General features: G+C 42.1%; 6 protein-coding genes, 1 long non-coding RNA gene and 1 gene segment (V, D, J or C); 6 read left to right on the plus strand and 2 right to left on the minus strand.

Annotated features, from left to right (window-relative positions):
* The first annotated feature begins 2,797 nt into the window (after positions 1 to 2,797).
* Positions 2,798 to 14,246, plus strand: LOC134460232 (mucin-2). Its single transcript, XM_063212681.1, has 20 exons — positions 2,798 to 2,876; positions 4,351 to 4,389; positions 4,532 to 4,613; positions 7,014 to 7,076; positions 7,268 to 7,303; positions 7,451 to 7,501; positions 7,729 to 7,797; positions 7,944 to 8,000; positions 8,232 to 8,312; positions 8,625 to 8,705; positions 9,809 to 9,877; positions 10,908 to 10,991; positions 11,111 to 11,191; positions 11,572 to 11,619; positions 12,069 to 12,179; positions 12,295 to 12,378; positions 12,721 to 12,792; positions 13,157 to 13,268; positions 13,517 to 13,619; positions 13,907 to 14,246. Exons 2-20 carry the CDS (start codon positions 4,374 to 4,376, stop codon positions 13,927 to 13,929), a joined length of 1,323 nt encoding a protein of 440 aa, XP_063068751.1. The 5' UTR covers positions 2,798 to 2,876; positions 4,351 to 4,373; the 3' UTR covers positions 13,930 to 14,246.
* A 547-nt stretch (positions 14,247 to 14,793) lies between these two features.
* LOC134460233 (SLAIN motif-containing protein 1-like) lies at positions 14,794 to 43,914 on the plus strand. 3 transcript variants are annotated; one of them, XM_063212682.1, is made up of 9 exons: positions 14,794 to 15,462; positions 17,027 to 17,163; positions 27,188 to 27,349; positions 28,240 to 28,362; positions 29,202 to 29,357; positions 31,444 to 31,848; positions 35,669 to 35,818; positions 38,087 to 38,429; positions 42,184 to 43,914. In XM_063212682.1, exons 1-9 carry the CDS (start codon positions 15,014 to 15,016, stop codon positions 42,257 to 42,259), a joined length of 2,001 nt encoding a protein of 666 aa, XP_063068752.1. In that variant the 5' UTR covers positions 14,794 to 15,013; the 3' UTR covers positions 42,260 to 43,914. The 3 variants fall into 3 exon arrangements, with proteins under 3 accessions (XP_063068752.1, XP_063068753.1, XP_063068755.1); XM_063212683.1 differs by lacking the exon at positions 28,240 to 28,362; XM_063212685.1 differs by lacking the exons at positions 27,188 to 27,349; positions 28,240 to 28,362.
* Positions 43,915 to 50,833: 6,919 nt separating this feature from the next.
* wbp4 (WW domain binding protein 4) lies at positions 50,834 to 63,807 on the plus strand. Its single transcript, XM_063212118.1, has 10 exons — positions 50,834 to 50,940; positions 51,178 to 51,250; positions 51,334 to 51,396; positions 54,229 to 54,352; positions 56,913 to 57,080; positions 58,184 to 58,245; positions 58,384 to 58,453; positions 59,115 to 59,347; positions 62,108 to 62,340; positions 62,743 to 63,807. Coding segments are annotated over exons 1-10 (1,236 nt in total). The 5' UTR covers positions 50,834 to 50,938; the 3' UTR covers positions 62,951 to 63,807.
* Positions 63,808 to 64,671: 864 nt separating this feature from the next.
* mtrf1 (mitochondrial translational release factor 1) lies at positions 64,672 to 73,907 on the minus strand. Its single transcript, XM_063212117.1, has 9 exons — positions 73,286 to 73,907; positions 72,686 to 72,783; positions 72,503 to 72,584; positions 71,937 to 72,044; positions 71,216 to 71,388; positions 67,948 to 68,065; positions 67,529 to 67,665; positions 66,959 to 67,057; positions 64,672 to 66,405 (listed from the first exon to the last, which is right to left on the minus strand). The coding sequence occupies exons 1-9, from the start codon at positions 73,647 to 73,649 to the stop codon at positions 66,244 to 66,246; spliced, it is 1,341 nt and encodes a 446-aa protein (XP_063068187.1). The 5' UTR covers positions 73,650 to 73,907; the 3' UTR covers positions 64,672 to 66,243.
* A 7,937-nt stretch (positions 73,908 to 81,844) lies between these two features.
* LOC134459531 (uncharacterized) lies at positions 81,845 to 89,270 on the plus strand. Its single transcript, XM_063211893.1, has 4 exons — positions 81,845 to 82,093; positions 84,028 to 84,172; positions 87,169 to 87,461; positions 88,957 to 89,270. The coding sequence occupies exons 1-4, from the start codon at positions 81,950 to 81,952 to the stop codon at positions 89,266 to 89,268; spliced, it is 894 nt and encodes a 297-aa protein (XP_063067963.1). The 5' UTR covers positions 81,845 to 81,949; the 3' UTR covers positions 89,269 to 89,270.
* A 5,851-nt stretch (positions 89,271 to 95,121) lies between these two features.
* Positions 95,122 to 104,502, minus strand: LOC134459532 (immunoglobulin kappa light chain-like). The gene is made up of 4 exons (XM_063211894.1): positions 104,400 to 104,502; positions 103,935 to 104,261; positions 97,068 to 97,100; positions 95,122 to 95,662 (listed from the first exon to the last, which is right to left on the minus strand). The coding sequence occupies exons 1-4, from the start codon at positions 104,500 to 104,502 to the stop codon at positions 95,349 to 95,351; spliced, it is 777 nt and encodes a 258-aa protein (XP_063067964.1). The 3' UTR covers positions 95,122 to 95,348.
* A 912-nt stretch (positions 104,503 to 105,414) lies between these two features.
* On the plus strand, positions 105,415 to 105,958 carry LOC134459724 (Ig kappa-b4 chain C region-like). The segment is given in 1 exon segment: positions 105,415 to 105,958. A coding segment is annotated over 1 exon segment (333 nt).
* A 4,249-nt stretch (positions 105,959 to 110,207) lies between these two features.
* LOC134460235 (uncharacterized) lies at positions 110,208 to 113,153 on the plus strand. Its single transcript, XR_010037028.1, has 3 exons — positions 110,208 to 110,337; positions 111,051 to 111,328; positions 112,659 to 113,153. It is a non-coding gene; the product is annotated as an uncharacterized LOC134460235 (long non-coding RNA).
* Positions 113,154 to 116,290: the final 3,137 nt, after the last annotated feature.

Below are 116,290 nucleotides of genomic sequence, written 5' to 3' on the forward strand. Positions count from 1 at the left end.
TCGGATTTCATTCAAACCATTTGTAGTTTGAAGAAACGTAGGACTGCGTAGGCCTACAGACTGCTGCTTACCTTTGGCGTAACTCTTCAACCAGCCTGAGCCTACACATGTCCCATCTCTTACTAGTGAGACTGAATATAAATAATTAGGCAATTCATTATTTGTAAAGGTCCGATGTGCAATATTTCCTTTCCATTCTTCAAAGCTTTGAAGCCTTCGAGAAGTGGTAATAGCCTACAGTATAATAGGTCTATGTCGCGAGTTTATCATACTATGTTAAAAGATTTAGAAGTAGGCCTATGTCCGTGTGATCCCCACCACCACCCTCACAATTATGTATGTATTTATTTAAAACCAATGTTAGTAATGTTAGATGTTAGATAGTAAAGATTCTAGAAAAGATACAGGTTTGTAAGAGGCACTGCACTTTAATTTAGCCTAAATCTCGCATCGGTACAGCAGTCATGGGTAAGCGGTTATGGCGTCAGGTTGGTGGGGGGTGTAATTAACCCCTTAAGACACGGCATTATAAATTAACTGTTACCAGAATGGCAATGACCAAGTCTTAATGTGTTACTAAAGGCCCTGTGCACTATCATAGTAGTGTAGTACTATAGTAGTTAACTTTCAATGTCTATTACAGCGTGCCACAGGAGGTACGGCGTGCATTAAGGGGCTACCCAGTGCTCTCCCCCATCCTCCTCCATGACTGAGGTACCCTGAGCATGGTACCGTCCCGCTGCACTGCTCCCTTTCGAGCGCCATTGGGGGCTGCCCCTTTGCACGGGTGAGGCATAAATGCAATTTTGTTGTGTGCAGTGTGCAGTGTTCTCTTGTGTGCTGTAGAGTGCCGTGTCACAATGGGAGTTAGAGTTTCCCACTTGGGCTTTAAAAAAAGTAGTGTAGCCCAGTGATTTTCAAACTATGGGCCGGGGCCCATTGGTGGGCCCTGAAGGTACTCCAAGTGGGCATTGAAATCATTTTCTACAAATTATAATCATATTTTGGTGTGTGTTGCTATTGATTTATTTGAGTTGTAATCTTTATTGGGTCAGAGGTGGGTGCCGAACATTTGTGACCAATTCGACTGGGCCCCAAGTTGGAAAAGGTTGCGAACCCCTGGTGCAGCCGATCTGTGACTCTGCCTGGGGACTGATGGAATTTTTCCGATGGCCACATGGATAGGGCTGGGCCTGAAGATCAGACATCACTAAGCTCCCCGGGTGTGGTGTACAGGGTAGGCCTTATTCAACAAAGCATTTTTCAGGGAGGTGTCATACTGTTCACTCCTTAGCAATTAGCTGATGTGGCAGTTTGTGTTAATGTTTTGTTGTTGTTGATGATGATGATGCCTTTGAGGCACTACACTTGCATTGCACTATTACTGTTAGCACACTTTTTTCCCCATTCCAATTTTCCTTGTAATGTTGTCAAACTTGTATTATTCTACCAATTGTATATGTGCCAGTATACAAGTAGGACTATAGCCTATGCCACATGCATGTACTACTGTATCTAATTAGCCCTACTCAAAATAGACCAAAGTGGCCTGACAAAAAAAACGATCATTCATCTGAGGCTGGCCCAGCTAACGATATGTTATGGCCTTTTATGAGTTTATTATTGGAGATAGTTCAGTGAATTAGATGTACAACACGAGAGAGACATGGGGTGGGGTTGGGACACACCCCAGGCTGGAGGTGAACCTTTGTCCCCATGGTCAAGTTAGCCCGGTGCAGTAGCTCGACGCACCACGGCAATCCCCAGTATTTGCACGTCTGTCTCAGGTTCTCTCTCACAGATTGATGTGATATCAACATATTCTTTTTTTTTTCAAAGCAAGTATAGTTGCTTCATTGCACAGTATATTATATTATATTATGTTATATTATATTGTATTATATTATATCAAATTAGTGCTTTTTTATTCTTTATCCAAAGCAACTTACAAAAATAAACAAACATCAACCCTAAACCACATAACATAAACCACAACATACAAAATGTGTGAACATATAAAGTTAGTCTGCACATGCGTTGACTATCAGATGATCAAATCCATTCTTCATCAATGTAGTGTCCTTGTAAAGCAGGGGTGGGGAACCGTTTACGTCCCTTGAGGCTGTTTTATCCAGCCCCCGATATAGTTTTAATGTTATGGAGAACTCACATCAAATTTTGTAAAGGAATCTTAGAAATTACATTTGTACTGTAATACAATTAAGTTATATTCAGCCCCATCTCTCTCTCCCACTCGCTTCCTGTCACCATCTCCAACTGTCCTATCAAATAAAGGCAAAAAAGTTGTTAAAAAAAGTTATATTCAGAGGAACTAGAGAGGGTGGGGTCTGTTTTAAAAGTTGGCTGCCTTCAATATAGGCCTAAAGTGCAGGGGGAAAACCCTGTTTTTTGTTCATAGTACGACCCTTGGAAGACTTTTACAGCCCTTGGAGGAATTTGAACTGGCCCCTCGAATGAAAAAGGTTCCCCACCCCTGTTGTGAAGGGATGCTTTGGGGCGCTTACATTTTTAAAAAAATCTATAATACGTCAGCATACGGTACACCAACCTAGGGTTCCCAATTCAATTTCAATTGCGCATGAAAACAGCCAAAATACGCTAAGTATTTGTTGTTGACGTATAAGCCAGAAAGTACTCCTGTCAATCTCATGCCATGATGATTTGCTGTTGCCTGGGGAAAACTCACCTTTCTGGTTGGAGGTGTGGGCATGTGAACAGTATGCTGAAACACACCTACCTACCTGCTGGGTGGAGTGATTGCATTGAGAGGAGAGTCAAAGCTCTCCTGTCGACCTGTCAACCCTCATCAGAGCTGAAGGAGCAGCTGGGAGTGTATATGTACTGTTGAGATCAAGGTAAGGCTTCATTCTTCATACAGTACACATTGTTGGGCTGGGAATAGTACCTCGATTCCTAAATGACACTGATTCACTTTGGTATCTGAATGGTATAGTCAGTGAGTTATAGGTTAGTTTTACACATTTTTATAGCTCAGACAGTATTGGTGTGTGTGTGTGTGTGTGTGTGTGTGTGTGTGTGTGTGTGTGTGTGTGTGTGTGTGTGTGTGTGTGTGTGTGTGTGTGTGTGTGTGTGTGTGTGTGTGGTGTAGTGTGTGTGTGTGCTTGTTTGTTTAGATCAGCATGTGACACATTGGTTACAGGAATCTGAACCATTCTCTAACAACTGTTTTGGCATTTCACAAAGTTAACGGCATGTCAACTAAAAACAAGTGTGTCACTGGAACAGACAGCTTTAGGTGATGTCGTAGCACCAGAGTGCCTGGTGAAGACTAAAATGTTCACTGTTAACAACAGCTACTACAAGTCCTAGCTTTTCCTTGAAGGTCTCTGACAAGGCTTTCTATATTTGTGCTTTTCGTAAAAGTGCAAACACCAGCGCTGATTTCCCAAAACGAGAGTGATAAGTGGAGACAAAAGCAACAGCCTGTGGACAGTTGGTTTAGTGAGAGGAAAAAGTTAAGAGAAGAATGAGAGGCAAACAATGGCTTAACTGGCACACACTGAGGCAAACAGTTGGGGAAAGCTTTAATGTTTGATCAGTGGTGCGCAATGCACGCAGGCACGCTAAATGGCGAGGATAATAACTTTTACCGGTCTCACACCCAGCCCGGCATGGCACGATAGTCACTCACAGAGACTCGTTTTCCCTCCGCCTGGTTAATCAGGATAGGTGGCTTTGGGTCACACCCCGAGACTCAGGGTGTGAACTCAGGGAGGGGGAAAAATCCTTGCTGCTGACTGAAATATGTGTGGCATCACACCCAGGACATAAACCACACCAGCACGCGCACACAGACAAGCACGCACGCACGCACACACGCACATGCGTGCACACACGATTTGTGGATACAAAGGGGAAAGAACACACACACACACACACACACACACACACACACACACACACACACACACACACACACACACACACACACACACACACACACACACACACACACACACACACACACAGAGGGAGCCAGGGAGAGTTGGTCAATTGTCGTCGTTTTCAAAATACTTCTCATTCCTGATTTTGATTGTTATCATTGTGTGCCACACCTGTTCAGTCTGTTTATGTAGCTAATGTCAATAACACTTGACGTGATTAAAAAAAAGAATCTCCAAAAGCAACTGTCAAAAACACCCCTGCAGATAATTGTCATAAATACCTATTTTCATTTCCTCTCTCTCTCTATCTATCTCTCTCTCTATTTCTTTTCTCTCTCTCTCTCTCTCTCTCTCTCTCTCTCTCTCTCTCTCTCTCTCTCTCTCTCTCTCTCTCTCTCTCTCTGCCTCTCTGTCTCTCTCACAGCCGACTCGGACGACCTGTCAACTATGTCCTACAAAACTGGTCAGTGAGACAAGTCATGCACTGCGATTAGCCACCCTATTCACTCTGGCATATTGCATTACATCTACTAAGCATATGCATGTGTGTGTTTTTTCCTCATATTATATCTCCTCCTGCATTTGTCTGACACTCTCTCCTGCAGGCATGAGCCCCGTTCCAGGGTCCAAGAAAAGGGTTTTGAAGGACAGCAGCTGGATAAAAAAGGACTCTGATGACGACGTGTTGTAAGTAGCAACGTAGTCTCTTACTGCAGATGGGGTCGCCGGCGGGCCGATTCACTATTTGCTGAAAATACTCAACTACATCATAACAACATTGTTATGACAGTGTCGAGAGCCTTAAGTAACTGATTGAGACATAGACATTACAATTTTGGTGACAGAAAGGTTATAACGTAGGTGCTGCGCTAAGGGGTTAATTTAAGTGCCAAACCTAAAGTAGGCCTGACTTAATTTCGCCCGTGCGATCAATAAATCTTGCTCTTGACGGCAATGCACTGACTCACCATATTAATTTCTAAGGACATTTGCTAATGTGATCAAAGGACAGACAACTAGTGGATACAGAGAGGAACACACACACACACACACACACACACACACACACACACACACACACACACACACACACACACACACACACACACACACACACACACATGGACACACACGGACACACACGGACACACACGGACACAAAGAAGCTCCAGTTCTATTCACACACTGTTTAACCCTTATGTTGTGTTCGGGTCATTTTTGACCCGTTTTCAAGTTTTAGTGTGAAAAAAACACACTTTCCTTTATTTTCTTGGAATAAGGCTTCATCTAATCCTCAGTCACAATCATTTCAACACAAAAAAAATATGTTTTATCATTTTAGCAAATTTTAAAGGTCCAAAAAAAAAAAAGTTACATCTGTGGTGTTCGGGGGTCAAAATTGACCCGGTATAGATTTTTGGTTGTTTTATGCATTTCGGAAAAGCTGTTGGTTGCCCTTTGTCTTCAATTTGGTGATTTATGGTGAGGAAAATATATTTCTTGCCTGAACTTTTTTTTGCCAGCTTTTTGATACTACAAATCCAATATGGCCGCCGGACAGTCCCATACACTACAATATGTCATATCTCCTGTTGTGAAAGGAGTACAGATGTATTTCTGGTGTCTACTCATATGTTTTCATGGTCAGGGAATCCATTTCTGCATTATATAATGAGATTTTTTGCACATTTGTTTGCAAAATACATTTTTGCACATTATTTTTTCCAAAAAACTTATCAAAAATTCATAATGGCACCCAAACCTGTAGAACTGGTCTTATACTTTCCATAAAGTTGATGTGGCAATGACATAATGGTCCATGTTCATGGCATAGGGGATTCAGATGAATAGTGTGACTTTTTTCAAGTTCATTGAGGTGTTCATTTCCAATACCTTTGCAATAGATTGGCGGAATAGCTGTGACTCTGACAGAATTGTTATTTTGTATATTTACCACACTAAAATCATATAAATATTGAAAAACACCAAGTCAACATATTTAAGCTTTCATTTCATGCACTGAAAAACGAATTGAGTTGACATTTTGTCTTTATCCTGCTATAAATCTTTGGTTTGGTTTGGACCCGAACACTACATGTTACACTATTGATGATATTTTCTAATTAGAGAAAAACTAATAAAATAAATGTGGGGATTGTTGTACTCTCATATCAGCTGTAATACATGGACAACATAATCACTAATTGTATCACTTTGGAAGGTATTAATAGTGAATTTATGCAGATTTTGATAGTTTTGGTCATCAAAAACGATTTGCATAATGTAAGATAAAAGATCTTTAAAGTCAAAAATATGAATACATCAAGTAATATTTCCATGGATATGAATACATACCAAGTTAGCCATGAGATGAAAAACAATATTTGATGACAACTAGTGTTTTTAGGTATTTTATAGCTGAGTTCTTGTTATCACGGGTCAAAAATGACCCGAACACCACAGGTGTATGCAGCCTGTGAACACAACACAAGGGTTAACTCCTGCAAAGCTTTACCAATTAAATCTTTATGAGAGCTATATTGAGGTGTACCTATATATTTCCCCTTTTCTTAACATATTGTCCCAACATTTGAACTTCATTGACCTACTCCCTGTAGCCTATTGAACTATCAAGAGTGAGAGTGCTGTGTTTTCTTTGTAAAACACGTGAGTTGTAAAATACCACAACCCAGAAGGATGTTGAGCAAGTGAGCCTTCGAGTGTCGTCTCCGTTTTGTTGTTTAGCATACTGCTGCATAAGGTATCATAGGATCAGTGAAGCCGACAAAGGGGTCAGTTATCCCGGGCCCAGGGAAAGGGGGACAGAGAATTGGGTCCCCATTATATTGCATGTATTGAGTGGGGGGCTATCAAATTACTTTGTCCTGGGCCCTGTATAGGTTACCTTACATGTTATGCAATTAGACATCACTAGTTCTTTACACCATGGTCGGACCCTAGGCTATATGAAATATCTGCAACATTGTACTTGATACTTGAGCAGGTGTGTACCAATGTGTAATGCCTACACGCTTAATATGCTGTGTCCTGTTTCATCAATGTCTTTCTGTCATTCTGTTTTTGTAGTGGGGGAGATGAGGACAAGGGCCTTGGGTACAAGACTGGATCTGTCAGCAATCTCACTAAACGGTAACTCAAGGCAACTTTTGGCTTATTTTGTCAGTCAGCTGTTGAAACAGCAATTTGATTTTTTAAATATGTTATTAATACTTTGGGAAAAGGTATTTTATTACAGCGCTGACATTCCCACATCTAAACAAAAGTAACTGAATAATGGTGAATTCCCAATAACAACATACTTCTGATGTATTCCTTCACAGATTTGGAGGGAGCCAAGATCTCCTTGACAAAACCAGGTAGGTCAGTTTCCATTTTGCTCATGATGTCACATTGGATTATTGCAATAACATGCAGTGGCTCAGTACCATGTGTTTGTAACTAATTCAGAAGATTGGTCTTGACTGTGCATACTGAGTGACCATTTGTTGTATTTTCTGTCACAGTAAACCAACGTCACCCGGGACAAAAACTTCGACCACAACGTCAACGTCCAGGTAATGAATGGGACACAATATACGTACTATGCATGTCATGACAGGGGCCTATACTAAGATGGTTCAGGAGTGAACCAGATTAAGTTAAGAGGTAAATCACCTAATAGAAGAGCCTGGAGTTCTCATGTTCTTAAGACAATGAGGACTCCGGGCTCTTCTATTAGATGATTTACCTCCTGATTCCACAATTGCCCTATCACAACATCCTGTTCAATGCCATTTTCCAGTGTCACGAAAACGACAACTGAGACCAAAACGTCCTCCTCTGGAACCAGCAAACCAGTTCTCCCTTCTAAGTAAGTTACAGAAATACATTCAATATTGTTTTCATTACGCTTTTGCATTGTTGAAAAGCTATGAATAAGGACTCTTTTTTTTCTTCTTCTTTTTTTTGGAACTTTATTTATTTATTTATTATTATTTTTTGTCTGGTTTCTGACAGACCCTCAAGTCCAGGCGGGACCAGCTTCACAGACAGAGTATTCTCTGCAAACAAACCGTAAGTCATTCACCTAAGCTGAAGGGAATTTGCTACATAAATGGTTTAGACAAATTATCTCACACCCTTCCATTTATATTAAACCCTTCACCAAAAAAGGCTAAGTCAGGCAAAGGGTGCAACTATAATGTTTGCAAATGTTTTCATTCTCTCAATTATACTCATTGAACTGAAACTTGGTATTCTGTAAGACGAAATTCAAAGATAACACTCATTTCTACCACACCACAGGAGTTACCAAAGATACTCATCTCCTGCTAAAGTGACTACACCCACCACACCCACCACACCCACCAAGGACACAACCAATGGGTAAGTTGTGAATCAGATCTGTTGATATCACCCCATGATTGACGCCAATATAAGCCTACATGATATCTTAAACTGATATTATTCATTTTGATGCACCAGTTGAAAAAATGTATTTGGAATTTCTTGTTTTACATTAAAGTCAGTGCAATGAATGTACACACACGTGCCAACACACATACACACACTCGTACATGCAGACATGCACGGACGTAGGTGTTTGCTATGCCTTAGTTTGTCTGGTTGGTTCTGAGGTGAATAATCTGCCACTATTCAAATACTCTATTCAAAAACTAATTTCTCTCTCCCATGCAGTTTCCAAAAGCACTCAACCACCACTACCACTAAAACTACTACAGTGGTAGAGACCTCACCCAACAAGGAGACGACCACCAAGTAAGCACTGATACATTACATTGCATTGCCGCCTTTATGCAAAGCGACTATTACAAATGGTTACCGTTACCATCCCTGGAGCAATGTGGTATTATGGTTTCAGTCCTCCAGTCCACTACTGAATATGATGTTAACATAATGAACATCCAAAGAGGCTTGATCATTGACAAATGAATTAAGGGAAAGCAAAAAAATATCTCCTAAAAACAGATCAAATGTATTGCAGTTAAATTTGTTAAAACATTTTTTACAATACACTAGATCAGGGGTGAGTTTCTCAAAAGAGAAGTTGTTAGCCTGTTAGCAACTTCGGTAGTTGCCAATGGGAAAATGCATTGAAAACAGCAAAGTAGCTAATGTAGTAAGCAACTTTGGTTTTGAGAAATTCACCCCAGAATAGAACACCATAGCCTAACCAGAGAGTGCTGCGGAAGGGAGAGTCTAAAATCTTTTTTTTTTTTTCTTGGCCCACAATACAATACGATACGATACAATACAATACAACACAATAATAGGGTGAAGCGCATGTAGCTGCCACAGCCGTAAAGACTCATTAGTCATTTAACATGAGGCAACCATGAGAAGCATGCTGCCAACAGGCCCCATGGCTTCAGGGCTTAAGTCTACCACGTGTCTGGAGTTTCCATGCCTGAGAGCATGGGAGCCCTTGAGTGCAGTAGAACAACATACCGTCACTTCTAAGGCCCACTCTGTAAGAGTTCCCTTTCCCTACCTAAGACTTGACAGGGCTGGAGTGACAATATGATACCCAGGGAAGCCAACAGGTGGGGACAAAGGGGTCACTTTACCCAGGCCCTGGGAGAGAGGGGGCCCAGAATTTGGATCCTCATTACATTGAATGTATTGGGTTTGGGGCCCGTTCAGATGTCAGCGGCCCTGCTGTTACTCTGTGAGTTAATCATGCAAGCAAAAAACTAACCCTGGTTAGGCAACATTCACATAACCAAAGGAAACACAGTTCGAGATGGCAAATAACAGTACACTCTACTGGAATCTAATCTGAGGGAACTGGAGTTTCTCTCAGTATCATCAACATGTCTCTGTCTTTTTTCTTTTCTCACTACTCTGCTTGTTTCCAACAGGACCCGTTCCACAACATCATACAGCTTGGAGGATCCCCCATCCTCCCGGCTTCGGATCAACAAATCAAGGTAGGTCTCTTGCACAACAGAGACTCTTAAAACACACACACTCATACATACACTCACAAGCATGCACATGCACACACACACACACACACACACACACACACACACGCACGCACGCACGCACGCACACACGCATGCACACACGCACGCACGCAGTGAAAGTAAACATGCACACATTACATATACTGTACAACTTACAGGGAAAGAAGTTTCATATTTCAATGATCGATTATCGATCGGAGGGCATCAACACTGTGCAAGAGCACATATAGAATTATGTGCCTGACAAAAAAAATTATTCTAGCAGTTTTCCAACAGTGATGTCAGATGTCTATCAACGCGGCTCAACTGATGATCCCACAGGTTTCAAGTAAAAATGTTCAAGTAAAAACACCCGGTTAGTCAAATCAATCTCAATAGAACTCAAAAGTCATCCAATAACTCACAAGAATAAACAATTATCAATATTAATTGCTACATAGCCTATATTAGCAGTACAGATACTATGTACAAACTACAAAGGCCTATGCATTAATCCAGTACTACATGACCACATGTCTACACAATTCTGGGCACAAGACATCTCCTACAGGCAGATGACACATGACAACAACAAATACTTGAGAGTCAGACACTTGATTGCAACAGTGCGTAACAATAACACGAAAGAAAAAAAAGAGAAGACAGAAGAATTGTGTCTCAGCGAGCCTCAGTGTTGCTTGCATAAGGGGTTGGATCAACGCTGGCAGGGAAGCCAGACAAAGGGGTTATTTGTCCTGGGCCCAGGGATAGAGGGGGCCCAAGTTCGGTTTTCATGACATTGTTGGATGGGAGACCCCTTCAGATTACTGGGCCTGGCAAAAGCTGTCAGGCGCTCTGACCTAAAACAGTGCTCACCATTATATGCTGACTGTATTCAGAAAATCCCTAAGAATGCAAGTGTAAGCATCTGGGAATTCAAAGCATTCTCGCCAGGTTACAGGACATACAGTAATCTGTGAACTAGTGCTGAGTGTTTGTTTTTGTGTTTCAGCACTCTGGACAACCTTGCGGACACGCTGATCGATACGCCCACCAAACCGGCAGTATCCTCTCCTGAAAGAGCAACAACGAAAAGGTTAGATTTGCAACAAAAAATGGCGGGGGAAAAAATTGCCAAACAATTTCCCCAACATTCAGTAACATACCCTGTACCCTTCATGTACACTATGTTTTCTGACGTGAATTTTCCTACAGCAACACTTTGGACAACCTCTCTGACACGCTCCTGCCTACCAAATACCAGAAAGAAATGAGTGTGGACTCAAACCCTAGGAGGTAACACTTACATTAATGAAATTATTATCGATGAAGACACTTACTATTGTTATGTATTTCTATTCAGTTCAGAGTTTAGTAGAATAGAGTGTACTTTATTGTCCCCAGGGGGAAATTTTTCTTGGCCTTCAAACAATCACTGCATTATATATAGTACTCACATACACAGCATACAACATAACATAAAAACATTAAAAACATAGAACACGTAAAAAACATAAAACTGTGCACTGCATGTGCATAGCATGTCTATCTGTCATTAAAGTGACGGTTGAGTTAAATGATTAAGTTTTACCTTTCTCCTGTACTTCCTGAGTACGGCACTGCAAAGGTTACCTCCAAGCTAGCAGTTAACATTGAATCCTATTTATTCCTTACAGTACTTACAGTAAGACCTTGGAAACCAGCGTGGACTCACCTGCAGAGAGGTAAAACTTGATTGTAAAACTTTTCAGTGTTGTTTCAACACTGGCAATGTTGGTCATACTCTCTGCATGTTGAATTAACACCCCGAAATGTACTTTGTATAGGGGTGTCACAGTATGAAAATTTAACCTCACAGTTGTTGTGACCAAAATTATCACAGTTTTTGGTATTATTGTGGTAATTTTGAAAAGTTGTATTGGATATGTTTAGAATGCATTGATAGTCCTACTCAAACTGAAATAGTTCCAATAAGGTGCAAGGAGTGCTCACAATATCTAAAAATGAGGGCAACCATCTCTCTCTCCAACTCGTTTCCTGTCCCCCTCTTCACTGTCCTGTCTAAATAAAGTTGGAAAATATATTTCTAAAAAGTTATTGGTAAAATGGCAGTTGAGTGCGTGAACTTACTGAGAAGGACGGAAAATGTCTTACTACATTATTTGCTTTTTAGGAACACCTTGGACAGCCTTGCTGACACTCTCAACCCTTTCGGAACTCGAACCCCAACTCCTCCTCCTCCCTCTCCTCCTCCTCCTCCTGCTCCTGCGAAATCCCTTGCCAGGTATGAGCAAAATCACAACCATTCTCCAAAAATGTCTCTGATTCAGTGTGTTACTTAGAGGGATGACTTAGTTTTCACTTTCTATGATTTTATTTCTTTTTCTTGTCTTCCGCAGTCCATTGGACAACCTGTCTGATTCGCTTCTGTACAGCCCACCTAAGTACACCAAGGACTCATCTGACTTTTCCTACTCAGACAGGTCTGTATTATACTGTATAACTCTGCATTTGAAAACATTTTCTTAGACGGGGAAATTAATTGAAGGGGCATTTTTGTGACTCTTAAAAAATCTACCCCAATCTTTGTAGCCATCATATTGCACTATTCCTCGTTTTGTGTTTTAAATCAGTTTGGAGGCATCTTGCCAAGTTCCCCAATGCAGTCATTAAAAGGCATTCGGACAGACGGACAGGAATAGAAGTTTGATTTGTGTCTAGAACAAAAACAACCATTTTGTGTCACACTTTCCCTTTAAAATACCTAACCACAACACAGATATGAATTAAAAAGTAAACATTTTTTACTGTGACTCTCTCCACAGCTCCTTATACAGCCCTAAAGACACCTACATTTCATCTCGCACATCTCAGAGTGTGAATTCACCGTCGAGGAGGTATGACTAAATTCTGCAACATCCATTGTGTCACTGTACAAAGATGTATAATACATCATGTTTAATGTTAATATGTAATGTTTTCATTATCTTGACTGTTTTCTTCTGTTGTAAAGCAACTTTACAGTTATTTTTCATTTGTCTGTTAGCCTCACAGTGCAAAGGGAGGGGGCGAGGGGCACCAGTCTATTTTATTGTTTAATACTAAAGGGGCATTGAGAGTCTTATGATAAGGTCAAGGGGTGTTGGGAAGCTTATGATGAGGTCAAGGGGGCGTTTGTTAAAAAAAAAAGATTGAGATCCATTACCCTACATCCTATATCCTACATCTTATAACTTTTTTTATATCCTTATTTCTCTCCAGAAAATCTGTGTCTGACAAACACCTCTGCTCCTACTGCCACCAACCGATTGCAGATGACACCAGGATGGTGGTGGACGAGCTGCACATCTCCAGTCACGCAGACTGCTTTAAGGTAACCTGTCCCAGGCAGGCCAGAGCCAGAGGTCACCCTGGATGGATTAAGCCGACTTTAACTCCGTGGGAAACAATGACGCAACTCTGTTTAGCTCTTCAGGCCAACATCCCTCACATAGACAAACTGAGAAACTGTTGGTAGATAATAGAGTAGTTATGTGTTAAGATTTCTGTCAAGGAAAACATTTAATTTACATTTTCCTAATCATCATCTGTATTTTTCCCCATGTTTCTTCATGTTTCCAGTGTGCCGTGTGTCACCGTAACCTGGGCAACCTGGAGGCAGGGGACAGCCTGTGGGTTTACAGGGAGACTGTCAACTGCGAGAACTGCTACAGCAAGCAGAAAGGTGTGTGCACTGAGCAGGCCCTCCGATAGGGGGGGAAATGGGCCATTTGTCCCAGCCAGGCCGAGGGAAAGGGGGTCTCAGGATTGGGTACCCGATTACGTTGTATGGATTGGGGTTTGAGTTTTGTTGGGCATTCAGCTGAGTTTGACCTGAGTGTGTGTATGGACCTGGAAGAGTTGGACATTGGATAGGGTAAATGCCAGAAGAAAATCAGTCATTGTACAGGGTTTCACAGTATTTGTTTGTTTGTCTAGATTTACTAACTAAAAGCAATTTGGTTTTTGCAGATCGCTGGTTTCACGGCATATGAAATCTGGATGAAGGAAACATGAAGGAAACATGAAGGAAAACTTTCAGAGTGAAGGACTACAGAGAACTGCTATCCAACTGCACATCCTTTAGTAATACTGTGGAGAAGGGCTTAATCATTTTACATTATACAATTAATCTGTTGCATTCTATGCCTGTATATTCTGAATATTGTATCACTAATTCTGCTGTTTCAAATCTGCCAGAGAGAAATTGTGAAAAATATTGGGCTATCTATCATACACAACACTAAACAAAAATCTATTTTGTCATTTTATGACTATGCTCAATAAATGTTTTGAAAATTGTGGTTGTGGACACATTTGTTTGCTAATGGTGCCTTATCTGTCTCATTCTATTGGTCTCAAGTTTGCAGAAAGGTTTTGATGAATGTGTTTTAGTACAGGCAAACATAAATCCCCCTTGTTTTACTTTTATGAGCAAACAGGCTCATTGCTCATAATTTCACATCATTTGAAAATCTTGTCTTGTATTCAAAGTTCACCTAAATTCATTAGCACATTGATTGCAACATCCGCATACAGCTTGGGAAATGCAGAACACCAGAGCAGAAAGATCAGTGAAAGTTGGAATAGGTCATCAATTGGCAGCAAGACTTTTGTTGCTCACCCTAAAAAAACGGGTGGTCTGAAAAAAAAAACCCAATAAGGCCCAGCACTGTCTGCGAATTGAACAGGAGTAGGTCTACTTTTTTTGATGTTCTACATTTTCAAAAGCAAACGATTGCTGTATTTCGACAGCTGTGGCGATGATAATTAATTATGGTACCACCTGCTGCTGATTCCTATCAGACTATTCGACCGTGCTGGTGGTGTGTGTAGTCGCGTAGCGGAGGCGCTCCAACGTCGAGGGAGGAGACTCTCGGCTTCTCCTCCGTCTCTCATTGGCGCGAGACAGCACGGTGCAGTGCATGGGCAGTGGACATAGGTGCAGGGGGGAACTTACCATCAAAAATCTCAGTCAGGGCGGCGAATGAGGGGAGGATAGCGGAGCCTACCTTGTCCTCCATTTTCAGGGCAAAGTAGTCTGGAATTTTACGACTGTTTTGGATACCAGCTGGTCCAATGGAGGCCGCGGTCCTAAACCTACAAATGATGACGGATGTCAACTGCAACAACAGTGCCATGAACGCGGAGCTGGAGGTGAAAAAGCTGCAGGAGCTTGTCAGAAAGCTGGAAATGCAAAACGAGCAGCTACGGACTCGGGCAAATGCGAACGGGCGCACAAGTCCACACATCTTGGCGTCCTCGCCGCTTTGCTTACTAGGGAATTCCATTGCTAGTAGTAACTACTGTATTCCGAGTCCGCCGCCAGCCCTGTCATGCCCCGCATCCTTAGGACTTTACAACGAAGAGCCTTTCCCATATTTTCAACCTCACAACCACGACGATGCTGCATCGGATACAGATTACGCGTCCAGTGGCGATTCCTCGGAACCTACTGTTTTGGATGATGTTGAGCTATTGAACCTTGATTCTCTATTGCCTTGTGATGAGGATTCAGAGGAGACCTGGTATGGCAACATGATCTAGTGGTCTGTCTGTCCTGTTTTTGTGCAGAAGCAAACCCTTCCTGTCCTCATTGCAAGACACAACAATGCATTTAGCCTCATGGCATAACAAGCCCAACAGGTCTTAGGAAGGACACAACATATCATGTCTGTTAATGTTAAGATTTATGTGGATGTGACACTAATGACCATGTAATTACACCAGTTTCACTACCATGGTATCGATTGACGCGGTTGTCCAAATTCATGCCATTTTACGCACGGTATTTTGGGTCGTTTGGCACCTCCGAGCACGTATCAGAGACAACTGGGATAGACAGAGGGTGCTCTCTTCTTGCAGAATTTTAAAAGTGGTAGCAAAAATGTCTGAACAAGATTTTACTCTGCAGTCGACGAGGTGGAAGATTTAACATACATTCAGTAACCGCCCCTCTATACGTTCCATTGTGCTCTGTAGCGGTCCGTGTCATTGTGTACACAACCAGTGCATTTATTTTACTGTAGGCTAAGTGTAATACGATATAAATGGCTGAAGCTATTTCATGGCTTGACTGGTGTTATCATCGTCCATAGCTAATGTGCTAATGCTTTCCCCGACCTACAACTGTCATCCAGCATCTCTCTCTCCCAACGGCGAACACCGTTATTGCAGTCTCCATCCTTGAGTGGACGCTTTGTTCCAAAACCACGTTTCATTTTACTCTCCACCAAAAAAACAAGGGCTGGATAACGGTCGCCGCTTTTGTCAGCGCGGAGTGGAATCGTTGGGCCTTTGTTTAGATGTTTAAATCACTTGGCGTAGCGCTGGGGGCATGGACACAAAACCTCTTGCTACTACATGAGAGAACAGGACATGGGAAGGCATGTTAATAAGTGGAGTGAACTGATAGTGATCCAGTGGCTTTAGAACTTTAGTGCACAGATGTGGTAGTATGACCAAGAGGGACACCTAAGCCTTTGTTTACATAAAACCCCTACTCCTCATGCATGTCTGACATATCCAATTTTAGTACTGTAGGTGCCTACTGCCTAGCGTGAAGGAGAAAACATCCCAGGAAATAGCAGATCAGTGGGCATCATAGTATGATCACTCATTGACCTGAATTCAGAGTTGAAGAAGTTTTTTTTTTTTCTCACAAGGCAATTACAGGAGGCTACTGAAGTCTAGTGTACTTGAATTTTTTTTTTTGCATTTTCCCTGGACAGCATTTGGCAGTGATTTGGTATTGATCTTGTGGCATTCTCCGTTAGCCGTGTCTGCTTTTTGTCTGAAAGAATGACTGACATTACATTATCACATTACACTCACCAGGCATTTTTTTTTACCCAATGGAGGAAAATAAAAGTCAGGCTCAAGCAACAAAGGGCAAATAGGGCCTCATGTCAACAACATCGTCTTGACTTTTGCCCACTATCCTCTCTTACTTTTAGGTTGTATGCCTTGGACTTTTACCCAAAGTGACTTGCAGTGGAGGGAAACAAAAAGTCACGCTCAGGTAACATAAGGCCGAGATGTCCACAACATTCTCTTGACCTTTGTCCTTGGCCCCTATCCTCTTGCTTGTAGGTTGTACGTGTCCTCGAAGGCTTGTGTGTGGGTCGCCGGGGGACAGACGCCGCTGCAGTGGTGCCGGCAGGTTCTGGACAACCCACGGCCCGAGGTGGAGGCGGCCAAGCGCTCCCTTTGTCACCGGCTCGACTCAGGTACAGTATGTCAGAATTTTTTTTAAAAAAGGTTATTGTGGCCCTGCTGTGGCCTAACGGTAGGGCACTTGTCTACTATGCGGCCATCGTAGGTTCAATTCCTGGCCAGGGTCCTTTGCCGCCCCTTCCCCATCTCTCTCTCCCCATTCGCTTCCTGTCACCATCTTCACTATACTATAATGAATAAAGTCAAAAAGACCAAAACATATTTGTTTAGAAAAAGGTATTGTTTGGGCTTCTGCACCTTTACAGTGACAGGACAGTGAAGGTGTAACAGGAAAGTAGGAGAGAGGGAGAGATGGGATAGGGCCGGGACACAACACAGGCCAGCAGAGACAGCTAACCGAAGTGCTGGACAAGCAGATAAAAAGGGCTTGGGGACACCATAAACACATAGACAACATGTTGTGAGGACACCATAAAAACACAGATAGCACTTGACAACAAATGACAAACAGCAGCAGTCATTATGGAAATGATATGAGGTGAGTTGGTGTGAAACATCCTCTTGTACTTCTATTCACTTTAGCTTTTGTATACACTGTGACTCAGCAACAAAATGAGCTACTACAGTCATGATGGTGGTGATGTGTGGGGAAGCCAGGTGAAACAGCCCTGCTTACTTCACTTTCACTTCTTGCATACAGAGGGGCTGGCTAATGCATTCTATTGACAAGGTTTTTCATGCAGAATCTGACAAAAAGCACAGCAAAAGTGGTGATGATGTGATTTTGAGTTGGCCTACAATTTTTAGTTTGCAACTTTTGTGAGGCAAGATTCTGTCTGAGATGGTCATGGTGGACTATGCCCTATGGTCAGTGGACTGTGCCCTATAGTCAGTGGACTATGTCCTATGGTCAGTGGACTATGCCCCATCCTTGCCTCTGGTCTCTTGCCTTTGTGTCCAGTGCAGTCTCATACCACGATACATGGTGTGATTCTTTAATGCCGTTTGACAAGGTGGCAATGTTGGTCACAGACGCCATACCCGTCGCATGTCATGGTGACGCTGTCACGCAGACCTGTACCGTGCCCTAAAGCTAACCGTCAGTGAAGTCATGGTGGTTGGGAGGATGTGGTTTTGATTGGAGTGGCAGTCGGAGTCAAAAAGTGACAGGTCGCAATGATGCTATGTTTCAGTGTCACCCTTCCTCTGGGGAGAAAATAATAATGTGTTGCAGCAGAGCAGAGAACATTTTTGTTGGGTTTCAGTATCTCAAGTGGAAATGACAATGGCTTCTGAATTATAATTTTGCAAGATCTTGAATAAATACTTTGTGCATCGATGATGCCTAGCCTCGCAGCACAAGGCCAGGGAGACAGAGGAAAGTGCGGGAGTCACAAGAACAACTGGCATGTGCGTCAAAGGCTTCATTTTATGTTTTTATATGTCAGCTAAGTGAACTTAGTGTACTATTGTAATTTAGTGGAATTAGTGTAATGCAGTTTTAAGTACAGTGTTTTTCAATTAGGGCAGGCCAATAATGTGTGTTTTTTTCTGCACTGTGAAGTGCTTTTGAAATGAGTTTCCCACTGCAAGTGTCACAATTATGCTTTTTGGATCGGAAAGTGTGAGAGAGTGAAGGGAGAAAAGTGTAGGAGAGACATGGGGAAGAATTGGGGAAAGGACCTCTGGTTGATGGGTCCCCTAGCCTGATCGACGCTCAAATCTCTTCGAGCCAAAGGGCCTGGCTATGGGTCCCCAGTATTATGGGCGCCTTAGCCCACTGAGATACAGTGCTCCCTTTTAACTTGGGGGGGGGGTCTTTGTGTCTATATTATGACAAGCTTGTGAATATGTGACAACAAAGTAGTGTTCTACGCGTCGCGGTGCACCACAGCACCCCACACCCTGGTGGTGCGTTTTAAGTTTCCATGCAACAGCTGGTGTTATAATCTATAATCTAATCTCAGCCTGCGGCGTATCACACCCCGTGAGGGTATCCCACAACAACCGCACTCCTTCTCCTGTTATTTTGCTTAACTTTAAATCTGCAATACTTTACACATTCTGTAGAAGGGCATTGTATTCCATGAGCTGCCCAGAGGGTAATGATGTGGTGCTCTTGGTGACATTTTGTGAAGAGCTGTCTTCTGTAGTTGCTCTCTCTGCTGCCTCTGCTGCATCAGTTTCAGTAGTCTAGCTCCACTATGAGTAATTTATTATATGAATATATAATTCATGAGAGTTTTTCCTCCATACAGCAATCGAAGGCAATTCATTTCTGATTTAATTTTCTGGTCGTGTGCCAATTTTTGTACTACTCTGCACTACTCTCTTTTATGAGGTATTTGCAAAGATAGAGTGGCATGTTGAAAAATCACTTGCTGAAAATATTAGCATTTTAATCACCTTCATAGGACCTGCAATGTGACAATGAGCGTGGTTACACGCAAGGGAAAATTCCAGTTTGATTTAAATTAAATGCTGGCCCTATTCGATATGCGCACAAAGCCATGTAAACTCTTTATTCATTCCGAATGTTGAATGCTGTTCCACGCACGTAAATGGACTACTGTGGAACTTGTTTTAAACCTAATTCTGATGATATTGGATGGAGATGAAAATGGAGATGAAAATGTCCTGCATTATAACTCACGCTGACTGCTATGGAGTGGTTAATTAGCGTGGGTTAGTTTCTGAGATAGAAGTTTCATAGTCTGTGTCAGAGAGATGTGAGGAGATGCCTCAGTGATCTGCTCTCTCTTGCTGAGAGCTTTGCTGCCACCGTGCCAGCGTGCCCTATTTAAGACCGCCAACGCATCCAAAGTAGTAGAGAAGGCAGAGAATACACACACACACACACACACACACACACACACACACACACACACACACACGCACGCGCACACACACAGAGTTCCCAAGTCTTTTCACAGAAAGTCCACGTACAAACGCACAGATTAGGTATTTAACCGCATACAGTCATTGCCGCGGACTAATTGCCATACAATTGTGCCTGGACTGATACTTAACACAGGTCCATATACCCATTTTAAAATGATACTAACACAGGTAGTTTTATTGAATGCACCGCAAAATGCTACACCGGCTAACATTGTCAAAAAGTGCTGTTTGGAGCAGTAACTTGGAAATAAAAATGTAGGTTAAGTGTTGTTCGGATGTGGATCTGTATCTTTTTTATGTTGGCATATCCATGCTTCTTTATTTTTTTCAATGTATCATCACAAACATACTGCAGTTATAGTATAGTAGTGCAAGCTAAATGAAAGTAAAAAAAAAAACAGATCCAATGCTTCTTTTGTAAAGGTTGGCGCACGTTTGCACCGTCTTGCATCACATTGCGCAGAGTAAATTTGCCAGTGCTAATTGAACACTTGGGTAGTTGAATGGAACACTCATAGTGTTGCAGTCTTCTCTCTAAGTATTGATATAGCAAAACAATATGTGCTGTGCGTGCACTCTTCCTGGCTTTCCGCAGTTAGATTGCAACACACTCCTGCGAAGCCTGCAGGCCCAGGGCCCTCACTTGCCTCCAGTGTTGGTTTGGTTTGAATCCCTTATTAGCATTCACATCATGCCAGGGCTCTGTCTGGGAAGGCATCACGTGACCCCCTCTCTGCTCTCCCATTGGTGGGCAGGCTGGGCAACATGGTACAGACGCTACTGTGAAGGAAGATGGATGGGTGCTTACCCGTGTTTGTTGACAAAGGGGTGGGCCATATGTTTGGGTTTTCCAGGGATAGTCTCCGTTTTTTGTTGTTGTTGTTGTTTTTGGTGGTGGTGGTCTTTTCCTGCTAAGACAGCAGAGGGGAAATTGCTGTTTCTGATGGTAAAGCTTTGCTCAAGTTCTACGAAAAGCAAGATTATATACACAGAGAAGGATTGCTTATTTTTTCGGAGAAGGAGTTCATGCCATTCTAACCTCAAGCCGCATTCTAACATACAGCATCATTGTTTGGGAGAAACATTTAGCCTCAGCACTTAATGGCTTATCTTCATTAGCTCCATGATCCTATTGAGATTATGGCATGATCCAGTCTTGTCTGCAAGATTGTTTTCGATGGCTTTGGCCGTGGCCCAAACGGCTAAGGGACCATATTATTACGTCAGGGACCCAAGTCTGATTCCGGCCCGCGGTCATTTCCCGATCTTCCCCCATCTGTCTCTTTCTCCCACTCGCTTCCTGTCATCTCACACTGTCCTATCAATTGAAGATATAAAAGCCCCAACATTTTTTACACATGCACAGTAATTCCCCTCAGGATCTACACAGGCACCTGACGCCGTTAGTCACCGAATTTTACGACGATTTTATTACTGATGGTGACTGGGAAGGTCCCTATCCTCACCGAAAAAAAATTACCCAAACTGTTTAAGAGTGCACATTTCAGTCTCTGTGATCTGTTGGTCACCCTGCCTGGCAATGACTAACAGTATTAGGTGAAGGAGAGGCTGGGAAGAAGAGAGAGGGAGATGGGGGGGAGAGTCATGCGTGTGTAAATGTGAATGGTTGCGACAGCTCCTTAAGGCGCCTGGGAAGAGAGTAAAAGCATTAATAGGGCTTAGAGGGGTAAGCCTTTAATAAGACACTGAAGCACTCCTGTTACTTCATATGGATGTCCCTGTGTGGACTTTCCTCACCTCAGTCTGACTTGTACACACAGACAAACAAAGGTACTGATGCATTGTACACAGGGGGTACCGTACAATAGTATACTGGCACTTCCCTGGCCAAGAACAAAACGGTGCCTTTCAGTTTTTTTATGGGTCTAAAGGGGTACAAGAATGACCCTTTATGGCACCGTATCGCCCAGCTCAGGAGTGCGTTTCTCAAAAGCATAGTTGTTAGCCAGTTAGCAACTTTGGTAGTTGCCAATGGGAAATTGCATTGCAAACAACAAAGTAGCTAATGTAGTTAGCAACTATGGTTTCGAGAAATGCACCACAGACTGCCATCTACACACAGGGAAATGAAGTACTGTCCAATTGCTGTTGCACACAGAGGGTACAATTTTATACTCCTCCCTGGCTAGGATCAGAGCTGGTCCTTTCAGTTGTTATGGACCTTTTATGTGCCTAAAAGGGGAGAGGATTGATGCTTAGTCAGTGATACTTTAGAAAGTAAATTTATAAAGGGTTGTGTGCTTTTTTAAAGGCAAATAATGTAGGGCCTACTTTAGAAGGTACAGTACATATGTGGGGTTGACACCTGTGGATGACCCAAAAAGCCTGTACATTTCAATAATAATTGATATTTTTGCTTGTAACCAATGGCTCCCTGCATTCAGCGTACAGGTAAAAAGCGTTTTCCCCAGGACAGACCACTAAAAAGCAGGGGAAATCTGGGAAAACTGGAACAAGTGCCAACACTATCCATAAAAGGCTCTTTCCCAGCAACAAACAGTTGTGCCCACTTAGGTACACACAGTGGCACTTCCATCTCGAGAGATCCCTCATGTGTAAGTGGTTTTAAGGTCTGTGTAGCCATGTACAGTAGGCTATATCCGTGTCATGAGTTCATGCACTATGTGTATTTGTTTCTGTGCTATAGTTGGTGAAATAGCAGCACACAGTTGTACTTTCATCTCTAGGTCTAAGGTCTGTGTAGCTGTGTACAGCAATTCGTAAATCCATATGCACGTTTGCTCCTTTTGCTACAGTTTCTGAAAATGCAGTGTAGAAAATCAGGAGAGCTGCAAGTGAGGCATACATACGATATGAGCCCTGCTATATAGACAGGATGATCACAAACCAGGGCAACCAGGCCGGTAACCATGGAAACTGTGTTTACATGAAAGGGCTTGAGTTCTTGATGCCAAGTGGCTCATACACTGCTCTTCCCTGTATGAAACCTCCATATATGTCTTAAGATCGGCACAGCAAGAGATATATTGATGTATTCTTGTCTCTGCAGAGTTTGTGTGTGTGTCTGTGTGTGTGTCTGTGTGTGTGTGTCTGTGCGGGTGTGCACACATGCGTCACAGGCTTCATTTTATGTTTTTCTATGTCGGTTAAGTGAACTTAGTGTACCATTGTAATTTAGGGGAATTAGTGTAATGCAGTTTTAAGTACTGTGTTTTTCAATTAGGGCAGGCCAATAATGTGTGTTTTCGGCACTGTGAAGTGCTTTTGAAATGAGTTTCCCACTGCAAATGGCAATACAAGAGCAATGATTATTACAACAGTAATGCTGCCTCGTGCTGAACTACAGTATATTCATAAATTGGAGCTGTGCAGAGATTGGTTGTTATTTTACAGATTTTGAGAATAAATATTATGCTCGTAAATGGGACGTTGCTTATTCTGTGACGTTGTCGACATTGGTCTAATGCATCGCGGTGGGAACGTCTATTATGTTGTGCCATGGGCAGGATTATAAGGCCACTGCTATTGCCATTGAAAAGATTAACAACTTTAGGTCACTGTTGGCAAACATTGTATCTTATTACATAAACATATTACGTAAGCTTAAACGTACAGTTTGAGCATGTGTGTTGACATATCCTACAAAAGATGGAGGCTTTGTTACGTTTTAACCTTTTCATGTCACCTTGAATAAGACTTTTTTTAGCCTGACTTTAGTCTGTAAGAATAACAATGATTGTGCAGGTAATTTACAATGCAAGGGAATGTGTGTGTATCGGCATGAAGTTCTGAGCCTCAGCTCTTGAAAGTGACGTGGCTAACCACTTAGCAACTTAGTCAGTCGCCAATGGGGAGTTGCATTGCAACCAAGCAAGTTGTGACGCTGTCTAATTGCACCTCTTGAGTATGTAACTCATGTGAGTTTGTGTGTAAGTGTGTGCTTGTGCTCGTGTTTGTTGGGTGCTCACTGCCTGCTTTCTCTCTCTCTCTCTCTCTCTCTCTCTCTCTCTCTCTCTCTCTCTCTCTCTCTCTCTCTCTCTCTCTCTCTCTCTCTCTCTCTCTCTCTCTCTGTGTGCATGCATACGTGTATGTTTTGTGTTTGTGAAGGTGTTGGCTGCCTTCTGTGGTCGTTGTGTTTGTGTGTGTGTTTATGTTTATGTGTGTACTTTCTGCACCAGGCCCGCCCGCACACTGAAAGGCCTGCATTCAGTCACACACGCATACGCCCCCCTCGCTGGGCGGGCACCCCCTAAATGGTCCCCTTTGTGTGGGGGGCTCCGGGGAAGCAGATGTGTGCCCAGGCGGCCGGTGACTGGCAGTTTTTGTGCCCGACTGATGCCACCACCACGCCACACCAGGGTCTGCCCTGCCGCATGTGAAGAGGGGGCCCTTTCTCTGTTCCACTTACATAACTTCAAGCATAGGCCCGTGATTGTTTCAGATCTGGCCCCTCCGAACAGAATGTTCCCCCAAAGGGGGCCATGAACGGATACCTCTTCCATTGGTTAAAAGTGAGGATTTTTAAAGCAATATGAAGACGTGTTTTTCGTGTTGACCCCCAAAGGGGGCCATGAGTGGAGATCTCTTCCATTGGTTAAAAGAGAGGATTTTTTGTAAAGCAATATCAAGACGTTTTGATGTTTTGGTTGGCATGCTACAGGTTGGAAGGAGATGTGACTCTCATGCACAGTACGTTTTGTAGTGTTAATCCAACACTATTCTGAGCATATATTTTCCTATTTGATATGTTGTTCACTCTTTACATGTGGAATATACACTGCAAAATGCAGCGGTTCAGTTTTGCAGTGTTAATTCAACACTTAGAGGGGTGAATTTAACAGTATTCTAGAGCATATGTGGTCCCATTTGATATTGCGTTAAATGAACACTGCAAACACAACTTGCTTAATGAGGATATTGACTATGGCGGGTTGCAACGTGAATTCAGAACTGCTTTTCACCCTCTTGATGAACCACTGAAATTGTTCTGGAAACATTATTTGAATGGTCGTAACAACCACTTAGTCTTACATTAAGTTGCCAATGCTTGGTTGCCGAAACTACAAGTAGACAGATGTGTGCTTTTCACTCTTCACTGTTAGAGGTTTTCCTCTTATGGGCCCTGTCGTGCCGAAAAAGCGAGTCCCTGCCAGAACACGAGTGCCTTCATTGAAACCAATGGAAACCAATGACCAATTTTTTAAATATATTTTTTACCCATTTTTGCAGACAAATCCGACACAATTTAAGATGGAAAGCCCATCAATAAAGCATCTACATTCCTTCTGGAAGTATTACTAAGAGCTGGTTACAATTTCAGTATTATTTCCATAAAAGAATCGAAGAATTGTCATAACAAATGTTACGATTTCATTCAAATAGCTCATATTAAGTGGAGGACGATTACTGTTTCATAAGTATATTTTTTGTTCATAAATTATGTAATTCTTTCTGCAAAAATGAGTATAATTTTCTCTCAAAAAATGTCATTGGTTTCAATGAGGGCACTCGTGTTCTGGCAGGGACTCGCTTTTCGGCACGACAGCCCCTCTAAAGCGCATTCAGATTCTGATGTGCTAGAGTGGTCATGTGACAGTCAGACACTTGTTGCAGAAACGCTCACCTGCACACTACATTGGTAGCAAGACAATGCAACTCATTGCCAAGTGCCACCCACTGCAGGGCACTATATAGGGAACTAGTGAATATTTTGGGACTCGCTCTATATCAGTAGACGTCCTCTGTCACTGGTCATGTTATTTTGGCTGTGTAGCAGGGAGAGCCGTGCAGTGATGTTCCTCGTGAGCTGCTGTCCCGATTTCTAATCCACTACCCACAATGCCCTTCTTTAAGTTCCATTGTACCTTGTTCTATTTTTGGCTGAGGCACATGCACAGGTTTTGCTTGCATAAGCGTTTTGCACGATACTACTGTACGACCATGATACCGTGGTTGGTGATGACTGCACTTTAATCCTGTGTTGATGTAGGGATGGGGTTTTATTTTGCACTGTTTGCAAAGAAGCATGTTATGAGTCCGCAACATGCAACTCAGGGGTTAAGGATTTGAGTTAAAGCAATAGTGCAAGGAGTCCAAGTATTTGACTGTTTCGTGATAAATTCAGTTATCAAAAAACTAAATCCATAGCCCTGAAAATAGGCTATGTGAATGAAATGAAAATGTATGCTGCTAGAATGGTGTTTCGGATTTTTCAAAAGATGGTGGCGTGGCACACTGAAACCTTGTGTTTGTTGTGATTAAACAATAGTTTCCTAACTATGTTCTCATTACCTGTATATGTATACTGTATGTTATGTATTACGACCAGCACCTGTTGCAAGTTTTTTTTAAATTGTAGACATACCAGCTTTTCTGCCTAACAGTACTGTATAGGGATGGCTTGGTAGAAGTAGCAGCTTTTGACACTCTCTTCCTCCACCCTTTTCTTCCTCCTCTCTTCCTTCCTTCTCCTCCATTCTACTCCTCTCTCCTCTTCCTCTCTCCTCTTCCACCTGCCCCCTGTCTTCCCATTTGTCCTTCTCCACCATCTCCCTATTCCTCCGCCTCTCTTCTCCTATGGACTCCTCCTTCTCCTCCACCGACCTCCTCTCTTCTCTTCTACCCCATTTTCCATCTCCCTCTCTCCACTCTCCTCTACTCCACTATCCTCCTCACTGCTCCTCCTTCTCTTCCATCCTTCTCCTCTACCCTCCTCATCTATTCTCTTCTATCCTTCCACCCTCCATCTCCCTCTTCCTCTTCTCTTCCTCCACTGCTGCTCTTTCTCCTCCTCTCCTCTTCTGCCCTCTTTCTCCTCTCTCCCCCATCTCCCTCTTGCTCCCCACTCTCCTCCTGCTGCTGCTGCTTCCTGCTCTTCCTCTCTTCATCCCCTCCTCCTCTTCTCTGCCTTCACTCTTCCCCCTCTTGTCCTCCTCTCCTCTTAATCTGCTTCCTGCTTCTCCTCCCCCTATTCCTCTTCCTCCGCTCCTCTTCCTCCTCCTCCTTCTCTTCTCCCCTTCCTTTCTCCCTCCTCTTCTCCTCCTCTCCTCTTAATCTGCTTCCTGCTTCTCCTCCCCCTCCTCATCTTCTTCCTTTACCTCCTCTTGCCGCTGCTCCCTTCCTCCCCTCCCCTCTTCCTCCTCCTCTTTCTTTCTCTCTCTCCTCCTGCTGCTGCTGCTCCCTGCTCCTCTGTAGCCCAGCGATGGAGAGGCGTCTTCTCCTCCCCCACCTCCCCTGCGTTCCCTCCGAGTCGCGTAGCTGGAGTGCCCCCTCTCTGCGCCTCCACGCCCACCTCCTCCAAGTCCTGCTCCACTCCTCTTCCCAGCATGAGCAGCACGCCTGCCTCTGAGAGACAAGGTAACCCGTACACGTGCAGCACACAGCTCCCCTACCGCACAGTACACTTTGTAGTGTCGATTCAACACTCAAAATTTAGAACCAACACTGTGAGTGTTCAGTTTGAACTGAATTAACATTGCACATATTACTGTGCTGCTCTGTCTCTGTCCCTCTATCCCCCCCCTCTCTCTCCCTCTCTCTCTCTCTCTCTCTCTCTCTCTCTCTCTCTCTCTCTCTCTCTCTCTCTCTCTCTCTCTTTCTCTCTCCTTGTGTAACTTTTTGTCACAAACACATATGCGCACACACACAGTACATGCAATGCATTCACCCATGTACCGTCAAACCTACAGACACAGTGACATTCAGTTAATGGCACACTGCCACACACCTGAAACAGAATTTGTTAGTAATTCCTTGAAATCATGTTAAAGTGTGTTTTAATCAATATAATTTCATAATAATGTATTTTGACTTTGGTAGAGAGTGTGCGAAAGCCTTGAGCAGGTCAGGACTTCAACAGCACAATGTTCATTTGACCTGAATGAAGAGTCTGTACTTCACTCAGTGTGCCCCCCCCCCCCCTTTTTTTTTCTATCTTTCTGTCATATTCCTGCTTCTGTCTCATCTGATCTGTATCTGATTCTGTCTCTCCCACTCTCTTTCTTTTTCTCCTTCCCTCTTTATACCTCTCTTCCTCCCTCTCTCTCCCACTTCCTCTGTTCTTTTCCCTCTCTTCCCCATCTTACCCTCTTCTGTCTCCCACTCCCTCTTTATCTTCCTCTCTTCCTCCATCTCCCCCTCCTCTCTCCTTCCTCCGTCTGTATCTACCGCTCTCTTCCACTCTCTTTCTTCCACTCTCTCCCTCCCGTCTTCTCTCTCTCTCTCTCTCTGTATCTCCCTCTCTCCAGCCTCATTCCTCTCATCCTCCCACCTCTCGCTCTCGCTCTCCCTGGTCGCCCCACCCGGGAAGGACCGCTCTCCCCTAGCCGAGAGAACGCCCACCTTCCTCCTCCATCACCCAGCCAATCGCAGTAAGCCTCACAGAGCCCAGCGCCATCCCATAGTAACACCACTCCTCCACCACCACCGCCTCCTCCACCGCTCCATGGCAACCGCCTCTCGTGCCATCATCTTCGTCTTCTTCTTCTTCTACTTCTTCCTCATCTTCTTCCGCCACCATCATGCAGTCATTCGTCATCATGTCACAGCAACAGCACAGCAGTTGGGAGCAGTGTTTGTGAACGTATGATTCAGCGGTCGACATAACGCTCTGAAACACGGCACACTAATGCAGCTAATGTACTTGGCTTGTCTGTCTATCTGTCGGTGATCGATCAGATCGAATGCTTGCTTAACGCCACATCGATTTGATCCGTCGTCTGTCTTCTCTGTCTGTGCATAATCTCCATGGCTTGAAAACTTTTTTTTAATGTACATCGTCGCGAGTTGATCTCTTGAGAGTAGTGTTATTGAGTGATTTCTTATGGAATTGTAGGATAGTACTAACCTTCCATGTATTTACAGCTGTGCTTGGTATACGTATTTGATTGTTTTTTTCATTTTTTAATTGTTTTTTGTTACAGTCATTTATTATTTAAATTGCTTATATTGTACTGTTTAGGTGTAGTTTCTTTCAATACAACTGCTTGACACAAACATTGCTTCCAAAGTTATTGTGGATAATGATGCAAAATTATTGCAGCTTATTTGTTTTACTTGTGTTAGGAACTACAACACCCAAAACTAAGTACACCCAAATTCAAGTACAGTTAAGTTCTGAATTCGAAACTTCTATTCCAAATTCTCTGTCTTCTCTGTTTTTCTTGTCTCTTCTTTTCTTTGTTTAATATGTATATCTGTCTGTTTGAAGCCCGGAGCCTTACCTGTAGGAGGAGCACCTTCAGTGCCCAGTCGTCTCTGGACAGTGAGCTGAGCACCTCGGAGTTGGAGGATGACTCCATCGCTCTGGGCTACAAACTCCAAGACCTCACCGACGTGCAGGTGATGGCCAGGCTACAGGAAGAGAGTGAGTATTACTATTCACTTAAAGGTAGAATGTGCAGGACATGGTCAAAAAAAGGTACTGCAATCTGCTGCTCATTGAAACTGGGCTGCATATTGCCAAATTTGATCTTTTCATGAAAGGTTATAAACTAAGTAAACTAATAAAGAAAGTAATAAACTAATATCTTCTAGTGTGGCCCAAGTACAGTCATTTGCAGCTAAAATGTCTATTTCTGGAAATTCAAATTGGCGGACATTGGAGAAGATCCCCCTTTTCATGTATGAAAAGTGCCATTTTCCCAGTCATAATAAAAACATAGAATTTGATGGTGATGGTAAGTGTTCATGAAAAAGGTAGCATTAGTGAATGGGTAGCATGAATTCTGGAAATAAACAACTCTCATTCTTTATTTATCATTTACCACCATGTCCACCAGCAGACATGTTTCAACCCTTAACCCATCAACAGTGTTTTTGTAGGTTTTTTTTTTTTGCGCCCCCAAAGTTGATTTTACCCTAGAAGTTGAGCGCCCCCACTGCTACACTTGAATATTACTATTATTACAACTACTTACTTAGGGCAGTCATGGGGTAAGCTGTTAGGGCGTCGGACTTGTAGCCCAAAGGTTACCGGTTCGACTCCCGACCCGCCAGTTTGGTGGGGGGAGTAATTAACCAGTGCTCTCCTCCATCCTCCTCCATGACTGAGGTACCCTGAGCATGGTACCGTCCCGCCACACTGCTGTCTTGGGGCGCCATTGAGGGTTGCCCCCTAGCACGGGCGAAGCATGAATGCAATTTCGTTGTGTACAGTTTCCCAGTTGGGCTTTCACTTCACTTCACTTCACTTCACTTCACTTCACTTCACTTCACTTCACTTCACTTCACTGCACTTTACTATTATTTTATTACTACTGCTTATTACTACTGTTAATGAGGTAAGACACATTTATAATGCACTCCATTTAGCTGACAATTGCGTACAAAGCGTCTTAAAAAAAAGTGGCTTACAAAAGTCTCCACTCGGATCAAACAGATAGGAAGGGCAACGAGGAGGGAGGAGGCAGGAGGGAGGGAGGGAGGAGGGAGGAGGAAGGAGGAGGTTCATCGGGTAACAGAATCAGGAGCAGCAATGAAGTACTTCAGGGTTGTTTCCCCAGACGTGGATTATCCCTAGTCCTCCGTCCGGGAATAGATTTTTCCCCATGAAAGATCTTTGGTTTAGGCCTGGTAAGAGCAGAACATTAGTCAGGTGAATGAAATCTATAATATTCTATTTTACATACAGTGGTGCTCATATGTTTACATACCCCAGCAGAATATACGCTTTCTCTGCGATTTCTCACAAAATATGAAGGATTACACAAAACTGTTATTAGCTTCAGAAAGAATAAAATGAAGTTTTTGAGCGACCATCTCACTCTCCTGATCTCAACATCATTGAGCCATTCAGTGGAAACCTCAAATGTGAGGTTCCAGCAAGACACCCAAAAACATTATAGGAAACAACCATTCTGCCAGGAAGAATGTGCTGTTTTGTCATCTGAGAAAATTAAGAGCCTTATCCACAACTACCACAAACAATTCAGAGCGGTCCCTGATGTTAAACAGGGCCATATTCAGCATCAGAAACTAGGGTATGTAAACATTTGAACAGGGTCATTTGGGTAGTTTGGGTTATGATCATGCTTTTGAAAGAGTAAACACAGAAGATTGCTAATAAATATCTTAAGCCAGTCACTAGCAATGAGTGAAAAAAAGGTTTTGTGTAATCTTTCACAATATTTTGTGAAAAATTGCCAAGAAAGCGTATATTCTGCTGGGGTATGTAAACATATGAGCACCACTGTAGATAAATTCATATAGAATCCGAAGGTTTGCTTTTTAATACTTATGTTTCCAAATCAAAGAAAATGCTAATCACAGCCAGACAGTATGTATGATGAATTGATTTGACTAAAAAATATGACGTCAATGTGAATGAATGAAAATAAAATGACAGAGTAAAACATGACGTTAATATACAGTATATGAGCTAATTATTGTTATTTAATTAATTATTGTATTATTATGAGTGTGTGCGTGTGCTCTCCCATCCCTCCCCACAGGTCTTCGCCAGGACTATGCCAGTGCCACCACCTCGGCCTCGACCACCCGCCGCAGCTCCAGCTTCAGTTTCCATCTGGGCCAGCGGGGGGCAGCGGCGGACTCCCACCTGCGGGAAGAGGAGGAGGACGACGAAGAGGAGGAGGAAGACTACGGCCAGCTGCCTCCTCCGCAGCCCCGGCTGACGCGGCCAGGAACCCTGCAGCCTCCTCGCGGCCTCTCCCACTCCCACACCTTCAGCAGCATCCGCGACTGGAGACGGAGCACCTCCACCCCCTCCACGCCCTCCAGCCCGCACTACGCTACGCCCGCCTTCGTCCCCTACCAGCCCAGCCTGCCCAGCCCCACGCCGGGCTACGGCAGCCCTGGGCCCGAGCACCACCACCAGGGGCCTCGGCCCACATCAGGTGAGCGCTACAATATGCCGAGAACAACTAATGGGGATGGTATTGTGATAGGCGTGGGATAGTGTTCTCCCTTTGAAGTCCACCACACTAGGAGAACTGTAGGTCTACTGGAAGCTCAGGGAAGTGCAGATGCTCCGCAAGATGCTCCGTTCCTCCAAAATGTTGTGTAATGCGTTTTTCTAGTCAATGAAGGGTGGCAAAGCAAATACACGGGTGCCTGTCACCCCACTACAACTTACTTGAGAAAACGGCAAATGGTTTGAAAACAGGATATTAAAAACACTGTTTGGAAAAACTACTTGGGAGTTCATTTTATGTTAACATGTGCATCCAATCAGCACAGGACACAGTAACAAATCTAGTAGTAGCTATACAATGCGCTTTGTAGTGCAAAATGTGGCCGAAGCCATCAACATGACTGATCAAATCACAGTAAAGCGGTTAAGTTAAGCAGCTTTGCCATATCAATGACCCTTGTGATTTTTCAATTCATCTGTGATCTCACACTTACATTTGAGGACGATATTATTAGCCCCCCTCCTGAAATTAGACATATCTCTTCATTGATTATTGAGAATGATCATTATTAATAAATGTATGTTATTCTGGAAACGAATACACCATGGAGATAGTATCCAATAAGTTAAATTTGGACTTTTCCATTTTCACAATGAGTTTAAACAAAAAAGTGTAAAAATGGCAAGGACAAAATTATTAGCCCCCTTATCATTAATACTCAATACAGTTCCATTTATTAACAAAAATTGACACCAGGCACTTTGATTAGTTGTTAACTATGTTGGCACATGTCCTACCAGGGTTTTTTTTACCCAGTTTTTTCATTGCAAATAGTTAAGCTGGTCCAAATTGCATGGATGTTGAGGATGGACATTAATTTTCAGCACTCTTCAAATACTATCGAAAGGATTGAGGTCTGAACCACTCCATGACCATGGTTTTAGTATCCTTGAAGAACATTTGAACTATTTTGGATGCAAGTTTTGGGTTATTATCTTATTGAAAGATCCAGTGAAGATCTTAACTCCCTCTATGAGCATATTTTTGCAAGGTCACTTTCCACATTCTATCATAATTTTCTGTTTTTATGGTGCCGTACACCCAAACAAGGTTTCCTGTGGCTGAGGCTGCCACAGAATGATGCATCCACCACCATGTTTAATTGTGGAAACCATCTTATAACGATTCAAGGCCTATCCCTTTCTTCACCTGACAGAAGCAGAATTCATGCATCAAAGCAGGTGCAATTGAATATCATCAGATGAAAGCAGAGACGTTCAAAACTCATTTTTTACTTTCAAATGTTCACAGGCAAAGCTCAATAACACTCTGATATGCACTGCCTTTAGTAAAGGGGTTCTTCTGTGATGATGACCCCAAAGCCCAATATGATGACAAGCCCTAACAACTGTCTTTCTTGGGGGGGGGGGGACCCCAGGTGAGGCCAGGTCAATAACAATCATCTAGGCAGGTGTCCAATGCTTCTTTGGTCTAATGAGGCTAAGCAGTTTCCACAGTTACACATAGTGGAAGGGCATCAAGTTTAGTCTGTTATTCAGCCTCACACACAGGGAGTCTGGGTCTGAATCTGGATTGTTGGGTCTTCCAACAACATTGTAACCCAAAGCATACATTTAGATTAGTTCAGAAGTTCTTCAAGGACACTAAAACCATGATATTGGAATCACCCGCTCATAGTCCAGTCCTCAATCCCACAGAGAGTCTGTGGTTAATGTCTATGCTCAGCATCGGTGCAATTTGGACCAGCTAGAACACTTTGCAGTGAAGAAATGGGCCAACATCCCTAGTGGGGCACGAACCAACCTAGGTAGCAACTTATCAGAGCCTGTTGTCAGTTTTGGTTAATAAATGGCGCCATATTGACTATTAATGATCAGGGGGCTAATAATTTTGTCCTTGTCATTTTTGCCATTTTTTGTTTAAACTCATCGTAACAATAGAAAAATCCAAATTCAACTCATTGAACATTATCTCCATCAGTGTAATTGTTTCCAGAATAACAGAAACGGTGAATAATGGTAATTCTTACTGAGAAATCAAGAGAAATGTCTAATTTCAGGAGGGGGGCTAACAATATCGTCCTCAACTGTAAACTTTTGAACGCCCTACAATAATTCAAAATCCTAAATGCATCTAAAACACAGTTAGGCCTGTTTAATATGGTAAGGTTTTAGTTATACATTTCCATCAGAAATGTTAGAGAAATTATCAATTTTATTGATGAAGAAATCAATAATTAATTTACAATAGATAATAAATGCATGTAAGACTCTTTGTGATTTAACATATTCTGATGCATAATGTGATGTCTGATAATCATTTTTGAAATAAAAACAAATAATAACACAATGATCCACACCCAGGGCTTAATATTTATTGTCAATACTGACAGTTAACACATATTCAGTAAATGTTGATATTTATTTATTAATTTATACAAAGACATTTAATTTACTTTATATACACATTTGTTTTTATGTGACTCAAAACCTGTGGATCATCTGTTTTGGAACCCAGTCGAGTTTGACAGTAAGTTGAATGAATAGATAATGCTTGGCATCGTCTGTGTCAGTCTTACCATGTGTCTCTGTGGTGAAAAAAGTCTTGTATGTGCTGCAAATACTATAAGAATTTCTTTCAGCTCTATCGCCTCTCACCACTGTTAATTAGTGTTGCACCGATACCATTTTTTGGCCCCGACATCAATACCCGATACCCGACTGTGCAGTATCGGCCAATATCGATACCATACCGATACTACTTTGTTTGAAATTTATATACAGTATATAGATGAAGAGCTGCATAGTCTACTACTTGGATGTAACATCATCGTTATCATGGCTTTGTCAGATTGCTGCCTACCTTTGTGAAACAGGAAAAAGACTAATACTGTACAAAGTGAATCCAGTATCCAGAATCCTTTTCTACTTTTTAAATACCTCTGATATAAAATAATTAAGTTCAGGGCTGCGTTCAAGTGTCATACGAGCATCTGTAAATGGTATCGGTGCCCTATTTGTTGGTTCTCGCCGATACCGATACCGATACCGATACCACCATTTTAGTGCAGTATCGGGGCCCCGGACAATACTGGTATCGGTATCGGTGCAACACTACTGTTAATATAATGAATCCAAGTGATTCGCTATCAATACGTAAACAGATGGTGCAAAATGGGTGATCAGTCTTATTTTTGAACCACTGTTCATACGTACTGTAAATCCTACCGTAATTCTTGGCTTGCCTTATTTACAACTCCAGCCTTATTAATTGTGGTGTTTTGTCCTGATTTTTTAGCTCCTTGGTTTTCATGCTATGCTTGCCATCTTCTTTAGTGTAAAAGAGTACATGTCTGTGTATGTGTATGTTTGTTTGTTTCAGAGAGGGAAGTAGTGGGCTATGTGTTGTGAATGTGTGTGTGGTTTTGTCTGCGGTGCGTTTTTTTCAATCCATTCGTTGTATGTGTATTGTGTGGGATGGGGATAGGGTGGTGGTTGAGCTTTTGCTTTGATTGATTGGATGGGTAAAAGCATGACGTGTGTGTGTGCGTGTGTGTGTGCGTGTGTGTGTGTGCGCGGTGGAGTGGGAGCTTCTGTTTTCTGTTGGAAACGGGGGGTTGCCAAAAGCATGAGATTTGAGTGTGTGTGGGTGTTATTGGCATTTGAGGTGAATGCTGTGTGGGAGGGTTGTGTTGGCTATTCATACAGTGTGCATTAGATAGAGTGGGTGAGTTACGAGTTGTGCCCACTCTCTGCCCTCTTCATTACCTCCCACCCCCCAGATAAGCTGCGGAGGAGCATGCCCAATCTGGTGAGAGCTCCCAGCATGCCCAGCGTGCCCATACCAACCAATCACGTGGGCTCTCCAGCCTCCATCCGGAACAGTCAGAGCTTCGACTCGTCCAATGCCTTGGCCAGGTTACAGTCAGCAAGTAAGACACATGGCTCTCTTTTTTCCCCCACAACAAACTGTGCTGATTTAAGATGCTGTTGATGTTGTTGAACAGATCACTTGTTTTCACAGTTGGTAGATTTCATGATTGATGCAATCACCTGCGTTAAGTGCAAAATATGAAGGAAAAAAGAATTTACTTTCTGAATCCTGGATTGACACAGAAAATTATCAGTTCTATCTTTGGCTTAAAGGCCAACTTCCGATAAAAAACAGTTTTAATGAAGAAAGACTGGGCTACTTCTCAGTGACTAGACCCAGAGATGACCGGAGCACACAACATACTATTCGAGGTTTTTTATTTTTTGGTGCACAAAGTGACTGACGTTTCGACGAACCTGCGTCTTCCTCAGACGCACCTGCGCCTTCTTCTTCTTCTTTTTGACTCTGAAGAAGACACAGGTGCGTCGAAAGGTCAGTCACTTTCTGCACCAAAAAATAAAAAACCTCGAATAGTATGTTGTGTGCTCCGGTCATCTCTGGGTCTAGTCACTGAGAAGTAGCCCAGTCTTTCTTCATTCTACGGTCTGGACTGTGAGCACCACAGGCTGAAGCGCAAGACATCCTTCCTTTAAAAAACAGTTTTACTCGGTCCTTTTGAAAATTGGACGGTCACCCCAAGTCAAACTCACATGCAAGGCTTCATAGTGGTGCGTCACCTCGCCTGGCTGTTTTTCCCCATTGACATAAACAATACAGAGCCACGAGCGAATCACGAAAGCCTGTCTGTGTTGCGTCACATCGAAAGAAGGCGTTGCCCACATGGGTTTATGTCGACCCATTTTTCTAAAAACATGTGGAGTAATTTTTTTTCTGCTTGTTTTCAAAACAAGCAACGCCTGATGGCCCGAAACCTAGCCTAGCCTAGCTATTAGCTGGTTGCTACTCTCAGATACACACAGAGCTCACCGCCAGTTCACATACAGCTTCCCCACTCTAGACGTCCCATGCCTGCAGTTCGCCTAGTGGTCGCTGTCGAGAGAGCACAGCACTGAATGGAGCCTACACGCCTCCGTGGCGCCCCCATAGTGCAGTACCACCTGGGGAAGTGGCGAGTCTATAACCTTTAGAATCTCTCTGCAGAGCAGGAGGAGGGAGCCAATCAGAGACGGATATCCACGAGAAACCCAGAAAACCTTCTTGTTTGTCCACAAGCCACCTTGCTAGCTTGCAAAAATGGCTTGAAACAAAGCAACCAGAACCCATTTGCCCATTTGATCTCAAGTGGGTCGGGTCGCTAACGTAATTGCGAATTACACACATATTTCAGCTTCATATCGGAATCATATTACTGGTCATTTTGAGGTGGATGACAGTGGGTAAATCAGGAGCATTGACTATAAATGGTGAGGAAAGAAGGCAAATTTGTTCTCTATTGAAAACCTGAAAACCTGAAATCTCAGACACATCCAGCAACTTTGTAATGGGCTACATATTTACTTCTTTTTTTGACATACTAATTTTCCCTACAAGTCTGGGGCCTGAGTGACCCATCTGATGGGCCGCATCCAGTCCCCGGGCCTTGTGCTTGTCACCCCTGACCTACACTGCCCTAAAATTTCAGAACGCAGTATCTCTCCTTACTGGTAAACTGAGAAAAAAGGCTTTAAAGTTTTCTTTCTGGCCACGCAACTGTGTTGGAGGTAAAGTGGTGATGACACTTCCATATAATACTTTTTTATGGTGGAAATTTATGCACACAAGAAAAAAACAAAAAAAACAACATTCTCATGACGTTTTAGCTGAAAGATACTGCGTTCTGTTGTGGTATTACTGTCTACACCCAAACCACGGTTTCAATGGAGAAGTGCAGTATCTTGCGTGATATACTGCGTTCTTGGCTGGTACGACGTAACCTCTTAAAACAACAAAAACGCAGTATAATCGTTTTTTTCTTAAACGGGACAAAGTTGGACCAAATTTTTTTAACACAAGAAAAAGAAGGTATTTTAAAGCCAATTTCCGGTCTAAACTCATTTTCGACCATTTTCAAGATACTGCGTTCTGAAATTGTAGGGCAGTACAGTGGGTCATGTAGACCCTGCCAGAAACCTTAGCAGTCACTGAAGTCATGTTGCTGCGAGAGCATGATATTGAGTGCAGCAGCAGTTTTACATGCCAAATGCATACTCTTCGGCGTCCAATATTGCCGCCTGGTCAATAAGTATAAAAGTAACGCGTCAGAATGATACTGTAACGTAGAATGTTGCTAATGGTGTAATTTCTTTTTGTCATGACTCATTCAAAGTTCCATCGCCGGGTCAGCTCCAGAGCCGCGTCCAGAGCGTGGGCAACTTCTCTGCGTCACCGCGGCAACCTCTGAAAGCCACGGCCTACGTGAGCCCCACGGTCAAGGGCCAGGCCCCTATGGTCAGCACCTCCACCAGTCTACAGTCCCTCAGCAGCAGCGGCAGCAGCGGCAGCAGCGGGAACGGCAGTGGCATCCCCCTGCCCAGCAAACCCAGCAGTAACCAGGCAACCGGAGGAGGAGGAGGAGGAGGAGGAGGGGGGAGGAGTGGCCTGCCTCGCCCTGCATCCTTCATAGCAACAGGCTCCGTCTCTCGCAGCAAGATCGCCCAGCCCAACCGCAGGTGAGAATTGGGGGAGTGTCTTTGAAAACATTGACAGAAAAGTTACTACTGAGAGAGATTTCCTAAGATATTTGGACAGTGACATATCAGTGGGAGAGAGTGGGCACATACTTCTGACATCCTTCACCATGCACAGTCTGAGATGGTAACATGGCCCTCAGTGATGCATAGGGACTAGGGCTGTCCTAAACAATTATTTTTCTCCCGATTAATCCATCAACTATTTTTTTTCGAATAGTCGATTAGTCAAACGATTATTTTTTCAAGTACTTTAGCACTTTAATCTTCAAGGAAATTGGGGAAAAAAGAAAGAAACCATTAAAATTAGGTCTCTGAGCTCACAATGAGCTTTAAATCATGATAGTAGCTTATTTACTCAAAGATACAACATCCAATTCATACCTACTGGGCAGTTTTAGGTTTCAATTAAGTAATAAAGCATTAGTAAAGTAAGTAAAAAAGCATTGAATTAAATGAAACGATTAGTCGACTATGAAAATTCTTGTCGACTATTTTTTATAGTCGATTAGTCACGATTAGTCGATTAATCGTCCCAGCCCTAATAGGGACACATCACATCAAATTACCGGTATAACGAAAGTTTGGCAGAATGTTTCCATTCCCTGTATTAGTCGACAAACCAAATCAAGCCATTAATGAAGGAGTTGATGACAAATCAATGGGGCGGACATACACCCTAACAGACAGACAGCCGAGGTCATTGCAATTCCAATCTCCTCTAGGTCGGAGGTAAAAACTGAACGTCTTACATTAAATACTGCACTTAACCTTGTTTATTATTATAGTGGTATTTGATTTGGAGAGAGGCATGTATTGTTTACGCTGTGTTGATTAAATTATCTTTTAAGAGATGAAGCATGCCCATAACCAGCATTGGGCATCTCATGACTCAAGACTCCCACCTCCCATCCAGGGGGTGTTTCGGCAGCATACAGACTAAAAAGTAGCAGGTTCAAGGAATATCCTTTTTCTGAGCCACCAAATTGAACATCATTAAATCCATGTTATAGTAAAAAAAATGTATTGTATCTTAAGTTACTTGCATTGTAACTAGTATACATATATTTCAGCTTTTTTACCCTGTAATGCCTTACATTAAAAAATACAAAAAGAAATGCATAACAGTAATGATTTACTTTTGTAATGTGTTACTCTCAACATTGCCCATAACCACGAGAGAGGCTCGCGTGAGTTATGTGTTGCTGTGGGTAAGCCCTAGGATGGTGTGAAGTTTGTGCCCAAGTGATCTTTTTTTAGTAAGATAGCCTCCTTTTGTAGGGCTACAGAAATACACAGGCTGGTTTCATGGGAAAAGTGTTATATCTAGGTCACACAAACATTGTACATTTTCCCTCACTGCTCTGCTGGTCAGTCTCTGTATGTTGAAATACATGCCCCTTGGTGTGCCAGGTTTTTTGTTGTTGGGGTTGTTGTTACATTAAGACTGTGTTTAGGCCTTAGTTTGTATGGGACATACAGAGGCAGCCGTCGCCTAATTCAGTGTTCCCCAACTTTTATAATAATAATAATAATAATAATAATAATAATAATAATAATAATAATAATAATAATAATAATTGTATTTGTATAGCACTGTATCATACAAGGCATGCAACTCAAAGTGCTTAACAAATGGGAAAAAACATCAATGTTAGAGATGGATTTAAAAGGAGAAGTAGAGAGGAGAGACAGAAACAAGAGAGAATAGCAAGAAGACAGAAGAAGAAGACATAGATAAAGATTGTAGAGCCATAAGGTCCACATAGGTTGGGCCCAGGATTCTTAGAGGCATAACGTCCACAGTGGCTGGGTCCAGCATAAGTCATAGATAGTCACACTGAATTTGGGCGCTCAGATGTGGCCCCTGGTGGCATCAGGGGTGAGGAAAAACTCCCTTTTCACTTGATTCATAGTTTATAGGGGGAAAAGCTCAATGAGGTCTGAGAAAGAAAAAACACATAGTCAGGAAGAAACCTCAGGCAGAGACCAGCAGCAACTGTATGTCTTGAGTACCCCCTAAGTCTTTTTATGATAATCATGAGTACCCCCTCATTCATGTTATGCAACTATGCTCCATACATTTGTTGTCATTTAAATGTTCCACATGCCCCTTGCAGTGTGCTTGCATGCCCCTAGTGGTACGCAATGCATGTACTGTACCTCCGTTTGGGAATCACTGGGCTAATGCTTTGAGAATTGGTCTTGTGATTGAAAGGTTGCCCGACGACCAGTAGGAACAATGTGGTTGCTCTCAGCTGCCTTCACCCATCGCTGTAGTGCCCTTGAGTAAAGGCACCTAATCCCACATTGCTGCAGAGACTGTAGCCATTACCCTGTAATCACTTTGGATGAAGTGGTCAGCTAAGTCCAATGTGTAATGTAAGGATGCAAAGTCACCAAGGACTTCTTTGCACCAAGCGTTGCACTAAGCACTTCATTATAAACTCCACAGTGAAATATGTCATTACTTTCAAAACAGACTTCCTTTTCAGCCACTCATTGCATTGCTGTCAAGTTGTTGGACAAAATATTGTACAGTACATTCTGACCGGAGTTTACGTTCAACTTGGCAAGCAGTACAGACTAACCCCCGCTTGGCTCCTTTCAAAGATCACATTGATTGACGATATTGCAAATATTTCTCAGAAAGTAACACGACAGTAAAATGATAAACAAATGATACAAACTTTAAATATCATCATAAATATTGTTTATCAATGCTCCTCAGACACACAGAGGAAGGAAAAAGGCTAAATGTGTCTGTGGAGCCAATAAAAGTTGTTAATGCATAGTAGACCTTTCTCCTTGTTACTTTGGTAAGCAAAGAGAATGAAAAACCGTTTGGCTGAAAGATGTTCCAACCCTTATGAACTTTTATCCCTGATCATCAGCATGTAACGACAGTGTCAGCACATAGTCCTGCTGCATTGCACGTCAATGGATTACTAGACATGTGCATGTATAGGCCATTCTAATAAAGTGCTGTGTGGCAGATTAGTGTACTCCATTAGTCTATTAGGACACTATTTGACATGACAATAAAATATCTTGTATCTTGTATCTTGTATTTCTGTACAAGTATAGATTAGATGTGTGCTTGGTGGAACATGTTTGAAAAATAACATTTAGTAACAACATACTGTAGACTTGTGTGCATCGGTACAGTTGTTACCTCTGCTACGGAGGTCATGTTTTCGGTCACGTTGGTTTGTCTGGCTGTTTGTTTGTTTGTTTGTCTGTCAGCAGTATAACTCAAAAAGTAGATTTGGATGAAACTTTGTGGAGTTGTTGGAAATGACCAAAGGAACAAGTGATTAAATTTTGGTGGTGATCAGGATCACGATCCAAACCCAGGATTTTAAAAAAGATTCTTCACCATTGCGGGATAGAGCAAATTTTGACATTCCAGTTTCTAATTCCACAAAAAGACTTTTTTTTTTTTTTTTTAAAGAAGGGTGTAACATAGTCAGATGTTCTATCAAACTACTTCCTTGGCGGAGGTCTTCACTCTCCGAGTGCATTTCTAGTTTACAAATGTATTTTATATTCCATTGTGCTTACATTAGTACACACTTAACGTGTGTGTGTGTGTGTGCGTGTGTGTGTGTGTGTGTGTGTGTGTGTGTGTGTGTGTGTGTGTGTGTGTGTGTGTGTGTGTGTGTGTGTGTGTGTGTGTGTGTGTGTGTGCGTGTGTGTGTGTGTGTGTGTGTGTGTGTGTGTGTTTTGCCCCCAGCTTACTAACGCCTCCAAAGAGCTTGGCAACCCTGAGTGCACTGCGCGATGGCAGTTGGAAAGATGGCTGCTACTAGCCTGCCGTTGGCGTTGGAAGATGCTCGATTTTGGCACTACGGCACAGCGAGGAGCACCGCCAATGGAAAGTGGTGATCTGGTGATCTGTGGCGACCTGGTGACGTGCCACTACCCTGCTGGTTGGGGTGGTTGTTTGGTTGTTTGTACTACTAGAGAAAAAAAAATTGTGATCTCTGAATTAAGTGTTGGGTAATCCGGCTTCAGAAGTTGTAATCCTGAACCCACTGTTTGCTCCAGTCATTCACTGCACCATGTAAATTGGTGGAATCACCTGTTTTGAGAGCACAACTAAAGGGCCTAGGAACAGGTGATCGCACTAATGAACTGATACAGCCAGTGAATGGAGGGAATTAATGTTGTGTCTCAAACGGTGCCTCAGTGTTCATGTTTCAGTGCGTACTGTATGGCGTATTAATTCCGCACTGAAACATAGTGCCCGAAGTGCACAAGTGCACCATCTGAGCCATAGCAAATGAGTGGGTGCCGGATTGTAACCTCTGAAGCCCGATTACGCAACACTGTCTGAATGTGACCAAGAGTGACTATTATATTGTATACGTCACGCTGTGTATAGGGCTCCCGTGTACTGCACGGAGGAGTGCTTCCTTACTGTTAGGAAAGAGGGTCCTGTTTTGCATCTGTTTATTATGCAAAAAATTTAATTATCAATGAAAATAAATAACATTTTAATCTAAAGCTGCCCATTCTCCCAGTGATAACATTTTTTAGTCACCATGAACCCTCCCCCTGCTTTTCTGGATGCACTGACCATGGATTTATAACTCTTTGTGGAGTCACTGCCCTGTAAAGCTTGATTTTAATTCATTTTTAAGTCGTTTTTTGTTTATTTGCGTTTTTCCTTAAGGCGGAAAACCAAACATGCTGCTAATCATTAATCTGCTGGTTTTCCGCGAGTTGATTTTTGTAACAACTAGAGGTAGACGTGAGGGTGAAAAGGAAGAAAATGTGATTATTGCACGAACTGGTTCAAGGAACTGGACTGTTCTTCTAATCTGTATTGACATTCTCTCTTTTTTATATAACGAAAAACTTTAACCAAATTTGACCAGCTTGAAAAGTGTTTACATCCAGATGATATGAAATGAAACATCAACAGACAGCTAACACTGATACACCATTTACAATGTTTTTTTTAACCCCACAAAGAAAGACACAGACACACACACCTGGACACTCATACACACACACACACATACACACACACTTGCGTTCACACACCTTCGATCATGGACACATACACACACGCACACTAATGTTCAAGTGAAGGAACATGGAGATGAAATGGGGAATTCTTTGTTATTGTTGCACCTATTGTTAATGTATATGAGTCGATGAAGTGTTTTGGTACTGCACTTTCACTGTTAAATTATTTCTTTAATAATATCGTTTGTTTTAGAGAAAACACTGTATAGAGTCACGTTTATGGCAAATGTAGCACTGAAATAAACAGGTCCTAACAGGTTAAGATTTTAATGTGTTCAAAAAGCGTAACTAAAAAAATAATAATATTCACAATTGCACTTAAAGGACAGGTATGAATTTTTGTTGTTGTTCTTTGGTTTGTATTTTTAAGCACTGTCGATGGAAAACGTTTGTGTGTTTCATTTAAAATAAAGGCTTTTTAAACTTCCAAGTTGCTTTGTTTTATGCCAGCTGGACTTGGGGCTGTCTACAAAAACTGGAGTGAGTTATGGACATACAGTATATCACGAAAGTGAATACACCCCTCACAGTTTTGCAGATTTTTGAGTATATCTTTTCATAGGAAAGCATTACAGAAATGTCACTTTGACACAATGATTAGTGACCTTTTAACAACATATTTAACCGCTTAAATTTCTTGTTCACTCAGAAAAAAACAAAATACAGCCATTAATGTTTGAACATGTACTCACAAAAGTGAGTACACCCCAGATTAAAATCCGGTAGAGAAGGGGCTATGTTGGCTCGAATCGTCTCGAAATGAAAAGGGATGACAAGGGAGGTCATCAGTGTGCGTTTCAACCTTTCTTTGCATTGAACTTTTAAATTTTGAGTCTGCATCTGGCTTAAATAGATTGGTGTGAGATTTGAATGCAATCCTATGGAGAATATCATGATCTGCTTCAGTAGTCACAGTGCATGTTGACATGTATGTTTCTTTTAGGTGTATTTCAGATTGCCAATGTTGACAGCATTCATGCATCCCCAAACCATGTCAGTCCCACTACCATGCTTGGCTTATGAGAGGATACACCTTTTTTGTAAAACTCACTTGTTTACCACCACACATGCTTGACACCATCTAAAGCAAATTTGTTTATCTTGGTCTCAAGAGAGATGAACAGACCAAGGATATGGATCACTGGAACCATGTCGTGTGATCTGAAGAGACCAAGATAAACAAATTTGCTTTAGATGGTGTCAAGCATGTGTGGTGGTAAACAAGTGAGTTTTACAAAAAAAGGTGTATCCTCTCATAAGCCAAGCATGGTAGTGGGACTGACATGGTTTGGGGATGCATGAATGCTGTCAACATTGGCAATCTGAAATACACCTAAAAGAAACATGCATGTCAACATGCACTGTGACTACTGAAGCAGATCATGATATTCTCCATAGGATTGCATTCAAATCTCACACCAATCTATTTAAGCCAGATTCAGACTCAAAATGTAAAAGTTCAATGCAAAGAAAGGTTGAAACGCACACTGATGACCTCCCTTGTCATCCCTTTTCATTTCGTTTCATTTCGAGACGATTCGAGCCAACATAGCCCCTTCTCTACCGGATTTTAATCTGGGGTGTACTCACTTTTGTGAGTACATGTTCAAACATTAATGGCTGTATTTTGTTTTTTTCTGAGTGAACAAGAAATTTAAGCGGTTAAATATGTTGTTAAAAGGTCACTAATCATTGTGTCAAAGTTACATTTCTGTAATGCTTTCCTATGAAAAGATATACTCAAAAATCTGCAAAACTGTGAGGGGTGTATTCACTTTCGTGATATACTGTATGGATGGTGCAAATTGTCAATAGATAATTAAATACAAGGGGGATTTCTGCAGTATAAATTACATTACATTACATAGAAAATAAAGCCTCAAAGAAGAAGTGGTGATATCAAAACCAGAAGGGGGGATATCTCTGGGTCCCAGGTGTAACAGTTAAAACGTGTGAGCCACGGCTGGGTCTAGCCTAGTGTTTCTCAACGGGGGCGGTACAGTGTTGGAAAAAGGTTGAGAACCACTCGTCTAGCCCATCAACATTTTAAATGGGACAGTAGGCTAAATAGCATTGGAAGCCCATGTGGGAAACTCCTGTTGTCCTTGTGACACAGCCCTCTACAGCACCAAGTGCTCACTGCACACAAAGAAATTGCATTTATGCCTCCAATGGCGTCCCAAGGGAGCAGTGCAGTGGGACACCATGCTTAGGGCACCTCAGTCATAGAACATGAATAAAATAATTCAGAATTTGGATTTGCTTTCATAGGTCAAGGGCCTACTTCATGAGAGAAACAGCCAGTTACTGGCCTGTCAGTGGGGGGAAAGCCAGGGAAGCCAAAGGGCTATGCAATACCTGCAGTGCTTGTGGATATGTTGCAGCTTGTATACGCATTATTAACCTGCTGCTATGTCATATGGGCCCTACCATACACATGTACAGTGGCCATGCCTACTGGGCAATCATCAGAGAATGTCTTTCAACATGGCAGCCCTGTATGCTTAACATAAACAGGGCCTACGACACGTGTTTCTAAAATGTATACTTACTATTGTGTATTTTTCAACAACAGAATTAAAAGTAGGCAATTTATTGATGTTGATAATGATGATGATGATCTTGATCTTTCATGGACTGTTGCATTTGGCAGTTACTCTGATGGTTGCTATTTACCTTTGTGATGTCACTGATGAATGTAGCCAAAGTTATTGTAGTATCATTGAGTGCAACCAATGAGTGCAACAAATTCACAAGCAGCTATTAGTAAATAATAATATTTATTGTTTAGAGTGCAATATCACCATACATCATGGTCTCAAAAGGCTTATGAAATAAAAAATAAAATGAAAAAAGAAGATAAAATAATTATAGAACTATAAAAGAAAATAATGAGAAAAATAAATCTGACAGGGAAATTAATCAAAAAGTAAGGCTTAATGAAGTGAGATTAATTGTAAAATAATACAGCAAAAAATAAAACTGGGAAAATAAAATATTAAGGAACCTATAGGAACCTTTTCTTTGAGTTAGAATTCTTGCTGCAGCATTTTGGATTAGTTGCATCTGCCTGAGTGAACTTTGAGTGAGACCTATGAGTAGGGTATTGCAATAAATAGTTATCTCTCTACTTTCTATGCTTTCTACTTTCTATAACATTTTTGTAATGTACTATAATTGATGAAGAGAGTGAAAGGAAGTGGGTTCCACTAGTTTGACGCCCTCTCGTGACTTCACATGGTAATCAAACATTTCAAACAAGCGATTTAAGGTTAGGGTTAGGTTTAGGGTTAAGGTTAGGTTTAGGGTTAAGGTTAGGGTTCGGGTTAGGTTTAGAGTCGTATGACGTAAGCGGTAAGTACCGAAAGGGCGTCGAAGTGAGTCCCGAAAGGAAGTGGTGCACTAACTGTTGTAATATCAGCCATAGAGGAGGGCGGTTATGGTTGATGGTTATTTATGCTGATGATCTAAAATAGAATGTTACATGGCTGTTACTTTGATGGTTGCTAATGTTTACCTTTGTGACGTCACTGATGACATAATGGAATGGAATGTGAATGTAGCCAAAGTAGTAGTGCAACATATTCAGAACACATTAGAATTTTGTAGTTCATTTTATAGTTCATGAAGTATCTTTATGTTGAAGATGAAGAAAGGTCAGTATATCTTTTATGTAGTATATTCTATTGACATTAAGATTATTTACATAATCTTATTGAGACTGTTTTAAACTTATTTTTATTCTTTTTGTAATAATTTATTTATTGTACATTCAAAAACTTGCAGTAAACATCAAAAGAAAATTACAATTAAATTGAAAATACTAAATGATTAAACATGTCAAACGTGCCAAAAGAATATACAATAACAATCTGAGTTAAGAGAGGACAGAAGTAAGATTTTTGTGAGTTTTAGATCCGAATATAGATCCGATATATTCTGACACATTTTCAGATCCAGAAGATCCTATTGAACATAAGCCTGCTGATGAGGACTGCATATTCAGCTTTAGGCCTACTGAGGAGTGAGTTGTGCTTCCTAGATGCTTCCCCAGTCAGAATTGTATTTTACGATTATGCTGCTGATGGTTATGCTGGGGGTTTTTTTTCCATATATTTTTAGGGGCTTTTATGCCTTTATTTGATAGGACAGTCTGAGATGGTGACAGGAAGCGAGATGGACTGAGTGACGGGGTGGGATTGGGAAATGACCCCGGCCGGACTCAAACCGGGGTCCCCATGCCCAAATGTGGGGGGCTTAATGCTATGTTTTATTTTATGATTATATGCAACATGTTGATGGTTATGTTACAATCTGCCTAAATGTTGCTTTTAATGTTAAACATTAAACTTAGCCTATGTCTGAAATATCTTTATGGAGACAGGGAGTGAGCTTCTTCTAAAATGTCATTAATAATATGTATTTTTGTGAAAGGGAGTTGAAAGATTTCAGCAGCGTTATGGATTGTCAAGTGAGTACAGTATTACTGTTTCACATTGTGATGCACATTTCTCACGTTGATTATCTAATTGAAGTTTCATAAGAAAACTTTTTTTTTTTTCCAGATCCCAAGGAGCGAGTCTGTGGATGTGATCCCATCGGCGTTGAAAGTTCTGGGCTGTAGCTGCATGTATTGCCTTCTTCCAATGTTTGTGCATCTGGAGAGAGAGTTCCACTGCTCCTCAGACACATACTCAAGGTAAAAATAAGGAAGTCACATATTACTTTTGAGAATCCCTACTACTTTTGGTCGAAGCCCTTTCTTCCAAGAAATATTTAGAAATGATACATTACTTGTCAACATTGTTCATATTAAAGGAACAGACCACCCTTTTTTGATTTTCACATATTTGCAGTATTTCCCAGCATTATTCATGAATGTGCATATCATTTTCTTCTATGTGTTTCCATTGCCCCGTTTCACAGTATGGCCAAATTAAGAATAGCAATGCAAGTCTATGGTACAAAATAAAACATCATCAAAGGTTCTTGTAAACCATTTTAAAATGAATGTAAAAATCACCAGAGTTTAAAACGGCAATTTAATTCCGTCCAGTGATCACTCGTGGCTTGATGCTAAAGATACCAGTTACTTCCAGTGATTATGCTAAGCTACGCTAATAATTCTGATCCAATAAATCTTAGCACTGAAAACACTGAGAGGAAAATGATATGCACATTCATGAATAATGCTGGGAAATACTGCAAATGTGTAAAAATAAAAAAAGGGTGGTCTGTTCCTTTAAGAACAGGACATGTTATGAACAACATTAAGGATTTATATAGAATTTTCAAGAATGAATGCATGTGGTATGAAGCAGCATTCAAAAATTAAACACAGGGCAGTTTCTTGGACAATTTGATTATACTCATCTCCCTCACTTTCCCCAATATCACTCATCATTTTAAATGCATCATAATTTATATTTGTGCCATTTTGACGTGCCCATGTGGTGATAGGATTTGTGAGGAATGCATGGCAATATAGACCTATAGTGCAGATAAGAGCCCGTTGGGTCTTTTTTGACCCTATTTGCCTGTGTGTGTGTGTGTTAGCCTGTAATATCTACTCGAAAATAGATAATAGATAAATAAATGAATGAATGAATAAATAAATAAAATAACTGGGATATTTTGGAGCCTTATTCCTGTGCCTTCCTAATGTGCTCCCTACAAGACAGGAAAGTTGCCAATCATGTCTACATAGCCTAACCTATAATTCTCTACAATTTGGATAGATAGATAGATAGGCCTAGGTTTTGCATATAGACCTAGGCTACTTGAAATCATTGTTCTCATGATTTGTATAGGCTATGAAAATGTAAGTAATATCTTCCCTATTTTATGTCCAAACAGCGTGAAACTTGGTGCTGCAACTCGCAATACCACTGCAAAGTCACCTTCCAAATTTAAATATGGGATCATTTGGTGCAGTGCTGCGGGAGTTATGCGTAGAACAGACAGATCTGGTGGACAGACAGACGTTTCTTGAAATATTAGATAGATATATTATTATATTATATTATAGTATATGTTTACTTGTTTATGTTTTCAATTTGATTTGATTGAAAATAGATTTAGGCTATGAACTGCGTTTAAATGGCTTTTATTGTGTTTTGCAAAAGAAAGCTTCATAGTACAGTTTGCAAATATCACAAAAGTGAGTATGAAGGCTTTTAATCTTTTGCCTGTATGTTTGAATGACAGTGAGAGTGCAGGTTCCTCCACCCCAACCCTGAGTAGCCCATGTCCGGGTCACAGCTGCCCTGAAGTCACAGCAAAGAACATGGACACAGCATCTCCCAACAGCAAGGACAAAAGCACTAGATCTGCCAGCTGTGAGTCAGACATGCCCCAGCACTCTGCATCCATTCCAGCTCCTGCTTCCATTGCAGCTACAGGTGGACAAAAAGCCGGAAGGTTCTCAGGATTTAGACTGAAGGTAAGAAAAGACTGTCAACCATGCAAAGTTAGTTTGACTCAATACAGTCAAATACAGTCAATAGCCTACATCTTGTGAATTTCAGTTCTCCATTTCGACAACAGGGTGACATAAGGGTTATGAGCAACGTTCTCTCCCTTGTCCTAGGTTCCAAAGAGACGCGGCACAAAAGTGTCCCCAATGAATGCCATTTCTGACATGGGTAAGGTTGATTATAACGATCACTCCAGTGGTTTCCTCTGCTTCTGTTGTTTTATTCATTTAATGTGTACTGTCTTTTTTTCACCCACCGCAGCTGCAGAGTCACCTGGTCCCTGTGCTACTCCTGAGGTTATTTCTAACGCACCTGTTGACGGACCAAAGGCCACGTCATCAATGTTCGGCTGCTGCCTCCAAAGCCCAACTCAAGCTTGAACAATCCCCCACCTTCCCAACTTCCCAAAACTCTACAAAACTCCCCACCTCCCATAATATGTCCTATAGCCTACCTTTATTACATTTCCAACACCCCGGCGCAAAGCATTTAATTGAGAGCCATTTAGACAATAAGCCTGTGACACCCTTTTTAGACATCTATGAGCTATTTTGACCACAACAGCCAAAATGAATATTTAAATGTGACTCAAAAAAGTCAGGTGTAGCGGCATGAGGACGGACACCACTACATTGAGGGGAGCAGACCAAAATCATCAAGTCCACTGCGCAAATGCCCTGTATGCCTTATGGCCGGATTCAGCCATGCACCCCATAGTAACACCTAGGTCTAATTTATGAGGAGAGTTGGACGGACCATTATTTGTCCTGTTGTAATATCAGCTATGTCCAGCAGAGGGCGAAGAAACTCCAGACCTGTGCGCCAGGCCGCCAACCGTGACGTCAATTCTAGGCGACAACGAGGGAAGAAATCTGTCCACGGTGTAATGTGATGGCTTGTGTTTTGTTGTGGTCTTTTCTCCTACAGTTTTGGTAAATTCTTTCAACTTCGTTGCATCACTGTCCAGGATATATCAAAATGTAAGTAACAATGCTGGTGAATATTACATGATGGTTTTAAATGTCGACCAGCTCGGAAGTGCCTTGGTACTCCCCTCGTGTTTTGTTTATTTACATACGTGTTGGTCTCAAACAATTCGGCTGCTGTCTCCCGATTGTAATAATGTGTTGCATGTTTATGTGTTGTTAATCGTATACCTGCATGATCCTGCATCTTGTGGCAATCAACCCCCAACTTGTTTCTCATTCTCTTCTCAGGGCTGACTACTGGAAGTCACAGCCCAAGAAATTTTGCCAGTACTGTAAATGTTGGATTGCAGACAACAAACCGGTGCGTACACAGACTTTTTTTTACTTTGCTGTGCTCAGTTTGTGCCTGACTTCAGTGCTGATTTTGTACATTTCACTCCACAGAGTGTAGAGTTTCACGAAAGGGGGAAGAATCACAAGCAAAATGTGGCCGATAAAATTGAGGAGGTAAGGACTGGTGGACATATTGTGATCTGAATGTTTATGTTTTCCAGCAGATCGTTAAGAGATAACGGTTACTGCGCTCACGCAGATAAAATGTCACATGTAAAAAAGCATATTTAAATAAATAAAATTAAGATAAAAAGCATATTTTTCCAAAATCATAACAGACAACCAGCATAATGCGAAAGTTCTTTTTTCCACTATTGACCACCTGCTTAATCCAACACATAGCAATAACAACCTAAATGCAGCATCACATGCCAAGTGCGAGGAATTTGCTAGATTTTTTAATAAAAAGATTGCCGACATTAGAGAAGGCATCCAAGGTGGAAACGCAGCAACCTCTGTCGCCCACTCAGGCGATACACCGAGGGGAGGGTTAAACCCCCCTAGGAGACCTGAGAGCTTCCAAAAGTTTTGTCCAATTACAGAGGACGACCTCTGTAAAATAGTCAGAGAAAGTAAGCAGTCTACCTGCAGCCTTGACGCGATCCCCACATATCTGCTAAAAAACGTACTTGGTTGCTTAGCAGCACCTTTACTGCAAATTGTTAACACCTCTATGCTTACAGGCATTTTTCCAAGCTCATTCAAAACAGCCATGGTAAAGCCACTCCTAAAAAAGACAAATTTAGATCAGAATTCTTTAAACAACTACCGACCTATATCAAACCTCCCCTTTATAAGCAAGGTACTAGAAAAAGTTGTATTTAAACAGCTTAATCAACATCTGGCTGGGAATGAGATCTTGGAAAAATTCCAATCAGGCTTTAGAGCCAACCATAGCACCGAAACAGCACTAACCAAAATAATAAGTGATCTTAGGCTCAACACTGCCGCAAACAAAGTTTCAGCACTTATCCTCCCTCGACCTCAGTGCCGCCTTTTGACACGAAGACCACAACATACTAATTGACCGCCTTGAATCTTGGGTAGGCTTGTCCGTCACGTCTTAGAGTGGTTCAAAACATATATTACAGGGAAGACAGTTTTTTTTGTCACCATCGGAGAATACGTCTCCAACAAGTATGATGTGCCTTTTGGAGTCGCTCAGGGTAGTTGCCTTGGGCCCTCTCCTCTTTGCTCTCTATATGTTTCCCCTGGGCTCCATCATCAAGAGAGCACAATGTTGATTTTCATAGCTATGCCGATGACACTCAACTATATAGCCTCTGTCGAGCCTAGCCAAACCACTGCCATTCATGCCTTGACTAAATGCATGTCTGCCATTACAGATTGGATGAACAGTTAACTTCCTAAAATTAAATGAGGATAAAACTGAAGTGTTTGCTCATTGGGCCTAAGAAAAAACGTGCAAAACTCCACTCAAGCCTAGGTGACCTAAGCATACACATTAAAGATAAGGTTTACTAGCCTAGGTGTGGTCATAGACTCGGATTGAGCTTTGAGCCTCACATCAACAAGATAACAAAATCTGCTTTTTTTTTTCCATCTTAGAAATGTCAACAAAGTGCGCGGCTTGGCCCCCCGACAAGACGCTGAGAAACTTATTCATGCCTTTGTCACCAGTAGGATAGACTACTGCAATGCTTCTTTTCTCTGGTCTCCCCAAAAAAATTAATTGACAAATTGCAACTCATTCAAAATTCTGCGGCAAGAATCCTAACAAGAACCAGAATGAGAGAGCACATCTCTCCTGTCTTGGCAGACCTGCACTGGTTACCTGTCTCATACAGAATCGACTTTAAAGATTCTGCTCACAGTATTTAAAGCATTAAATGGACTTGCCCCTAGCTATATCTCAGACATGCTCTCCTTTTTATGCCCCTGCTCGAGCTCTCAGTCCACTGATGCCAAGCTGCTAAGGACCCCCACCCCCCCCGCAGAAGAAGATCGGCGACGCCGCGTTTGCCTGCTATGCGCCCAAGAGATGGAACACCCTCCCCATCGAGATCCGATCAGCCACCTCCGCCGACTCCTTTAAGAAGCAGCTGAAGACCCACCTCTTCATCCTTGCCAACTCCTAGCTGCCAAGACGTCATAGTGTCCCAGCCGCCGCAGCGCCCTTACTACTCGCAATCCAGCCCTGGCAGGGGGCTCCCCTAGGTGGCCGCTGGTCTCTGCCTGAGGTTTCTTCCTGACTACAGGGGGTCTTTTTTCTCAGACCTCAATGAGCTTTTTTTCCCCCTCACAAACTATGAATCAAGCGAAAGGGAGTTTTTCCTCACCCCTGATGCCACCAGGGCCGCACCTGAGCGCCCAATCTCTGTGTGACTATCTATGACTTATGATAGGCCCAGCCACTATGGACCGTACACATCTAAGAATCCTGGTCCTAACCTACGTTGACCTTATGACTCTACATTCTCTGTCTATCTCTTCTTCCTCTGCCTTCCTGCTTTTTCTGCCTCTCCTCTATACCTCTCCTTTTAAATCTATCTCTCCTCTCCTTTTAAATCTATCTCTAACAATGTTTTTTCCCATTTGTTAAGCACTTTGAGTTACATGCCTTGTATGACACAGTGCTATACAAATACAATTATTATTATTATTATTATTACATGTTGCATTTTTAGATCGAAACCCACAACCACTCTCACTGCCTACCTTTTGAAGTTAACTTGTTATAACTCATATGGACCAGTAGATGGTGCTGTGTATTCTGGGGGAAAAAAACCCCGCTATTCTGCCAGAAGGAAATAAAAGACATGACTTATGTGGACCCTCCTGGCAACTAGACCACTGCCCTGACTTTGTGGAGAGATAAGCGTTGGCAGTGACGATATTGCACGTAATATTGTTGGTGCATGACTGACACCCCTGTGACCCCTCCCTCACCCCCCTGACCCCCTGCCCTGTCCTGTCATGCTACAGATTAAGAAGAAGAGCATCGACAAGGCCAAGAAGGACGATAAGCAGTCGAAAGAGTTTGCAGCCATGGAGGAGGCAGCCATGAGAGCATACGAGGAGGATATGAGGAGGCTGCAAGCAGAATCAGGTGAGCTAATTGAAAACTTTTTGAGGTAACTGTATAGAATACGGTTCACATTTTAGCCACTAATACCCAACTACTCTCTGTATAGATGACTTATAAGACATGTATAACATGTTAAGCAAAACCAAGGGCCTACAAAGTCCCATAAAGAAAATTGTGAATACCCACCTAACAACATAAGTTAATGGATTCTGCTTCACACACACATTTCTGCTACACAGGCATGTTACACAGGCATGCATTAGTGGTTAACAAGCGAGCCTGTTCCAAAGTGTTGCCCTGTGTCAGAGGAGGTCCACAGGTCACGACTTGACGAAACGAGCTCCCAAAAAAAGACAACACGGGTCATTCCATGTCAATTTGGGTATTTTGCATCGCCATTAAGAGCTTTCAATGTTGCAAGGGTGTGACTTAACCCATTGACGCCTAAGGCACCTGCAAAAAAGGGTGCTGAATGCCTGATCCTTTTTAAGAAAAGCTGCCCTCAGCCTATAAAAACCTAAATATCTCAGCTTCTGAAGCACATGCACTAAGACCCTCAACTTTCATTAGAATGTGTTCATTCATCTCAAACAAACAGAGCTTTTTAATAAAGTTGTCTCAAATCTCATGAGCCTGAATGTTGCGTAATGCAGCTCCAGGCCCCAGGCCAATGTTGTGCGACGCAACATCAGGCATCAATGGGTTAAATGTACTATGTGAATGAATAGAGGATGAATGCATGGTGTGCCGCCCATCTAATTCAGACCCTCTAGCCTGTTTGTACCTAAATATTGGGGTCAGATGCTACATGCCAAATACAGTTCTGGGGTCCTACCTGGTCTCTATAAAGGAATATTGATAACAAGTTTCATTTAGATGAATTACACCACACTGAAAATTAAAAGGTGGCAAACAGAAAACAAAAACTGTTAAAGGGGCACAATGTAGGGTGACATTGTTTGTGCGGTGCCCGTGGGAAGCCTGTCTCAAAATCTACACGGTCATGAAAAAATGCTGTTTAAATAAACTAGCTGTGAGAATGTTTTTCATCAAGGAATGCCAGCAGTTGAAACAAATCTGAGTGAAAATGGTATGTAAAGCGATTTTTATTATGAGAAGTCTTTCTCACGACACTTGTAGCGGATTTAGGGTTTTCTGACCGCAGACCTTGGAAGTGGTCGCGAGCGTCATCGTTCACTTTACTAATGACTCAAATAATCATCGGCTGACTCCGGGCAGTGTGACTAATTAAACTTTTAATGCTACCTAGAGCCACTTAAACATAGTTGAAAACAAGTTTTCCCCAGCACTTTATTGATTAGGTCACTTTGGCAACAAACTCCTACGCCTTTGACTAAGTCATCCTTAAAAAAAATAAAGATTCTATGTTGTGAATGTAATTTCTAAAGCTGCTTCGCCAAAAAAGTATACTTTTGGAAGATTTCATACACTGTAGGCCATGTGAAACTGCTCAACATAGCCTTTTCAGTGATGATGTCTCTGATACTGGCTAACCCCCACCACCCTGACTAATGACAATTCTGCGGTGAACGCTGGTGTTGTAAAAAAAATTAAAATCGGAATGTGCTAACCAGCAGTATCCCTCTTCTGTGTACTTTATTACAGCGTTTCCCAAACTTTTTTACTTGCGCACCCCCTTGTACATTTCAATGTGGTTCGTGCACCCCCTAATCGAATGTTTTGGTGTACTTATGGGAACTCAAATATGGCTTCACTGTACATTATGCAGAGTCCTTTAGGGAATCCTCATTTTCCAATAGACATCAATATTCCTAAAGCATACAATTCACCATACAATTAAAAACTACTTCATTTTCTTTAAATCTGTATAGAAACACATATCCGCCATTGCTCAATTCAGCTCGCGCACCCCCTTGTGGCAGGCCACGCACCCCCAGGGGTGCACGCACCCCAGTTTGGGAAACCCTGCTTTATTAGATGCTGGAGGTTGCAATTGGTATGTTGCCATTACGATTTGGATGATGTGACCTTTCATAGCAGCTAATAGTGACACATTTCCCTTCTTGTCTCCACTTTTGTTTTTTGGGTTTTTTTTTTCATTTGATGACCATGCAGTACCAATATGTGCATACTGTAGGTAGGGAGGTAAATTGGGATCGAGTCACAAGGGCCCCAGGTATGTAGGGGTCCACATGGAAATGGATCTAAGGTGGAAATGTGAGTTGGGAGGTTCCATTGAAGCTGGTTGTGCATAGAGCCCAGCATGTGCTGCTACACCCCTCAACATGTGGCAGCAGGAAGCCGTATGGTATGGTCAGAGATTCTATAAGTATAGAGATATGCCAACATAATAGGTTTCTATGGGCACCTAATGTGACCAGGTTCCGGTCTGCCTAAAGGGTCGTGTCACAATGCTCCTAGCATTGAATAGAACAGTCCTCAGGTCTGCCTAGGTCTGCCTAAAGGGGGATTTCCCCCCCAATAATAGAACCAGCGAACAATGGGCCAATGGAACCTCTCTCTCTCTACTCTCTCTGGTATGGTCAAGTGTTGATTCATGTTTTTGAGTACCGATGGTTCTTATTCTTCTGCGATACAGGGACATCTGAACCTGAGCCTCAAGCTAAGGTGGAGCAGCCTAAACAGCAACCGAGGAGTCAGAAAGACAAGTCAAACAAAAAGACTGACGGCAGAACAGAAGCTGATGTCTGGGTTGAAAGTTCGACCGATGATGGACACGTCTACTACTATAACTCCATAACAGGAGGTGGGGGCCAATTTCAGAATTGACGGAATTTCTGTACATTTCAAAATGTGGTTTTAAATGTGGTTCACGCTACCCTTGACTTATTTACACCTGATGGCGCTGTGCTTTTTTGGTCAGCCCTTTCCAAGATCCTGGCCATTCTAAATTTCTGACCAAGCACATGTCTGAACGTGCTCCAAATACCATCCCAAAAGTTGTGCAACATCAGCAGACACTTTATAGCACAGCAATAACCTTTGGGATGATATTTGGACTGCGCTAAGACCTTTTCTTAAAAATGTAAACCAACCATGCCCCACTTTAATGACCAGGATATCAGTAAGGGCTGAACAAAAAACAAAAAAAAGTTATGTCACTAGTAACTGACAAAGTCAAGGGTAGAGTGAGAAATACACCATGTTGAAATTGACAACACTTGCGCACACACACAGCAAGTTTTTACTGAATCTCAGTTGTACGTCAGATGGATGCTGTTAGTGCTGTTAGTTGTTGCCTGGGGACTACACGGTAATTACTTTCAATAGTGGTTAAAATGATCAATACCACGAAATTACAGACATTACTAAACAAATACCACCTCATTAGCGATTTGTGAAGTATTACTTTCAGGTTCGTATTATTGTTAATAATAATTATTATTATTAGTGACATGCTACAGTACATACAGTACTACTAGTTGTAGTAGTGGATAGGGATGCACCGATACTTTCGGCACCCGATACTGCTCATTGTACTCGTACTCGTACTCGTCAAGCACTTGCCGATACCAGGAACGATACTGCTATTACACAAAACAATGCAAAATCTTGTCACATTCTGTGGACTTGAAAGCAGCATGGCAAAAAGTGCCACCTCATACATTTACTAACATTTAAATCTACATGGAAATGGACAATACAATTATCACAGGTGGAAAAAAACAAGGCCATGCATTTATTTTCATTGTATTTTGGTGGTAAAAGGTATCGGTATCGGTACTCGGTATCGGCAGTTACATACATTAATGTACTCGTACTTGTAACGGTTTTCAAAAAAGTGGTATCGGTGCATCTCTAGTAGTGGAACAAATGGTACAATTGGTCCGTTTGTGTGTCCGTCTGTAGAAGCCCAATGGGATAAACCAGAGGGATTTCAAGACCAGAGTCAGTCCAAGCAACAAACGGAGGTACGTGTTGGCAAATGTGGATATCCAAGTGAATATACAATACTCATCGTACCATACTGAGTTCATCAACAACTAACTGCAGGATCTAGAGTGGAGTGTTTTCTTCAACATTGTTCTGCTTTATTTATCCATATGCAGTCGGGGTCTCCCTGGATGGAGGCTTTGAGTCCGGATGGGTTCACCTACTACTACAACACAGAGACGGGAGGTGAGCGCTGTCCTCCATTACTATGGCCAACATCTGCAGTATGAAAACGAGCGATATACAGGGTGCGATTTGTAGGGGGGGATGGGGGGGATTGTCCCCCCTTCTGGTTTTGATACCTCCACTTTTCCTACAGGATTTTAATATTTGCGGTATGTAACTCCATTGTTAATGCTTAAAATCTGAAACGTATCCCCCCCTCCTGGTTCTTCAACAAATCGCCCTGGCAATATAGACACAAACATGATGTATTGGCGTAATGCGTTGTCAGCGTTTGAATATCAAGCCGATTTTCATAACCATTGGTGGCCTTCACTCTGCTATCAGGTCTAATTCCTTTCTTTTTCTCATCTCCAACTTTTTAGCAACAATTTAGCTATGCATTTTATGTTTTTCTTTTATTTTCCTATCTAATCCTGTGATCACTTTCAGATTTTGGTCTAGTTTCTCGTTCAGCAGAAATGATAGCAGTGACCTTGTCATTTTTGATATTTTATTTATATTAAATTGTTATTATTTAATCTTCCCATTATTTCTATCTGTACTAAGAGTTGAGCTGGGAGAAGAAAAAAAAAAACCTTCTTAGTTTTGATGATCATTTATATCACGTTGTTTTTATTATGAGTTATTTCTTATATTTGTATTGGTCTTCATTCTTTCCAAGAGTCGAGCTGGGCGAAGCCTGAAGGTTTCCCCTCTGAGAGCAGCAGCTCATCATCATCAGCATCAGCACCAGCAGTGCCAGGGGAGGCGGAGGATGCAGCGGAGGTGGGGGAGCCGTCTCCCCCCAAACCGGAGCCTCTCTCTGGGGACGAGAACAGCTCAAACGGGGCCAAAGCCTCCGCCGACACCGAAGAGCCCAAGCAACAGACTAAAGTGCCCAAAATAAGTTTCAGGGTGAGCCTACTGTATTTGTCCTTCACTTGGATTGGAAGTGTGATGATTATTTTTTAACTTAACACCAATTCCTGTTCAGGGACTACAGACGAATATTAGCCTTTTGGCTATAATCTGCCTCAGTTGTATATTGCACTGTCCCTGCTAAATAAACAATAAGTGAAATAAATGAAATGAGCAGTGATTGGCAACCTGTGTCCATAGCTTACAATTCAATTCCACATATCCCAAAATACCTGGCTTTACCTTTTCCAAATTACTAGTAGGTTAAATCAGGCCACTTGGAATATGTGGTAATGGATTATAGCTTCAGAATCCAGGTTGCCTTTCAGGTGACTGCTTTAGAAGGGTCTTTCTGTGAGGAGCTCTGCTCCCAGTGTAGTAGTAGATTTGAAGTCATTTGTTGTGCTACTAACCTTTTCTACCGTTGAATTGCTACTAAAATTGGTTTTGCTTGTGGGCCAAGGATTTTGCTCATACAATATTCAGTGTTTCCCATACATTGAGGAAACTATGGCGCACTGCCATAGTTTAAATTTGGCTGCCATAGTTCCGAAAATGTAAAAAAAAACAATAGTTTTTTAAAGGATTTCCGTTTTTAAAAAAAAAACTATTTGAAAAACGATTTCCTTCGCATTTTCCTCCTGGAGTAAATACATCCTGTAGAGAAAACCATGAGTGCTAGAAAGACAGAGGGATCAAAAGCCTAGTCAAGTTGTTGTAGTTAACTTGGGTTTGGGAGCAATTAAAAAAAAAAAACCTTCAGAGAAGGGACAGTTGGGATCAGTTTACTGACACTCCCCAGGCTTTGTTTTACAGTTGTATGATAATGAGTTTGGCGACAGGCCTTCATTGACACAGCAGAGGAGACACCGGGCTGCATATAGAAATGAATGTGTAATGAATGTGAATATAGACATTAATGTGTAATATGTTCAGCCTTTTTACTGGGAGGAATTTTGAAAAACTGGCCCTGTGACGAGCACCCCTCATGTACACTCGCCTCCAAAAGAGTTGTCGCCTATCCATCTGTTTGGAATAACAGCTAATAACCTGACTTTCAATTAATCACTTGGCTTCAGAAGTCACTCATATGAAAGCTACAACCCTCCCGAATGAAAATGTATGTACAAAAATAAATTTCATGCACCAACGAAAGATTGACCCTTCATTGAACACAGACAGGGCAGATTTTCACAAGACAAAAGTTTTGTCGCCTATCGAACATAATGTGAAAATGAGCAGATAAGTAACTTCAAAACACTTCAAATACGCAGATTGGGTGTCATACTTAATCACTGAATCACTCTCACCTCTCCAGAAAATCAACTTTGGCCTTAGGTGTATGTTTAGGGTCATTGTAATCATGGAAAGCAACACAATGAAAATCAATGGAGTTCAATGAGAGATGGTGACATATTCGCTATTCGTAGAGCAATACATGTTTAACCTCATGATGTAATCAACGATAAAAGCCCTCAACTCCTGCAGCATGCATGCAGCTCCTCATAAGAGCTGTGTCTGTACCATGTTTCACGTTATGCACCATTTCTCTTTTTTCATATTCTTCATCTCCAACACCATATAGTTTTGATGCTATCAGTTCTAAAATGGTTGATCTTGGGATCTTGACTTCAGAGTATGAGTCCCATTAGCCTTCATTTTTGTCAGAATTAGGCCTGACATACTCTTGGCTGGCTTTTTTGAGACAGGACAGTGGGAGAGACTTCTTTGGTGTTAAAGGTGAAGAATTTGGAATAAATACATGGTGTTTAAAGTCAAACATGGGAGGGATACAGCTCTTATGTGGAGCTGCATGCATGCTGCTGGTGTGTGAGGGCTTTTATCATTGATTACATCATGAAGTTAAAAATGTATTGCTCTACGAATAGCAAATATGTCACCATCTCCCATTGAACTCCATTGATTTTCATTGTGTTGCTTTCCATGATTACAATGACCCTAAACATACACCTAAGGCCAAAGTTGATTTTCTGGAGAGGTGAGAGTGATTCAGTGATTAAGTATGACACCCGATCTGCGTTTTTGAAGTGTTTTGAAGAGACTTATCTGCTCATTTTCACATTATGTTCGATAGGCGACAAAACTTTTGTCTTGTGAAAATCTGCCCTGTCTGTGGTCATTAAAGGGTCAATCTTTCTTTGGTGCATGAAATTTATTTTTGTACATTCATTTCCATTCGAGAGGGTTGTAGCTTTCATATGAGTGACTTCTGAAGCCAAGTGATTAATTGAAAGTCAGGTTATTAGCTGTTATTCCAAACAGATGGGTAGGCGACAACTCTTTATGAGGCGAGTGTAGAATGTGTACGCCTATGTGTGTGGGGAAAAAGGCATAGCCTAGTGTTGAATAGCCTAGTGTGTTGCAAACAGAAATGATTCACTCTACTGATTTTTTTTCTGAAGTTCTACTATACATGTCATGGGTAAAATCTTATCGTAATTTCTCAAAACAGAAATGGCTTAAATGTTGGTCTTTAGTTTCTCCATGTGCAATGTCATACTTAACTCATTGTTTTGCCATTTTGCATTTACGTTGTGTGAATTTCTACAACCCCCCCAACAACAACAAAAAATCCCGGCTGCCCCCATAGTTTCCAAAATTTCTGTGGGAAACACTGAATATTGTATGTAATCGTTGTAGAAAAATTTTCTTCTAACTTAGAAACAATACGAGTACATGTGTGTGGCTGAATTAAATAGTTTGTAATGGTCATGGCATAACTCCCCCTCTCCCCAGAAAAGGAAAGAGGAGAAGGCAGAGTCACCTGGAGAGGAGGTAAAAGAGGGCAGTGATGAAGATGATGGTGCTGAGAAAAAGGAGGAAGATGAAGAGGAGAAGAAGGAAGGTTCTGGAGACGTCTCGAGCCCTGACTCTGGTAAAGAGGAAGAGGAGGAAGTGGCGCCTGCCAAGAAGCCACGGATCAACGCCTATGGAGTCTGGGAGCAGATTGAGGAGGAGGAGGACCCGTAGTGAGTAGAGCGCACGCACGCACGCACACGCACGCACACACACACGAGGATAACACCCATGACTTGCTTACACATGACCATGAAACACACTCAAAGGTGTTTATCTTGGATTCAGAATGGGGTTGGATGTTAGATTTTCTTTCTCACACACACACACACGATCCACCAATAATAATCCACCTCCATCATCATGTAAAACATAACATTTGTGGATGGGCAGCACAAATATTGGAACTAAAATATTACAGCATTTGCAACAGTCAGCGTTCATCATTTGCAAGGTTTGTTATTGCGTACCACGCACACACAGTTGCGGTCTTGTGTTTTTACTGCTCTGAAGTCAGAAACGAATGATGGGTGGACAAGCCAAGTAAAATTCACCTTTTTGTCGCCTTCCAACAGTGAGAACGTGGACCTGCAGTTGCCGCAGGTGGACACCGGGGACGCTGCAGCTGCCCCAGCAGAGATGCCAGCTGAGCCCAAGCCCAAATTCAGGGAGCGCAAAATTACGTCTCTAGGCGACGAGGGGGACGCTGGGGCCACCTTCCGCAAGAGGAAGACAGAGAATGGCAAATCCAGGAACCTCCGCAAGAGGGGGAAGGACGACTAAGAGAACGAACATACTTTTTTGGATCATTTAAAAAATATAGCATTGTAGAAGATATGGCCAGGATGAGCTCAGGAAATTTTCAGGCTAGTGTTTTTTCCCCCGGTCCAATCGTGAGATTTGTAAGTTTATTGGAAATTAAGTTGTCATCTTAAGTGTGTGAGTGTGAGTGTGCGTGCGCTGTGTGTGTCCTCGAATGTGTGTGCTGGCTACGTTTAAGTTGCTAAGTTGTGGATGGAGGGTCAAACCAGTACACAGCGTGTAGTCATTTGGTGAAACCAATGAATGGGCAGAATGATTCCTGTTTAAAATGAATGATTGTCAGATTTGAGAGATCATCTTTTATAGCTAACTGCGAAACAAGAACTCTGTGGCACATGTTCTTTCAAAGGAAGTATTTGTCTTCTGCAAAGAACCTGCTTTTTATTTTCACTTCTCTTTAGTGGCCCTTGTCATTCAAGTATGGAGATCATAGTTTTATTTTTGTTGTTGTTTTTTCAAACTTGGACATCCACACTTTCCCTTCAGACATTTTTGTCTTGTATTTATGTAAAGGTATTTTTCTATGGTTGCCTTGAAAAAACTATGTATGTTGGTCTCCTTGATGTCATTAGTAAAACCTCACTTTGTGGTTTAACATGAAATTGTTTGACTTTCACTTACTGGTAGCATTTGTGCTCATTTTCAAGCTATTGCTGATTGTCAATATTGTTTTCGTAAGGCTGGACTTTCAAATGTGTTTTCAAATAACATAGTATACTTGGATGAAATGCTCCATAAAAATCTTTACATGGATCTGGAGAGCTTCACTTGACAAAGTGATTAAAAAATAAACGTTCAATACACTATATTCACCTTGATGGCAGTAGTCACCTGCGTCATCACTATTGTGGTTGTTGGTTTGATTCATTTCACAAATTCTGTAATTGCCGAGACCTTTTTTAATGATTATTTCCTTGTCCAGTGCATCACAGCCCCCACACCACACCTCAGAGTAGCGTAGAACATAGTGAGAATGCATTAGTGTGTAGAGTACTAATGGGGAAACTGGCACACTCGTTTGGGCAGCTGTCTTCTATAACTCTGTTTCAGGGAGATACTGTTTACATTACAGGTTGTCAGGTTCTTCGGCAACAAGCTGCCGTGAGATAAGAGTGGGAGGAGTTTGTGTGCGTCCACTCATAGTACCAGACACATTCAGCCAGCCACACCCAGAACTAAGCTGTCATTTATGTTTTATTTCTATTTAAAATTCTTTTTTTTTTCTTAACTGCAATCTTGCAATCTCCTTGAGGGGTCGTGAGTCACTGTAAAGTGTTAATCTTCGAAAGGCAGACAATTTGTCCTGAGTCCAACATTCCGTGTCGTATCATATGCTGCCTCTTCAGAAGAGTCTCCTGAAGGTACACTGTGCAATGTTTTTAGTTGTTTATTTCCAGAATTCATGCTACCCCATTCACTAATGTTACCTTTTTCATGAATACTTACCACCACTTTCAAATTGTATTCATTAATGATTGGGAAAATTGCACTTTTCATACATTAAAAGGGAAATCTTCTCCTTAGTCTGCCATTTTTAATTTCCAGAAATAGACATTTTTAGCTAGCCCGGCCAGCCAGACCCGCATAGCAAAAAGCCCCCGGGAGCAAATTCAATTTGCGGTCGCTAGGGGCGTCTAGATTTCTAGGCTAATTTTTAGCAACAAAAAAGACTACTCGGGCCATATTAGAAAATATTGGTTTATTACTAGTTAAATGTCATGAAAAGATCCAATTTGGCAATAGGCAACCCAGTTTCAGTGAGCAGCATAGTTTCAGTACCTTTTTTGACCATTTCCTGCACAGTGTACCTTTAAGTGTAGGTCAAACCGGACACAAAAGAACTAAAAATAAATAAATAAATGTATATGTATATGTGTGAAATGTGAAAAAAAAACTAATTTGAGGCTAGAGCTCACTTGGAAAAGAGGCAACAGCTTTAATGTGACCCCTCTGGTGACGGAGAGAAACAATATGGTTGTAGTGCATCTTTGATCTCGGAAGCGTAGTCATTAACTACATTAGCTACTTTGTTGGTTGCAATGCAATTTCCCATTGGCATCTACCCATGTTGCTAACAACTACGCTGTCGAGAAAAGCACCCCACTTTTGTAGTTTCTTCACAACAATAACAGAGACATGCTAACTTATTCTGCATATCTGTCCATTCCATGCACATCAGTCCAGATGACATGGTGTCACCAACATCAACAATGAAGGCTGCCCAGTGGACTAATCCAGTCCTCCTTATCAGTGGTTGATTGGTTTTCCTGCTCTGACTAGTGATGTCTGACCTCCACCTTCCATGATGGTTGGCTTTTTAGGTGACTGGCCTCCGCCAAATCCAGTACAATGATCCCAAGTCTTGTCTGTGGTTCGCTATTTTGCCTGCTTTTATTGCCCCCCCCCCACCCCCCGAGTCCAGTCAGAGACTTTTAGTATAAGAATGAATATGCTCAAGGAGATGCTAGGTCAGTAAATCCCACGTCAGTGATAATTGTCTGTTTTCCTGCTGACTGGCCTCGACCAGCTCCTGTAGGTCAGTCCTCCTTGTCGGTGGATGTCGTCTGTTATTCCTGCGCCATTAGCACACTGAACTGTTCCTAGGTCAGTGCTTCTTGTTGGTGGTGGTGTTCCTAGGTCGGTGTTCCTTGTCGGTGGTGGTGGAGTTGTTCCTAGGTCAGTGTTCCTTGTGGGTGGTGGTGGTGGTGTTCCTAGGGCAGTGTTCCTTGCCGGTGGTGGTTCTCTGTTGTCCCTGGCGGTGATGGTGGTGTTCCTAGTTCGGTGTTCCTGGCGGTGATGGTGGTGTTCCTAGTTCGGTGTTCCTGGCGGTGATGGTGGTGTTCCTAGGTCAGTGTTCCTTGTTGGTGGTGTGGTGGTGGTGGTGTTCCTAGGTCAGTGTTCCTTGTCGGTGGTGGTGGTGGTGGTGGTGGTCTGTTTCCCCTGATGTCGGTGGTGGTGGTGGTGGTGTTCCTAGGTCAGTGTTCCTTGTCGGTGGTGGTGGTGGTGTTGGTCTGTTTCCCCTGATGTCGGTGGTGGTGGTGATGGTGTTCCTAGGTCAGTGTTCCTTGTCGGTGGTGGTGGTGGTGGTGTTGGTCTGTTTCCCCTGATGTCGGTGGTGGTGATGGTGTTCCTAGGTCAGTGTTCCTTGTCGGTGGTGGTGGTGATGGTGTTCCTAGGTCAGTGTTCCTTGTCGGTGGTGGTGGTGGTGTTGGTCTGTTTCCCCTGATGTCGGTGGTGGTGATGGTGTTCCTAGGTCAGTGTTCCTTGTCGGTGGTGGTGGTGGTGGTGGTGGTGGTGGTGGTCTGTTTCCCCTGATGTCGGCTGGCCTCCACCAGCTCCAGTAGGGCTTCCCGGTCGCTATGCTCCTGCAGGGCTGAGATCAGCTCCTCCAGAGGCTCCCCACCACTCATGAACTCCTGCCACACACACACACACACACACACACACACACACACACACACACACACACACACACACACACACACACACACACACACACACACACACACACACACACACACACACACGTCCACGCATGTACAAACACAGTATGTACATTTAAATGGTATCATGAACTCCTGCACGACCGCCAAACACATAACCGACTTGACTAGACAGAGGATGGTCAAGTATGTACATCAACAATTGAAATAAAAGTTCCTGTATAGATCCTGAGGTAAATTAAGATAAATTATGAATTTATCATTTCTGAATTCAATGCAAGCGTATCAGCCACTAATCAATCCATTAATTGATTTCCTTTGTCTCCAGCAGCTACAGAATGTGATAATGGGATGGGTAATAAAATATGGCTAAGGACTAAACCATTTACTTAAAATTGACAACATTTATTGTTGCCAGAAATGTAATTCAAAATCTCAGAACATGTACTATTTGTATAATTCTGTCTCTCGCTCTGGCTCTGGTTCCCTCTCTCTCTCTCTCTCTCTCTCTCTCTCTCTCTCTCACCTTGATGTCCCGAGTCATGTAGCCGATGCGGTGGTCAGTCACTCTGTCTTGGCTGAAGTTGTAGCTGCGAATCCTTTCAGACTGGGCCCGAGTGCCCACCTGGCAGGAAGGAAGGATGACAACAGTCAGATGTGTTATTCTGCTTATCGCTAAACGTGCGTGCGTGTGTGTGCGTAAGGGCAGCGGATAACAACAGCTATTTGTGAAGCCGGATGTAATACATCAGCCAATAGACAGTAGCGGAACATTGGGAAAGCATCTGTTTCAAAACACTTACTACAAAATCAACAGCCTAGTTCAAGGATTCAAGGATTCAAGGATATTTATTTGTCATGTACATAGAGACACTTTCGTGTCACTTGTATAGAAATGCATGGCCGATGCAAAACAGTGTGCAGAAGAAAGGTGAAGAAGAAATAAAATAAAAATAAAAGGTGTGTGTGCGTGTGTGCGTGTGTGTGTGTGTGTGTGTGTGTGTGTGTGTGTGTGTCCATTTTAAGATCTGCAATTCCTTCCCTGTGTTAATAGGGTCCAAGTAAAAGTCCTTAAATGTCGTTTCTATTATAGTACCTGTTGCTTGCGCGCCGTGTCTCTCTGTGCTGACTGCCTTCCCATGATGCTTTGGTGTAGGCGGGCCCTGAGCACCTGCATGGCCGTGTCTCTGTTCTGAAGCTGCGAACGAGACTGCTGACACTCGGCCGTGATGCCTGCGGATGGAAAATGACGAGGAAAAAAAATTGTTTCCAAGGAGAAAAAATAGATCAGAATCACAAAGTGTTTGTCAATGATTGCTCCATAAAATCAAAAGTAATTTCTTTGAGCTGGGAAAACTCAAAAAAATAAAAATAGAACCACTTCACACTTTTATTTATCATTTCTTCAAAGCATTTATTGTAGGGTAGCTTGGTCACCTGGCATAAACCCTGTTAAAACTCGTCATTCAAGCCTTCTTCAAGGTGTCAACAAGAAAACAGACAGCACGTTCCTACCAGTGGGCAAGTGGACAATTCGCACTGCGCTGTCTGTGGTGTTGACACTCTGCCCCCCGGCTCCTTTGGACCTGAAGGTGTCCACCCTCAAATCTTTGGGGTCTATTTGAATATCCACCTACAGGAGACAAAGAAGAAAGTGGAAGGTGGAGGCACAGCTAAACACAACCTCACACCAGTCATTACATCTTCAATAGATAACTTTTGACTGTCGGGTCATTGACATTTTTTTTAAGTAACAGACCTCAGGGTGGTCTAATGGGCACTATTGGATGAAATGTTTGTGTTGTTGTTGTTGTTGTTGTTGTTGTTTCTACAGTATTATCTAAAAAACGGACTGGTGTGTAATAAAAGCCAAAGGTGCTACAACAAAGCATTTGTTTAAGGGTATATTCATTGCCTGTACATTAATTGCCAATTATGGATTAATTCATGGCCATTAGCTGTGGTTGTATCACCTGACGTCTGCTGCGACCCCCATCCCGAAAATGTAGCATGAAGGCCTAAAATAAATAATAGGCTCCTTGTTGGAAGTAGTAGTCTAAAATACGAGGCACACTGGACTTGGTGAAAAAGGTTAAACATTTTTACCATATTGTATTATCCTGAATATGATTTTACTTCAAGACTACTGACCCAACGCAGCACTCTTCTTTTCCTCTTTTTTCACTGTATAGAGTTCTGTCTATTAAATGGTCAACCAAGTTTGTAGGTGAAAGTGTTGACATTTTATGATCGAAAAAAGCTTCCTAAACTCTGATCTCTTATTAGGCGAGTACATCTATGCAAAAAAAAGACCTAACCCCAAACAAATTGATACAAAAGGTTTTTCAACTGATTTTGTTACCTCTAAGTGTCCTTAATAACATACTAAAAATCTAGGAAAATCTGACTTCAGGAAAGGTGTCATTTTCAAGATCAAAGTTTTTAAAAATAAAGGTTACTACATGATAATTACATTGGCATGAACTAACCATGTTTTCAAGATCTGTTTGTTTGGAGTGCTGTTTGGGTGGATAAAGACACTACTGCTATGATAATATCCATGTGCTGTTTGTCAGGGCACATCATCAGTGATGAATCATGGTGTCACTAGGTATTTTGGGTCTTTCAGCAGCTGAACTGAATAGACAGGAGCCACTACATGTGTAAGTAGAGGGCAAGGTGAAACGGTTGGTACTGGAGACAGACAATGTCCTGAAAGGACATAGGGCTTTAGCATAGCTTTCAGGTAAGCCAGAGTAGGGCCTGTTGTAGCGTCATAGGCAAGGGTCAGGGCCTTGTATTCAATTAGGGCATGAGAAAGAGGACATGACTGGGAAACTGAGGCTATGTGGTCAGAGAATGATAGATGGTCATCAACAATGACACCTAGATTTCTTGTGGCCTTATTTGAGGCAACAGTAGCAGAATCCATATTGAGCTCGATAGCATGGCAACCTAAATCTTTGGCTGGGATCACCTAGTGCATTTGGGCGAGGCTCAACTGAAGGTTGCATTCCCTCATACTTGTGGATAGTTCAGAGAGGCAAGCGGAAATGTGTGTGACCGTGGAGTCATCTGGCACAAAGTAACTGTGCTTCATCGGTGTAACAGTAGTATGAGAAGCTGTGAGAACAGATAACATGGCCCAGTGATGTGGTGTACATGGCAAATAGGAGTCCCAGCACCAGCCCTTAGGACACCTCTGTGGAGAGGCTATGATTTGAGGACAGCTGACCTTGCCCTTGGTACATGCTAACAAAGATACCACCAGACTCAAAGAATGTCTGGAAGAACTTGAGACACATAAAACTCAATGATTCATCTAAGAGAGATGTTAAATAATCATGTTTTGAAAAAAAAAAAATGGTAGCTGGTGTGTCTGCACAAAGATTTTTAGATTTACTACAAAACAAAAAGAGATGTCCATAATCTCTTCTGAAGATATCTTCTGGCTTACTAGAAACAAAATAAAAGAGTAATTTTGAGCTTGGCTTTTTCAGATTTTTAGGTTTTGCATTTTGAAATTTAATGCATATTTAATTAGATATAGTCCAATTACCATATTAAAACATAACATTTCAGAAAACTTGCAATACATTTTTTTCTCACAAATATGTGAGTAATCACCGGATTAAGTTTCATGGTGATATCGGCAAGCTAAATTTTTTGGCCTATTCACCTGGAGTGTCTCTTGACCCTTATAATAAGCCTATGGCAGCCATGTTGAAAAAAACTCATTTCCCAAAGTCAGATTTTACTAGATTTTTAGTATGTCATTTAGCAGGTCCAATAGCAATAGAATCCATAAAAAAACCTTTTGAATCAATTTTTTTGGGGTTAAACCCTAAATGTACTCGCCTATACAGTGCACGAAGGTTCCATGTGAACATTCCACCTCTGTTTTCTATGGGAACCCAAACTTTCTATGGGGACCCCAAAAAAAAAATGACAAGGGGTATGGACACAAAAAATATTTTTTACATCTCTAAGCCGAGCCGTTTGTTTTAGTGTTTGAACGGTGTCTCTATCTTGAAAGGCCTAGGAGGAGATACGTTTTCATTTTTTACAGACCTGCAAGATAAGCAAGTATAATAAACGTGACTTCAAGATTACAATAAGCGTGGCAAACCTGCTTACTACTAATAATAAATATAATAATAATAATAATGATAATAATAATAATAATAATACGTGTTTTGTATAATGCTTTCCTTGGTACTCAAAGATGCTTAACAGGACGTTCACATATATGCACGCCTGCATGCGCACGTATGCACACACACACACGCCCCTATGTCGTACATGCAAACTCTCTAAAAAAGCGAACTAGTTTTAGAACGACCAGCGTTGCAATGTTTAGAATCGCTGAAAAGGAAAAAAAACAAACAAAAAACAAACAAAAACCTCAGGGCTGGGGCAGCACAATGAGCATCATGGTGAATGAATGAATGAATGAATGAATGAGTGACAGAAAACGAGATCATCAGACCTACAGAATCGTATGTTCTGAATAAGCAAACCGGTTTCCGAGCGACCAGCATCGCAATGTTTAGAAACACTGCACACTAAAAAGAAGGTGGACAAACTGGACAAAGTAAAATCCCTGCTTAAGTTTTCCTTCTGCCTGTGCTCTCAACACAGGTCATTTCACAATTAGCTCATCAATCTAGCAAAAGAGATGTGGTAATTAGCTTTAATATTATTAGCTGTAATAACTTTCTGAACCTGAGTTTTCTTTACCTCTGGAAAAAAACAAAAAACAAACCACGGCCAACCACAGTACCTCTCTGGGCTGGGCCAGTACGATGACCATCATGGTGCCGGTGTGGATGCGCTGCATGCGGGAGGAGAGGCCCACCTCGGGGATCCGCTGCACCCTGTGCGTGCCCCCCTCAAACTTCAGCCACCTGTACACCGCCTCACCACACACCCGCACTGCTGCGTGGTGCAGCCCACCTGCAACCCGAAATGCGAGAGGGAAATATGACCAAACGTTTTCACTACAGCTTTGGCTGGGCCCAGGACAAAGCCATCTGAATGGGCCCCCCACCCCAATACATACACTGTAATGAGGACCCAATTCTGGGCCCCCTATCTCCCAGGGCCCAGGACAAAGTCATTTGAAAGGATCCCCCCACCCAATACATGGGTACAGTACAATGTAATGAGGACCTCTTTCTAGGGCCCTTCTGTTCCTGGGCCCAGGACAACTGACCCATTTGTTCACATGTAAAATCCTATCCCAATATGATGTGGCTGGGTGAATCAGTATAGCTGCCGTGTAAAGGAGACTGCAAGTTTTTCTTGTCTGTTGTCAAAAAAATAATTACTGTCATTCTTGCAATAATTTGAGTTTGAAGTTTGGCCAGACGGCCAAAACATCACTTCACCAATAAAACATGGAGCAGAGTGTGCGGCGTTCTCTTCATTTTCTTTAACATTCGTGCAATAATTATCATCTGTCTTAATTGATCATGTAGCTGAATATTTGTTGGATCACTCACCATACTCTGCTGGAGTGTAGTTGAGAACCGCAAAGTCCCAGTTTTTGTAGCTGGCAAAGCCTTCGTACATGTCAAAGATCTCACGGGTAAATTGCTGGCAAATGTCACCTGGTGAGCAGAATAGAATGGCTTAATTAGTAAAGAAAGGGGATCCTTTCCACCCCTGGGGATCAAGTTTTGGAATGAATGTATGAATTAAAGGGACAGTTTGGTCAATTTCAACATGCAGTTGTATTGCTCACGCTACCCTTGACTTGTCAGTACCTGGTGATGCCACATTTTTCGGCTCAGCCCTTTCCGAGATATGAGCAATTCTAATGGGGGCAGCGTTTGTATACATTTTTTAATTTTTGTCTGCTGATGTTTTATAACCTTTTGGATGTTTTTGGGAATAAATAAAAATGTAAACAAAGAGCTGCCCCCATTACAATGACCAGGATCTCGGAAACGGCTGAAGAAGAAGAAAAAAAAATCTCAGGCACTGACAAGTCCAGGGTAGTGTGAGCATTACAACTGCATGTTGAAATTGACCAAACTGTCCCTTTAAGTAGTTCATCAATCATCACCTCCTGTTGTCCTTCCAGAGGCCACTTCAATTATGACATCGGCGTCATCATTCTCATCGACCGGAACCAGAGTCTGGATCAGCTTAATAAAAAATCAAATAATGTCAACAAGTCAATCAACTTGTTATTTGATTTTGCATGGCACTTATTCATGGTGTGATATAAATTGAAAATTAATCCTACTTCTTTATTTAAATCTTCTGCTCTTCTGGTCAGCTCTGCTTGTTCCTCTATCAGCAGCTCGACCATTTGCTCGTCTTGGATGGGGCCTTCTATGGTACCTTTCAAAATCATGGACATGCATCTCAAACTTTCTGCCTCTGTTGTGACTGACTATGCCAACACATGGCATAAAGGTGTATTGTGTAATATTTTAGCAGTTTCCTTCCTTAATTCGTGCTGCCCATTCACAAACCTTTTTCATGAATACTTACCACCCTACAATTCCAAGTATTTATTATGAATGGGAAAATCACCCTTTTCATACATGATTCTAATTTCTTCATGTCTCCCATTTTGAATTTCCCAAAACAGACACTATTTAACTGTGAAACCTACTGTACTTTGATCAGACTGGTACATATTAGTTTATTATTTAATATTCATGATGCAAGATCACATTTGGCAATAGACAGCACAGTTTCAGTCAGCAGCATAGTTGCCATACCTACTGCACCATCCTACCTACACAGTGCACCTTTCAGAAAGATCAATATGGTATGCATGCAGGCATAAACACATGTCTATGGCTTCATAACGAACGAATGACACAGCTTCACGTACTTTTCAGAAGGGTCTCCACTTCTTGCAGATCTTTAGCAGCATCTTCTGTGCGCGTGAATGCCTTTACCACAGGCAACAATTCCACCCGTCTTTGGTGAAAATTACGTCTCTCAGAGTCGCTCAGATTAAGGTTTTCTAATGTGCATGTTACAACTTTGTATTCGTCTTTAAGTCCCTGAATGTATTTCTGTACGGCATCATTCTTCAGTAAGTCCAATGTGGTTTGTTGACTGGTCCGACAGAGCTGAAGAGTGTGATTTTGTGAAGACGAAGCAAAGAGTTTACCCGGGATTCCAGTCCCTTTGACAACGATGTCGTGAATCCTTATACATGATTTCCAAAAGCAAGTCAACCTTAAAATCATTAGAATGAACAAATCGCCTGTCTCAATATCTAAGCATAGAGAAAAAGGGCACCAGGTCAGGCCATATCAGCGGTCATAGCCTACCTCAAGGATCATTCCCAACTTGGAACCATGTGCAACATTACAAAAGAAAAACACATCCCCTGTTCAGAGACCAGATCATTTCTCAGTTTATGAACATGAACAAGTTTTGGTAATGACGTTGTGAACTGTCATCCTTCTCTATCATGACAAAAACAAACAATTGCAAGTTGCCTCACTGCCTCCACGTGACTGAAAACCACTGCTAGTCTAGGAACTTCCGGCAACATTTGAGTATTATCAAAATAAAAGTGGTGTACTTAATGATTAGGCTATGACAAGACACCAGCCAATTTGTAATAGCGATGATGAATAATAATAATAATAATAATAATAATAATAATAATAATAATAATAATAATAATAATAATAATAATGCAGTCAAAACATCATAAATCAGATTAAAAAAAAAAAAAAAAAAGTAATTCAGATGCGTGAGTCCAAGTGGTGAATGACTGCAATATCATCTAAACATCAATTATGGGCATATTATTTAAATGTGTCCCCCTCTCACTGCCTAATCTCTTTTTGTGTTTAAGATTCTGTGTGTGGCACTGCAACTCCATACTCTGAAGCAGCAAGCAAACTCCAGACAACAGAAATAAAGGAGTGGCAGAGACATGAACCAGACCAAGCAGGCATTTACTACAGTCTAGTTGGATAGTTGTTAATGATGAATCATGTGGCGTCAAATTGTCGCATTTATTGCCTGCATGCAAGCAATAAATGCAAGTTAATTCTCAACATATCAACACTGCAATATGAAGCAATATTAAACACTGGTACCTGGAGCAGAGTGGCCGGATAATCATCTTGCTCGCTCTAGAGCTGAAATTACACACTTGGCCATCTGCAAAAGTTTACACTGACTTTTGACTACACTGTTAGAGGAATGTAATTTCAGCTCTAGGGCGAGCGAGATGATTATCCGGCCACTCTGCTCCAGGTACCAGTGTTAAATATTGCTTCATATTGCAGTGTTGATATGTTGAGAATTAACTTTGAAAATCTTACATTGACCGAAAAGTAGAGTTAATACTATATTTTTGAGAATGGGTTCCAGAGTGGAAAGATCTGGCAACATTGCCATTCCCGTTGCCATCTGGACGATTTGTTTAGGCTGACGTGCTGCTCTCAAGTTCTCAAAATGGGTACCCAAAACGCTGGTGCCATAGCTCCACATATAGGCTGTTTAGCCACGGGTGGGGCCATTTTATGATAAGGGTGTTTTTTCTTCTCTTTTTTTGAGGCTGTTATGACTTTAATGGACTGGACAGTGTGAGATGATGACAAGAAGTGGGTGGGAGAGTAACGATGACGTAGGCTAGGTACTCAGGAATCAAACTCTATCTAGACAAGACTCTCTATGTGTTAAATTAACACATTTTACTGTGTAGGGAGTGGTCCACTGTCTGACCAAGGGCAAATTACTGGAACAGTCTTGGTTGGTGTGAGAGAGTGAGTCAAGCAGTTACAGGAGCAGAACAAAGAATAGAGGGTGGAGTTGTGCCGGGTATTAACATGATAATACCTATTAGGAGACAAAGGATTGTCTTTACTAATCCAGGATGCCGTTTCGATGGGAAATGCGTTTGTAATAACCTCACTTATCCCGGAAATATTGTGGGTTGGCTGGCTGGTGTTGGCTGGAGCCCTGTGTGTGTGCGTGTGTGCGTGTGTGTGTGTGTGTGTGTGTGTGTGTGTGTGTGTGTGTGTGTGTGTGTGTGTGTGTGTGTGTGTGTGTGTGTGTGTTGGGGGGTGTTTATAATGAGATCATGCTGTTAAATAAATGGGTGAGAGAGTGGTCTGCACACCTGGTAGACGCTCCAAAAATACTTTATTGTTTAACAAATGGCAGTGATTCGACCCACTGGGATCTTTGGGTTCAAGAGTGAGAATAAATTATCTGACTAAAGGCGTTCCAATTTAAAGTGTCTTTATTTATTTGACAAGTCCTACAATATTCAAATAAATAAAGACATTTGAAATTGGAGTGCCTTAGTCAGAGAATTTATTCTCACTCTTGAACCTGGATGCAAAATACCTTGGACTAAAGAGCACCCAAACCCAAGAAACCAACAAACTATCTGGATAAGAGCACGCCATACTCTACAAACTTTAACCCTATACTGCACGGTGTTGCCATATGGCAACATACCATTCTTTTGGCATTTCCTGGTATTTAAATATAAATTATAGACACTGATTGGTTTTCATATTGAAACTGTGGCCTTGTTTTATCCAATTATGTGGTTTGTTGACATCACATGACACCACACACTGCCCCAGGCTCGCTCTTTCCCTCACTGTACATGAGCGTGTGTCCTTGACAGATTGCTCTGGCATTGGCCAAGATTTTTCTCACTTTTTGCAATATTTACAAAATTTTAAAAAATATTGGTATGATCTATAGTTAGTCATGATCTGTTTTCACCATTTGTTTTGTTTTCAACTAAAATTATTTCCTTTTTATGTTGAAAAATAGGTATGTTGCCATACGGCAACATTGTGCAGTAATGGAACAAGACGGTCAATAGGGAAAGTGTATTGACACAAATACCCAATTCAAATTAATTGATTAATTGATTTATTTATTGATTGAATGATTGATAACTGATAATATTTATAATTAGTGTAAATGGCAGTCTGTAATGAACATTAAAAATGTTATAATAGGTGTACAGAACTGTTTTATGAGCTTTCACTCTGAGTACATGCAGAAAAGCGAACAAGGCCTATGCAGCCTCCCCAGACTGCCAGAGGTATACCACAAAAATCCCCAAACCCCAGATTAGAGCATAAAGCTACTGTCATCTTGACCATTTGAAGCCTCCAAAATGTTTTGACTTCATGTGTCTGTTATAATTAGGCTAATTAGCACACAACGTTTGTGCAAATCTGTCAACCCGATCAAAAATTATTATACAAAGTCAACCATTTTGAAAGTCAGCCATTTTAAAAGCATAATCTCCAAATTTCAAACAGCTCATAAACCAATTATATTATTAACACACAAGATTTACTGCAAATCCAAGCACCCATTGAAAAGTTGTGGCGTAAACAAAAGGTAGGCCGTCTCGAAAGATTATCAACTTCAAAGTCAGCCATCTTGAAATTCAGCTATCTTGAAAGCACTGGCCTCACAATTTTACATGGCTTATTTACTCATTATAGAGTGTTATCACACAAGGTTTAGTGTAAATTCAAGCATCCATTCAAAAGTTATGACAAATAAACTGTCGGTTATGTTGAAAGATACCTGGCCCGCAAATCGGCCATCTTGAATGTCGGCCATCTTGAAAGTGTTGGCTTCCAAAATTAAATAAGTTCATGTACATATTATAGACAGTTACCATACACATTTTTTTGTGCAAATCTATGCACAGATATTGTGTTAATACCAAATACATTCATTGGTGGTTGGTCAACGTAATACCACTGAAATACTGTTTTTCGAGGATATAATAAACAGTATTCACTTGATCTCTCAGTGGCAAAAATGTGTTAAATAACTTTCTTGAACTTGTGGGTAAACTTTCAATGTTTTTCTGAGATAAAAACAATTATATTTCTATAACATAATTCATAATGTTGAATGACCCTTGTTTGGTCTGGGAGGGAAAATGTACACTGGATCCTTTCTGTAACTGCACGATGTTGCCATATGGCAACAAACCTAAAAGAACCCCCCCAAAAAACTTTTTTTTGAAAAAATTTGCAAATATGTCTTAAAAAGTCCATTTTATCTGACAAAAACCACAGTAAGATTTTTTTTCCCATGATGGGATAATAATGTGTGCAGTATAGGGTTAAGTACCACTGTTATCTTCCTCAGGCCTGACTGTGGGCCTTATACCCAATGTCTGGCACCTGGATTGCTTTTGTGGATTTGCGCACCCAACTTTCCAACATTCGTGCTGTTTGAACACCGGGCGTTTATCTGTGGTGTGGTGTAACGCTGAATGTTTGTCTTGAGATCAGCATGTCATAGGGCCAACTCCATTACCAGTAGAGATAAATAAGTTCTCTTCCAAATGCAACACTCTCTCCCTTTTTAGTGAGCCTCTGAGGTATCAAAACAATGTTGGGATTGGGAGTTGATCACACCTACGTTCTTCTTGTTTATCTTTTGTTTAATTCAGTCATTGCACGGGTCAAACAGAAGAGTTTCCATTATGACTGAATATAACATATAAACTGTGGGTGGTATTGAGTGAATTAGAGTTTTGATTTTTTATTAATAGTTAATCACCTTTCACAAACACAAAATCCTTGCCGTTTACTGTACACACAGGGAATTCAGCTGTGGTGTAACCATGTCTGGTTGGGATCAGGATGTCATGGTCAACTCCATTGTCATTCAGGAATGGAAATATACTGTGCAACTTGTCACACTGGCAGTACCTTTTACAGAACAATCACCAAAAGTCTTTCAGATACCTTTTTTTCCAGATACCTTTTTTTTTTTTTAACCTTACCAGAGGTTCTTAACCTGGGGTCTGGCCTGCGTCAGGGTTCGCAGGGGGTCCATGGAATTTTGGCTGCATTGAGGTTGTGACCAAAATTCTGCTTGTGAACATTATAATTAGATCAGATCAAAACCACATCAACATTTTCTATATTTAAGAAAAGAAAAGAGGAACATAATTGCCCTGCAAAAAAGGTACTGCCAGTGCAACAAAAAAAACACAGCACTGCCATTTCCCTTTAATAGGGAAAAATATGGGTTGTATTGACTGAAATAGAAAAGCAGTGGAGTGCAAACCTCTGCCAACTAGTGGTAGCCTATTATGTCAGTGTGATTTCAAACAAAACAAAACAAAAAATAACATCCTTGAGACTGAGGAAATATTAAAATCCATTTTTATTACTCATACTATTTTGTTATTTTGTCTAATAAACAAGTGCCACAGCAAATTATCAGACAGACAGACAAGCACATATCTTACTTTCCGGTGGATAACCTGAGCCGCTTTTGCCGAGCCCAGGACAAAGTCATCTGAGAAGACCCCAATACAATGAAATGAAAACCCAATTTGGGCCCCCTCTCTCCCTGGGCCCGGGTCAACTGACCCCTTTGCACCCCTGTTTTGGCTTCCCTGGATATAACTACAGTGCACCCGCCAGTTCATCCATGGCTTAGGCGCCCTCGAGGAAGTCTTCATTGCCCCAGGGCGGCTGTCTCAATGCCGGTAAGTCACATTAGGAAAGGATGTCAAATGAATGTGTCAAATGAGCCCTGGAGCTATGACTGGGTAGGACAAAGGTCTACAGATATGAGAGAAGAGGGTTTTTTTTATATGAATTCTTGTGAAGTGTATCATCACAGTAACAGACCTTGGCAGGTGAAGAGAAAGAGACAGACAGGGAAACAGCTGTGTGATGTGAGGGCTGGGGAGCCAAGGTTTCATATACAGTAGTAGCATTTTCCACTATATCACCATTCCGTTTGCAATGCCCTGTCCCCAGGAGAACTATAGCATGCTACTTTAATGCAATTGGCCGTCATGCCCGGAGGCCAATGCTGCATAATCAGAAATAAGACCATTTCAAAGTTGTGTGTGTGTGTGTGTGTGTGTGTGTGTGTGTGTGTGTGTGTGTGTGTGTGTGTGTGTGTGTGTGTGTGTGTGTGTGTGTGTGTGTGTATATAGGGCCTAGGTATTTATTTATTTATTTATTTATTATTATTATTATTATTATTATTATTATTATTATTATTATTATTATTATTATTATTGTTATTATTATTATTATTATTATTTTTTATTATTTTTTTTTATTTTTTTTTGGGGGGGGGGGGGATTTTTGTGACAGGACAGTTGAGGCAGACAGGAAGCAAGTGGGGAGATAGAGAGATGGGGAAGGGTTGGCAATGGACCCGGGCCGCAATCGAGCCACAGCAGGGCCACCATTTCAATGTTTTAACACACATTCATGCATTACTGCATTATTTGTATTGTCTGACGTGTTGAGATCATTTGTATTACATGAAGAATTTATATTATAGCCTATCATCGAAGTAATGCATTTACCTCAAAGTAGACACCAATGACAGTGTACTGTGATCATGGGATAGTTAAACAAACAAATAGAATTCGACATCATTTAACAAAACCATGTCAGTAGTTCGTCGGTTTGTGAAAAGGTGAAGAGCACCTCTTCATGTAGTTCACAATCCATGTAATGCAGGAGGAAACTTTTCCAGTCGAGGGGCCACCTCAAACTCCTCCAAGGGCCATAAATCCTCCAAGGGCCATGTGATGAAGACAAACCAGGATTTCCCCTTTCACATTAGGCCTATTTTGAAGGTAGCCACCTTTAAAACAGACCACACCTTTTCTAGGTGCCCTGAATATAACTTAATTGTATTGCAAATGTAACTTCTAAGATTCCTTTACAAAATATGTCATATATCATGTGAAGCTGTATAACATTGAAGATATATAAATATATAAAGATATATATCTCGGATAAAACGGCCCTCGAGACATCGATTCCCCAGTTATAGCGCCATTCAGACATACCGCCATTCTGACATACCATTCCGACATTGACTTTCAATTGCCGGAATGGCGTTATCAAGTTTTCCATGAAATGTCCCGCCATTCCGACACTTTTTTCAGAAGATATGGGATGGTTAACCACTCATTGGAGAACATATTCATAATGGTGGCAGACAGTTTGTTGTTTTTCCTAATAATTTGAAGCCGCAGCTATTGTGGAAGAGTTGGTTTCAGTTGGTCGCCGTCGATGAAAGCTTGGGTACTTGTGGTTAATAAATAGGCTAGCCGTAACAGAACAAAGTTTGTGCTGTGCCTGTCATGAGCAATTCCTGAGAAGAGATGCAAAGTGCACATTGTCATGTTGTTGCTTGTAAATTTCGGACAGCGTCAGACACACCGTTGAAGGTGTACGCTCGCGTCACTCGGAGCAAAGACATATTTCAGCACCACGCATGTGGACAGCTCCGGGCACACCGTTTAAGCCGGTGTACACTTGCTCGTGGACAGCTCCCCACAAGAGTCACATGGTGTCGGAATGGCGGTATGAAACAGTGTGGAGGTGTGTCGGAATGGCGGTATGTCGGAATGGCAGTATGTCGGAATGGCGGTTGCACCCCAGGTTCCCTACCCCTGATTTAGGGTGCATCTCAATATGTGACNTTGCCTCCTCCACTTGCCTACTCCACTTGCTTCTCGTCATTATGACATCACTGACAACAGCATTATAGTTCAATATCTTGCAAAAGCTCAATTGTAAAGTCTTTTTCTCATTTGCAATTGGGATGGTGAATGAAAAACAGTCCCTCAAAAGTTGTTGTGGTGAGGCTGACAGCTGGGAAACTTTATCGTTTTCTCCACGGAGGAGGGGCCAGGAGGAGGGACGAGGAGACAAGCACAAGTGGAGGAGGCAAGGTCGCATATTGGGATGCACCCATAATGTAACTAGGCTTTTAAGTTTTTGAGGATCAATCTCTGCCATTGTCATTGGGAGCCAATTCCACTTTCAACCTGTTGTGAGCCAGACCGCAGACAAAAATAACTTAGTGTTGCTTTAAAGGGGCATCACAGTGTGAAGGTACAACCAGACTGGTTGAGCCAGTGTCATTGCCACAGTGAAGCCCCAGCCCCACATGGCCATAACATATGGCACTAGGCTACTTCAAAAGCAATAGCATGATCCTGCATCCTTTCAAGTGCAATGTCCACATTACAGATAAAGCAGCGTTGTCACTGTTGTCCCAAATCATCAGCTTTATTGGGAAACAAATAAAGTTTATTGTGCGCCAGTCAATGAAAGGATAATAGGCCTACTCGATCATTTGGGCTTCTTGACCATAACCTGCCTGGCATAGGCCTACATTATTCTAATGTTGACAGGAAAGGAAAGTTATCTATCTACACACTCAAAGAAAATGTAAAATGTAACCTTTTCCCCGATACTAGGTTAGGCCTACCCTTCTGTGTCTAGGCAGTGGTGTGGGTTTCCCCTTATTTAATCTTAGCCGGCCGGCATCTGTGGGAGAAAAAAAAAACATGTAGGATGCCGTAATGAGAGGGATGGGCATTCTGCCGTAAGAATCATGGAGCAGCGTCTTTATCCCAACAGTTGTGTGAGACAGGATAGGCCTATGTAGTGCAGCCTACCAACGATACTGGGGTCTCTACTCGAGAATACTTTCTGTCTCTTCATTGTTCATAAAAAAAATTATCCACGGTATGAGTCCTCGCCAGTCTAAATTTATACAATCTAACCTACCAGTGACCTCCAGGGCGCCCATCAATGTTATCATCGCCGTTATCGGATTGCTGCAAATCGCATGCTGTGCGATGGTTGGACTGCACCTAGCAGGTTACTTTCAGGTAGGTAAGTGATGCGGGCGATTCTTGGTTATGCTCTTGTGATGAAAATTGGTACTTTTGTGCAGAGTTCAAACACGGTCAAATGTAATGGTGATTAGCTATTTTAGTGCTGAAATGTCTGTTGCTGACACTTGATGTGTTTTATTAGGCTACGGCAACATATTTACTGGTTACGCCTAATTAAAATGAAAGTCTTGACGTTTGGCTTAAAACCATTCTGCGTTATGTTTGGGATGCGATTGATTATAATAAGTGACTCGATTCATATAGCCTACTTTCCATAATCTTGAACGTAGTAAGTAGTAGGCTATGTAGGCTTCCAATGAATTTACAACACAAAACACGTTAGGCCTATGCGCGATAACGTCATATGGAGTGTTTTGCGCAAAATTGGGTCAACACGCATTAGTCTCGCGCTCATATTGGTCGTCCTTTTGTGATTTTACCCACATGATCCAGAAGTTTGTGATCCACCACCCAGAATTCCGTTTAAAGGGGGACAATCTAGATGCCAATCATTCTGAATTCACTTTCACAGATGAAGCTTGATCAGAAACCTTTCCTCCTTCCTCGTATTTAATACCAGGCTATAAATGTCTTGTCAGAAATTAAACCAAGGCTATATTGTAAATACAACCCTATTTTGTAAAGGAAACTATCACTGTCCAACAAGATATTAGACTACAATACGCTATACGCTTCTGTGCGTGCCAGTCTTGTTGAACTGATGATGCCAAATAACCTACCCAATTACGCACAACCGATTGAACGTTTCCGGACTTCGAATTCTTTAGATTCCTGTGGTACTGAATTACTACAGCCTTTATAGGCTGTATGTTCGTGGTGGCTTTGTTGTTGTGGAAAATGATTCAGGAGAATGATTCAGATTGCACGCTCAGCTGTGGGAAACGTGCGCCAAACAGCTGTAGCGTATTTTTTTTTTTGTATGATTCGCAAGAGGATGGAAAAGATGCCGGTGAGAGCCGGGTGCTTAAGATGTGAGTCAGTGAACATTGCCATGTGCAAGGAGACGACTATGCACAACACATTACGTCGAACTGATTCAACACTCGAGGAGTGTTAAAATTAACTCTGTAAGTGTTGAACTAACACTGCACAATTTACTGTGGCAATTTTCAAGTAGGCCTCGTCAATAAAACAATCAACCAACCAGCTAACCAACCAATCAATCAACCAATCAATCAATCAATGAAGCAATCAATCCATCACAATGTATTCCATATAGGCCTATCACATATCAAAACTATACAAAAGTTCACACTGCCACACAAGTTCTGGAGGCCAAGAATTTGTGGCAAGAAGGCAATTGTCTGGGGTTCACATGAGAAATTGCTCTCTCTCTGTCTCTCTCTCTCACACACACACACACACACACACACACACACACACACACACACACACACACACACACACACACACACACACACACACACACACACACACACACACACACTCACACGCACACACACACACACACACACACACACGCACGCACGCACGCACGCACGCACGCACGCACACACACACACACACACACACAAATAGTAACAATAGTCCTAAATTAGACTTGTTAGATCTTAGACCACATTTAAGAGAGCCATTTTCATAACACCAGAAGCGCTGGAGGACGGCAGTGTATACTCATCACTTAAGTATATTAGGCTACTTAGTCGGCTATAAACACTGTTGTACTACAACAGCTACTTTAGGAGAATGTCATGCAAACAAACCTTGAGAAAGTGAAAGTCCCTGTTTATCTACCTCGTTGAGCACTTGCGTCACATAGGACGAGCACATCCATTGAATCGGCTGGCAAACATCTGGAAGGACAGCCTAGGGTATTTACGCTCTGATGTCTGCTGGCTTCTGGTCGTTTCATGTAGCCACTTCTCTCTCCCTCTTCTCACCAATAGGTGCTGGAGACAGAGCGAGAGCCATCCATGGGGAAGACGGTTAAAGAGCCCCAGCACAAGTACCAGTCCAGAGTCCATAAAAGGCAAAGGCACAGGACCCCGCTGGCCCACCTACCCATCAGACCACTCAACCCCAACGGCCCCAGTAAGTGCCTGTCCACCTTTTAGTTACTACAACAAGTCCTCAGGGCAGGCGCCAAGACAGAAGTCTAAGCAAAAACAAGCAAACCTGGGAATTGCTTGGGGGCCCCAGATGAAACGGGGCCCCGTGGTAACGAAAGGTGGTTAACAGTCACATGAAAGCCATTACTAAGTCTGCTTTTTATCATCTTAAAAACTTTTCTAAACTCAGGGGTGTAATGTCAAGACACACTCTAGATAAACTAATACATGGCTTCATTTCAAGCAGGGTTGACAACTGCAATAGCCTCTTCACAGGCCTTCCCAAATTGCAGTGGAAGGGTTCTTATAAGAACAAAAAGTATTGTCCACATTACTCCGACTGGTCCGGTCTGGACCGGTCCCCACTGGTTCATTTCCCCATTACAGACCCCTCACCCCAAACGGCCCGAGTAAGTAGTGATGGGCAACCTGGATTCAGAAGCTACAGTCCGGTTGCCTGATTACCATGACTTTCAAATCTCTTCGAGACTTGGTCTGACCAAGAGCATAACAACTAGCATTCTTAAACGGCATGGTTGACCCACCTCCCTTGGTTTGCTACTGGTCGGGGGCAGAACAGGCTGAGCCAAAGTTTAAACCAAACATGTCTTAGTCCCAATAGAACATCTCTGCTTAAACAACATCACTGCCTTGAACACGCCTCTACCCAGGACGGTTGGAAATGCTCAAAGTTGATTAGTTCCCGACAAAGTGGGTGGAGTTTCCCGCTGTGAAGGGAACCCGAATGTACGTGGACAAGCAGTTTGCCTGAGTAAGTGCAGCTGAGCCGAAGATGTTGCGTCACTGCGGGGGCGGAGCCTGGGTAACAGTCCAGTGCCACATATTCCACATGACCTACCTACTTTTACCTGCCCAATTAGGGCATTTGGACAAGTAAAGCGAAGCGAAAGCCCAACTTGGAAACTCCAACACCTATTGTCATTGTGACACAGCACTCCACAGCACACAAGTGAACACTGCACACAATGAAATTGCATTTATGCCTGACCCGTGCAAGGGGGCAGCCCCCCAATGGCGCCCGAAAGGGAGCAGTGCGGTAGGACGGGACTATGGTCAGGGACAGGTACCTCAGTCATGGAGGACGATGAGGGAGATCACTGGTTAATTACTGTCCCCACCAACCTGGCGGGTCTGGAGTCGAACCGGCAACCTTTGGGCTACAAGTCTGATGCCCTAACCACTTACCCATGACTGCCCAGGTCATTTGGAAAGTGTGGCACTAGATTGTAGCTTCTGAATCCAGGATGCCCATCACTGCAGAGTAAGTGCCCACCTCTAGTTATTAGTCTTCAGACGGCAAGCCCAAGGTTTAAAGGGGCTCTAGGATTAAAAGTATAATTAATCACTGTCCCGAGTCAGCCAATGCTTATTTGAGTCAGGTGAACGATGACACTTGCGACCTTTTCCACGGTCCGCTGTCAGAAAACCCCAAATGCAACTTTTGACAGAGTGGTCCGCTTCGAGTGTCGTGGGGAACACTTCTCATATGAAAAATTGCGTTACATACTGTATTCATATTTGTATCAACTGCTGGCATCCGTGATGAAAAACATTCTCACAGCGAGTTTATATAAACAGCATTTTTTCATGGCTGTGTAGATTTTGAGAGAGGCATGCCATGGGCACCGTGCAAACAACGTCATCCTACATTGTGCCCCTTCAAAGACGGGCACAAGCCTTTCACAACGAGGCAAGCAAACTAGCCAATTGCTTGGGGCCCCCTAGCTAAAAGTGATGACTGGTTATGTACTTTGTATTTAAATGACACTAAAGACCACTTTGTGACTGTGACTTTGTGTCATCCAAATGGGGCCCCTCCGCAATAGTTTGAAATGTGAAGAAAAGGGGCCCCGAGTCCCTCTTTGCCTAGGCCCCCCAAATACCTTGAAACGGCCCTGTGCAGATCCAATGTCAAGATTGGGAGGCCTGAAAATACATTTGTTCAGATTCAATTTAATTCATTTTTTATTGAGGGGTACATTTTATGTTTTTCAGAAACGCTTGCTGAAACTAAACATCCCATGTGGTCCTTATCGACAGACATTCTAGCCAGGTGGCCTCTGTTTGGAGTGCTGGGAAAGTGGAATAGAGTAAAGGTCTTTCCCAAGCAGTTGTGCATAGTCTAGTCATAGGCATGGCATGCAGCAAATTGTTATGTGTTTTTGTTCTCATGGGATTTGTCAGATTAAAGACAATAACATTCAAACCAGGCAGGTAGACAGGCAGGCAGGCACACAGTAAAAAATGCAGTGTTAATTCAACACTTAGAGAGTATTCGGGGACCAAATAAACTCTAGAAGGTGTTAAATCGACTCTGTCAGTGTTGCATTAACACTGCAGTTTTTACTGTGCAGGGACACACACATACGCTGTGTTCGAGTAGGATATTCAGTGTGTTGTGTTTGTATGTGAATGAGGGATATACTGTACTAAACTTGGATAGGTATAAAGTCTGTACATAGGTATATAACTAATCACCCATGTACCCACAGAGTTTAAACAGAATGGCCTGTGTGTACTGTACAGTACAATATGTGCCAACACGTCTGTGTGTGTGTGTGTGTGTGTGTGTGTGTGTGTGTGTGTGTGTGTGTGTGTGTGTGTGTGTGTGTGTGTGTGTGTGTGTGTGTGTGTGTGTGCCTGTGTTTATGTGTATGTTTGTGTTTGTGTGTGTGTGTGTGCGTGTGTGTGTGTTTGTGTTTGTGTGTGTGTGTGTGTGTGTGTGTGTGTGTGTGTGTGTGTGTGTGTGTGTGTGTGTGTGTGTGTGCGCGCGCACGCCTGTGGGTTTATGTGTGTGTTTGTGCCTGTGGGTTTGTGTGTGTGTGTGTGTGTGTGTGTGTGCGTGTGTGTGCATGCGTCTGTGTGTGTGTGTGTGTGCGTCTGTGTGCGTACATGCGTTGATGCGTACCTGTGCGCTCGTGTGTGTTTGTACGTGTTTGTTTGTATGTGTGTGTTCAGGAGAGGTGTACGCCACCATAATCCACTGGAATGCGGAGCGAGGCCAGCTCTCCCGGCTGCAGTACAGTGACGGCCGCCTCCTCTTCCGCAAGCCTGGCGTGTACTACGTCTACGCCAAGACCTGCTTCCGCTACTACAGCGACGCCGAACTGAGCATGGGGCGAGTGGCGGCGCCGGCGGCGGTAGCCACAGCGCCGGAGACGATGTCTGCCCACTCCCCGTCTCATGAGTTACCTATGACCAACCAACACAACCCACTTGGTCATCATCACCATCATCATCATCAATACACAGTAAGAATACCCGCTTTCAGGGCAGCTGACAAGGGGGTGCAAAGGGGTCAGTTGCCCCCGACTCAGGGAGAGAGGAGGCCCAGAATTGGGTTTTCATTATATTTTAAGTATTGGATGGTGGGGGGGGGGGGGGGGGGGGGGGGGTGGCTATCAGATGGCATTGGTAGTTAGAAAAAAACACGCACATCCGTCTCAAAACGATTGGGTGCAGGACCAGAAAAAATATCATGAAAAAACTGAAAGAAAAGTCTGCGAAAAAAAAGAGCAACGGGAGCTTGGTGTCGCGGACTTTTCTTTCAGTTTTTTTCAGATGACATCGCCCTTGGCCCAGCAAAAGCTGTCAGTGGGTTATGCCCGTGTTATTTCAACTAATTATCCAACTTTAACCAAGAATTCCAGTGTTATTACCAGTGAAAAGTTGAAAAGTGAAAAGTAAACTCCATTTCAGTTAATTAATTGGTCCCACTCAAAAAATAGTGTTCATTTTGTATTTGATCCGTGTAACATTTTCAAAATTAATTGTAGCCTACTATTTTGTAAATGTTACAGCAACACTGGACTGTGAAAAACAATGTTTAACACAGTTGGCCTCTGGAGCAGAGTGGGCAGGCACAGTCACCTTGCTGTAGAGTTGAAATGACATTGGACAATCATAGTCAATTGTGCAGTGGTAGAGAGTTGAATTTAACACTGGCAGTGTTGTTTTTACTCTCTAAGCCTTGAATTAACAGTGTAATGAACTGTGATCGCTGAATTTTCAGACGACTTTTCGACCTCACTGTTAATTTCACTCTTCACAGTGTTAGAAGCACTCTATGATCGTTACGTTATACTGTATAAGGTTACACTGCAATATGAACACACACTAGAGCTTTAAATTAACACCAGCCAACCAGCCAAATGCTAGTGAATTTTCAGTTTGGCTGGTACAAAAGACCAACTTACTATCCACTTTGACCTCGTAGTGAATGTGTGTTTGGCTAGTACGATTTACGTACACCTACTAGGCATTCTGTTTGGTGGTGAAAAAAAAAATGTAGGGCCCTGTTAACATAGCCTCGCGAGCCATCCTATGTACTTCCGCCAAAGGATTGGCTCCACTACTGTAGTCTGGCCGTGCTTCTCTGTGGAGTGCCTGGAGCAGTAGAATTTTGATCGCAACGCCCCCCCAGAAAACAGCCAATAATCGAATACGCCCCCCACGTGGGGGCGAAAGGGGGAGGACGCTCGTGACAATGACGTACACATCTGCGCCAGAGCCATTGGTCTGCGCTATGTTGTTGTTGAGTAACTGCCAGCAATTGGGTGAAGGGTGTCCAATAATTTTAAACCATAACTGAATGCAAACTTCCTGCTTCCTACAATCGCTTCAGAGCAAAGAAATGCCAGACCATAAATACGAAATGAAATGGTAGGACCAGGCTACTGTTAACCCCGGACCAGGCTACTGTTAACCCCCCTTTTCACTGTGCAGCAGCAGCAGCAGCAGCAGCAGCAGCAGCAGCAGCAGCACCTCGCCGGGGTGGCGATGCCCACCGCCACGCCCAGCCCGATCCAGCTGATCCAGTACGTGTTTCTGGAGCGGCCCAGCCACGGCTCCCCCGCCCGGCCGCTCATGCTGATGAAGACGGGCAGCACGCAGCGCTGGCTGCCCGGCGGCTACCACATGAGCTGCCAGCAGCAAGGGGGCGCGGTGCAGATCCGGGCCGGCGACGGCCTGTACGTCAGCGTCTCCAACGCCTGGATGCTGGACCCCGAGGCCGAGGGCAGCTACTTCGGGGCCTTCAGGATTACCAACGCGGCGTAGTAGGAAGGGAGATGCATAACGCAGATACTGCATATACAACGCGGAATAGTAGGAACACGGATTGGTCATGCAGAGTCGCAGTGCGGAGCAGAGCAAAAGGAAACGGGGGGGGTGCTTTTGTTTGTTAAGTGAGCAGCATTGGAAAAGGTTAGAAAAGGCCGGGGACTGTGGAGGAGGGGGGGGGGGGCGGAGCTGTGTGTGGGTCGGTGCAAGGGTGTGAGAGAGAGAGAGAGAGAGAGAGAGAGAGAGAGAGAGAGAGAGAGAGAGAGATTATTTGAATTAAATCGTGTAATGAATGAGTGCAATGATGAATTAGTGGTAAAAAGAGAATGTGTGTGTGTGTGTGTGTGTGTGTGTGTGTGTGTGTGTGTGTGTGTGTGTGTGTGTGTGTGTGTGTGTGTGTGTGTGTGTGTGTGTGTGTGTGTGTGTGTGTGTGTGTGTGTGTGACGTGTGTGGTCCTTCAATGTGTTTTGTCATGGTTTCACATTGTTTCGCATCATGGCCTAAATATTCTTGCGATTCAAGAGGGGGAAAAAAGAGATTTGTGTAACAAACACACAGACCAAACATGCTGGAAATTACAGGAAGACAGCTGGGCCGCCTGTTTGGACCATGCAGTGGGAAAGAGTGAAGTTGTTTTTCACAGCTTGAATTAATGACTCGGCACATTTTACCAGTTTGTAAAAAAAAAAAAAAAGTTATTGTATAGGCCAGACTGTATGCGCTGTATATAAAAACACCAATTGTAATAAACAAATAAAATAATATGTAATAATTAGCACCTGGTCTGAATTCATATAGTTTATGAAGCAATAGTATATACGTATATAATACTATACTAAGTTAGTAAGTACACCCAGATAAGAGAAGCCTAGCTCTCTCAACTAGGCTGACATACACTATAAATAAATAGATGAGTAATTCAATTCAATTAAATTCCAACTTATTGTAGTGTAGTATCACCATAGCATGGTCTCAGCACACTTTGCAAATGCAATAATAGTGTGAGGTATTAAATCTCACGTAAGATACAAAGAGAGATTGTTCTCTTCTGTAGGAAGATCACCTCCACTGACTACAGAGAGAATGGAGCCTTGTAATTATACATTCACCATGGACTTCAAGTCTTTGAAGTCTTCGGTTAAAAAAAAGCAGAGTTCACAGACTCAACCTGTACTTGAGATTTCTAACAAAGAAGTGTTTTTTTCCGGCCAAGTCAGCACAATTGTGAGCGTTGGATTTTGTGCCATAAAACATGAGTAAGCAGAGGAGGGGCTGGACTTCACAGGATGACTGCAGTCAGCAAAAAGCCATGAATGTCGAAGCGAAGGAAGGAGATTTATTAGAAATGTTTGGATTCAATTACCCACTCACCAATTCTCTAAGTTCATGCTAGTGCGCCCATTGACTTTACATGACATTACACTTAGCTGACACTTTTTAAAAAAATCTTAAGCGACTTACAGTTATTCACAGGGTATTGATTACAGTCCTTGGAGCAATCTGGGGTAAAGTGCCTTGCTCAAGGGCATTTCAGCCATGGATGGAGTTGTAGGGAGAGGTAAGGGATTCAAGCCCACCTCACCAAACCATTAGGCCATGACTGCCCATTTGCCACTTGCTCATGTGTTCTCTGGCAGCAAGAATGTTAAAGGATAAGTTCTACCAATTTTTTCAATATGCTGTTGTATTGCTTACTTTGCCCTTGACTTGTCAGTACCCGGTGGTGCTGAATTTTTCGACTCAGCCCTTTCCAAGATCTGAGCTATTCTAATGGGGACAGACTTTGTTTACATTAAAAACTTTCTTAACATAGGCCTACTCCAAATATTATCCTAAAAGGTATCGCTGTTTGGTAGTTGTCTGCTGTTGCATAACCTTTTGGATGTTATTGAGAATAAATCGAGATGTTTTTTTATGTAAACAAATGCCTGCCCCCATTACAATGACCTGGATCTCGGAAAAGGCTGAAGAAAAAAAAATGCTCAGGTACTGACAAGTAGTGTGAGCATTACAACTGCATGTCAAAATTGGCAGAAGTTATCCTTTAACCATGGCATCGCCATTTGAACTTGTCCACTTGTCTGTATTAGTGACACCTTTGAAGAATACGGGAGCTTGGATGATGTGCATTATATTAGGAGTTTGGATTTAGTGATGCATATTCAAATTTAATAATTAAATAATAAATAAATAATAATTGAAACAAAACCAGGTCTTTAAAAAAAACTGAAACAATTTCTAACTTCAAATAAGTGTAACATACACCTAATGTAATGTGAAAATTTGTTTCCAACTGAACAAATAGAGAGTCCAATTGCCTCCAACGAAACTCTTTTGACTATACCTCACATGACCTTTAAGCAGAGAAGAGGCGATCATCTGTTAGACTTTATTTGGCACTCGGCTGTCTTCGGACCACATAAACCCAGCCAACCACGGCTCACCATCTGATTTACATGAGCATTCTGCATTCCAGTATAAAAGCTGTTGCAATTTATCGGGGGGGAAAGGAAGCGCTTTTAATGATTTCCAACTTCCAACTTTAACAGGGGGGTATTTTTTTACAGACTGTGCTAATTTTGTCGTGTGCGGAGTGGTGTGGAGCTATAACAAGCTGGATGTTGTGATCTGGATGACAGCCAAATGAGGAAGAAAAACAAAACAATTATAGGATGGGGGGTGGGGGGAAGAGGGAGGGATGGAGGAAGGAAGGAACTGATGGAGACTGGATGGTTTGCTGGATCATCAGGGGATTACCAGCGTTTTGGTGACGTGGGTTGCTAGCAATTGGACCAACCTTGTTTTGGCCTCTTGATGGAAACATATGTTTCGTATCCTTGCTAAGGGGGTTTGGTAAAAAAGGAAGAAGTACAGAAAAAAAACAGCCCAATCCCAACCCAGCATTTCAATGTGTTTACAGACACATGGTTCCAATTTCTACATTGTCTTCCTGTTATATCTTGTTGACAGGCTGAAATTATCTACTGCCGTGTATGCTGTTACTAACTACTATAACATCAATCAATGATAGCCTAGGTCTTACTGTCTTTTTAAGCACATCACATGACAACTGAGTATAATAATGTCCTACATAAGTATTTTGATTGATTGATTTTTATCAATACCTTTTATTTTTTTGGACGTGTATATATTGTTGATACTGGACATGACACTGATAAAATAAAATAAAAAATGAAGCATTTAAACAGTTTTCCAGAAGGAATTTGTTCGTCCTTTTTCCCCATTACTGAGCTGTGCCATACATGATAACTAACAGTCAACAATGAGATATCACATAAGACAAATGCATTGTACATAGACTCCTCCATGAGGCTTTGCAGGGCATGCCTGAAGTGTATAGAAAGATACCAAGCCAGGGTGGGGGAGTTGCAGTGTACCACAGAATAATGGCTATGCCACCTTCGGCTGGTTTTCACTCCGTGGTACCAAACACTTCAGTTTACACAAAGAATTATTACTTGCCCCTTTGACCTCTTTTTCTCCTCCAGTCTTTACACAATATGATATTGCCGTGGTCCAAAAGGGAGTGGGCATGACTGCCAAGTAGGCCTAGAGATTGTTTATAGCCCTTCACTCAGATTCATAAGCACATGGAACAAAATGTAAGTCATGCATGATAGCAATGGAATGAGGAAAAAATCTGTATGGTCTCTGCTGTATGTAACAGGCAGCACGTCATTTCTGAAATATTATGCTGTCTGATAAAATAAATATAATTGTTGAAGTATTAAATTGGAAAAGTGGACAGGTGGAATTCCAGCAGGCTGAGGGTGTGCAAGGGAAATGTAAACTTTGGGCTGTGAGCACAGTATGGACGGAGTAATGCAGACCCTGGGGTTGCTTTTAATTTCGATGCAAAGTGTGGGCTTCACTTATGGACACTTTAACAAAGTAAAATGATAGATTGCCAAGAATCTTTGATGGAATACCTGGCTACATGGGCTTCCTGGGCTATGCACAAGCAGGTAACATGGCCCCCGTTTCAAAATCAGAAAGTTAGGGATAGATTCAGAGAGGGAGGAATAGAGAGAGAGAGGGTAATTCAGAATGGGAAAGCAGAGGTAATGCCTCACTGTGTGTGTGTGTGTGTGTGTGTGTGTGTGTGTGTGTGTGTGTGTGTGTGTGTGTGTGTGTGTGTGTGTGTGCGTGTGTGTGTGTGTGTCTGTGTGTCTCTGTGTCTGTGTGTGTGTGTCTGTGTCTGTGTGTGTGTGTGTGTGTGTGTGTGTGTGTGTGTGTGTGTGTGTGTGCGTGCGTGTGTGTCTGTCTGTGTGTGTGTCTGTCTGTGTGTGTCTCTGTGTGTGTGTGTCTGTGTCTGTGTGTGTGTGTGTGTGTGTGTGTCTGTCTGTGTGTGTGTGTGTGTGTGCGCGTCTGCGTGTGTGTATGTGTGTGTGTGTGTGAGCGTGTGTATGTGTGTGTGTGAGAGAGAGAGAGAGAGAACAAGAGAGAGAGAGAGAGAGAGAGAGAGAGAGAGAGAGAGAGAGAGAGAGAGAGAGAGAGAGAGAGAGAGAGAGAGAATGAGGAAGAGCCCTGGGGCCCCCTACAAAAAAAAATCTACCGTATATTCATCCATTTTGTTTCCTTATTTGTATCATTTACATTCATTTGTCAACTGCTGTTATATTATTGCCCACTAGGTGGCAATATAAAATAAATAAATAACCTACTGTATACATGCAGGCCTAGTAATTATGATGACAGCACAGAAATGGGTTCAAATAAAAGTGAATCCTGTTGATATAGCCTTATAGTGTAAATTGTCCCTATTTTTGCCCTCACCAGCACACAATGGAACAAACAGATTAGTCAAGCATACCATGTGAAAGGAAATGTACAGGACCATGGCAAATATAGGCCAGCACATTTTAAACACTGCACGATTCAGTCAGAGATCAGTGTCTCATTGAAATAAAGACTAAAATAAAGAAAATACAGTGGCCTATTTCATTCTTCATATTAATATTAATTCATTAATAGGCTCAGGCCTACTATGTGCCCAAATGTATGTGCGCTGCTCATCACAGAAATGCAGAATGCAATGAATGAATGCAGCTCCGCCTCTATTGACATTCTTTGGTATACTCCCCTTGATCTCTGGTGCTGAAGTTCCTGGAAGGGTTCCCAAACTGCTAGGACCTCTTTTTGGACCTAAGAATATTTGTGCACCCCCTCACCTTCCATATCCCAAATATGTGGAAAATAACAAGGGAGGTAAACGCATGCATCTTAATACATAATATAGAACTGAATACAACAACTAACAATTTATGGAATCGCTTTTGCATATTTTTTTTCACATATTTTTAAGGCCCTCATGCCGTACCACTGCAACCCCCCTACTCTAGGGCTACCAGCCCCCAGTTTGGGAATTACTTTTCTAATAAATGTTTTGTTTAAGTTTTGCTTCAGAGTATAACCTTGTGTGCCAAAAAGGATGTAGTGTTGTATGGATATAAAAACGAAACTTAAATTTAACTTCTGTTTTTAAGAAGGAAAGTACCTTTGCCATTTGGAAACTGATGAAGCATTCAGTAGTTTCAGTAGTTTCAGGTAGTGAAACTAGTCGATGGTTTTGTATTTGCATAGTCAGGGTTGGGTCCTTTCAACCCGATCTTCATCTGCCTTACAGGGTGTCAATGGAAAGTTTTGCATACAGACTGTTCTAGATTGGAATTCTAAAGCACAGTTTTTTAAATTAAATAAGTAATGCTATTTTGACTCTGGAAACCCTGAATAATGTAAATAGCCTACTAAAAATACACGTTTGAAAAAGCATGTTTCATAAAAGCATTTCAGTGCAGTAAAATGATATTCGGGCAAAGACAGGCAGTTTATTTCACAGTGGTATTTATTGTGGAGAATCCAATAAATGCTTCCGATCTAACAACAACATTTGTATTGGAATTACCTTTTGAAATATGCATCAGAAGCAGTTGTATCATTGGATATGTGAGACTAAGTGTGGTGCGGCGTGTTGTTGGTGTATGAATGGAGCTGGAAGTGAAGCTGTAAGCTGGACAACAGAGCAGAGCAGAGCATATCAGAGCAGAGGCTGAAGGCTACTGGGAGCAGTCAGCTCTGCTCAGGGCTTTGCTGGCGGCTCTCTGGGATCCCTGGGCGGCCTCACACACCACTGAGGTGGCTCCTCTCCACTCAGCATCAGTGAGGGTCAGGCTGCTGCTCCAGCTGTACACACCGTCCTTCATGAGCCCAGCACTGGCCACTCCACTCCTACTGCTGCCATCCACCTTCCAGCTCAGGCTCCAGTCTGAGGGGAAGCCCTTGTCAGCCAGGCACAGCAGTGTGGCAGAGCCCCCACTGGACAGCTCCTCTCTGGAGGGAGGCAGCACCGTCACACTGGGCTGCCTGGTGACTGCAGCAAAGCAGGGCATGGCAGGGGTTAAACACATCATCTTATGGACTCATTCATACACAGACAATAACGATTGAGACAGAAGAATAAAGTGTATCATAATTTTTCTTAATAACTGGACAGTATAAACGTTTACTAGCAAATGGTGAGGTGTTTTACTTCAGTTGAATAGTAGAGAGCTAAAGAAAACAATTCACAATGTAATCCTGTGTCCTTTGTGGAATGCATAACATTGTGTTGCTACTAAGAGCAGATGAACTTACAATTAAACTTGAGTTACTAAAACTGAACTACATTTAAAACTGAATTAATTACAGACAGAAGCAACCAACATTCTTGTTACCGGTCTGTCACAATAGCAATAAGACAGACTATAGTTTTTTTTTTTTCAAGATATAATAACCAGATAGTTTATGTAGATTATGTAACATGCTGGAATCTACACAAAATCTCAAGGAAGTCTAAGCTCATGCCAACACACACAGATGCGAACGTTTTTTTTTTAAACCAACATTTAGCTGAGATCATTATTACACTACATTAGTATTTAGCAGACGCCTTTGTTCAAAGCGACTTACAAGGAGCAACTTAAACAAGAACAGGGTAAGGCACAGTGTACAGTTGCAGCACTGATAACATTGTCCTACAAAGAGTAAAGAGGACAATGCATTGAAAAGTAGCAAAAGTGAACAAAGACCTCAAGGTGCAGTGTACAGTTGCAACACTGACAACACAATAGAAGCAACATTAAATAATAGGAAGGTAACAAGGCAAATTGGATAATAAGCAAGACATCTAGGCGCAGTGTACAGTTGCAACACTGGCAACAATGTCCAACACAATGATAAAGCAAAATAAGTAAAGGATTTAAAAAGGATGTTAAAAGCAAATTAGGTACATAAAGATGTTAATAGCAGTGGCTATTAGAGACTAAGGAAAGAGACTAAAAATGAAAGGCTACAAGGTGAGTTAGTTATGTTGGAGTGCAGATCAATTAAACCATTTAACAAAGTAACAGTATGTGGTACTAATGCAAGCACACACAACAAAATAGAGATGCATATTAAGTGTGATGCTACTCCGAAGACTGCAGCCACTGAAATACCACCGGCAGCACAGCTGCACCCACACAAAACTCACACCAACTGATTCAGTTTATAAATACTCTGCTACAAATTGAATAGCATAATGCCAATGACTCATACCAATATTTCCCCCTTAGAACAGATCAGTTAATGACAATAGCTCTTGAGAGAATAAATCTCCTTATTTGGGGCTATTCGTGAGAAATAAAGTAACACGAATATAAAGAAAGAATGAACTTGGAAATGAAATAGTGAAATGGAACAACACATACAAGCGCGAATAATGTTCCTGTTGTAAAAGTATATAAAAAGTTACTTACTGCCAACATTCAGTCTGGTGCCGCTACCAAACGGGTACCACAGTGATACAAGCTCATTGAGAGGCTGTACAAAAACCTCCTCACACTTGAGTGATCACTGGTGAGAGGCAGCTTGTAATCCACTGATATTGAATGGAGATGCTAGGGGAAGTATGTATATTTATATGGTCTTTATCAATGTTTACAGCAAAAACACAGACATTTTTATTCATATATTCATTACTCTGACTAGTCCACTGAAAGCAATGTTTGTACAAGTATTATTTACCTTAATGTTGTCAATATTGCTGCAAGGGAGACTGCCTGTCTGTCTCTCTCTGTCTCTGTTGTTTCTGATCTCATTTAAACTCTTAAACTTCTACAAATAATTAAATAAGTCACACGTCACATGGATGAAGACCAACACATTTTTTGAACAATATTACTCCCTTTAATGCAAACATTAACTCATAACACTGTCATGCTGTGATTTCTCAGACCTCTAATGCACTTTGCAAGCGTTCGCAACAATTTCTTTTACTGAATTGAACTGATCATATATAGACAAAACGTAACAAAATACCCCTGTTCTTCTACAGAGTATGCAATCCAAGTGAATCAGAAAGTTGTAGAGTGCCACTGTGGTGTTGATCAGTGTGTGAGTGCATGAAGGTGATTTACATGGAGAGCTGTGTGCATCTGCAGCGCATGTTGGGTTCCCATAAATGCTCTTGGCACAGCTGAAGGCTCCAACTGAGACAGCAGCACCTACAGCAGCAATGATGTTGATCCCACTCTTCCTCAGCTCTCTCCTCTTCCTCATTCAAGGTATTTATAAGGATTTATGCTGCAAAGAAACACTTGAGAACATTCTGTTACATGTTCATTTATACTTTACCTTGTGGTTCTTCTTTAGATATGTATGTATGCCGTTTCCAATGTAAACTTTTTTCGTTACTTCAACAGATTCCAAGGGGCAGGTGAGCATTAGTCAAACTCCAGTGATGTCCACCAGTCCAGGAGGCACAGTCACAATCACCTGCAGACGCAGTGGAAGCATTTACTATGACTGTGGTCCACCAGCATGTATCTCCTGGTACCATCAGAAGCCTGGGGAGAAACCCAAACTCCTCATCTCCACAGTGAAGAGCCTCCAGTCTGGTATTCCTGCTAGATTCAGTGGCAGTGGATCTGGGAATGACTACAGTTTGACCATCAGTGGAGTCCCGAGTGAAGATGCTGGAGATTATCACTGCATGAGTTTCCATTATCTCAGTAGCAGTACTTTTGAGTTCACACAGTGACACAGAGCCGTACAAAAACCTCCGTCAGCCAGGCGATGCGCTGGCATGATGTCAACAGCTGAGGCAGACTGCAGGTGTTGAGGAGGCATTGGTATCAGCAGCACTACACTATAACTACATGTACTCTACATCTGAAACATCTCATATATCCTGATGGCATTACCACAGGAGCTCATGAGACATTAGAGGCAGATCCCAGGACAGGAGAGCATCTCTTTTCAGCTCAGAAGTATCAAATCCAAACTGGGTCCACTTTTCAGATGACGAGGAATTTGATTATAACAACAGCAGAATCCCAAAGTGCCTATTTTTTTGTGTACACTAGGCTCTGAATTTAAAATCTATTTTGAATATTATAACTAATTTCCTCCATATCTGCAACATATTGGCTACAGTAGCCTATATCCTGACCGTTTCTTCAGCCCTTTGAAATTGGAGTAATGTTTTCAAGATAATGCAGCACTGAATGGTTTTCTAATGTGCATTATGGCACGTCATGTCTGTAGGCCCTATATGCTTTCCTAATGGGGTTCGGGACACCTAGGTTGCAGAGGTGTTGGGTGATCGCAGAACTTTTCATAAAAACAGGAAAAACACAGGTAAATACTTAAGTTCATGTGTTTAACTTTTTTGGCCTTTGTACTTATTTGGGACTAACACAGTACTCACGCTATCACATTTTCACCTCTAGATGGCGCCAAATATAGGCCTACTTATAATTGTATGAATCTCATCTTATGTGCGAGTATGGATGGCCAAGTGCTCAACTTTTGTTTATCAAAAGATAAAAAAAGATTGTTAATTCCCTAACAATCATTATATATACTAAAGGGAATAAATCATTATCGCATGAGCACACTGAAACTTTCCATATAACCCTGGTAGCTAGAGGGCTTTAGACACAAGACAGACAGACAGACAGACAGACAGACAGACACACACACACACACACAGACAGACAGACAGACAGACAGACAGACAGACAGACAGACAGACAGACACACACACACACACACACACAGACAGACAGACAGACAGACAGACAGACCGACACACGCACACATGCACACGCACACACAACGCAGACACACACACACACACACACACACACACACACACACCACACACACACACACACACACACACACACACCACACACACACACACACACACACACACACACAACACACACACACACACACACACACCACACACACACACACACACACACACACACACACACACACACACACACACACACACACACACACACACACACACACACAAAAAGACAGACAGACAGACAGACAGACAGACACACACACACACACACACACACACACACACACACACACACACACACACACACACACACACACACACACACACACACACACACACACACACACACACACACACACACACACACACACACACACACACACACAGTTTAGTGTTGGTTCACTCATTCAGGAGGGAGGTTATTGTTACTCTACTTTACTCTACTCTATTCTACTCTACTCTACTCTACTCTACTCTACTCTACTCTACTCTACTCTACTCTACTCTACTCTACTCTACTCTACTCCTGCTCCTTCTGCTGTTTGGGACTCTGTTTACTGTCACGCATATCAGTGAATTTAACTGTCATGCAAACATTTTTATTTGCAAGGCAAGTTCAGACAGACTGGGGGAGACGGAGAGCACTGTGTGAGGTTGTAACTATGAACCACACCAGTGCTGAACTGTATGTCTGACATGCAGCAACATTGGGATTTATGGAAGAGTTTGAGGAAAGGAGGAAGCTGAGTAGTCATGGTTGACATCGATGTTGTACATTTTGTAAGTTCTGTTCTGTGCACGTAAAAGCACACTTTTGGCAGGTGGTTCATTTAGGGCTCTCTCTCTTACACACATGCAGTGCATGCTGCCCTCTGCTGGGGGCTGTAGACTCTACACAAAACTTAGAGAAGCAGTTCATTTCTGTGTTTGTGTGTGTGTGTGTGTGTGTGTGTGTGTGTGTGTGTGTGTGTGTGTGTGTGTGTGTGTGTGTGTGTGTGTGTGTGTGTGTGTGTGTGTGTGTGTGTGTGTGTGTGTGTGTGTGTGTGTGTGTGTGTGTGTGGGTGTGCGTGTGCGTGAGCGAGTGCATGTGTCTGTGTCCGTGTGCGCGTGCGTGTGCGTGTACGTGTACGCCTGTCTGTCAGTCTATTTATCATTAATCACTGTTTGTTTACAGTATACTTTGATTGGGACTTTGACCATATCACTGTAAGGGAGGAGCTGTTCTCTCCAGCCCCGGTGCTGAAATACTTCTTCGAAGTCATGGCTTAAAGTATTTCTGTAAAATCTAACCATGTGCAAAATGTTAAAAGTAAGCAAATACAAAACTTTCAGTCAACTCATCTTTTCTAACAGGAAAGTAACCTGGAAAATAACGAATCATTCAGTGTGAAGGTTTCAACAGTTTCAGGTAGTGAAACTGGGAGATGGTGTCTGTTTTATTTGCATGGTCAAGGCTGAGTTCACATTCAACCAGATGTTCACTCTGCAGTCTTCACTCTAACGGTGCCCGTTTTGCAGGCTCCTCAAGATTAACTTCACTGGTTATTTCATATCAATAATCAATCTTACTTTAAATGAGAGAAGCACAATTGAAAAAGCATGGAAAAATGCAGCAAATAATTTCTAAACCTCTGAATGATACTCAGACACACAGATATAGGCCATTCATTTCACTGTTTATTTTTCAGGAGTCAAAGAAATTCTTCCAAAAACACAACTATTGCATTGCCATTAACAGCTGATGCATGCACCAGAGCTCAGCAGAAGTGAGATGGTGAAAGATGGTGAGACTTCACAGTCTAAATGCAGTGCTAATTCAACATTTGAGAATACTTTGGACAAAATACAATCTGAATCTGAATTAACACTGACATTTTCAGTAAATGTGTTGTGGTGTGTTGATGGTGTATGTATGAAGCTGGAAGAGAAGCTGTAAGCTGTAAGCTGTAGGAGTCAGCAGAGAGCAGAGCAGATCAGAGTCTGGAGGCTACTGGGAGCAGTCAGCTCTGCTCAGGGCTTTGCTGACGGCTCTCTGGGATCCCTGGGTGGCCTCACACACCACTGAGGTGGCTCCTCTCCACTCAGCATCAGTGAGGGTCAGGCTGCTGCTCCAGCTGTACACACCGTCCTTCATGAGCCCAGCACTGGCCACTCCACTCCTACTGCTGCCATCCACCTTCCAGCTCAGGCTCCAGTCTGAGGGGAAGCCCTTGTCAGCCAGGCACAGCAGTGTGGCAGAGCCCCCACTGGACAGCTCCTCTCTGGAGGGAGGCAGCACCGTCACACTGGGCTGCCTGGTGGCTCACTGATGCTGAGTGGAGAGGAGCCACCTCAGTGGTGTGTGAGGCCAGCCAGGGATCCCAGAGAGCCGTCAGCAAAGCCCTGTGCAGAGCTGACTGCTCCCAGTAACCTCCAGTCTCCAGCTTACAGCTTCTCTTCCAGCGCCATTTACACGCCAACAACATGCAGCTCCATTTAGTCTCACATCTCACTCACCTGCTTCAAATGAGTTCTGATGCACATAACAGTTGTTAATGCTAACGCAAAACTTGGGCATTAATTGGACAGTTTGTTTTTGGTGTATTTAAAAAAAATGAAAAATGATGAAATATAAATGGCCGATCTCTGTGTGCCTGAATATTATTTTAGAGACATTCAATTATTTATAAATGTCATTATCATTATATAATTATTTTCTCGTTATGTTACATTATTTACATTGCCCATCTTCTTACAGTCAAAAAAATAATTAATTATAGGCTGTATGGTGTAAATCTTGAACAGTCTGCAAAACTTTCCCTTCACTTCCCATCAGGCATATAAACATCTGTGGTTAAAAATAGCCAGCCTGATCTCCAAAAATTCTGTGCTCCTGGACACGGATGTTAAGGACACAAAATCCGTGTCCAGGAGCACGGATTTTACCAAATTTCCGTGCTCCTGGACACGGAATTGTTTTCCGAGCTCCTGGACACGGAATTGTTTTCCGTGTGCCCATCACGGAAAACAATTCCGTGATGGGCACACGGAAGTGCTTTCTATAGGCTATTACCACAGTGCTGTGTTAACTATCGTTAGAAAATACATACCAAATGCTAATCTTAAACAAAATAATGCTATAGCAATCCCTAACCTTAACCTGTCATTAAAGACATATTTTTGAGAAATACCTTTTCCAGTTGGTTGCTAGGCTATCAAACTCATATAATGAATGAAAGAAAACTAGCTGTGCCCAAACCAAAACAATCCCTAACCTTAACCAGTCAGTAAGAAATGTTCCACAATACTGTGGAAATAGCCTATAGAAAGCACTTCAAACAATTCCGTGTCCAGGAGCACGGAAAACAATTCCGTGTCCAGGAGCACGGAATTTTGGCAAAATCCGTGCTCCTGGACACAGATTTTGTGTCCTTAACATCCGTGTCCAGGGGCACGGAATTTTTGGAGATCATGTTGCAAAAGCTCTCAACCCCAACTATGCAAATATAAGACATCACCATCTAGTTTCACTACCTGAAAGTGTTGAAACCCTCTCTGCAGAGGGTCCTTTTCCAAGACCAGAGTTGCATGAAAGTTTAGTTTTATATTTATTTACATTTTGCTTAAACTTCAAAACTAGAAATCACTGCCATCAAGTCCTTCAAAAAGCACTTCAGCACCAGTTTAGGAGAGGACAGCTCCCCTTCAGTCATGCTTGGCTTGGACTGTTTTGTTAATTTAGCTTAATCGTCACATTTCTTTTTCCATGTCCAAGAGTATGTCACTACAAATACCTCACCATATCTGCTGATTGTCCAGCATAATGTGATAGATGGGCAAAGCTAGACACCTTATGGTTAGTCATGCAATGGTAGTGAAGTTCCAGTGCACATCAAAACTGCTTTCAGGTGAAACATGCACCTAAGTTAATATGACATTTCTATGTCCGTAGTGATGGGTACAATGTAACATAGCACTGTAACACAACTGAATGAATGAATGAATGAATAAATAAATAAATAAATAAATAAATAAATACATACATACATACATACATACATACATACATACATACATACATACATACATACATACATGCATGCATGCATGCATGCATGCATACATACATACATACATACATACATACATACATACATACATACATACATACATACATACATACATACATACATACATAAATACATACATACATACATACATACATACATACATACATACATACATACATACATACATACATACATACATACATACATACATACATACATACATACATACATACATAAATAAATAAATAAATAAATAAATAAATAAATAAATAAATAAATAAATAAATGAAAAAATAAATAAATGAATGAATAAATAAATACATAAATATCTGTATATAATACAATATTTACTTCTGTTAGTTTGATGTTGTATAGTGTTTAACTTCCCCTCCCCCACCACTTGTACTGTTTTCAAGCTGTAATCTGCTCTGACTGCATCTGGGGAGGTTTTTGTACGGCTCTGTATCACTGTGTGAACACCCAGCTGCCATCATGTATATGATAACTCATGCAGTAATAATCTCCAGCATCTTCACTCAGGACTCCACTGATGGTCAAACTGAAGTCATTCCCAGATCCACTGCCACTGAATCTAGCAGGAATACCAGACTGGAGGCTGTTCACTTTGTAGATGAGGAGTTTGGGTTTCTCCCCAGGCTTCTGATGGTACCAGGAGATACATGGACTACCACCACAGTCACTGGAGATGCTTCCACTGCGTCTGCAGGTGATAATGACTGTGCCACCTGGACTGGTGGACATTACAGGAGTTTGACTAATGGTCACCTGTCCCTTGGAATCTGTAAAAGTAATGAAAAAAAAGTTTACATAGGAAACGGCATGAATAAATATCTGAAGAAGTGCCACAACTTTTATATGAGCATGTATAAAACAACATGTTCTTCAGTGTTTTTTGCTACATAAATCCTTATAAATACCTTGAATGAGGAAGAGGAGACTGCTGAAGAAGAGTGGGATCAACATCATTGCTGCTGTGGGTGCTGCTGTCTCAGTTGGAGCCTTCAGCTGTGCCAAGAGCATTTATGGGAACCCAACATGCGCTGCAGATGCACACAGCTCTCCATGTAAATCACCTTCATGCACTCACACACTGCTCAACACAGTGGTGGCACTCCAAACCTTCTGATTCAATAAGATAGCATATTCGGATGTTTTGTTTTGACGCAAACGTTAAGTCTATATCTGATAGGGTTAAAATCCAGGAAGAAAATTGCACTGAACATTTTTGCTCCTGAAGGTTTGACAAATTAAAGCCTGACAGTGTTATAAATTGCTGCCTTAATCTTTTTTCGGCCCTAGTATTTATAAACTGAAACAGTATGAGTATTGTTTGGGTACAGCTGTACTGCAGTATGTAATACGGTGGTGCACTTTTGGGAGTAGTACCACACTTCACATGTCTGACTTTCTGTGTGCTTGCATTAGTAACACATACACCACTACGTTTTTTAAAGGATTTAATTGATCTTAGATGAATGTTAGCGATATTGTAGATTTACTTGAGATTATATAGAAAATCTCTTATCTCAACAATCTGACAAGCATGTTACTTCATCTAATATCTGGCCTCTAAGAAAAAAGGAAGTCTGTCTTGTTGCTGGTGTGACATACCATGGTAAATAGAATATTGGTCTCATTCAGTTTTAAATGTCGTTCACTTTTAGCAATCCATGTTTACGTGTAAGGTGCAACCTGATCTCCTCTTGCACTGTTCTTAGTAACAAGTTTTTGTAATTGTACAAGAACCCACATGGGATATACATTGACAATTATTCTCTTTACCTATTCTATTCATTTCTGGAACTACAGTGAATCCTAATGCACATTTATTATCTCATGTTACACTTAATTCTTTGTTTTCCTTAATGAATAGATGTGAATTAGCAATCGTCTATATGAATGAGTCCATAGATGATGTGTGTAACCCCTGCCATGCCCTGCTTTGCTGCAGCCACCAGGCAGCCCAGTGTGACGGTGCTGCCTCCCTCCAGAGAGGAGCTGTCCAGTGGGGGCTCTGCCACACTGCTGTGCCTGGCTGACAAGGGCTTCCCCTCAGACTGGAGCCTGAGCTGGAAGGTGGATGGCAGCAGTAGGAGTGGAGTGGCCAGTGCTGGGCTCATGAAGGACGGTGTGTACAGCTGGAGCAGCAGCCTGACCCTCACTGATGCTGAGTGGAGAGGAGCCACCTCAGTGGTGTGTGAGGCCAGCCAGGGATCCCAGAGAGCCGTCAGCAAAGCCCTGAGCAGAGCTGACTGCTCCCAGTAGCCTCCAGCCTCTCCTCTCCTCTGCTCTGCTCTGCTCTGCAGCTTACAGCTTCACTTCCAGCTTCATACATACACCAAAAACACGCCAGAGTAAAAACTGCAGTATTAATTCAGATTGTATTTGTTCCCAGACTTTAATGTTGAATTAATACTGGATTTGTACTGTGTAGTCTCTCCATCTCACTGACTTGCTTCTGTTGAGCTCTGATGCATCCATCAGCTGTTAATGTCAAATCAATGTTTGTTTTTTAGTTGGAAGAATTTCTTAGATTCTTGAAAAATAAACAGTGAAATTAATGGCCTACTGTATATCTGTATGTCTGAGTATCATTGAAATGTTTTAAAATGATTTCATGCAGTATGATTTTCCAATAGATTTTTAAAAATTCATTTCAAACATATGATTAATTATTAATATGAAATAAGCAGTGAAGTTAATCTTGAGGAGTCTGCAAAGTGTTCTGTGGGCACCCTGAGAGGGCGGAACTGCAGAATTAACATCTGGTTGAATGTGAACTCAGCCTTGACAATGCAAACATAACAGATACCATTTCCCAGTTTCACTACCTGAAAATGTTGAAACCTTCACATTGAATGTTTCATTACTTTGCGAGATGCAACTTTCCTTTTAGAAAACAGGGGTTGCAATAAAGTTTTACACGTGCTTACCTTGGACATTTTGCATATGAACAGATTTCACACCAATACTTTCAGCAATGACTTCTCATAAATTCTTCCGCATCGGTTCTGGAAAGTACAATAGTGACAGAACAGAATGACAGAGACAGGCATGAAGGCATGCACAGTGTAAAGCTTGATTATTAGGCCTAGTAAAGTGTTCTTTCACTGTAATTCTATCCAACTTAGACACATGCACGCGCACACACGCACCCATATGCATAGTGCAAATCTTTATTATGCATAAAAAGTGTTCCTTCACTGTAATTCTACCCAACTTGATATGTCTACTACCGTACTTAATGGTACACATAAATGGATGAACAGAAACAAATTGCTTCTCTAACTCTGTAGCCTCCAGCAGAGGGCAGCATGGGCTAACTAAACTGCAGAACTGTGCCCTGTTCACCAACCTAATCAGTCTACCAATGGAGGTTACAAGTGTGCTCCTACTGTTGATAGTTTTACATGTAAAGCAAGACTGAAGATAAAGCTGTTTTCTGACGCTTTCTCTTAGTTGTCCGAATTTTTAGTGCTTGATTTCAAAACCCATTTTATATCTCTGTGATTCGATTCATTTATATATATATTTTTAAATTGCCTGGCCTTGCCTTACCTTTAAAACCTACAATACTTACAACAACGCAACGCAACGGAACTCCATGGAGATCAGAATGCGCATAGCCTACCAACTGGCCTGGCAAAGAAACAATGTCATCCCGACGACAAGCCTTGCTTGCACTACTGACTACAAGAGGTCACGGACACCAGATGAATGGGGACCATCACAGTGTAGCCTATAGCATGGGGTGAGAGCATGCAGTTTTGCCACTCGCGATGTAGTCTCCGTCTCATCTAGCACCGTATCCACCCAGGAGCCTCGGACACCGCACAGCTGTCTGCTTTGTAAGCGACGCGTCCAACTCTCGCCTCGATCGACACATCTATGGACAATCTGACATCTATGGACATTTTCTATAATGCTTATTTATTTAATGTGTGTATTTATGTTCACATTTTAAGTCTTATGATCTCTGCACGGTGTGGAGTTGTACCAGAACCGTCATTTCACTACAAGCTGTAACCTTGGTTATGGCTTTGTATGTGACAAATAAACTACTCAACTCAACTCAACTCAACAGTGATGCTAAGCATCCTTCATCTAAAATGTCCGTTGCACATCAGATATACAGTTCAGCACTGGTATATGACTCAATAGTTACAACCTCACACAGTGCCACACAAATTCTCTCTTCCCCCAGTCTCTCTGTGCTTACCTTGCAAAATAAAAAAAAGTTTATGCGACAGTTTAATTCGCTGACATGTGTGATTCAAGATTATTTGTATTCGTCCCAGGGGAAGTTTGTCTTGGACATATACACGTGACAGTGATCATCGTCACAAACAGCAGGAGTAGCAGCAGCAGCAACTCCCTCCCACTGCTGACATCTGGCAACCTAGCCAGTGAATGATAACCCAACACCCTCAGCTAGTACCTTATACGGTAGGCTACCTACATACACTCTTCAGCTTCTCTGATACACATCTGTGTGTCGTGTGTCTGTGTGTGTGTTTGTGTGTGTGTGTGTGTGTGTGTGTGTGTGTGTGTGTGTGTGTGTGTGTGTGTGTGTGTGTGTGTGTGTTGTGTTGTGTTGTGTTTTTGTGTGTGTGTGTGTGTGTGTGTGTGTGTGTGTGTGTGTGTGTGTGTGTGTGTGTGTGTGTGTGTGTGTGTGTGTGTGTGTTTGCGCGTGCGCACATGTTTGAGAGAGAGAGAGAGAGAGAGTGTGTGTGTGTGTGTCAAGTCAAGTCAAGTCAAGTTTATTGTCAATTTCTTTACATGCACTGGTCATACAAAGAATTTGAAATTGCGTTTCTTGCTCTCCCATGCAGACATAGACTAATCTAGGTAAGGACATAGACAGTATAGACATAGACAGTACTCATACATGGACATAGACAGTATGGACGTAGACATTGCTCATACAGACATTTAAAGTGCAAGACTGGACAACAGAAGACTTGTAGAGAACATACATTAAGAGGAGGTATTTTGTTGTGCTTTTTTTAAAAGTCCTTTATAGCGTTCTGACATAGTAATAGTAGCATTTGAAGAAAATAAATAATTAAAAAAGGTTTTATTAAATACACCAGCAGCAGTATGTGTGTGTGTGTGTGTGTGTTTGTGTTTTGTGTGCGTGTGTGTGTGTGTGTGTGTGTGTGTGTGTGTGTGTGTGTGTGTGTGTGTGTGTGTGTGTGTGTGTGTGTGTGTGTGTGTGTGTGTGTGTGTGTGTTTAGTGCAGGTAGAAAGTGCGGTGTGCGTCTGTGTGTGTGTACCTGTGTATGTGTGTGTGTGTGTGTGTGTATGTGTGTGTGTGTGTGTGCACTGAAAAAAGAGGGAATGGCGGGTCTTTGAATTAACCTATATAAAGTAAATAGATGCAAAACAATTCATTAACATTCCTTGAGTAAACATGATTTCATCAAATAAGGATAATGTGTTCTTGGAGACTGCTGAATTGGCATGTTTCTAATGCTTTGAATGAACATGATTAAGTTGTGTCTGGGGTGGCCTCCAGTCCTGAGGTGGCGCTAGTGCACCACTTTCTAAGACAAGAAGAAGCCGGAAAGTTTCAAAGCCAGAGAGCCGTTCGCCTCAGTCAGCTCGGTCCTACTCTTCAGTCTCATCTCGCTGGAATAGTGTTGTCATGTGTGAAGATATACACGAAATTGAGTAAGTAACTGAAGTACTTTCATTTATGGTGGGCGATGTACTACTGCTCTTGTGTCTTTTGTGTGTGGAAGCTGAGCTTAGACTCTACTACATTTACCCGCGCAGTGCTCTTTGCTTAGTAGGTGCACTGCAAACACAAGCACCATAGCTATGCATCATGTCATTTTAGAAAAGAATGGAAAATATGTACATTTAGGATATTCAAAGGATGTAGTAAAAACTGCTACTGTACAACAATCTAGCTGGTTATCTTCAGTTAATAGCTATATTTGCGCGGGAGGGTCTGATCCGTTAATGGGGGAGGGGTGGTGGGGGTTTTGCACAGCGAACTAGACCTTCATCGAACACGTTGCATGCTCACGAGAACAGAGGGCTGGCGTCGTTTCGGTGTGTTCATTTTAAGCCAAGTATTCTATTTTTTTAAGTTTTCTTTTTTTTTGACCCAACCCAGGTGTTTAATGCACACATGCACTTGTGGTCTTAACCGAAGATTAATCAAATGTAAGCTTTCCTGCACACGAAGTCAAAGAACAACCGACCTAGATAGAGTGCATATAACCTGAATTTAAACTTTGCACAGGGAATTGGATGAAACATGTGGGAATAGTATCCTATTTATTGAAGTGCATATCACTTTTTTTACTTGCACTTATGGTGCAATGCAAAGCATGCACTGCCTTGTTATCTCGTTTTACTTAGCCTATATCTTCCTCTTTTAAGTGGAGCATTGTTTACAAGTAGCCTAGTTTACAGAATGCATGCTCCTCATTCACGAATCCTGTGCTGTTTATAAATGCTTAACCTCACCAATTCCTTCTTTCTTTCTTTCTTTCTTTAAGGACTTCTGCTGCACTGTTCGAAGTCTGTAAGGTAAGACATTCAATGCTGATTGTCTTTAAGGTTTTTTTTATTGTGTGTGTGTGTGTGTGTGTGTGTGTGTGTGTGTGTGTGTGTGTGTGTGTGTGTGTGTGTGTGTGTGTGTGTGTGTGTGTGTGTGTGTGTGTGTGTGTGTGTGTGTGTGTGTGTGTGTGTGTGTGTGTGTGTGTGTGTGTGTGGCTTTTCCCTAATGTTTATGATTTGTCAATCCTTTGGGCTCTTTATGTCTTTTCAGATCAGTGCTGAATTCAAAAGAATCACCACAGTTCCCCTGCAATCCAAGCAACTGTTGCTGAATTGGCTGATGTAAGTTTCTGTATTTTTTGCCTGTCTACTTGATGGTTCCTGAGCAGAAAGCCTTTTTTACTATTGAGTTACACCCCTGCATGTTAAAACCCCATAGAGAGGATCATGATCTGCCTTAGTAGTCATGGTACCAGTACATTCATATGCATGTTTCTTTTGGTGGCAGTCAGCTTCCCAATGTTGATGCCATTCATAGAATCCCAAAACAAATCAGTCCCACCACCATTTTTGACCGTAAACATGGGACTATTTTCTTTATACTTCTCCCTTGGCTACTATCACACATGCTTGAAACAATATAAAGCAAATGTGTTCATCATGGTTTCATCAGAGACAAACAGACTTCAGATATGGATTGCTGGAACCATGTCCTGTGGTCTGATGACACCAACATGAACACATTTTTTCGGATGGTGTCAAGCATGTGTGATCTTAACCAAGTGAGTAGTACAAAGTAAACTGTCCCATGCTCATGGTCAAGTAGTGGTAGTGGGACAGACATGGTTTTAGGCTGGATGCATGGCGTCGATATTGGAAATCTGAATTTCACCAACATGTACCATGACAATTGAAGCAGATCATGATACAGTCTGCGATTTTAAAGGTGCAGAGTGTGATTTTTTAAAGTAGTGTATTTCCAGAACTCATGCTGCACAGGTTACAAATGTTCTCCTTCTTTATTCTTTCTTTCTTTCTTTCTTTCTTTCATTAAGTTGTACAAGATGCACCATTTCTGAGGACTTCTGGCACAGTGGCCTGCACTGTTCAAAGTTCGCAAGGTAAGACATTCAATTCGGATTGTCTTTAATGTTTTTATTTGTGAATTACAGCGTTTTATCTCCTTTCTTGAATGTGTGTGTGGCTTTCTCCTAATGTTAATGATTTGATTGTTAAATCCTTTGGGCTCTTTATGTCTTTTCAGATCAGTGCTGAATTGAAAAGAATCACCACAGTCCCACTGCAATGCCCTGCACTGTTCCAAGTCCACAAGGTAAAGCATTCACTTTGGCCACAACCCTACCCAGTGCACCTTAACAACTTGACTCCTGCTTTAAATTAGCTGTTACCTGAAAGGGGGTGACTAAATATTCCAGTGGTATAAGGAGCTGCTTCTCGAATTTTTATATTTAAATTTTGTCGTACTCTGACCAGTGAATATTAGATTATTGCTTAGTACTAGAATTGGAGTTATCTGAGACAAGATGATCTGATCTGAGAAGTGTTGATGACTACCTCCCTGGTGTTCCCACGCTCAGTGTGGAGTGTGACACTAGTTAGTTTGTATGCATTGTGCTATGCTCAACATGACATTGAGAGGCTTCAGTTGAAAGTGAGCAAGCTATCCCACGGTTTCCTTATTCCAATACACTTACTACACAATGCATGTGCAGCTAAAGTGCTATCTCAGAGCACTTTGTTGACATGTGTTTTTCTCTCTGATGGGTGGGGGGTAGAAATCAGAGTCGACAGAGTGCACCAGCTGTGTTACGCTTTTCATTATATTGCCCATTGTATGTCTGCCTAGAATATTGCATGTTTTATTTTTAATCACTTAAGTTATCAGGGAAACTTATTGAGATGGGGAAAACTGTAAGAACTTCTTATTTCAGCCCCTTGACAGACAAGCCCTGCATGCCATATTACTGCACGCATGCACAAACGCCAGAGAGGTTCTCAATTCATCTCAGATCAGAGAATATCAGAGAGCAGAGAAATGCAGTAGACTTTTCCTTCAAAGTCTCCTCGCAAGGAACAGTATATATCGTACCTGTATATGCATAATGAAACTTGTTCTCTTAATTGAGACGAACTGATCCTTACATCTCTGTGCTCTGAAACACCTTAAATAGAGGATTGGCATCACTGGTTGTCTACTACAAGCTCCTTGTAGGTCCCAGCCAAGGACACAGTAGACCTGGGGTGTTGTTCCATATGAGAGTGAACTTTTTCATTGGCCTGGGCCCACTGGTATTCCTGTGACACACCAAGTTTCATGTCAAAGTCTTGTCATGCTATGCAATGATCTTGCAGGCCACATAAAATTACTTCATGGGTCACAATTGGCCCTGGGTTTGAGTTTGACATCCCTGCAGAATGAAGGCAACTACACAGCTTTGGCTCTGGTATTTGACCCAATTCACACCAGCGTTAAATCATCATCCAGGTCCCACATCAGAATTACAACTGAGAATCTTGACAGTGGAACAGAGGACATGCTTTGGACTTTGCAGTAACCTACTGCCCAGCTTAATGTTGATTTATTTGTTAATTCAAATGGCTTGGTTAATTTGTGTTTATTTACTTTTGTCTGTGTTGAATAGGTCATGGATGAAGTTGCCGTAGACGAAGCAATTGAAGACATCACTATTGGAATCTGCTCTGACAGAAGATTGGGCATCCCACCCTTAGGACATTGTCAGTTTTAGTGTATGTCTGTCACACACGTGACACCCAATCGGAAAGGACTCTTTTTTTCAGCAACTAAAAAACAGCAGTTATTTTTGTTTCTTTAAGTGAAATGTACCTTTTTTCTAGAGATCTATTTGCTTGTATGCACTTCCAGCTCCTTGCTGGTTTAAGAATAGTACTTGAGTGTGCATATGTTTTGTACATACTGTGTTGATTTTGACCCAAACTAAAGACAAACAAAATAACAAAACTAGACTTAAATAAGACTGGGTAATAACACAAATGTGGTCACCAAAGAGGACAACCAAATGAATGGTGGACTGCCAGATGCACGCGCACATGCATACATTATACGTGCACATGCATACAGTATACGCGCATGAACGCACACACGCACACCTACTAGTGTGGACTAATGCACTTAGTCAATGAGCTAAAATAACTGTATGTAGAGTGAATTTTATTTGTGTCCGATGTGTTCACATGAATGCTAATCCAGCCAGAGAGCACTTTTTCACAGCAACCAAACAAATCATTCTCTTAAAGGTGCACTGTGTAGGATGGTGACCAGAGTAGGCAACTATGCTGCACATTGAAACGGTGCTGCCTATTACCAACTTTGTCCTTTTCATGAATATTTACTTAGTAATAAACGAAAATGTGTTAGTATGACCAAAGTTCAGTAAATTTACTAAAAATCTGTATTTCTAGAAATTCAAAATGACAGCCAGTGGAGAAGATTCCTCTCTTTCCTCCTCCCCCTTTCATGTATGGAAAGAGCAATTTCCCCAGTCATAACGACAACTTAAAGTTTGGTGGTGGTAAATATTCATGAAAAATGCAACATTTGTGCATGGGCAGCATGAAATCTCAAAATAAACTACTGAAAATAATACACAGTGCACCTTTAAAGCGAATTGGACTTTCTTTTTGTTCACAGACTCTGCTCGTTGTATTTCCTGCTCGTTGATTGGTCTAAGAGTAGCAGTTATTTGTGACTGTCCTTATGTTTTGTATATCTGTGTGCATTTTACATGCGTAGACCTAATACTAGACCTAATATGTTTACCTTTTTTGTGGGGGGGGGGGGGGGGGTGGATTGAGACTAAAGAATCATGTTACTGAAATGTAGCTGTATGCATGATTCCATCACCTTCAATAAACATGAAAAAAATACTTTCAAACTATGTCAAAGTTTTGTGTTCTTCCAACATATTTTCTGGTTAATGGAATACCAATTAATTGTTTAGGATTAAAGTGATTTCATCACCTCTGATTTAGGTGAAAAAAACATTTTGTGACAATTTTAAAAAATCACATTGTTCCAACACATTTTTATGAGGCTGGAACATGAATAAGTTGTGTTAGGTTGAGGTGATCCAATCACCTCCGTTTAAGGTGATAAAATCACTTAAACCTTACACAATAAATATAGGGGAAGAAATCATGTTGACCTTACACAATTGGATTGTGTGGGACCGATGTACACATTAAAATCATGTAGATCCAACGAATATTTTCTTTCAGTGTGTGTGTATGTTTGGGTTTTGTGCAGAAAGTGCAGTGTGCTTGTGTGTGTGTGTGTGTGTGTGTGTGTGTGTGTGTGTGTGTGTGTGTGTGTGTGTGTGTGTGTGTGTGTGTGTGTGTGTGTGTGTGTGTGTGTGTGTGTGTGTGTGTGTGTGTGTGTGTGTGCGCATGTTTTGAGTTAGTGCAGGTTGAAAGTTCAGTCACAGATGTAGTAGTGCAGGTGGAATGTTCAGTCGCAGATATGGTGGTGGGGATGAGGGGGGGGAGCGTTGTCAGTGGCCTGGCTGGCTAGAGGCTGACAGTGAAGGGAGAGTGGGTTGAGTGTTCAGTATCTTGATTGCTTGATGCATCGTGCTGCTTGCAAGCCTGGTGGTACGGGAACGGAGGCGCCTGTACCTCTTTCCAGAGGGCAGGAGGCTGAACAGTTTGTGTGCAGGGTGGCTTGTGTCTTTGATGATCATCAGTGCTTTTCGGGTGTGTGTGCGTGCTCTTAGTATAAAACTCAAAGTTTTTAAATCCAAATGTCGTTGCACCAGTTATACATACCACAACAGGATTTGAAAAAGTACAACCTCACACAGCGCCACAAAATATCTGTCCCCCAGTCTGTCACCAGAGCTTGCCTTGCGAAATAAAATTGTTGGCGTGACGGTTTATGGTCACTCCCGTCAGCGAATTAAACTGAGTTGCAAAATAGCAGCAGCAGGTCTCCCTCCCTCCCAACCCACCCAGGGCCACTGACAGCTTTCACTGGGGCCAAGACAATATAATCTCAAAGGGCCCCCATCTCAATACATAAAATGTACTGAGGATCCCATTATCACCCCACCTCCACACACACACACACACACACACACACACACACAAACACACAGACAGACACACACACACACACACAGACACACAGACACACAGACACACAGACACACAGACACACACACACACACACACACACACACACACACACACCCTCTTCTTCGTGGGCCTGGAACAATGTACCAGTTTGTCCCCCCTCTGTCAGCAGACCTGCTCCCACCTACCGGTGACATCTGGCAGCCGTAGCCACAGCCAGACGAAGGAGAGGAGCGAACACTGAACACCTGCAGCTCGCAGCTCATACCTCCTGCTTGCTGTAGGCACCTGCAAGGCAAGTAAATGAGATGTCTCATTCGGGTCTGTGTCTGTGTCTGTGTGTGTGAAGTTGGCAGTGAGGACTAATATGTACCTCAATGTCTCCCCTCTCTCTCTTTCTCTCTCTCTCTCTCTCTCTCTCTCTCTCTCTCTCTCTCTCTCTCTCTCTCTCTCTCTCTCTCTCGCTCTCTGTCTTTGTGTGTGTGTGTGTGTGTGTGTGTGTGTGTGTGTGTGTGTGTGTGTGTGTGTGTGTGTGTGTGTGTGTGTGTGTGTGTGTGTGTGTGTGTGTGTGTGTGTGTGTGTGTGTGTCACACACACACTCCCATCACAGCATGCCTGTCTAGTAGCTTATCATTACGACCCACTGTGGCTGCATGATGGGGTGGCCTGGTATTCACAACAGGCAGAGAGGGAAAGAAGGAAGTAAGGAAGGAAGGAAGGAAAGTCGGAAGGAGAGCTGAGGGGGGCAGAGTGTGTGTGTGTTGTGTGTGAGGGGGATTAGTTAGGCTGCCACTGGGAGCAGGTCTGCTTCTCAAGTCACCTTGTCATGGACCTGTTACAGTAAGAAAATATGCCTTAAAGGGACACTGTGCAGGAAATGGTCAAAAAAGGTACTGCAAGTATTCTGCTTATTGAAATTGGGCTGCCTATGGCCAAATTTGATCTTTACATGAACGTTTACTAAGTATTAAACAAATATTTTCTAGTATGATCCAAGTACAGTCATTTTTGCAGCTAAAAATGGCTATTTTTGGAAATTCAAAATGGCGGCCCATGGAGAAGATCCCCCTTTTCATGTATGAAAAGTGCAATTTTTCCAGTCATAATGAATACTTAGAATTTGATGCTGGTGGTAAGTATTCATGAAAAAGGTCACATTAGTGAA

Source organism: Engraulis encrasicolus, chromosome 12 (assembly GCF_034702125.1).
Source record: "Engraulis encrasicolus isolate BLACKSEA-1 chromosome 12, IST_EnEncr_1.0, whole genome shotgun sequence".
Taxonomy (NCBI): Eukaryota; Metazoa; Chordata; class Actinopteri; order Clupeiformes; family Engraulidae; genus Engraulis; species Engraulis encrasicolus.

Coding starts and splice junctions, on each gene's coding strand:
- mtrf1 (XM_063212117.1), bottom strand. CDS start 73,649: ATGATTTTAAGGTTGACTTGCTTTTGGAAATCATGTATAAGGATTCAC. Junction 72,585..72,685: donor CAGAAGATTTAAATAAAGAA/GTAGGATTAATT, acceptor TTTTTTATTAAG/CTGATCCAGACTCTGGTTCC. Junction 67,666..67,947: donor AATTGTCCACTTGCCCACTG/GTAGGAACGTGC, acceptor TTCCATCCGCAG/GCATCACGGCCGAGTGTCAG.
- LOC134460233 (XM_063212682.1), top strand. CDS start 15,014: ATGGAGGCCGCGGTCCTAAACCTACAAATGATGACGGATGTCAACTGC. Junction 15,463..17,026: donor GAGGATTCAGAGGAGACCTG/GTATGGCAACAT, acceptor TCTTGCTTGTAG/GTTGTACGTGTCCTCGAAGG. Junction 17,164..27,187: donor TTGTCACCGGCTCGACTCAG/GTACAGTATGTC, acceptor GCTCCTCTGTAG/CCCAGCGATGGAGAGGCGTC.
- LOC134460232 (XM_063212681.1), top strand. Junction 8,001..8,231: donor GTATTCTCTGCAAACAAACC/GTAAGTCATTCA, acceptor ACCACACCACAG/GAGTTACCAAAGATACTCAT. Junction 13,269..13,516: donor GTCACGCAGACTGCTTTAAG/GTAACCTGTCCC, acceptor TCATGTTTCCAG/TGTGCCGTGTGTCACCGTAA.
- LOC134459532 (XM_063211894.1), bottom strand. CDS start 104,502: ATGCTCTTGGCACAGCTGAAGGCTCCAACTGAGACAGCAGCACCCACA. Junction 104,262..104,399: donor TCTCCTCTTCCTCATTCAAG/GTATTTATAAGG, acceptor TTACTTTTACAG/ATTCCAAGGGACAGGTGACC. Junction 97,101..103,934: donor TGATGGCAGCTGGGTGTTCA/CACAGTGATACA, acceptor CACTGTGGTACC/CGTTTGGTAGCGGCACCAGA.
- LOC134459531 (XM_063211893.1), top strand. CDS start 81,950: ATGAGTCCTCGCCAGTCTAAATTTATACAATCTAACCTACCAGTGACC. Junction 82,094..84,027: donor ACCTAGCAGGTTACTTTCAG/GTAGGTAAGTGA, acceptor TCTCACCAATAG/GTGCTGGAGACAGAGCGAGA. Junction 87,462..88,956: donor ATCATCATCATCAATACACA/GTAAGAATACCC, acceptor CAGCAGCAGCAG/CAGCAGCAGCAGCAGCACCT.
- wbp4 (XM_063212118.1), top strand. Junction 57,081..58,183: donor CTATAACTCCATAACAGGAG/GTGGGGGCCAAT, acceptor GTCCGTCTGTAG/AAGCCCAATGGGATAAACCA. Junction 62,341..62,742: donor GAGGAGGAGGAGGACCCGTA/GTGAGTAGAGCG, acceptor GCCTTCCAACAG/TGAGAACGTGGACCTGCAGT.